A 109,762-nucleotide genomic window follows, 5' to 3' on the forward strand; every position below is an offset into this window, starting at 1 on the left:
ACCCAGGTTCCTCTGTAGTTGGAACCAAAGATCTTTGGTCGGAACTGAACGGGGCTGGGCTGCTGCTGGCTGTGGGTCTCTGGGATCTCCGTGCTTGCAGTGGGCCTGGGGGTCGGTGTCCCGATGAGGGGGCGCAGCTCGGGGAACGGCTTCTGGTGGTCCTGACGTCTCCGGCCAGTTTGCAGTTTTCCTCTGGAGTTGGAACGGGGCTGGGCTGCTACTGGCTGTGGGTCTCTGGGATCTCCGTGCTTGCGCTTGAAAACGTTCACCGAGGGCGGCCCGCAGAGGTGACAGCGGAACCTCCGGTCGGTCCTCGAAGAAAGGGGAACTAAATCCCCATTCATAAAAGAGAAGGTGAGGGTATATTGCGCGGGAGGGTTAATAATTGACAATCTGCTGCTGCCTGCCCGCTGAGTTAAAAAGTTCCCACGCAAGACTCACGATGCCCAGGGACAGGGGAACTCAGCGGGCAGGCAGCAGCAGATTGTCAATTATTAACCCTCCCGCGCAATATACCCTCACCTTCTCTTTTATGAATGGGGATTTAGTTCCCCTTTCTTCGAGGACCGACCGGAGGTTCCGCTGTCACCTCTGCGGGCCGCCCTCGGTGAACGTTTTCAAGGACCTTTCTTCAAGGACCGAAAAAATGGCCGCTATTCGGAGGTTTTCGTTATTTGGATCTTCGGATAAAAGGTTGTGCACCTGTACCAGCTTCTGGGCAAGAATTCCAGCAGCAAGCACGCCTCCGACCATGTAATTGATCCCACCCACATAATTACAGGCATTAGACAACATTTAAAGGCAAATGCCATAATTCATGACGCACAAAATTAAGCCAAATGGCCACCGCACAACGCGCGCAAGACAAAAACCTGCGAAATGGGTAGCCAGTAAAAGAAGTGAGAATCGTTTGGTTTCAGGCAGAAATTGGAATTAGAGTCTAGACTTTAGAGGTACAGTGCGGAAACAGGCCCTTCAGTCCACCGAGACCACGCTGACCAGCGATCCCTGCACAATCTTACACCCACTAGGGACAATTTACCAAAGCCAATAAACCTACAAACCTGTAGGTCTTTGGAGTGTGGGAGGAAACCAGAGCACCCAGAGAAAACCCACGTGGTCACAGGGAGAAGGTACCACTGCCCCCTAGGGGTATGGCATGGTACTTTATTTGTCACACATACTGAGGTACAGTGAAATTAATTGTTGTACGCAAGTATCACTATACATAAGCATGTAAATACATCTTAGATAAGCATCTCAGATACAGTACTGGTGTACAGCAGTAGTACACTGAGACAGTATACAGAGTCACCAGTTTGGCACCATTTTCAAGTCCCAGTTGTTGTAAGTACAGGGATCTTGACCTGAACATGAAGGCCCGTTGCCATGGCAACGTTGCAGGATCGGCCTGGCCGAGTGTAGCCGTGGTGTCCTCCGCCACCGCTGTAGGCCGCGTGTGATCCACGTGCTCGGCCTCTTGGAGTGGCGCCCGGTCCAGCCGAGCCCCAGGCTGCTGCACTCCCCCCGTCAAGGCCGCGCACTTCCTCCCGCAGCCGGTCTGCTCACCGCTCCCCGTCCGTCTGTCCGTCCCCGGGCGGGCTGGGCCTCCAGGTGGGTTCCCGGTCCACGGCGGGCGAGTCGACATTCTCCGGCCGGCGAGATGGACAGTGAGGGAGTTTCCTCAATCTTCTGACCACAGCGGACAATCCGGGCCTGCTGGTCAGTCTGGCCGCATCTCCCGCTGAGCGCGGCTTGCTGGATCTTTCCTAGTGTGTAGAATGAGAAACTGAGATAACGTAGAACTAGTGTAGGTCAGAAGGAATAGAATTTAGCCCTTTCGGCCCGTTTAGTCTACTCCGCCATTCAATCATGGCTGATCTATCTCTCCCTCTCAACCCCATTCTCCTGCCTTCTCCCCATAACCCCTGACGCCCATACTAATCAATAATCTATCTATCCCTGCCTTAAAATTATCCACTGACTTGGCCTCCACAGCCTTCTGTGGCAATGAATTCCACAGATTCACCACCCTCTGACTCCGAGTGCTCCATTTTTGTTTCGTCTACTGTCGCTGGTCGTTGCGGAATTGGTAGGCTGAAGGGCCTGTTTCCATCCTGTCTCCCTAAACTAAGCTGAACTAAACTGAATTAAACTAAACTAACTTAAACTAAACAGTGGCAAGGTGGCGCAGCGGTAGAGTTGCTGCCTCACAGCCCCAGACACTCGGGTTCGATCCTGACTGTGGGTGCTGTCTGTACGGAGTTTGTATGTTCTCCCCGTGTCCGCAATGGTTTCCTCCGGGTGCTCCGGTTTCCTCCCACAGACGTGCGGGTTTGTTGGTCAATCGGCCCTCTGTAAATTGCCCCTACTGTGTTTTAGGGAGAGGATAAGAAACTGGGATAACATTGTACTAGCGTGAGAACGGGTGGCCGAAGGGCCGGTGTGCACTCGATGGGCCGAAGGGCCTGTTTCCACACCGTACTTCTAAACTAGCAGTGATTCGTTCCTATTTTCCACGCAGCAGAGGAAACTTTCCAGTTGCACACAGCTTCAGAGCACGTACAGGAAATTCCAACATGTGGCAATTATGACTTGGGGATCATTATTTTAAATGCTTAGAAAATCACAAGCAGGGCATTATCAACTCAAGAGGGCTCCCTGCAAGAGAATACTGATGAGTAACAGAGCTACAAAATTATCCTTGATTTAATCTTCTGGATTGACTGAGTGAGAGTTGCTAGATGGTTGCTTAAACCATGTAGAGTATTGTGAATCTGTGGAATTCTCTGCCTCAGAAGGCAGTGGAGGCAAATTCGCTCGATGCTTTCAAGAGAGAGTTAGATAGAGCTCTTGAAGATAACAGTCGGGATATGGGGAGAAGGCGGGAATGGGATACTGATCCCAGTGAATGGCCGTGCTGGCACGAAGGGCCGAATGGCCTGCTCCTGCACCTATTTTCTATTGTCGATTGAAACCATCAGCCACTGGGATAGGACTGGATGTAATTACTTAATGGTTTTAGCGATACAGCGTGGAATCAGGCCCTTCGGCCCACTGAGTCCGCGCCGACCGGCGATCCCCGCACACTAGCACTGTCCGACATACACTAGGGACAATTTACAATTTTACGGAGCCAATTAACCTACAAACCTGTACGTCTTTAGTGTGTTGGAGGAAACCAGAGCTCCCGGAGAAAACCCACGCAGGTCACAGAGAGAACGTATAAACTCTGTACAAACAGCACCCATAGTCAGGATGGAACCCGGGTCTCTGGAGCTGTGAGGCAGCAACTCTGCCGCTGCGCCACCTTTTTTCATTTCCCTTCCACTTCACAATAAGTGAATGTTGCAATTTCAGCACAGTTGAGAGATGAGACGATGAAAGGTTGTTCCTAAAAAAAAACCTTTTTGGGGAGTCTGGGCTGTTGTTTAACCTGGCGGGACAGGCAGAGTTGAGCTGGAGTTAGCGCTTCATCTCCGCACTGGCTGTAAGCCTGGGGCCGCCGCTGCTGGTGTCCCGTTAGTCCAGGGTCACCCCGGACATCTCCGGCCGTCCCCGTACAGGGATGGGACACTCGGGAGGGGACGGGGACTGTCCAGTAGCAATTCAACAGCGGAGACCAGGGTTTGATATTGACTACGGATGAAACACAGGCCTGCACACACGCAGCAGCTGAGCTGCCGAGAATGTTTATTGCGGGTGCCCTATGACCTGGGCTTGCGCAGTCGGAATACAGAACTCGCTTATTGTGGCTGGTCAGTACAGCAGTGAAAGACATGTAATAGCCGTAATAAAATGGAAAATCTCTGATTGCAGCTCATAAGTTGCACAAAGTAACAATATCAAACTGTTATATTACAGGTAAGAAGACTGATCAGAGGAATATTTTGTTTTGTTCCCAGCATGAATCTGTACCCCTCCATCACGCCTCATCACCAAACCCCCTCACTGAAGATAGACACAAAATGCTGGAGTAACTCAGCAGGACAGGTAGCATCACTGGAGAGAAGGAATGGGTGACGTTTCGGGTCGAGACCCTTCTTCAACAGAGGCCTCACCTTTGTTTCCCGCCCCCCCCCCCCCACCCTCTCCTCAACGAGTTCCGGGTCCGCCATGAGGTAGAGCTTTGCTTCCGTCACCTCCGCGCCTTTTACTTTGGGAATGTCCTCACCACCCAGTGATGACACTTCTCCCGTTTACTATTTGTCCGTACGGTGAAGGGTCTCGACCTGAAAGGTCACCAGTCTCTTCTCTCCAGAGATGCTGCCTGCCCCGCTGAGTTACTCCAGCATTTTGGTGTCGGATCTGTGGCATGAGCCAGCATCTGCAGTTCCTTCCCACACATTCCCATGCATTGGTCAGCTTGTCTCCGGTTCCTGGCCTCTTTGTTGCCTCAAGCTGGCCAGGGACGCGGGTGAAGGATTGAATGTCGTGACGTTAGTAGTTTGGGGGAACGTTAATGTTTTTCCACCCCTGGTGTCTTTCAGTACTCGTGAAAGTCTGGCCTCTAACACCTCCAGCCTCTTAGACAGCAGCAAACATCAGAACCCTTCTCTTAGCCCGGGAAGAGGAGGCGCGGCCGAATTCACGTTCCGAGCAACTGCGGATACTGTGACCAGCAAAGCCGAGACACTTCAGAAACCGGCGAAGTGCCTGGCTTCTATCACCAGTGTTTGAGTGCTGTGTGGGTGTGTGTGTGGTAGATCCTGAACCTTGGCCAGCATACTTCAAACCTGCACTTCAAAATGTTACTTGAGACTTCTCGGCTAGTGCGCTAGCCATGCCACTAGGCCATTTTGGCATGTTAGCACGTGACAGAGGGGGCCATGCAAAACACACGTAGCGGCCATTTTGTGACTTGGAGCTTTTTTTTTTTTTTTTTGGTTTAGCTTCCAGGAGCACTTATTAATTTTACCTCTTCATCCTTTAGGTATTGAGCGGGTAGTGCGTCTCACTGCATGACCCTCTCCTGCATCACACTCCATTGTGGTTTTGGTAAAGAAGAGAAAAACAAAAAGCACAAAACTGTTTTAGCACTTCTTGGTTCTGGGTTTCTTGACGATATCCGATTTAAAACTCAATTTTTAGAAATAACCTTCTTTAGAACGTTATCAAGCCAGCAAAATACTGTTTTTAGCAAGACCCGCGCATGTGATAAATCTGGATGCGCTCCTCCCAGTTTGACAGTCTAACACACTGAAGATATTCTCTTCAACTCTCTGTGGTCAGTTATTTCCGATCAGTGTTGTCGTTTAATAATAGTTGTGTTGTACCAACAGATAAATGTTGCACTATTAAAAGATGAAATGATGTCTCATTTTTTTTACTGTACAAGATGATTATACATCTGGCTGTGTTACTGTACATATAAATCACTATTAAAGTCCTTGAAAGCTAACCAACAGTAAACTTGTGATAAGTTTTACAGTTGTTGTAAATCTTACACCAAAATATGTGAATTTGATGTCCCTTATTTTCCTGTGCAAAATAGATATGCTTCAGAGAAAGTGCAGCCCAATAGACAATAGGTGCAGGAGTAGGCCATTCGGCCCTTCGAGCCAGCAACACCATTCAAAGCCGAATACACATTTTTCCGGTTGAAACAAAACTCCAGGCACTCCCCGACTTATGTCAGGGTTACGTTTAGACGTGAGAGATACAGCGTGGAAACACTAAGTGGAAACCACTAAGTCTGCGCCGACCAGCGATCCTCGCACGCAAACACTATCCCATGCACACAAGGGACAATTTACAATTTTACGGAAACCAATTAACATACAAACCTGTACGTCTTTGGAGTGTGGGAGGAAAACCGGAGCACCCGGAGGAAACCCACGTGGAGAAAGTGCAAACTCCATACAGACAGCACCCGTAGTCAGGATCGAACCCGGGACTCTGGCGCTGTGGGGCAGCAACTGTACTACTGCGTACACCGTGCCGCCCCTGGGTCGCATGACGTGAATCCTTACTTAAGACGTCAGATTGTACGCAAGTTGGAATCTCAGTCCCCACCCCCTGCCTGAAATCCCTCACTGAGAGAATGCACTGTCTCAGTGGCTTCCTCCCGTGCCCAGGGCACTTTCCACAGCCTGCGGCCTTCTGGGTAAGCCCCGCCCCCATTGCTGGCTTGTTTCTGATATCGACATTATGTATCTTTTGTGCCCAACAGTAGTTGATTGTGCCTAAACCTGAGGGGAAAAGTTAGGATGAGTCTTCTCCCCCAGAGTTTGGGAATCAGGAACAGAGGACATAGGTTTAATGTGAGAGGAACCTGTGGGGCAACTATTCACTCAGAGGGTGGTGGGTGAGGCAGGTACTATAACACCAATAGACAATAGGTGCAAGAGTAGGCCATTCAGCCCTTCGAGCCAGCACCGCCATTCAATGTGATCATGGCTGATCATCCCCAGTCAGTAACCCGTTCCTGCCTTCTCCCCATATTCCCTGACTCAGCTATTTTTAAGAGCCCTATCTAGCTCTCTCTTGAAAGTTAAAAGACATTTGGACAGGTACATAGACAGAAAAGGTTTAGAGAAATATAGGCCAAACGCAGGCAAATGGGACTAGGGCATGATGGTCAGCATAGGTGATTTGGGCTGAAGGGCCTGCTTCCTTACTCCATAACTTCATGCATGCTTCAAATTGAGGCCAGTCATACAGACACAAAGTGCTGGAGAAACTCAGCGGGTCAGGCAGTAGCTCTGCAGAAGGTGGATAGGTAACGTTTTGGGTCCTGATGTCCTAGAAACGTCTACTATGCATGTTCTCCAGGGATGCTGCCTGACCAGCTGAGTTTCTGCCATTTCTTTGTGTCATTTCTTTCAGCAAACCAGCATCTACAGTTCCTTGTTTCGACCTGGAGTCAAGCCCATGTGGCCCAACTTGATTAGTACGGGTGTCAGGCGTTATGGGGAGAAGGCAGGAAAATGTTAGAGTTAGAAGGGAGGGATAGATCAGCCATGACTGAATGGCAGAGTAGACTCGATGGGCCGATTGGCCTAATTCTGTTCTTATGAACTTGCCCACACCGACCAAGATGCCCCATCTGCGCCAGTCCCACCCTCCTGTGTTTGGCTGGCATCCCTCTAAACCTTTCCTATCTGTGTATCTGTCCAAATACCCATCTGAAGAAGGGTCTCGACCTGGAACGTCACCTACTCCTTTTCTCCATAGACCCTGTCTCACCCGCTGAGTTTCTCCGGCATTTTTTGTCTACTCTCCCAATTATAAACCTTGTTTCCTTCTATAAAACTGGGTTTGTTTTACGCCTTGCATTTTGACAGACTTGTCCCACTGCGGGTGTGAGGGAGGCCATTGCAACAAAAAAAAATCATGCACCATTTCGAATCTTGTAGCTATTACCAGTGCACCTCATTCATGTAATATCTGTGTCATTGTACACATGGAGGTGTTTGTGGTCACTGGAAAGGTGAGGAACATTAGTTTGTAGCTAATTCCCTTTTAGGAAGGGCAGCTCTGAAACTATCCAAGAATTATAAGTTAGTGTGCGATCGCTGGTCGGCGTGGACTCGGTGGGCTGAAGGGCCTGTTTCCACCCTGTATCCCAAAACTAAACAAAACTAATTTATAGGTAGATAAAAATGCTGGAGAAACTCAGCGGGTGAGGCAGCATCTATGGAGCGAAGGAATCCCTTCGCTCCATACCTGCTACCTCACCCGCTGAGTTTCTCCAGCATTTTTGTCTACCTTCGATTTTACCAGCATCTGCAGTTCTTTCTAAAACTAATTTATAAGTTAGTGTGTGGGGGGCGATCGCTGGTCGGCGCGGACTCAGTGGGGCCGAAGGGCCTGTTTCTACGCTGTATCTCTAAACTAAACAGAACTAAATTATAAGTTAGCGTACAGGGCGACATCTGGTCAGACTCGGTGGGTCCGAAGGGCCTGTTTCCGCGCTGTATCTCTAAACTGAAGAACAAATAAAAACTGAAAACGATGAACAACCAAAATGTGAAATTTGTATTAAAATTGTTGCTCTCAACACAGAATCTTAGATTCAGCCGAATGACCAATTTTGAATGAAAAATGTATATATGTTAATAACACGGGTGCCTGACCTGTTTACCATCTATATATAAGATCTCAATAATGAAGCGTTGACACATGGAATTCATATGCAGGGAATGCAGATAGGAAATGACCTTTAATGTATTGTAGGTAGACAAAAATGATGGAGAAACTCAGCGGGTGAGGCAGCATCTATGGAGCGAAGGAATGGGTGACGTTTCGGGTCGCGACCCTTCTTCAGACTTCGCTCCATAGACGCTGCCTCACCCGCTGAGTTTCTCCAGCATTTTTGTCTCCCTTCGATTTTTCCAGCATCTGCAGTTCTTTCTTAAACTTTAATGTACTGTATGTAACACAAACTTTTTTTTTCCCCTCGCCCCACTCCAATTAAGATATTGTTCATTATTGCACATGACTACCTCCACGGCGTTTATGAAATGGTAACGGAGCCACTGATGTAGCATGCATCTCCCGCCCTCTCTGTCTGATTCTGTTACCATCTCATAACACAAGCTTTCACCAGATGATCACGTGCATTGTTATGCTGGTGCTTTTAACCCCTCAGAAGTCTGGGTTCCACACTGACCTGGACTTCCGTACAAAAATGTTGTTTACTTTTTAGTTTAGATATTTAGTTTAACGAAAGCACATGAACGTGGCGCAGCGGTAGAGTTGCTGCCTCACAGCACCAGAGACCTGGTTTCCATCCTGACTACGGGTGTTGTCTATACAGAGTTTGTACGTTCTCCCCATGACCCGTGTAGGTTTTCTCCGGTTTCCTCCCACACTCCAAAGACGTACAGCTATGTAGAATAATTGGCTTAGGTAAATTTGTAAATTGTCCCGAGTGTGTAGGATAGTGCTAACGTATGTGGGGATCGCTGATCGGTGTGGACTCAGTGGGCCGAAGGACCTGTTTCCATGCTGTATCTCTAAACTAAGCTAAAATACAGTGCGAAAACAGGCCCTTTGGCCCACCGAGTCCATGCCGACCAGCGATCCCTGCACACTAACACTATCCTACACACACTGGGGACATTTTGCAATCTTCCTGAAGCCAATTAGCCTACAAACCTGTACGTCTTTGGAGTGTGGGAGGAAACCGGAGCACCCGGTTAAAACCCACGGCGTCACGGGGAGAACGTACAGACTCCGTACAGACAGCACCTGTGGTCAGGATGGTACCCGGGTCTCTGGCGCTGTGAGGCAGCAACTCTACCACTGCCCCACTGTGCCGCCCATGTTCACGGTCTTTATTAAAAACATGTCAAACCATTTTTAAAAAACATAGATATCTTAATGAAGAGATTAGTGTCAAAGATGGGTCTATTTTTAAAGATGAATTTGGAAGGAATAAAGATGAATTTTTCTTTTCTGTGGACAAATTATGACTATTGTTATGAACTTAAATGATTATTAATGCAAACAGCTTTTTCCTTCGAGCAACAAGGTATAGACCAGCCAAGACTGCCTTGTATGAACACGTTTGCACTGATTAAAAATAACAAAAAGAAAAGCGTTTAAAAAAATAGTCTGGTTGCAGTTTGCCATCCAGATCCAAGTGTTTATATATTGTAAAACAATTTCTTACCAGGCTTTGGTTCATGGTATGTCTTCCCTCTGGATTATGTTATAGAACAATATAACAACCTTGCTTTGCAAGTGTATTATACTGTAAAATGATGTGTTTAGTTGTCATGCTTAGTACAATAACTTGAAAAACAGTAAACAGGGATTTTTTTTTAATGTCCCTTATTTAAAAGTCCCTTTGTGTGAAAATGTATTTTTGTTGGTATTATTGTAGTTCTTGGTGAATCGCCCCTCTGGGATTGTGTTATTTACTTTAAGGCCATTAAATAATATGTTTCTTTAATATTCTGACTTCCGTTTTGCCTTTTTCATATCTGTTGTTTCCTGCAATCTTTAATTTAGTTTAGACAATAGATGCAGGAGCTAGGCCATTCAGCCCTTCGAGCCAGCACCACCATTCAATGTGACCATGGCTGATCATCCACAATCAGTACCCCGTTCCTGCCTTCTGCCCATATCCCCTATCTTTAAGAGCCCTATCTAGCTGTCTCTTGAAAGTATCCAGAGACCCGGCCTCCACAGGCCTCTGAGGCAGAGAATTCCACAGACTCACTACTCTCTGTGTGATAAGTTTATTTTAGTGATACAGCGCTTCGGCCCACCGTGTCGGCGCCGACCAGCGATCCCCGCACGCTAACACTATCCTATGCACACACGGGACAATTTACATTTAGATTTATACCAAGCCAATCAACCTACTAACCTGTATGTCTTTGGAGTGTGGGAGGAAACCGGAGCAGCTGGAGAAAACCCACGCAGGTCACGGGGAGAACGTACAAACTCCGTACAGACAGCACCCGTAGTCAGGATGGAACTCGGGTCTCTGGCGCTGTGAGGCAGCAACTCTACCGCTGCGCCACCGTGACACCTATCTCTAATGCAATTTAAAAAATCACACCAATGAAGGCATAACTTTAAGGTAAGAGGGGCAAGGTTTAATGTTTAGTTTAGATTAAAGGTTAAATGTTTAGTTTAGATTAAAATTTAGGTTAAATTAAAACTTTAGTTAATTATTCTCACGTGGACCGAGGAACACATGAAAAGCTTTTTTGTTGCTTGCTATCCAGTCAGCGAAAAGACTATCCATGATTACAATCAAGCCGTCCACAGGAACAAGATAAAGGGAATAAGGTTTAGTGCAAAATAAAGTCCAGTAAAGTCCGCATATAGATAGTCCAAGTGTCTCCAATGAGGTAGATGGGAGGTCAGGACTGTTCTCTTGTTGGTGACTGGATGGTTCAGTTGCCTGATAACAGCTGAAATATATAAAGGATATACAGAGGTAGACAAAAATGCTGGAGAAACTCAGCGGGAGAGGCAGCATCTATGGAAAGAAGGAATAGGTGACGTTTTGGGTCGAGACACTTCTTCAGACTGATGTGGGGGTGTGGGGGGAGGGGGGGAAGAAGAAAGGAAGAGGAGGAGACAGTGGGCTGTGGGAGAGCTGGGGAGGGGAAAGAGGGAGAAAGCAAGGACTACCTGAAATTGGAGAAGTCAATGTTCATACCGCTGGGGTGTAAACTGCCCAAGCAAAGGATATACAGAGGACGTTTTTATACACATAGCGTGGTGCGTCCCTGGCCAGGGGTGGCGGTGGAGGCAGATACGATAGTAATAATAATAATCCATTTTATTTATGGCTGCCTTTCAGGACTCTCAAGGACACCTTACAGATTAAAACAAGCAAATTACAAACATATAAACAAAATTAAACCAAAAAGAAGTTGTAGGGTCATCAACAATACACAATTCAAAGAGAGAGCAGTGGCAGCTAATCGCACCAGTGTTCACTCTCACTTCCGGCAGCCATCTTGGAAACAGAACAATCAAAACACATTTGAATATGTGACTCCTACTCACTCCTCACTGTGGTGGAAGGCGAAATAAAGTTCAAGTCCTTCCCCTAGTAGCATTTAAGAGGCTTGTAGAGAGGCACGTGGATATGGATCACACGCAGGCAGAGGGGATCTAAGTTTCTTGACCTCATATTTGGCACAGACGGAGGGCCGAAGGGTCTGTTCCTGTGCTGTACTTTTCGATGTTCTATGTACATTTGATCTATATAACCTGGACTTTCCTTTCTTGGGCTTGCTCTATGTTTGTGTGTTAGTGTTTCTAACGATGAGATCTTCATTTATAAAGGGGCAATACCTCTGTACAAGCCACAATTGCTGGAGGAATTCAACAGGTCAAGTGGTGTCTGTGGAAGAGATGGATGGACAACATTCCAGATCGGGTTCTTTCCTCAGACTGAAGAAGAGTCCCGACTCAAAACTTCGTCATTCCATTATTAGGACCCAACCTAAAATGTCTTCTGTCCCCTTTCTCTCCACAGATGCTGCCTGATCCGCTGAGTTCCTTCAGCACTTTGTGTTTTGCCCAGAAATTCAGCATCTGCAGTACAATAGACAATAGGTGCAGGAGTAGCCTATTCGTCCCTTCGAGCTAGCACTGCCATTCAATGTGATCATGGCTGATCATCCCCAATCAATCCGCCGTTCCTGCTTTCGCCCCATATCCCCTGACTCCGATATCTTTAAGAGCCCTATCTAGCTCTCTCTTGAAAGTACCTTCTATCTCCAAATATCTATTTGGGGGCGGCACGGTGGCGCAGAGGTAAAGTTGCTGCTTCACAGCACCAGAGACCCGGGTTCCATCCTGACTACGGGTGCTGTCTGTACGGAGTTTGTACGTTCTCCCCGTGACCTGCGTGGGTTTTCTCCCACGCGCCAAAGACGTACAGGTTTGTAGTAAGTAAGTTTAAGTAAGTAAGTAAGTTTATTGGCCAAGCATTCACATACAAGGAATTTCCCTTGGTGCTCCGCCCACAAGTAACAACATGACATACAGTGACAGTTACGAATGACTCAGAAAACACTAAACATTCATAATAATAAAACATTAATGATAAAAACACCATTGATCAAGCATGTGAACCAACAAAATACCAGATCAAAGGGAGGCTACAGATTTTTGGCTGTTGAGTAGAGCAACTACTCGTGGATAAAAACTGTTTTTATGTCTGGCTGTGACAGCTTTGACAGTCCGGAGTCGCCTTCCAGAGGGAAGTGATTCAAAGAGTTTGTGGCCAGGGTGAGAGGGGTCAGAGATGATCTTGCCCGCTCGCTTCCTGGCCCTTGCAGTGTACAGTTCATCAATGGAGGGAAGGTTGCAGCTAATAACCTTCTCAGCTGATCGGACGATTCGCTGCAGCCTCCGGATGTCATGCTTGGTGGCTGAGCCAAACCAGACCATGATGGAGAAGGTGAGAACAGACTCTACGATGGCCGTGTAGAATTGGTTAGTTGGCTTTGGTAAAGATTGTAAAAGATTTGTGATACAACCCAAGATTGAAGGGCCTGAACTACAGGAAGAGGTTGGGCAGCCAAGGAGCACTGGAGGATGAAGGGTGCTCGCCTCCGAACACCTCCGCTCAGGAGGTACGTGATCCCCCCTCCCATTCCCACACTGTCCTTTCTGTCCTGGGCCTCCTCCATTGTCAGAGTGAGGCCCAGCGCAAATTGGAGGAACAACACCTCATATTTTGCTTACAAGCCAGCGAGTTGAATAGCAGTACATGGACGACTACATCGGTGCTACCTCCTGCACCCATGCAGAACCTACTAATTTCTATCCTGCACTCAAATTCACTTGGACCATCTCCGACATCTCCCTAGATCTCACCGTCTCCATCACAGAAAACAGACCACCGACTGACATCTATTATAAACCCACCGACCCCCATAGCTATCTTGACTACACTTCTTCCCACCCTGCTCCTGTAAAGACCCTATCGCCTACTCCCAATTCCTCCATCTACGCCGCATCTGCCAAGATGAGGTGTTCCATACCAGGACATCGGAGCTGTCTTCGTTCTTTAGGGAATGGGGGTTCCCCTCTTCCATTATAGATGAGGCCCTCGCTAGGGTCTCCACGATATCCTGCAGCTCCGCTCTTGCTCCCCCTCCCCCAGTCGTAACAGGAACAGAGTCCCCATAGTCCGACATTTTCGCCACCTCCAAAGGGATCCCAACACTAGCCACATCTCCACCTTTCCGCTTTCCACAGAGACCATTCCCTCCGCAACTCCCTGGTCAACTCATCTCTTCCCACCCAAACCACCCCCACCCACCCCCCAAGCGCAAGCTCGGCGATCGTTTCGCTGAACACCTCTGCTCTGTCCCCCTTAACCTACCTTATCTCCCGCTAGTTCAGCACTTTAACTCCCCCTCCCATTCCCACACTGGAATATTGACTTCTTTAACTTCAAGTAACCCTTGCTTTCCCTCTATCTCCATCCCTCTCCCACCCTCGTTCACCAACCAGTCTGACTGTCCTCCTCGTCCTCACCTTCCCAGTAGCTAACAATCTATTCCTACATTTTCCTTCAACTTTGTCCCCTTTGATCTGTCGGTTTCACACCTTGCCCGTCCATATCTCTGTGTCTCCCTCTCCCCTGACCCTCAGTCTGAAGAAGGGTCTCGACCCAAAACGTCACCCATTCCTTCTCTCCAGAGATGCTGCCTGTCCCGCTGAGTTATTCCTGCATTTGTGTCTGTCTTCGGAGTAAACCAGCATCTGCAGTTCCTTCCTGCACACCATGACTACATATTCTGTTGTGCTGCTGCATTGTTCTATCTGGGACGCATGAAAATAAAACCTGTGTGTGTGTAAATATGTATATAAAGGATCCTGACCTGAAACGTCACCCATCCTTTATCTCCAGAGATGCTGCCTGACCCTCGTGAGTTACTCCAGCACTTTGTGTCTATCTTCGGTATATTCCAGTATCTGCAGTTTATCTCTCTACACACACACACACACACACACACACACACACACACACACACACACACACACACACACACACACACACACACACAGACAAATACGTACGTACATATCAATACACACGCACGTACACACACACACAAATACGTACATACATATCTATACACACGCACGTACACACTCACACACAGACCGACTTCCATTTATGGTTAGACATACTGCAGTCCACCAAGCTTGTTTGAATCACTTCCCTCTGGAAGGCGACTCTGGACTGTCAAAGCTGCCACAGCCAGACATAAAAACCTATTTTTTCCACGAGTAGTAGCTCTACTCAATAACAAAAAATCTGTAGCCTCCTTTTTGCTCTGGTATTTTATTCAATTCACATGTTTAAGCAATAATGTACTATTATTCATGTTTAATGTTTTATGTGTCATTCCTTGCTGTCACTGTATGTCATGTTGTCACTTGCGGGCGGAGCACCAAGGCAAATTCCTTGTATGTCAATACTTGGCCAATAAACTTATCCATTCATTTGTTCGTTTGTAAGCACCCTTTATGGGCGACTATTTGCATACCTTAGCATGGTATTGCAAGCAAAGGATTTCACTGTGACTTGTCCCATGTGGCAATAAAGTTTTCAGCTCAGTTTTCAGGTTATATTTCTTGCATTTATGACTACCACACGTATCCTGAAAATTGCTACAGATATCGCAAATTCACTTGTATATTATTTCCAGCCCTCTTTTGTTTTTTTTTACATTTCCTGAACTTTTTACAGCGATTCCCATCAGTCACCATGAGACTCCTTATCCTTTAAGAGAATTTATATCCCTTTTCCAGGAACAGATTGATTTCCGCCCCAACCATTTGAATCTGTTAATCTTTTCCATCAGAGACATCTGGTAACTTAACAGGCACTTGCTTTAATATCAGCACTTGAGTTCCACTACATCATTCTTCCCGCACTTCGTGACATTCCCGCAGGTAGCAGAGTTCTGCAACCCAGGAACAAGATCGGTAAAGATTAAAATCTGTTGGAGTCAAACATAGTTTAGTTTAGAGACACAGCGTGGAAACTGCCCCTTCGGCCCACCGAGTCCGCACCGACCATAGAAACATCGGCAGAGAAAATAGGTTGCAAGAGTAGGCCAATAGATCGGGTAGGCGCACAGAATCTCTTGCCCAGAGTAGGGGCTACATAGGTTCCGTTCAGTTTCAGTTTCCGTTTTCAGTTTAGTTTATTGTCACGTGTACCGAGGTACAATTAAAAGCTTTTGTTGCGTGCTAACCAGTCAGCAGAAAGACAATACATGATTACAATCGATCCATTTATAGTGTACAGATACATGATAAGGGAATAACGTTAAGTGCAAGGTAAAGCCAGCAAAGTCCGATCAAGGATAGAAACATAGAAAATAGGTGCTGGAGCCGGCCATTCAGCCCTTCGAGCCAGCACCGCCATTCAATGTGATCATGGCTGATCATTCAAAATCAGTAACCCGTTCCTGCTTTTCCCCCCCATATCTCTTGATTCCAATTGGCTTCCACTGCCTTCTGTGGCAGAGAATTCCACTTCTGTGGCAGAGAATTCCACTTCTGTGGCAGAGAATTCCACAGGCCAGCGATCACTAGTTCTGCGCTACACACATCAGGACAATTTACCGAAGCCGATTAACCTACAAACCTGCACGTCTTCAGTGTGGGAGGAAACCAGAGCCCCCGGGGAAAACCCACGCAGGTCACGGTGAAAACGTGCAAACTCCGTACAGACAGCACCCGTAGTCGGGATCGAACCCGCGCTCTAAGCCACTATGCGGCCCACAGTCTGGCTGAGAAAACACACTTGACCGACTTACATTGAACATAGAACCAGTACAGCACAAGAACAGGCCCTTCGGCCCACAATGTCTGTGCTGAACATGATGCCAAGACCAAATCTTAGGGGATCTTATTGAAACATATAAGATTGTTAAGGGTTTGGACACGCTAGAGGCAGGAAACATGTTCACGATGTTGGGGGAGTCCAGAACCAGGGGCCACAGTTTAAGACTAAGGGGTAAGCCATTAAAACGGAGACGTGGAAATACTTTTTCTCACAGAGAGTTGTGAGTCTGTGGAATTCTCTGCCTCAGAGGGCGGTGGAGGCAGGTTCTCTGGATACTTTCAAGAGAGAGCTAGATAGGGCTCTTAAAGATAGTGGAGTCAGGGGATATGGGGAGAAGGCAGGAACGGGGTACTGATTGGGGATGATCAGCTATGATCACATTGAATTGCGGTGCTGGCTAGAAGGGCCGAATGGCCTACTCCTGCACCTATTATCTGTTGTCTGTTGTCAAATCTTATCTGCCTGCACATGATCCATATCAGTCTATTTTCTACATATCCACTTGGCTATCCAATAGTCTCTTATATGCCAGTATCATACCTGCCCCCACCACCACTGCCCACAGTGTGTTCCAGACCCACACCACCCTCTGTTAAAAAAACCTGATCCTCACATCTTCTTTCAACTTTGTCCCCATCAAAACTATGCCCACTAATATTTGATATATCCACCCTGGGGGAAAAAAAAAACTATTCCAGAGAAAAGAATCCATGTCTGTCCAAACCTCTCACTGCAGCTAAAACCCTCTAGTCCAGGAGAAACTCAACGGGTGAGGCAGCATCTATGGAGCGAAGGATATAGGCGATGTTTCGGGTCGAAACCCTTCTTCAGACTGATGTGAGGGTGAAGGGACAGGAGGTGGGGGAGAAGAAAGGAAGAGGTGGAGCAGAAGGGTTTTGACCCGAAACGTTACCTATTTACTTTGCTCCATAGATGCGGCCTCACCCGCTGAGTTTCTCCAGCATTTTTGTTTACCTACGATTTTCCAGCATCTGCAGTTCCTTCTTAAACAGCCCTCTAGTCCAGGCATCGTTCTGGTAAACCTTCTCTGCACGGTCTCCAAAGCGCACACATCCTTCCTGTAATGGGGGTGACCAGAACTGCAGGCAGTACTCCACATGTGGCCCGACCAAAAGTCTTATAAAACTGTCTGACTTAGTTTACAGATACAGCGCGGAAACAGGCCCTTCGGTCCAACGAGTCTGCGCTGACCTGCGATCCCCGCACACTAACACTGTCCTACACACAACAGGGACAATTTACAATTATACCAAGTCTGGGGGGGAAACTGGAGCACCCGGAGAAAACCCATGCATCCACGGGGCGGTCACTGTGGCGCAGCGGTAGAGTTGCTGCCTCACAGCGCCGTAGACCCAGGTTCGATCACGACTACGGGTGCTGTCTGTACGTTCTGCCCATGACCTGAGTGGGTTTTCTTCGAGATCTTCGGTTTCCTCCCACACTCCAAAGACGTACAGGTTTGTAGGTTAATTGGCTTGGTAAATGTAAAAGTTTGTCCCCAGTGGGTGTGAGATAGTGTTAATGTGCGGGGATCGCTGGCCGGCACGGACCTGCAGGGCCGAAGGGCCTGTTTCCGCCCTGTATCTCTAAAACTGAAACTAAAACTAAAAATCATACAAACTCCATACAGACAGCACCCGTAGTCAGGATGGAACCCGGGTCTGCGGCACTGTAAGGCAGCAACTCTACCGCTGCGCCACCGTGCTGCCAAAGTATATAAAACTAAGAGAGGCATGGATACTGTGTAGACAGTCAAAACCTTTTCCAGGGTGACAATAGACAATAGACAATAGACAATAGGTGCAGGAGTTGGCCATTCGGTCCTTCGAGCCAGCACCGGCATTCAATATGATCATGGCTGACATCCACAATCAGTACCCCGTTCCTGCCTTCGCTATCTTTACGAGCCTTAACTCGCTGTCAGAGGGTGTAGCTTTTGGTGAGAGGGGGAAAGATTAACGAAGATGTACGGGGCAAGTTATTTTACACAGAGGGTGGCGGGTGCATGGAACGCGCTGCCAGAGGTGGTGGTGGAGGCAGATATGGCAGTGGCGTTTAAAAGGCGATATTTGTAATACTAACCCCTGAGACAAGCAGTCAACCCAGGTTGCAAATGAATATAGAACCAAATTTCCCAAAGCCATTTAACGTGCAAACCTCTGGAGTGTGGGAGGAAACCGGAGCACCCGGAGAAAACCCACGCAGGACACGGGGTGAAGGTACAAACTCCGTACAGACAGCACCCGTGGTCATGATGGAACCTGCGTCTCTGGCGCTGTGAGGCAGCAGCTCTACCGCTGCCGCCTCTCTTGAACTCAATGCCCCGAGCAATGAAGACAAGTATACCATATGAGGCCCTGTCCCACGCAGGAGACCGAAACAGCAACCTCTGGTGACCTTGCCCGCCACCCAAGGTTTCCATGAGGTCACCGGAGGTTTTGGTCACTCTCCCTAATGGTCGAAAGTGGTTTCCCCGTGGGTCGAGGCTTCATCTAGGTTGCTGCTATTTTTTCATCATGATTAAAACCGGCCTCGACTAAAAATAGGTTGCCATTTTAGGTCTAGTCGAAGGTCTAGTCGAAGCCGGATTTCTTCATAGTCGAGGAAGGTTTTCAACACATGTGTGGGAGGTGGTAGGTCACCTCGACCTTGATTTCTTTTTGGGTGGCGGGCAAGGTCACCAGATGTTGCTGTTTAGGTCTCCTAAGTGGGACAGGGGCTTTATATTATAGCTCCAAAATTGTATAGTTAAGGGCCTGTCCCACCAGCATGCCATAGCATGCATCTAGCGTGACCAAACGTGGTCGCTTGAGGCGTACGGCCTCGCGGGGCAGGTCCCACTTCGATCGGCGGAGATGTATGGAGTTGTGCGGGGCTGGTCCCGACATCGCGCGGGGCTCCGAAAATCTTGCACTGTCCAAAAATCCCGCGCGACAACGGCCTGTCGGCCCGCAGCCGCATTGATGGCGTACGCAGCGCCTCGACGGGCCTACGCAGCGTCTTGACGTCGTACGCAGCGTCTTGATGTCGTACGCCTAGCGCGTGGCGTTGCACGATGACGTCACTGTCCGGTGTGGCGTTGCACGATGACGTCACCGCCCGACGCCGTGCAACGTCCAAATTCGGTCGGCCCGCCTCCTGCCCAGCTGATTGGTGAGTTTGACGTCGGGACCCCGCACAACTCCATACGCCTCCGCGGTTGGAAGTGGGACTGGCCCCGTGAGGCCGTACGCCTCAAGCGACCACATTTGGTCGTGCTCGCCGCATGCAATCGCATGCTGGTGGGACAGGCCTTTTACAGTTTCAGTTTAGTTTATTGTCATGTGTAGCGAGGTACAGCGAAACGCTCTTTGTTGCGTGCTAACCAGTCAGCGGAAAGACAATACATGGTTACAATCGATCCATTTGCAGTGCATAAATACATGATAAGGGAATCGTTGGTACTCTATTGTGAACCTAACCTGTATTTCTCTGCTGAAGGATGTCCTGTCACAATGCATTTTTTTTCACGAACGTCTTAATTTGGCGGCCTGGAAGATATATTACAGCTATGCGCTGTGAGAATAATTTGCTTTTGTGCTCGACACGGCCGGCTGCTCCCACGTTGTCTCTTGACGAAGATTAGTTGTGATGGGCTGGAGTTCCCACATGACTTCGACCTCCACTTAATGGGCACTAAGAGCCGGCGTTGCCACGGCAACCCCCCCGAGTTGAGTTGTCTGCCAGAAGTTACTCCACAGACTGTTTCGCAGCGACACATCGTCCTGCCTCACGCTTGATTTATTCGAGGATCGGCGCGGAATATTCCACTGCAAAACGTGCCGAGTTGTGATAACTTCTGCAGAGCGGTCCACAGAGGAAAAAACTCCAAGGCCTTCAATAAAATGCAGAATCTCTCACCAGGTATTGGCAGATGGACGATGGAAAACTAACAGGATTGCGAAAGGGTACTCGGATTTTGGATACATCCCCTTCGACGTCTTAATTAAGCCTCAAACAGAAGGTAAGACTGAACTCATCATCTGGTCTTGTAAAACTTTTTTTTTCTCTCGTTTGTTATGTTGCTTGCAGAGTACTATGTTTACAACCATAAGGTAGACAAAAATGCTGGAGAAACTCGGTGGGTGAGGCAGCGTCTATGGAGCGAAGGAATAGGTGACGTTTCGGGTCTCGACCCGAAACGTCACCTATTCCTTCGCTCCATAGACGCTGCCTCACCCGCCGAGTTTCTCCAGCATTTTTGTCAGCCTTCGATTTTTTTCCAGCATCTGCAGTTCTTTCTTAAACATGTTTACAACTAAGATCAGTCTGAAGCATGCACCCGATCCAAAACGCCACCCATTCCTTCTCTCCGGAGATGCCGCCTGTCCTGCTGAGTTACTCCAGCACCCTGTGAAATGTCACCTATCCATGTTCTCCAGAGATGCTGCCTGACCCGCTGAGTTACTCCAGCACTTTGTGTCTATCATCGGAGTAAACCAGCATCTGCAGTTCCTTCCTGCACACTATGACTACATATTCTGTTGTGCTGCTGCAAGTAAGAATGTCATTGGTCTATCTGGGACACGTTTCAGCCCGAAACGTTGCCTTTTCCCTTCGCTCCATAGATGCTGCTGCACCCGCTGAGTTCCTCCAGCTTTTTTGTGTACCTAACAATGAAACACTATTGACTCTCTTGAAAGGAATGTAGTTTTGTGATGTTAAGATGGACCAGTGCGGGCTCCAGCTTTCCTTGAGCGTCGTTGCTTTTTGCATATCTTTCATTCATTTGCTCCATGTACTGTCTATATCTCTTGTTTCCCTCTCCCATGACTCTCAGTCTGAAGAAGGGTCTCGACCCGAAACGTCACCTATCCATGTTCTCCACAGATGCTGCCTGACCCACTTCCAGTCCTCACCCCCACCTCCCCACAATCAGTTTGGAGAAGGGTCTCGACCTAAAACATCACTTATCTGTGTTGTCCAGAGATGCTGCCTGACCCGCTGAGTTACTCCAGCACTCTGTGAAACGTCACCTATCCATGTTCTCCAGAGATGCTGCCTGACCCGCTGGGTTACTCCAGCACTCTGTGAAACGTCACCTATCCATGTTCTCCAGAGATGCTGCCTGACCCGCTGAGTTACTCCAGCACTCTGCATCTGTTTTTCATATATTTGACAGCTTTGCTTAATGGCAATATTGAACATGATTTTTTTTTTTACAGGTGTTTATGTTAAAGTTCCAGAAATGGTGTCGAATGAAATGAAAATTCTCCAGTGTTTCTTGGCAATCTGTTTCATTCTTGTTTCACGTAAGTGATTTTAACACCAAGCTCAATTACTAATGCTCAGGTACATAGAACATTGGCAGTACAGCACAGGAACAGGCCCTTCGGCCCACAATGTTCGTGCTGTTCATGACGTCAAGAGAAACTGATCCCATCTGCCTGTACACGTACATCAGTTCTAGGAGCAGAATTAGGCCATTCAGCCCGTTGTCTGGTCTATCTCTCCCTCTCAACCCTCTTCTGCCCTTACCCCATTACTCCTAGCACCCATACTAATCAAGAATATGTCAATCTCTGCCTTAAATATATCCTCACCATCCGGTATTCCAGAGAAGACAATCCATAGAGTGGTAAAGTATGGAACAGGCTCTTCAGCCCAACTTGCCCATACCGGCCAACATGTCCCATCTACACTAGTCCCACCTGTCTGCGCTTGGTCCATATCCCCCCCAATCCTGTCCTATCCATGTACCTATCTAATCGTTCCTTAAACATTAGGATAGTCCCTGCCTCAACTACCTCCTCTGCCAGCTTGTTTCCCTTCATCTTAAACTTATGTCCTCTGGTCCTCGATTCCCCTACTCTGGGCAAGAGACTCTGTGCATCTACGTGATCTACTCCTCTCATGATTTTATACACCTCTATAAGATCACCCTTCATCCTCCTGCACTCCATGGAATAGAGACCCAGCCTACTCAACCTCTCCCTATAGCTCACACCCTCTAGTCCTGGCGACATCCTCGTAAATCTTCTTTGAACCCTTTCCAGCTTAACAAAATCTTTCCTATAACATGGTGCCCAGAACTGAACACAATACTCTAAATGCGGTCTCACCAACGTCTTATACAACTGCAACATGACCTCCCAACTTCTCTACTCAATACTCTGACTGATGAAGGCCAAAGTGCCAAAATACTTTTTGACCACCTTATCTACCTGCGGCTCGACCTTCAAGGAACCATGCACCTGGACACCTAGATCCCTCTGATCTACAACACTACCCAGAGGCCTACCATTTACTGTATAGGTCCTGCCCTTGTTAGACGTCCCAAAATACGACACCTTACACTTCTCTGTATTAAATTTAATCAACGGTTCCTCAGCCCACCTGGCCAATCGATCCAGATCCTGCTGCAATATTTGACAACCATCTTCCCTGCAATACCACCCACTTTTGTATCACTGGGATTTTGTAGTCCAAGTCTATCTAACCTCGCCCTGTAGCTGAAACCCTCTAATTCTGGTAAACCTCCTCCTTAGCCTGTACAAAGCCATTAGACTCTTCCTGCAATTGAGCTATACACAATACACCAAAATGTGGCCTAACCAATGTCCTATAGAACTGTATCATGTTTAGTTTAGTTTAGAGATACAGCGCAGAAACAGACCCTTCAGCCCACTGAGTCCGTGCCGACCAGCGATCCCCGCACACTAACACTATCCTACACACACTAGGGACAATTTACAGTTGTGCCAAAGCCAATTAACCTACAAACCTGTACGTCTTTGGAGTGTGGGAAGAAACAGAAGCACCCGGAGAAAACCCACGCAGGTCACGGGGAGAATGTACAAGCACCGTACAGACAGCACCCGTAGTCAGGATGGAACCCGGGTCTTTGGCGCTGTGAGGCAGCAACTCTACCGCTGCGCCACTGTGACGCCCTGAGACGGACAGCAAAACATTCAGAAGATTCACCATTAAAGGTCCTGTCCCACTTTCCCGAGTTACTCACAAACTCTCCCGAGTTTTCCCCTTGATTCGAGCTCGGACAATTACGGTAATAGCCATTCGTAGGTACTCGGGGCTATTTTCGTTTTACTCGCGGACATTTTTCAACATGTTGAAAAAACGTCCCGACTTACCCGATGCCCCGAGTTCCTACGGCTGGCATTACGAGCCGCTACGAAACATCTACGTACTCCTACGGACTCACCACGGACATTCCCCGACATTTCCCCGAGTTCGAATCAAGGGGAAATCTCGGGAGAGTTCACGAGTAAATCGGGAAAGTGGGACAGGGCCTTAAGTCTTTCAACTCGCGTTATGCTACACTTTTATAGAGTCTCAAAGATAAATTCATTTGTTTTAAGTATTGTTTTAACTATTTTCCAGAAAAATCTATTTTCGTTTGGTCGCAAAACCTGGCTCCGACATTTCTGTCAAACATGAGTGTTGTGCGAGTGTCTGAAGATGCGGCAAGAGGTAAATTGAAATTCAGTTTACTTTAGAGATACAGTGCGGAAACAGGCCCTTCGGCCCATCGAGTCCACACCCACCGGCGATCACCCCGTCTATTAAAACTATCCTGCACACCAGGAACAATTTACAATCTTTACCAAAGCCAATTGACCTAAAACCGGCACGTCTTTGGAGTGTAGGAGGGACCGGAGCACCTGGAGAAAACCCACGCGGTCACCGGGAGAACGTAAAACTCCGTACAGACAGCGCCCGCAGTCAGGATCGAACTCGGGTCTCTGGCGCTGTGAGGCAGCAACTCTAACGCTGCACCACCGTGCCGCCTACAATGATAGAAGTTCTCAAAGGCCCTTTGGCCCACAATGTCTATGCCAAACATGATGCCAAGTTAAACTTCATCTCCTGCCTGCTCGTGATCCATAACCCTCCATTCCCTTCGTAACCCCGTGCCTGCCTAAAAACCTCTTAAACACCACTATCGTATCTAACTCCACCACCACCCCTGGCAGCACATACCGATCCCCACTATGAAATTTGCCCCTCTCACCTCAAAGCTATTTGATACTTCCATCTTGGGTCGGTGAAGCAGGGACTATTGCAATGTTTCAGAAGCAATTAGGCAGGTGCATGGATAAGATATGTTTAGAGGGATAGGGGCCAAATGTGGGCAGTTGGGACTAGTGTAGATGGGATATGTTGGTCGGTGTGGGCAAGTTGGGCCGAAGGGCCTGTTTCTACCCTGTAATTATGCTTTATGAATGAATGCATGAATGTGTACTTTAGTCACAGTGATATTCTTTGCTTGCATCCCCAAGGTATACAAATACTGTGTCGACAAAGTTGCAAAGTTACCCCCGCTGCAGGTCCATCTTTGATCCCCCCCCCCCGTGGCAGACCCCCACGCCGGGTCCCCATTGTCAATTGTTCTTCCCCCTCCCTCACGACGCTCTCCCCAGGCCGTCTCCTCCTTCGTTCCTTCCCCCGGCAGCGCCGTCCTCACTCCCTCGTCATCGACCGCCGCACCGACCTCTCCACTATCGCCGCCCGATCCCCTCCGGACGCCTCCATGGTGCCGAGTCCGGCCCCAGCCGCAGGCTCCGTCGACTCTGCCGGCCGCAGGCTTCGACCCACGGGGATTCGGGCCTCGCTGGCTCCGCGGTCTGTGGGAGTATGTGAGCTTATGTCCAGTTATAGTTTTACTGAGCTGTAGGCAAAATAGAATTTTGCTGTTCCTCAGTACGTGACCATTGGAAGCACCGTTATTTACTCTGAACTCACCATCCAGTGAGTATTTCCAGCTACTTCTTTTACGGAAGAAAGATGGGACTTACTTTTACTGAGGGATGTGGGACAAATGCAGGCAGCTGGGACTAGTGTAGATGGGACATGTTGGCTGGTTCAAGTTCAAGTTCAAGTGAGTTTATTGTCATGTGTCCCTGTATAGGACAATGAAATTCTTGCTTTGCTTAAGCACACAGAAAATAGTAGGCATTTACTACAAAACAGATAAATGTGTCCATATACCATGATATAAATATATACACACATGAATAAATAAACTGATAGTGCAAATAACAGAAAGTGGTTGGTAATAATCAGAGTTTTGTCCGAGCCAGGTTTAATAGCCTGATGGCTGAGGGGAAGTAACTATTCCTGAACCTGGTTGTTGCAGTCTTCAGGCTCCTGTACCTTCTACCTGAAGGTAGCAGGGAGATGAGTGTGTGGCCAGGATGGTGTGGGTCTTTGATGATACTGCCAGCCTTTTTGAGGCAGCGACTGCGATAAATCCCCTCGATGGAAGGAAGGTCAGAGCCGATGATGGACTGGGCAGTGTTTACTACTTTTTGTAGTCTTTTCCTTTCCAGGGCGCTCAAATTGCCGAACCAAGCCACGATGCAACCGGTCAGCATGCTCTCGACTGTGCACCTGTAGAAGTTAGAGAGAGTCTTCCTTGACAATCCGACTCTCCGTAATCTTCTCAGGAAGTAGAGGCGCTGATGTGCTTTTTTGATGATTGCATTAGTGTTCTCGGACCAGGAAAGATCTTCAGAGATGTGCACGCCCAGGAATTTGAAGCTCTTGACCCTTTCAACCATCGACCCGTTGATATAAATGGGGCTGTGGGTCCCCCTCCTACTCCTTCCAAAGTCCACAATCAGTTCCTTGGTTTTGCTGGTGTTGAGGGCCAGGTTATTGCGCTGGCACCATATGGACAGTTGCTCGATCTCTCTTCTGTACTCTGACTCATCCCCATCAGTGATACGCCCCACAATAGTGGTGTCGTCAGCGAACTTGATGATGGAGTTCGCACTGTGGTTCGCTACGCAGTCATGGGTATAGAGTGAGTACAGCAGGGGGCTGAGCACGCAGCCTTGAGGTGCTCCCGTGCTGATTGTTACTGAGGCTGACACATTTCCACCAATACGAACAGACTGTGGTCTGTGGACGAGGAAGTCAAGGATCCAGTTGCAGAGGGATGCGCAGAGACCCAGTTCTGTGAGTTTGGTAACCAGTTTGGAGGGGATGATTGTGTTAAATGCCGAGCTGTAATCAATGAATAACAGCCTGACATATGAGTTTTTGTTGTCCAAGTGGTCCAGTGCGGAGTGGAGGGCCAGCGAGATCGCATCCACCGTTGATCTGTTGTGGCGGTACGCGAACTGCAGTGGGTCCAGGTTTTTGTCGATGTAGGAGTTGATTTGCTCCATGATCAACCTCTCAAAGCACTTCATCACCACCGGCGTTAGTGCCACTGGTCGATAGTCATTGAGGCATGTCACCTTACTCTTCTTGGGCACCGGTATAATTGATGCCCTGGTGTGGGCAGGTTGGGCCGAATGACCTATTTCCATCACCCTATTAGCTTAGTTTAGAGATACAGCGCGGAAACAGGCCCTTCGGCCCACCGAGTCCGCACTGACCAGCGATCCCCGCACATTAATGCTGTCCTACACACATTATGGGCAATTTACATTTATACCAAGCCAATTAATCTACAAACCTGCACGTCTTTGGAGTGTGGGAGGAAACCGAAGATCTCCGAAAAAAACCGATGCGGGTCACGGGGAGAACGTACATGGGTGCCGACCGCACCCATGGTCAGGGTGGAACCCGGGTCTCTGGCGCTGTGAGGCAGCAACTCTGTCGCTGCGCCACCGTGCCGACCAAAATTATAATATAAACTAAATTCTCCCGATATTTTCACCTCAACATATATTGTCATCTCATATTCCCTCTGCAGGTACGACTGTTTTCCGGATAGCAGCTGAAGATAAGGATGGTGATCCACTTGTCTATGGATTGGAGGGAGAATTAGCATCAATTTATTTCACAGTGGACACCACCAATGGTGACGTTCGTGTTAAAGAAGCCATCGACAGAGAGGTTTGTGTGTTGGCAATGGCAAGTGGCCGATTGAGCCTCCAGTCTCTTTGGGGGCGTCGGTTCGGATCCCACCGCTGCCACCACGTGAATACCCTTGAGGAAGTACAGAAAAAAACAAACACTCAGAGCAGGGAAAGTTGTTGGGAGATTTGGTGGTATTGAACAAAGAGTGAAATGTTTCCATATGTTTGATTTAGTTTAGTTTATTTCCGTTTAGTTTAGACAATAGTCAACAGACAATAGACAATAGGTGCAGGAGTAGGCCATTCGGCCCTTCGAGCCAGCACCACCATTCAATATGATCATGGCTGATCATCCCCAATCAGTACCCCGTTCCTGCCTACTCCCCATATCCCCTGATTCCGCTATCTTCAAGAGCCCTATTTAGCTCTCTCTTGAAAGTATCCAGAGAACCTGCCTCCACCGCCCTCTGAGGCAGAGAATTCCACAGACTCACAACTCTCTGTGTGAAAAGGTGTTTCCTCATCTCCATTCTAAATGGCTTATTCCTTATTCTTAAACTGTGGCCCCTGGTTCTGGACTCCCCTGGACAATGTAAATTGTTCCTAGTTTGTGTAGGATAGCGTAAGTGTGGGGGGATCGCTGGTCGGTGGGGACTCAATGGGCCGAAGGGCCTGTTTCCGCGCTGTATCCACAAAACACATATGATGAAGGAAAACGTCCCTCCTCCACCCCCGCCGCCCCCATCTATTCTCATCCCTCCCCTCACTTTCCCTGCACTACCATGATTCACACCCAGGCAGTGTCTTTCAGCACCGGAGACCCGGGTTCGATCCTGACTATGGATGCTGTTCGTACACTACAGCCAGTCATCCCACCTGCCTGCGCTTGGCCCATGTCCCTCCAAACCTGTCCATCTACAAGAGTCTAATTCACAACCTTTTTTACTCGTGGACATTTTTCATCAGGCTAGAAAAACGCCCCGACCTACTTGATGCCACGAGTACCTACGACTAGCATCACGACCTACTACGACCTCGTGACGACCACACTGCGAGTATATCAAGGGCAAACTCGGCAGAGGTCGTGAATTAGGTCGTGAAAGTGGGACAGGCCCTTTACTCAGCATTTTGTGTCTATCTCTCTACACCATTCTTATGTTGTCCAAATGTCTTCTAAACGTAGTTATAGTACCTGCCGCAATTACATCCTCCTGCAGTGGACAATAATCGCCATGGGCAACCATATTCTGTGGAAAAAACTATTTATGAAAGTGTGATTTTGCTCCATTCGCAGTTTAGTGGAGTGAACAGCTTTACCAATGAAGGGAACTGTGATAGGTACATGGAGATTTAATCAATGGTTTAATGGTCCCTTTATTATCAAGTGTACCAAGGTACAGTGAGACTCATTTCAACATACACATCAATAGACAATCGACAATAGGTGCAGGAGTAGGCCATTTGGCCCTTCGAGCCAGCACCACCATTCAATGTGATCATGGCTGATCATCCCCAATCAGTACCCCATTCCGGCCTTCTCCTCATATCCCCTGACTCCGCTATCTTTAACATCAGAATATCACTGCCATGCATATGTACTATAAGTGCATAAGACTCAGAAACAGCCCGCTGGGACATTAGTGGTACAGGGCAGAAACAGGCCCTTCGGCCCACCGAGTCCGCGCCGACCAGCGATCCCCGCACACTAACGCTATCCTACACACACCAGGGGACAATTTACTATTTCAACCAAAACCAATTAACCTACAAACCGGCACGTGTTTGGAGTGTGGGATGAAACCAGAGGACCTGGGGAAAACAGAGACAGCACCCGTAGTCAGGATGGAACCCGGATCTCTGGCGTTGTAAGGCAGCAACTCTACCGCTGCGCCACCATGCCGCTATACGCAATGGTCGCCAAGCTTTGCCACCATTTTACAGTCCCGATTACAGCTGGCCATAATTGGCCCGTCCCACTTTGGCGACTCTTTAGGCGAATGCCAGGGACTGGTTTTAATGGAATTCACCTACGACACCTGGCGACAGCACCTACGTCAACAGCTACGACAGCAGAAAATGTCGCCACTGTTGCTGAAATTTTTTCAACTTGTTGAAAATTTTGCGGCAGTCGCCTGTAGTCGCCCAGGTGGGACAGGCCCATAATGGCCCGTTGCAGCGGTCACCTCCTCATGTACAGTATTACCACTGACTGGTTAGCACGCAACAAAGAGCTCTTCACTGTACCTCGGGACACGTGAGGTTTGGACACGCTAGAGGCAGGAAACATGTTCCCGATGTTGGGGGAGTCCAGAACCAGGGGCCACAGTTTAAGAATAAGGAGTAAGCCATTTAGAACGGAGACAAGGAAACACTTTTTCTCACAGAGAGTGGTGAGTCTGTGGAATTCTCTGCCTCAGAGGGCGGTGGAGGCCGGTTCTCTGGATGCTTTCAAGAGAGAGCTAGATAGGGCTCTTAAAGATAGCGGAGTCAGGGGATATGGGGAGAAGGCAGGAACGTGGTACTGATTGGGGATAGAAACATAGAAACATAGAAATTAGGTGCAGGAGTAGGCCATTCGGCCCTTCGAGCCTGCACCGCCATTCAATATGATCATGGCTGATCATCCAACTCAGTATCCCGTACCTGCCTTCTCTCTATACCCTCTGATCCCCTTAGCCACAAGGGCCACATCTAACTCCCTCTTAAATATAGCCAATGAACTGGCCTCGACTACCCTCTGTGGCAGAGAGTTCCAGAGATTCACCACTCTCTGTGTGAAAAAAGTTCTTCTCATCTCGGTTTTAAAGGATTTCCCCCTTATCCTTAAGCTGTGACCCCTTGTCCTGGACTTCCCCAACATCGGGAGCAATCTTCCTGCATCTAGCCTGTCCTACCCCTTAAGAATTTTGTAAGTTTCTATAAGATCCCCTCTCAATCTCCTAAATTCTAGAGAGTATAAACCAAGTCTATCCAGTCTTTCTTCATAAGACAGTCCTGACATCCCAGGAATCAGTCTGGTGAACCTTTTCTGCACTCCCTCTATGGCAATAATGTCCTTCCTCAGATTTGGAGACCAAAACTGTACGCAATACTCCAGGTGTGGTCTCACCAAGACCCTGTACAACTGCAGTAGAACCTCCCTGCTCCTATACTCAAATCGGGATACTGAGTTGGATGATCAGCCATGATCACATTGAATGGCGGTGCTGGCTCGAAGGGCCGAATGGCCTACTCCTGCCCCTATTGTCTATTGTCTATTGTGACAATAAACTAAACAGCCTCCGTCCGGATCGTCCAGTGAACTGTCGTCCCTCTCCTCGCCCGGACACCTTCAGACTTCGTGCCCCCGGGGATGCCTCCCACAGCCGACCTTGACCGGACAATCCATTAAAACACTTGGCATTTGAATTTTAATTATTTTATACATTGTGCATTTTGTCTGCATAACTGCAGTCTCCCTTTTTACAGGTGTTTGCAAACAGTGATGATCACTTTGGAATAACAATCACCGTTGGCGATGGAATAAATGCTTTGGTAAGTGACATTAAGTGACATCTTATTGAAACATATAAGATAATTAAGGTTTTAGACACGCTAGAGGTAGGAAACATGTATCCGATGTTGGGGGAGTCCAAAACCTGGGGCCACAGTTTAAGAATAAGGGGTAAGTCATTTAGAACGGAGACGAGGAAACACTTCACCAGAGAGTTGTGAGTCTGTGGAATTCTCTGACTCTGAGGGCGGTGGAGGCCGGTTCTCTGGATACTTTCAAGATAAGCTAGATAAGGCTCTTAAAGGTCGTGTGCGGACGTGGAACCAACGGACGAGAGGCTGAAGCAAAGAAGTCGAAGCCAAAGAACCGAATGGAAATAAGGCCGAAACACCAATAAACCGAAAGAGTCCGAATACGAAACGCCAACTAGCCGAAAGGATGGGACGCCTAAATGCAAACTAACCGAAAGGGCAGGACGCCTAAAAGCCAACGAACCAAAAAGCTGCGTTGCCTAAAAGCAAACTTACCGAATGGCCGCTCTGTCGAAACGCCACCTCGTAGGCGACGCCACCTTTCGGGTAGGTGGCATTTCGACAGAGCAGCCATTCGGTAAGTTTGCATTTAGGCGTCCCATCCTTTCAGTTAGTAGGCGTTTCGGTGTAGTTTCCATTCGGTTCTTTGGCTTCGACTTCTTTGCTTCGGCTTCTTGTCTGTCGGCGCCACGTCAGGGTACCCTTAAAGATAGCGGAGTCAGGGGGATATGGGGAGAAGGCAGGAATGGGGTATTGACTGGGGATGATCAGCCATAATCACATTGAATGGCGGTGCTGGCTCGAAGAGCCGAATGACCTACTCCTGCACCTATTGTCTATTGTTTATTAAGAGGTTTCATCAACACTCCCCCTTCTGTGACTTCTAGGAACCCATTCTCAAAGCCCTTGTTGCAAGTCCATTGTACGATACCTGAGTTGGGTGATCTCTGCAAAGTATTTAAAGTAACTTCTCAGTAGCTCAAGTGGCAGTGAAACTGCCTCAGAGTGCCAGACACCAAGGTTCAATTCTGACCTCAGGCACTGTCCGTGAGGAGTTTGCACGTTCTCCCTGTGTGTGTGTGCCGAGTGGTACAGTGCCCTCCATAATGTTTAGGACAAAGACCCATCATTTATTTATTTGTCTCTGTTCTCTACAATTTGAGATCTGTAATAGAAAAAATCACATGTGGTTAAAGTGCACATTGTCAGATTTTAATAAAGGCCATTTGTATATATTTTGGTTTCACCATGTAGAAATTACAGCTGAAATTAATACCCCCCCCCCCCCATTTCAGGGCACCATAATGTTTGGGACACATGGCTTCACAGGTGTTTGTAATTGCTCAGGTGTGTTTAAATGCCTCCTTAATGCAGGTATAAGAGAGCTCTCAGCACCTAGTCTTTCCTGCAGTCTTTCCATCACCTTTGGAAACTTTTATTGCTGTTTGTCAACATGAGGACCAAAGTTGTGCCAATGTAAGTCAAAGAAGCCATTATGAGACTGAGAAACAAGAATAAAACTGTTAGAGACATCAGCCAAACCTTAGGCTTATCCAAAGCATACGTTTCACAGAGTGCTGGAGTAACTCAGCGGGTCAGGCAGCATCTCTGGAGAACTGTTTGTGTTGTTTATTACGGTGTTTACCGAGCACTATGTTCACATATTCTGTTGTTCTGCTACAAGTAGGATTTCATTGCTCTGTTTCTGGACATGCGACAATGCCAATCTCTTGACTCTTGACTGGAAGTGTTTGGTGTCCCTGTTGTCTGCTCTAACTTGGTTTCGCATTGAATGGCGTAGTTAATCCTCTTTCTGTGCCTGTAGGTGAAAAAGATGCTGCACATTTACATTGAAGATGTGAATGACAATGCCCCAGTGTTTAAAGGATTACCGTACCAAGCTGACATTGCTGAGGTAACCATCCTCCCTTGCCAAAACCCTACCCCTTTTATTGAGCAGGCAGCTTTGAACTGCACTCGATGACACGTTGTCACAACTGACATAATTATTGCCAAATTGCTTGGACAAACATATTATTCAGAGGAGCCTTATTTTCTTTTGAAGCAGAATGAAAACGTGGGCGTGGAAATATTCAAAGTATTCGCCAGTGACTCTGACAGAGGCAAGAATGGCTCGGTGACCTATCAAATTCTGGAGGTGACTATTCACGCATTTCTTTGTCTGTATCTTTCAGTATAGTTTGATTTGAAGATACAGGGCCTCGCCGGCGGTGAAGCCTCGCGGTGGGGGCGAAGCCTCGGGGGACGATCCGCGGTCGACAGTCGATGAGAGCATGGAGGACTGCCGGGAGGGGGGAGGGGACGAACAATGGACAATTGGGGGGGGAGGGCGGGGTTGACAAAAGGCTATCTGAGGAAGGACATTCTTGCTATTGAGGGAGTGCAGCGTAGGTTTACAAGGTTAATTCCCGGGATGGCGGGACTGTCAAATGCTGAGAGAATGGAGCGGCTGGGCTTGTACACTCTGGAGTTTAGAAGGATGAGAGGCAATCTTATTGAAACATTTAAGATTATTAAGGGTTTGGACACGCTAGAGGCAGGAAACATGTTCCCGATGATGGGGGAATCCAGAACCAGGGGCCACAGTTTAAGAATAAGGGGTAAGGCATTTAGAATGAAGACGAGGAAACACTTTTTCTCACAGTGAGTTGTGAGTCTGTGGAATTCTCTGCCTCAGAGGCCGGTTCTCTGGATACTTCCAAGAGAGAGCTAGATAGGGCTCTTAAAAATAGCGGAGTCAGGGGATATGGGGAGAAGGCAGGAACGGGGTACTGATTGGGGATGATCAGCCATGATCACATTGAATGGCGGTGCTGGCTCGACGGGCCGAATGGCCTACTCCTGCACCTATTGTCTATTGACAAGGGGGACCCGGCGTGGGGGAAACTGCTGTGGTGGTGGGGGGGAGGGAGGACAAAAGGGGGAGCCGGCGTGCTTCGTAACTTTGACAGCGCCGCTGTCTGTACACATTGTGCCTGCAAGCAAAGAATCTCACTGTGCTTAGTCACATGTGACGAGAAAGTATTCCTATTCCTACTTTGGCCCACCAAGTCTGCGCCGACCAGCGATCCCTGCACACTAACACTATCCTACACACACTGGGGACAATTTTACATTTATACAAAGCCAATCGGCCTGCAAACCTGTGCGTCTTTCGAGTGCAGGAGAAAGCCGGGGCACCCGGAGAAAACCCACACAGGTCACGGGAGAAAGTACAAACTCCGTACAGACAGCACCCGTAGTCAGGATGGAACCCAGGTCTCTGGCGCTGTGAGGCAGTGACTCTACCACTGTGCCGCCCATAGAAATAATTAATTTCTCCAATATATACCAGTATACATTATTTAAAGAGATTCCCAGTAGAGGATCTTTAGTTGTTATATCCCTTAATGGGAAAGAATGCAGTTAATGGCAACATCCTTAATAACATTAATGTACAATGGAACCTTAGGGTCCAGGTCCATAGCCCCCTGAAATTGGCAGCACAAATAGAGAGAGATTGGTTAAGAAAGTATTTGGGGCGGCACGGTGGCGCAGCGGTAGAGTTGCTGCCTCACAGCGCCAGAGACCCGAGTCCCATCCTGACTACGGTGCTGTCTGTACGGAGTTTGCTTGTGGATGATCATCCATGAATGGCGGTGTTGGCTTGAATGGCCGAATGGCCTACTCCTGCACCTATTGTCTATTGTCCTCCCCGTGACCCCGTGGGTTTTCTCCGGGTGTTCCGGTTTCCCTCCACATTCCAAAGACGTGCAGGTTTGTAGGTTAATTGGCTTCAGCGAAATCGGATATTGTCTCTGGTGTGTTGGATAGTGCTAGTGTAAGGGGTGGTCGTTGGTCGGCGCGGACTCGGTGGGTGAAGGGGCCTGTTTCCGTTCTGTATCTCTAAAGGCTAAATCATATGGTGTACTTGCCTCCATCAGTCAGGGAATTGAGTTTAATAGTCAAACGTTATGTTGCAGTTTTATATTCTGACGACACAGCGATTGTGGCATGTGTAAGGAACGGACATGAGGAGGAATACAGGGACTTGACCAGTGCTTTCTGTGTCTGGAGTAAAGAGAACTGTTTCTTCCTGAATACAACCAAGACTAAAGAGATGGTTGTTAGCTTTGGCAGGTCCAAGCTCCCCCTTCAGCCGGTTAACACTGCAGGGGTGGACATTGAAGTGGTGCAGACATACAAATATCTGGGAGTGCACCTTGATAACAAACTGGACTGGTCCGTCAACACCGATGCCCTCTACAAAAAAGGACAGAGCAGTCTCGTTTTCCTCAGAAGGCTCAGATCCTTCAATGTATGCAATGACATGCTGTACTTGTATTACCATACTGTTGTTGCAAGTGTCATCTTCTACGCTGTTGTCTGCTGGGGTAACAACATCAGTGCTAAAAACAGCAAGAAGTTGGACAAGCTGGTGAAAAGAGCTAGCTCAGTGCTGGGGGGGAGAGTGGACCCTGGTGGTCGTGCTTGAGAGGTGTATGAGGAGCAAGGTGCAGGTCATCCTCAACAACTCCGGGCACCTCCTCCATGAAACTCTGGAGGGTCAGAGGAGCACACGGAACAACAACAACCGGCTCCTCTCCCTGCGCTGTAGGACAGAGCGGTTCAGGAGATCCTTCACCCCTGCAGCCATTAGATTTTATAATACTGACCGTTAAGCTGAATGGGGATGCTTTGCACTTTTAATAGTTATTTATTGGGTTCTTTTAAGTATTTATTGCTTTTATGTACTGCCCGTATTTTATGTATTGTCTGCTTTACCTTCTGATTGTGTTGGCTACTGGGCATCTGAATTCCCTGAGGGGATTAATAAAGTATTTATCTATCTATCTCTATCTATAGGACTGGCTCGGCTGTATTTGAAGTACGACATGCAGTTTTGGTTATTCCATTGGAGGATGGATAATAGACAATAGGTGCAGTAGGCCATTCAGCCCTTCGACCCAGCACCACCATTCAATGTGATCATGGCTGATCATCCACAATCAGTACCCCGTTCCTGCCTTCTCCCCATATCCCCTGACTCCACTATCCCTAAGAGCCCTATCGAGCTCTCTCTTGAAAGTATACAGAGAACCGGCCTCTGAGGCAGAGAATTCCACACACTCACACCTCAACTCATGTGGAGGCTTTGGAGAGCGTGGAGAGTAGTATCAGGATGGATTGGAGGGCATTAGCTGCAGGGAGAGCTTTGACAAACTTGGATTATTTTCACTGGAGTGTTGGAGTCAGAGGGAAGAGGTGATAAAAGTGCATTGACATATGAACGATGTAGGAGTAACTCAGCGGGACAGGCGACATCTCTGGAGAGAAGGAATGGGTGACGTATCGGGTCAAGCCCCTTCAGACTGGGTCCACTCTGAAGAAGTGTCTCGACCCGAAACGTCGCCCGTTCCTTCTCTCCAGAGATGCTGCCTGACCTGCTGAGTTACTCCTGCATTTTGTGTCTATCTTCGATTGAAGCCAGCATCTGCAGTTCCTTCTTATACATAGACCTTTCTCCCAGATGGAAATGTCAAAACTAGAGGGACAAAGTTTAAAGGAGATGTGCAGGGCATGTTTTTAAATCAGAGTGGTGGGTGCATGGAATAGGCTGTAGTGGCTGGTGATGGAGGCAGATACGATAGTGGTGTTTGGTGGCATTGATCAGCAAGGCCAGCAGCATAATCAAGGACCAGTCTCACCCCTGGTCAATAGACAATAGGTGCAGGAATAGGACATTCAGCCCTTCGAGCCAGCACTGCCATTCAATGTGATCATGGCTAATCATCCCCAATCAGTACCCTGTTCCTGCCTTTTTCCCATATCCCCTGACTCCGCTATCTTTAAGAGCCCTATCCAGCTCTCTCTTGAAAGTATCCAGAGAACCGCCCTCTGAGGCAGAGAATTCCACAGACTCACAACTCTCTGTGTGAAAAAGTGTTTCCTCATCTCTGTTCTAAATGGCTTACCCCTTATTCTTATACTGTGGCCCCTGGTTCTGGACACCCCCAACTTCGGGAACATGTTTCATGCCTCTGGCGTGTCCAAACCCTTAATAATCTTATATGTTTCAATAAGGTGTCCTCTCATCCTTCTAAATTCCAGAGTGTACAAGCCCAGCAGCTCCATTCTCTCAGCATATGACAGTCCCGCCATCCCGAGAATTAACCTTGTAAACCTACGCTGCACTCCCTCAATAGCAAGAATGTCCTTCCTCAAACTAGGGGACCAAAACCGCACATTCCCTCTTCTCCCCTCTCCCATCGGGCAAGAGGTACAGAAGTGTGAAAACGCACACCTCCAGATTCAGGGACAGTTTCTTCCAAGCTGTTATCAGGCAACTGAACCATCCTACCACAACTAGAGAGCGGTCCTGAGCTACTATCTCCCTCATTGGAGACCCTCGGACTATAAGGGCTTGTTGCTGTGCTGTAGTCTTTTCTATGTTCTGTGTTCTTAACATTTATTTGCTCAGCTTATACCCTCAGATGACGCTGAGTTATTCGAAATATCCAAAAATGGCAGCGTCTTCCTGAACGGTCGGCTAGACTTTGGAAGAGCCAGCATTTACCAGGTTGTGATCAGGGCAGTGGTAAGTAATAATGGAAAACATAGTCATAGCCATAGAGCCGTAAGATCATACAGTGTGGAAACAGGCCCTTTGGCCCAACTTGCCTGCACCGGCCAACACGTCCCATCCACACTAGTCCCACCTGCCTGAGTTTGGCCCAAGAACGGAACTCACTATCAAAACATGGAGGGGACAGCGGACACAATTTTTTGGCGGCCACGCGCGCATGCGCACACACACACACACACACACACACACACACACACACACACACACACACACACACACACACACACACACACACACACACACACACACACACACACACACACACACACACACACACACACACACACACACACACACGCGCGAGGCTTCGGAGGCTCAATCCAGCGCTAAAAACGGCGATTTTAAAATCGGGATCACAAAAACTTGGGGGGGATGTCCCCCACCTCTCAAAACATGGGGGGGACGTGTCCCCTCTGGCCCCCCCCGGGTTTTCCGCCCCTGGTTTGGCCCATATATCCCTCTAAACCTGTCCCGTCCACGTACCTCCCCATCACCAATGACACCCGTACTGATCAAGAATTTGTCAATCTCCGCCTTAAAATTATCCATTGGCCTTCACAGCCTGTGGTGGCGCAGTGCTAGAATCGCTGCCTTACAGCGCCAGAGACCTGGGTTTGATCCTGACGACGGGTGCCGTGTGTATGGAATGTCTACGTTCTCCCTGTGGGCCGCGGGTTTTCTCCGGGATCTCCGGTTTCCCCCCACACTCCAAAGACGTGCAGGTTTGTAGGTTCATCGGCTTGGTATAAATGTAAAATTGTCCCTAGTGTGTGCAGGGCAATGTTAGTGCACGGGGATCGCTGTTCGATGCGGACTCGGCGGGCCGAAGGGCCCGTTTCTGCGCTGTATCTCTAAACTAAACTAAACTACGAGATAAGCATTCTGTGCCTCCTTCACGTTAAACAGCGCGGTGAGAATTGAAAGCTTGCATTCTTGCTTTTTATCAGGATCAAGGAGAACCAGACGCAAAATACGCAATTACACGACTGATCATTAATGTAATTGACATTCCCAACAGACCTCCGGAATACTTAAGCCTGGCTTATTATGTTCGAATTCCAGAGAATTTACCTGTGGTACGTTTGGCAAGAAATCAATTACGCACAACTCATTTTCAAATCTTGATACGCTGTTAAACACAATCTCCGATTAACTTGAGCAAAATTATAAATCTTTCTTTCTTGTTTAGGACTCGGTCATTATCACTGTAACAGCAGTTGATGGAGATAGAGGCATTAACAACCCAGTCACGTACAACATTAATGGTGGGTGAAGAAGTTATCTCCGAACAAGCTGGAACAAACAGCCAGAGGAGGTACACACAAATGCTGGAGAAACTCAGCGGGTGCAGCAGCATCTATGGAGCGAAGGAAATAGGCAACGTTTCGGGCCGAAACCCAAAGGAAATAGGCAACGTTTCGGGCCCGAAACGTTGCCTATTTCCTTCGCTCCATAGATGCTGCTGCACCCGCTGAGTTTCTCCAGCATTTTTGTGTACCTTCGATTTTCCAGCATCTGCAGTTCCTTCTTAAGCCAGAGGAGATAGTTGAGGCTGGGACTACCCCATCATTTAAGAAACAGTTGGACAGGTGCATGGATAGGACAGGTTTGGAGGGTTATGGACCAAGCGCAGGCAAGTGGGACTAGGGTAGATGATAGACAATGGACAATAGGTGCAGGAGTAGGCCATTCGGCCCTTCGAGCCAGCGCCGCCATTCAATGTGATCATGGCTGCTCATCCACAATCAGTACCCCATTCCTGCCTTGTGTTGTTTAGTGGCATTGATCAGCAAGGCCAGCAGCATAATCAAGGACCAGTCTCACCCCTGGTCAATAGACAATAGGTGCAGGAGTAGGCCATTCGGCCCTTCGAGCCAGCACCGCCATTGTCTATTGTCTATTGAAGCCATATTTAGAGTATGGCGTTCAGTTCTGGGCATCGTGTTATAAGAAAGTTTTGTCAAGCTGGAAAGGATGCAGAGAAGAATTACGAGGATGTTGCCAGGACTCGAGGGTCTGAGCTGAAGGGGAAGGTTGAGTAGGCTGGGACTCTATAGGCTGGAGAAACTCAGCGGGTGAGGCAGCATCTGGATGTTTCCTCACCCGCTGCGTTTCTCCAGCATTTTTGTCCACCATCAATTTTTCCAGCATCTGCAGTTCTTTCTTAAACAGACCTCCAGGGATGATCACATCAGTCATGATCACATTGAATGGCGGTGCTGGCTCGAAGGACCAAATGGCCTACTGCTGCACCTATTGTCTATGGATATGGGCCAAACGCAGGCAGGTGGGATGAGTGTAGATGGCGGGACTGTCATATGCTGAGGGAATGGTACGGCTGGGCTTGTATATTCTGGAATTTAGAAGAATGAAAGGGGATTTTATTGAAACATATCAGATTATTAAGGGTTTGGACACGCTAGAGGCAGGAAACGTGTTCCTGATGTTGGGAGAGTTCAGAACCAGGGGCCACAGTTTAAGAATAAGAGGTAAGCCATTTAGAACGGAGATGAGGAAACACTTTTTCTCTCAGAGAGTTGTGAGTCTGTGGAATTCTCTGCCGGTGGGGGCTGGTTCTCTGGATACTTTCAAGAACGAGCTAGATAGGTCTCTTAAAGATAGCGGAGTCAGGGCATATGGGGAGAAGGCAAGAACGGGGTACTGATTGGGGATGATTAGCCATGATCACATTGAATGGCGGTGCTGGCATCGAGGGCCGAATGGCCTACTCCAGCACCTATTGTCTATTGTCTATGACTTTGTGAGTGATTTCATATGTGTGACTGCACACGTCTTCGTTCTCTCACTTCAGGCTCCAGTGCATTTGCAGTGGGTAACACGACTGGGAAAGTCACCAATATCGCTCCGCTGGACAGAGAAGTTATGGAAGATCTCATCACAGTTGATATCACCGTAAGTCATGGCACGCGTGTACAACCCAAGTGGAAAGATTTATTATAGAGCGAAGAATTGGACAATGCAAATACAGCCCTTCGGCTCCCCAAAGTCTGAGCCGAACATTATGCCAAAAACAACTCTTATCTGCCTGCACATAATAAGTTCATACATTGATAAATTAATGGAACAGAATTAGGCCATTCGGCCTGTCAGGTCTACTCCGCCATTCAATCATGGCTGATCTATCTCTCCCACCTAACCCCATTCTCCTGCCTTCTCCCCGTTACCCCTGACATCTGTACTAATCAAGAATCTATTAAGGGCCTGTCCCATTTGGCGGTTTTTTTTTTAGCGACTGCTGTCATCATTGACTGACGAATCAGGACACTGAAAAATTTGCGGCGTGACGCGGCGTTGACGTATTGACGCGCGGTGTTTTTTCACGTGTCGCACCATTTTATTTTGTCGCCGCTGGATTTTGAAATGTTCAATCTTTTGGCGACACTGATATGACGCCGGCAGTCGCTGAAATAAATCGGCAAGTGGGACAAGCCCTTTAGTCTCTGCCTTAAAAATATCCACTGACTTGGCCTCCACAGTTTTCTCACAGAGCCTTGTGAGTCTGTGGAATTCCTTACCCCTTATTCTTAAAAGGTCATAAGTGATAGGAATAGAATTAGGCCAATCGGCCCATCAAGTTTACTCCGCCATTGAATCGTGGCTGATCTATCTCTCCCTCCTAACCCCATTCTCCAGCCTTCTCCACACAACCCCTGACACCCATACTAATCAAGAATCTATCTATCTCTGCCTTAAAAATATCTACTGACTTGGCCTCCACAGCCTTCTGATTCCACAGATTCACTACCCTCTGGCTAAAAAAATTCCTCCTCATCTCCTTCCTACAAGAACATCCTTTAATTCTGAGGCTGTGACCTCTAGTCCTAGACTCTCCCACTGGTGGAAACATCCTCTCCACATCCAGAGATGGCTGGAGGCCCGCAACAGCCTGGCACTCGCTTGGAACAGACACCACTCATAAGGACTGGAGCATGGACTTTGGAAATTTGGTCCAAAACATGGCGTCTCTTGAGGAGGTGGTTGAGGCAGGGACTATCGCAACCTTTATGTAACATTTAGACAGGTACATGGATTGGACAGGTTTAGAGCGATATGAGCCAAACGCAGGCAGGTGGGACTAGTGTAGATGGTACATGTTGGCCGGTGTGGGGAAGTTGGGCTGAAGGGCCTGTTTCCACACAGTATGTCTAAAGACTACACTAAATCTCCATCAACTGCTGTTACGGTTCTATGTTATAGAGAGGGAGAGATAGATCAGCCATGATTGAATGGCGGAGTAGACTTGATGGGCCGAATGGCCTAATTCTGCTCCGCAAACCTGTGAACTTGTATCTGGCCCGATAATTCAGCGCACTAACTTTTTCATTCAGAGGGTGGAGGGTGTATGGGACGAGCTGCCAAAGGAGGTAGTTGAGGCTGGGACTATCACAATATTTAAAAGATGTTTTGGACAAGATACAAGATACCAGAGACATTTATTTGTCACATGTACCAATTGGTACAGTGAAATGTGTGGTCGCCATACAGCCATACGAATAATAAAGAGCACAGAACACGATAGTCTTTAACACGGACATCCCCACACAGCGGGATCAAAGTTTCCCACTGTGAGGGAAGGCTCCAAAATTCAGTCATCCTCCTCTGTCGTCCTCCCGTGGTCGGGGCCTCCCAAACCCCTCGCAGTCGCTGCTACGGACGGCCCGATGTTCAGGCCCGCTCGCCAGGGTGATGGAACTCCGACTTCTGAACGGGAGAACATTCTCAGCAGCTTGGACATCCGAATCGGCCACTTCCCACCGGAGACCGCGGCTCCCTAAGTCCACAGGCCGAGCGGGGCGAAGATTCACGCTGGCGGCCCTAGGCAAAAGGTCCCAGGACTCCGCGATGTTAAAGTCAGCACTGCCCGCTGCTGGATGCTCTGCAAACCACAGCTCCGCGATGTTGAAGCAGCAGGCCCAACACTCCGGAGCTTCAAACGGCGATCCAGGTAAGGCATCGCCCGCTCCGTGGTGTATCCAGCGCTGCGCCGCCGCTGCTGGAGCTTTGGTCCGGGTCCCCGGCAGGAAAGGCCACGCCAATCCAGTTGGTAGGCCGCGAGCAGGGGGGCGAGGACGCAACTCGGAGAATAGTCGCATCCTCGCCAGGAAGTGAATGGGAAACGGTTTCCCCCTTACCCTACCCCCCTTCCCCACATAGAAGAACTGAAGAAACCTCCAAAACACACTTTTAAAACAGACTAAAAATAAAAAACAGACAGACTGTGGGCAGAGGCTGCCATCAATGCGGCGCCCCTAGTGGATGGTAGATGGATAGGCAAGATTAAGAGGGATATGGATTATTAATGGTTTTAATGCAGGCAGGTGAGACGAGCATAGATGGGACATCTAGGCCAGCATTGGCAAGTTGGGCTGAAGGGCCTGTTGCCACACTGTCCGGCCCTATGTATCTATGTGCAGATGGAAAGTAGGTCATCAAAACTGAAGGCACTGTTGGGTTTCATTTTATTGGGGTCCTGCTTTTGTTACTTTGATTGACCAACTCCACACTCCCACTGATTTTAATCACAATGAAGTGAAAATGGTTCTCTATTTAATTAATTTCAGGCTTTTGAACTCGTCAAGGGAATTAAAGACCTTTCAGCTGCAAGAACGACGACCGTGTCAATATTAGTCCTTGATGTCAACGACAACCAGCCAATGTTCTATTCGATGCTTGGAGTCGCTACAAACACGTTCCAGGCATCGGTGCCTGAAGAGCCAGCGAACGGCATGCCAATCCTTCACATTTATGCACAAGACCTCGATCAGGTTTGTTTATTGTATAAGGTGTCGCATCCCCTGTCGAAGGTGTCAACTGCTCCCCATCGGTGAGACCAAGCGCAAGCTTGGCGATCGCTTCGCCCAACACCTCCGCTCAGTTCGCATTAACCAACCTGATCTCCCGGTGGCTCAGCACTTCAACTCCCCCTCCCATTCCGAATCCGACCTTTCTGTCCTGAGCCTCCTCCATGGCCAGAGTGAGTCCCACTGTAAATTGGAGGAGCAGCACCTCATATTTCGCTTGGGCAGTTTACACCCCAGCAGTATGAACATTGACCTCCAATTTCAGGTAGTCCTTGGTTTCCCCCTCCTTTCCCTCCCCTTCCCAGCTCTCCCACAGCCCACTATCTCCGCCTCTTCCTTTCTTCTTCCCGCCCCCCCAACCCCCACATCAGTCTGAAGAAGGGTCTCGACCAGAAATATCACCTATTCCTTCGCTCCATAGATGCTGTCTCACCCGCTGAGTTTCTCCAGCATTTTTGCATACCCTTATATGAATATGAAGATAGACGCAAAAAGCTGGAGTAACTCAGCGGGTCAGACAGCATCTCTGGAGAGAAGGAATAGGTGGCGTTTTGGGTCTCGACACGAACTGGAGCGGAAAAGACTGCAAAAAATTGTAAACACTGCCCAGTCCATCATCGGCTCTGACCTCCCTACCATCGAAACGTCACCCATTCCTTCGCTCCATAGATGCTGCCTCTCCCGCTGAGTTTCTCCAGCACTTTTGTATACCTTATTGTATAAGATGTTTAGTTTAGTTTCGTTTGGAGATACATCGCAGAAACCGGCATGTCGGCCCACCGAGTCTGCGGCGAACAGCAATCCCCGCACACTCTTCTACACACCTGAGGTACAACTTACAGCAACACCAGTTTAGTGTATTTTATAAGATGTTTAACTTAGTTTAGAGATACAGTGCAGAAACTAATCCTTCGGCCACCTAGTCTGCGCTGGCCAGCGATCCACGCACATTGCCTTTGTCCTACACACAGTAGGGCCAATTTACACATACATCAAGTCAATTAACCTACAAACCCGCACGTCTTTGCAGTGTGGGAGGAAACCTGACCACCCGGAGAAAACCCACAAGGTCATGGGGAGAACATACAAACTCCGTACAGACAAGTACCCGTAGTCAGGATCGAACTTGGGTCTCTGGCGCTTTGAAGCAGTAGCTCTACCGCTGTGCCACCGTGCGCCCTTCAAAATTGGTGTTTATATTTGTAGTCATATAGTCATGGAATCATACAGTGTGGAAACAGGCCCTTCGGCCCAACCTGCCTACGCTGACCAAAATGTCCCATTTACTCTAGTCCCACCTGCCTGCGTTTGGTCCATATCCCTCTAAACCTGCCCTATCCATGTACTTGTCTAAATGTTTCTTACACTTTGCGGTAGTACGTGCCTCAACTACCTCCTCTGGCAGCTCGTTCCATGCACCCTCTGTGTGAAAACGTTACCCCTCAGGTTCCTATTGTCTCCCCTTCAACAGGGCAAGAATGGAACGTTTGCAGTGTTTCTTCAAGGATCTGATTCTGCAGCGTTTAACCTGAATCAGAATATCGTGTACAACGAGGGAACGTTAACAGTCCAAGTGACAAACTCCGAGGCACTGGACTTTGAGAGGAATGACGTCTTACAGTTTCAAGTGTGTTCACCCCTAATGATCTATTAATTAAATTTAGCAGCTAATCATTACTAATAATGATTGAAAGAAGCATGGTTACTAACGTGATTTGTGATGGTTCCCAAGATGGCGTCCAACTCCTGTTTGTGTGTTGGCCACAGAAGCAGATCTACAATCACATATCACAATCGCTCCACACTCTTAAGTCTCTACTCCGGCAAAAACATTTCTTATTTTAACCATGATTTCTTAAATTCCTCTCAGATATCTCTATTCTCTGACCCTCGGACTATCCTTGATCGGACTTTGTCGGCTTTACCTTGCACTAAACGTTATTCCCTTATCATGTTTCTGTACACTGTGGATGGCTCGATTGTAATCATGTATTGTCTTTCTGCTGACTGGTTAGCATGCGACAAAAAGCTTTTCACTGTACCTCGGTGACTGGTTCAAAGAAAGCAAAAAAAAGTGACACAAAATGGTGGATTAACTCAGCGCGTCAGGCAGCATCTCTGGAGAGAAGGCAGTGAGGGCCAATTCACTGGATGTTTTCAAGAGAGCTAGATTATGGTCTGTGGTCTACAGACACACTGAACTTTTATCTCCTGTTCTGTATTATGTTTACATATTCTGTTGTGCTGCAGCAAGCAAGAATTTAATTGTCCCATCTGGGGCACATGGCAATAAAACTCTCTTAACTCTTGACTTGATTTAGCTCTTCGGGCTAAAGGAATCGAGGGATATGGGGAAAAAGCAGGAACAGGGTACTGATTTTAGATGATCGACCATGATCACATTGAATGGCGGTGCTGGATCGAAGGGCCAAATGGCCTACTCCTGCACCTGTTTTTCTATGTTAGCATGTTTCTATGTTTCTAGGTAATCAGGCTTGAGCAGTCACGAGTCAAGTCAAAAGTGTTTAAATGTCATATGTACTAAAAACGGAGTAATGGAATTCTGTCTCGCAGCAGCTTATCAGGCCTGTAAGCACAATGCATACAGATAAAACAATTTTAAAAAATCATTATAGTAATAACCATAGTAGGCCCCCCTCGGTCATGACTGACCATGGGTAATGCATCCTAGTTTGCAGGTGATGTGTGGGCGGATGCAAGCCTGGGCGATGTCATATGGAGGACAGGCTGTTGCCCATTCAGCACGTCCCCCCTCTCCACGTTGCTGATCGATCCAAAGGAACAGCAGGGCCGTTACAGTTTGGCACCAGTGCCGTCGCAGGAGCTGCCAGGGCGAGGTTGTAGACAACGACAAACTGCCTTAGGGGCTCCGACTCCGGATTTTCTTGAGGTTTACTCCTGGAGCCTTTTCCATGACTGGATGTGGCCACAAGGCAGTGGAGGTTTTAAATCTGAGTTTTCCCTCTCCTAGATGGACTGCCTTCCCAGGCTGACGAGCCCCATCTGCCAGAGGATAATTTACTATCCATAATACTAGTGCAAAAAAACAAAGTCTTTAGTGCAAACAAAGACAGTCCAAAGAAGCCCATAGATTTGGTTGTTGAGACTATATAGGGTGCTGGTCAGACCAAATTTGGAGTAATGGGCGCAGTTTTGGGCTTCACATCTGAAGAGGAATGTGCTGGCATTGGGAAGGATGCAGAAGAGGTTTGCAAGAATGATCCTGGGGTTGATTGGGTTAACATATCTTGAGCGTTTGGTAGCACTGGGCCTGTACTCGCTGGAGTTTAGAAGGATGAAGTGGGGACCTCATTGAAATGTGCTGAATAGTGAAAGACTTGGATCGAGTGGATGTGGAGAGGATGTTTCCACAGGTGGGGGAGTCTAGGACCAGAGACCATAACCTCAGAATAAAAGGATGTTTTAGCGAGACAGGCAGGTTGAGTTAAATGATTTTTTTTTATTGACAAACAAAAAACGAGAATTGAACTCAGTACAGGCGTGCCCGGGCAGCTAACTGTAGAATAGCTGCTGCTGCTGGGAGGAATGCGCTGTCCATTGAACAGAAAACCCCGCAAAAACAACCCCCACGGTCACGTGATCGAGCCAACCAATGACGAGGGTTCGCACTTCCCCAAACCACCACTCGGTGTCACTACAATGTACCTTTAGAAAGGAGATGAGGAGGAATTTCTTTAACCAGAGGGTGGTGAACCCGTGGAACTCATTGCCACAGAAGGCTGTGGAGGCCAAGTCAGTGGATATTTCTTACGGCGGAGATTGACAGATTCCTGATTAGTACGGGTGTCAGGGGTTCTTGGTTCTTGGTTTCTTGGTCCTCCAAAATATTCCAAATGGAATTTAAACTGGAGGTGGATTATGGGGAGAAGGCAGGAGAATGGGGTTTGGACAATAGACAATAGGTGCAGGAGTAGGCTATTCGGCCCTTCGAGCCAGCACCACCATTCAATGTGATCATGGCTGATCATCCCCAATCAGTACCCCGTTCCTGCCTTCTTCCCATAGGGAGAGATAGATCAGCCATGATTGAATGACGGAGTAGACTTGATGGGCCGAATGGCCTAATTCTGCTCCTAGAACTCGTGAACACGAACCCTTCATTTGTACCAATTGTGATCGTTAAGTAACCTGGTATGTTCTCAAAGTGCATCATTTTATTCTTTCAGATGCTTGCAATTGAATTGGAGACTAAAGAAAGATTCAGCTGTGTTGCAACTATTCGCATTGTGATAACGGATAGAAATGACAATTGGCCAGAGTTTAACCAGGATTACTTTCTACTGGAAGTCCCGGAGGACAGCTCAAAGGGCTCCAGTGTGGCTCGCATTACTGTAAGGAACTGCTGTGAGAGTTAATGAGACCATCATTCAGAAATACTTCACACGCAGCAGGTTTACATTTTTTTCCCCATTCTGTATCCAAAGGCGACCGATGCTGATGGCGGACGTTTTGGTGAGATACGCTATCAACTTTCTGGATCGGACAATGCGTAAGTTTTAACCAAAACCGCCACACTTAGCCCATGGAAGGTGGCACTGGCTGAAAGAGGCCAATGCCAGAGCACCAGGGAGGCACGGTACTAGGGTGGCGCAGCAGTAGAGTTGCTGCCTCACAGCGCCAGGGACCCAGTTTCCATCCTGACTACAGGTGCTGTCTGTACGGAGTCTTTTACCCAGAGTCGGGGAATCAAGGACTAGAGGACATAGGTTCAAGGTGAAGGGGAAAAGATTTAATGGGAATCTGAGGGGTAACTTTTTTACACAGAGGGTGGTGGGTGTATGCAACAAGCTGCCAGAGGAGGTAGTTGAGGCTGGGACTATCCTATTGTTTAAAAAACAGTTGGACAGGTACATGGACAGGACAGGTTTGGAGGGTTATGGACCAAGCGCAGGCAAGTCGGACTAGGGTAGCTGGCCGGTGTGGGCGAGTTGGGCCGAAGGGCCTGTTTCCACACTGTATCACTCTATGACTCTAAGTGACCAGAACTGCATGCAATACTCCACATGCGAGCCTGACCAAAGTCCGACAGTACTGCACCATGACTTCCTGACTCTTATGGCCTTGTCCCACGGTACGAGTTCATTCCAAGAGCTCTCCCGAGTTTTAAAAAATCAAACTCGTGGTAAGCACGGAGAATGAACGTAGCGGGTACGTTGGAGCTCGGGGACGTCCCTTAGTGGCTTGTAACGCTAACGGCAGGTACTCGGGAAGACTCGCTAACGGCAGGTAAGCACGGGAAGACTCGTGAAGATTTTTCAACATGTTGAAAAATGTCCACGAGAGCCCCGAGTACCGACGAGCGGCCATTACCGTAAATCTCCGAGTTCGAATCAGGGCAAACTCGGGGAGAACTCTTGAATGAACTCATACAGTGGGACAGGGCCATTACAATTAATGTCCCAACTGAAGAAGGCGAGCACACCATAGGCCTTCAACATCGCTCGGTGGTGAGAATGGTGTGACGGAAAAGGACAATTCAATAAAGTTGCAAGGATGGCAGTGAGGTCAGGTACTGGGAAGCATTTGGAAATGAGTGCAGGGTGAGGAAGAATTTGGTAAAGAGGGAGGAAATACAGGAGGTACTGGAGATGTAGACACAGAACATTCATAAATATGTGAAAGCAAGGGAACGGAGATGATGAAAAACCTTTTCACCCAGAGAGTTGTGAGTCTGTGGAATTCTTTGCCTCAGAAGGCGGTGGAGGCCAATTCTCTGGGTGCTTTCAAGAGGCTGGCAGCATCATCAAGGCTCAAAAAGGCTGGCAGCATCATCAAGGACCCACACCATCCTGGCCACACACTCATATCCCCCTTACCTTCAGGTAGAAGGTACAGGAGCCTGAAGACTGCAACGTCCAGGTTCAGGAATAACTACTTCCCCTCAGCCATCAGGCTATTAAACTCAACTCATGCAAAACTCTGAACATTCATAGCCCATTATCTGTTTATTTGCACTTTATCTGTTCATTCATTCATGTGTGTATATATTTATATAATGGTATATGGACACACCGATCTGTTCTGTATTCATGCCTACTATATTCTGTTGTGCTGAAGCAAAGCAAGAAGTTCATTGTCCTATCTGGGACACATAACAATAAACTCTCTTGAATCTTGAATCTTGAGAGTTGGATATGCACTTAAAGAAAGCGGATATGGGGAAAAGGCAGGAACGGGGTACTGATTGTGGATGATCAGCCATGATCACAGTGAATGGCGGTGCTGGCTTGAAGAGCTGAATGGCCTACTCCTGCACCTATTGTCTATTGTCTATTTTCTATTGTCTATTAGTAGATTGGAAGAGACAGAATTAAAGCACATAGTCTCTAACCCAGGGTAGGGGAATCAAGAACCAGAGGACAGAGGTTTAAGGTGAGGAGAGAAAGATTTAACAGAACCTGAGAGACAATGTTTGTTTACAAAAAGGTTGTACGTATGTAAGTTAATAAGTTCTTAAATTATAGGAGCAGAATTAGGCCATTCATCCCAACAATTCAATCATGGCTGATCTATTTTTCCCACTCACCCCATTCTCCTGTCTTCTCCCCATAACCCACGAACTAATTAAGAATCTATCTATCTCTGCCTTCAAAAATATCCATTGACTTGACCTCCACAGCCGTCTGTGGCAAAGAATTCCACAGATTCACCACCCTCTGACTAAAGAGATTCCTCCTCATCTCCTTTTCTAAAGGTACGCCCTTTTATTCTGAGGCTGTGGCCTCTGGTCCTGGATCTCTCCCACTAGTGGAAACATCCTCTCCACATCCACTCTATCCAGGTGTATGGAACGAGCTGCCAGAGGAGGTAGTTGAGGCAGGTACTATAACAACATTTAACAAACATTCAGACAGGTACATGGATAGGACAGGTTTGGAGGGATATGGACCAAACGCAAGCAGGTGGGACTGGTGTGGATGGGACATGTTGGTCGGTGTGGGCATGTCGGGCTTTAGGGGCATATTTCCACATTGGATGACTCTGCGATTAGTGAACTCAAATAAAGTCAGTCTCATTTCATCCCAGCCATCGGGAAGAAGGTACAGGAGCCTGAGAACTGTAACGTTCAAGAACAGCATCAGGCTATTAAACACTAAAACCTCATAAGCTATGAACTATATTATTATTATTATTATTATTATTATTGCACTAGGTAGGGCTCTTAAAGATAGTGGAGTCAGGGGATATGGGCAGATGGCAGGAACGGGGAACTGATTGTGAATGATCAGCCATGATCACATCGAATGGCCGAATGGCCTACTCCTGCACCTATTGTCTATTGTCTATTGTTATTGTTTGTTTTTTGAGTTTTGTTGTATTATTTATTATGAATACATATTCTGTTGTGCTGCAGCAAGTAAGAATTTAATTGTCCTATCTGGGACACACGACAATAAAACACTCTTAACTCTTGAAGTTCAGTAAAGTCTAATCAAAGATAGTCCGAGGGTCTCCATCGAGGAAGATAGTGGTTCAGGACTGCTCTCTGGTTGTGATAGGATGGTTCAGTTGCCTGATAACAGCTGGGAAGAACCTGTCCCTGAATCTGGAGGTGTTAGAAATATCTGGGGGTCAAACTACTGGCTGGATAGATACTGGCTGGAAAGATGCTGGCTGGATAGATACTGCACACAATATTCCAGGTGTGGTCTCACTAGGGCCTTGTACAACTGCAGAAGGACCTCTTTGCTCCTATACTCTATTTGGAAAAGTTCATGGATAGGACAGGGATATGGGCCAAAAGCAGGCAGATGGAACTAGTGTAGATGGGGCATATTGGTCAAACGGGGCAAGTTGGGCTGAAAGGCTTCTTTCCGTGCTTTATGACTATGACTGCATTTTGGTCAACTTAGTATAGTTTAGTTTGGTTTAGTTTAGAGACACGATGTGCTTCGGCCCACCGAGTCCGCGCCGCCCAGCGATCCCCACACACCTACACTATACTGCAAGTTACAATTATACCCAGCCAATTAACCTACAAACCTGCACGACTTTGGAGCGTTGGAGGAAGCCGGAGCACCCGGAAAAAACCCAAGCAGGTCAGGGGGAGAATGTACTAACTCCGTTCCGGACAGCACCCATGGTCAGGATGGAACCCGGGTCTCCGGCGCTGTGAGGCAGCAACTCTGCCGCTGCGCCACCGTGCGGCTGACGGTGATGTTGGTTGTGCTTCCATTCTGGCAGGTTGCAGACATTTGGTGTGGACCCACTGATCGGAGTGGTCTTTATAAAGAACCAAACCCTCTTGGACAGGGAGATGAGGCAGCAATACTTTGTCACCTTGCAAGCCAGAGATGGTGGTGGTCTGACCACCAACGCGCAGATTGAAGTCTCCATCTCCGACGTAAACGATCAAGTGCCTGTCTTCCAGAGGAAGACTTACAGTGGATTTATTAAGGAAAACGAGGTTAAAAATATTGTCCAGGTTCAGGTATGTATTGACTTATTAGAAATCAATTCTTTAGTTTAGTTTTCACTTATTATTGTTTTGTGCATCGCAGTACGGTGAGAAGCTTTAGTTTGTGCTATCCAGTCAAAGATAAGACAGACGGTTGTGGAGGACAAGTCAATGGGTATTTTTAAGGCAGAGATAGATAGATTCTTGATCAGTACGGGTGTCGGGTTATGGGGAGAAGGCAGGAGAATGGGGTTGAGAAAACCCTTTTTTGCTTAAGTCCACCCTCCTACACCTCCAGTGCAAATTCCATTTGGAATATCTTTGGAGGACCAGGAAACCAAGAACCAAGAGGGAGAGATAGATCAGCCATGAGTGAATGGAGTAGACCTGATGGCCTGTTTCTGCTCCTATGTTATTAATTTATGAACTATGGGGTAACTTTTTTACAAAAGGGTGGTGGGTGTATGGAACGAGCTGCTGGAGGAGGCAGTTGAGGCTGGGACTATCCCAACATTTAGGAAACATTTGGACAGGTACATGGATAGGACAGGTTTAGAGGGATGTGGGCCAAACACAGGCAGGTGGGACTGGTGTAGCTGGGACATGTTGGTCGGTGTGGGCAAGTTGGGGCCCAAGGGCCTGTTTCCATGCTGTATCACTCTATGACTCTACAGGAATACAATTAAGCCGTCCACAGTGCGTTGTTAAAGGATAAAGTATACAACATTTAGTGCAAGATATAACATTGAAGTCCAATAGTTTTAAAGCTCTCCAAAGAGGTTGATAGCAGTTCAGAACCGCACTCTGGCTGATGAGAGGATCGTTCAGTTGCCTGACAATAGGGCGGCCACAGTGGCGCAGCGGTAGAGTCGCTGCCTTACAGCGAGTGCAGCGCCAGAGACCCGGGTTCGATCCCGACTACGGGTGCCGTCTGTACGGAGTTTGTACGTTCTCCCCGTGACATGCGTGGGTTTTCTCCGAGATCTTCGGTTTCCTCCCATGCTCCAAAGACATGCAGGTTTGTAGGTTAATTGGCTTGGTAAATGTAAAAATTGTCCCTAGCGGGTGTAGGATAGTGTTAGTGTGTGCGGGGATCGCTGGTCGGCGCGGACCCGGTGGGCCGAAGGACCTGTTTCCGCGCTGTTTCTCTGTATATCTAAACTAAATAATAATTTTAATAATTCTAATTTTTGAATGAATCATACTGTATTTGTGATGCTGTTATCACCAGATGTAAGCACGCTGAGGTGAAAGGAGAGAAATTAGGGTTGTATGTAATGTAATTTACCATTTAAGGATCAATTTGCTTGAGGTTTACATGAAGAAGCATGTTAGGAATGTATTGGGAAAGTATAGTGTGTAGGAAGTAACCCCTTGCATCCCCTCTCCCCCCGCCCCTCTCCCACCCTAGTCTTCGCACTAGTTTCACTGTCGTCCTGTTGAGTTTCACCATTTCCCCACAGCCAACAATGGACCATTGTGGGCTCCGCCTTTCCTTGATCATTGTTGCTGGCTTTGATTTGTCCTCTCGCATATCTTTCATTCATTTGCTCTTTGTACCTCTTCATATCTCGAGTCCCACTCTCCCCCGACTCTCAGTCTGGCGAAGGGTCTTGACCCGAAACGTCACCTCTTTCTACAAAACCTTTTCCTCCAGTGATGCTGCCTGACCCGCTGAGTTACTCCAGCACTTTGTGTCTATCTTTGGTAACTTTTTCACACAAAGGATGGTGGGTGTATGGAACGAGCTGCCGGAGGAGGTAGTTGAGGCTGGGACTAATGTTTGAGAAACAATTAACAGGTACATGGATAGGACAGGTTTGGAGGGATATGGACCACATGCAGGCAGATGGGTCTAGTGTAGCTGGGACATGTTGGTCGGTGTGGGCACGTTGAGCTGAAGGGCCTGTTTCCATGCTGTTTCCACTCTAATAGTTTGACAACTTCACTCACAGTGTTTGATCAGTTGTTTGTGTGTAATTGATGCTTTTGATCCAGAGTTATTAGAGTTTAGAGATACAGCACGGAAACAGGCCCATCGGCCCACCGAGTCCGTGCCGACCAGCGATCCCCATACCCTCATACTATTCCGCACACCAGGGTCAATTTACAATTTTACAGAAGCCAATTAACCTACAAACCTGCACGGCTTTGGAGTGTGGGAGGAAACCGGAGCACCCGGAGAAAACCCACGCAGGTCACTGGGAGAACGTACAAACTCCGTATAGACAGCACCGGTAGCCAGGATGGAACCCTGGTCTCTGGCGCTGTGAGGCAGCAACTCTACCGCTGCGCCACCGTGCCGCCCTGGGTTTTTACGGGATCAAATATGGTTCCTATTCCCTCACAGTGTGACTTTTCCGTCTCGGAAGACTGCAGGAAAAGCGCTGCCACGGAACTTTAATGCTGGGTATATATTTTCATGGGGAGCCTGGATGGTTGTAACCGTGGCTTAGCATCTGAATTCTCCAGTCAAGGATCAAATTAAGTTATCAGTGCCAAAGGGTTTTACTGCTTGATGTTATGGAGCAGTAGTGGCAGGCAAATATCTTCGGCCCACCACAGTGAGTGTTGCCAAATGTTCCACACATTCAGCTAATGGGGCTAGGGAACTTAAAGTAACAGCACTTAACTACCTAGTTACATAACTGCAATGACACCAGACCCCCTCCACTAAACCACCTCTGATCCGTGGAAATGGCAATTAAATTTGCGGTTTCTTACATGGCATGAGAACGTTGGAATGCCGAAGGGCATCCACGCGCTGATTTCTGCCCGCACTTTTCGTCCCACTAACCAGTGTTGGCAATCTCGGTTCAGTTTTGTGTTCGGTTTAGTTTAGTTTACAGATACAGCGCGGAGACAGGCACCTTCGGATCCGCCGAGTCCGTGCCGACCAGCGATAGGGCGGTCACGGCGGCGCAGTGGTAGAGTTGCTGCCTTGCAGAGCTTGCAGCGCCAGAGACCCGGGTTCGATCCAGACTACGGGTGCTGTCCGTACGGAGTTTTACGTTCTCCCCGTGACCTGCGTGGGTTTTCGTCGAGATCTTCGGTTTCCTCCCACACTCCAAAGACGTACAGGCTTATAGGTTAAATTGGCTTGGTGTATGTGTAAATTGTCCCTAGTGGGTGTAGGATAGTGTCAATGTGCGGGGATCGTTGGCCGGTGCGGACTCGATGGGCCAAAGGGCTTGTTTCGGCACTGTAAATCTAAACTAAACTAAACCCCGTACACTAGCACCGTCCTACACACAAGGGACAATTTACCATCTTACCGAAGCCAATTCACCAATTCAGAGAGATACGTCTAATGGGCAGACAGAGAAGTTTATCCTGGCATGTACTTTAGTTCAAGGTGACTCGGGCCAGAGAGGTGATGATGTACAGGGACTCCAGCGACCCCAAGGTGGCTCAAGCAGGGGTGGAGGTGAAAACTGGGAGGAAGTGGAGAGCCGGCGAAGCCGTGCTGCAAGCAGAGTCCTGGATACGCCACAGAGTCCTGGTGGGAGCAGTGACTCGGGGAAGAGCAGGCCTGGGAATCTTCCCATCTCCCCAGTTTGGCAAGGCCAAGGGGAAGGAGAGGCGCAGGCTGGTCCAGGAGGAAGTGAGGGCAGTGGTGGAGGAGGAGAGGTGTACCAGAGCAGTTGGATTGAGGCAGCAGGGAGCCTGGACAAGGTGGGAGCAGGCCATGGACCGAAAAGTCACATGGACTGAGCTCTGGCAGGCTAAACCACAGCGCATCAAGTTCCTGGTCCAGGCAGTGTATGATGTACTGCCCAGCCCATCGAACCTCTTCATCTGGGGCAAAGCTGAATCTCCAGATTGCCCGCAATGCTCAGGCAAGGGGACGTTGGAACACATCCTGAGCTGTTGCCCAAAGGCTCTTGGGCAGGGCCGGTACACATGGCGTCACGACCAGGTTCTTAAACCCATCAGCATGGGAATCAGCAGCTGCAGACGAGAACGCCCCACCACCCAGATGATCACCTTCGTGAAGGCCGGAGTGCAGCTGCCAAGAACCACAGCAGCCAGGAATCAGTCAGGAATCCTGGTGACTGCGCAGGACTGGCAGCTTTACGTAGACCTGGTGAAACAGCTGAAGTTCCCACAGCACATTGCCACGACCACCCTGAGGCCAGATATCCTCCTGGTCTCAGAGGCGACCAAAAACATTGTCTTGTTGGAACTGACAGTGCCGTGGGAGGACTAACTGGAGGAGGCCCACGAGAGGAAGTTGGCCAAGTATGAAGAGCTGGTCATAGACTGCCGCAAGCAGGGCTGGAAGGCAAGGTATATGCCCATCGAGGTTGGCTGCAGAGGTTTTGCAGGGCAATCGCTCTACAAAGCCTTGAGTGCACTGGGCATCAACGGAGTAGCAAGGAGAAGGGTCATCAAGAACACCACAGAGGCAGCGGAGAAGGCCTAGAGATGGCTCTGGATCAGGAGAGGAGGTCCATGGGGAGGAGCGAATGCCACCTGAACACAAGTCGTGGTCTGATCAACCACGGCTGGGTCGCCTGGGTGAGGGTGTCTGATGTTGAAAGACCCGAAACACCCAATGACCCCAGGTTACATCACTGATGATGTGTTCAGGAGCATCTATCGATGTATTTGTATCAATAGACTGTAAACTTTAGAGATACAGCATGGACCCAGGCCCTTCGTGCAGGTTTGTAGGATAATTGGTGACAGTAACATTTAAAATGGGACCTAATGTGTAGGATAGTGCTAGTGTACGGTGTGATCGTTGGTCAGCACGGACGCGGTGGGCCGAAGGGCCTTTTTCTGCACTATATCTCTAAAGTCTAAAGTCTAAAACCCATGCCATATAATATAATCATATAACAATTTGTCCGTCGCAGGGAAAAAGTACAGCGCCGAAACAGACCCTTCGGCCCACCGAGTCCGCTCCGACCAGTGATCGTCCCGTACGCTAACACTGTCCTACACACTCGAGGGACAATTTACAATATCACCAAAGCCAATTAACCTGCAAATCTTTACATCTTTGGAGTGTGGGGGGGGGGAGGCCGAGGCACCTGAAGAAAACCCACGCAGGTCACGGGGAGAACGTACAAACTCCGTACAGCCAGCTCCCTTAGTCGGGATCGAACCCGGGTCACTGGCATTGTAAGGCAGCGACTCTGCCGCTGCGCCACCGTGCCGCCCCTGTATTGTTCCATGTCCGATGTTAAGTGTGGACAACCCAGTCTATGGTTCTGCGTGGCATCACCTCCAAATATCTACGGCGGCACGGTGGCGCAGCGGTAGAGTTGCTGCCTCACAGCGCCAGAGACCCGGGTTCCATCCTGCCTCTAGGTGCCGTCTGCACAGTGTTTGTACGTTCTCCCCGTGACCACATAGGTTTACTCCGAGATCTGCAGCTTCCTCCCACACTCCAAAGACGTGCAGGTATGTAGGTTAATTAGATTGGCGTATGTGTAAAATTGTCCCTAATGTGCGTAGGATAGTGTAAGTGTGCGGGGATCGCTGGTCGGCGCGGGCTCGGTGGGCCGAAGCGCCCGTTTCCGCGCTGAATCTCTACACTAAACTAAAGTTTCTCATCAAACTGGTGAATGTGTTTGCCAGGGCCTGTGACCCCACTGATCATTTCTGTAGACAATTTCATATTATACTTTCCAGGGCCTTGCTGTCGAGGCCAAGACAGCTGGCTAGTGCAAACACACGACTGCCACTTGAAACGTGTGTTCTAATAACCACTCTTGACAAAGCATTGGCTGCTAATTTCTTCTGGAGCGGTATTTATTGAAACATTATTTATCATTCTAGAGTTGAACAGTCCCATGCAATCAGTTTTATCAGTACAGGCATTTTGATTTCATGTTGTTCATTATAATTTGGACCACATGTACTGTAGGTTTGGCATTTAGTTTCGAGAAACAGGCTCTTCGGCCCATCGGGTCCACACCGACCAGCGATCCCATCACACTAACACTACCCTGCACACACTAGGGACAATTTTTATATTTATACCAAGCCAATTGGCCTGCAAACCTGCACATCTTTGGAGTGTGGGATGAAACCAAAGTTCTGGATACTTTCAAGAGAGAGCTAGATAGGGCTCTTCAATCTCTCCCCATATTTCCTGACTCCGCTATCTTTAAGAGCCCTATCCAGCTCCCTCTTGAAAGCATACAGAGAACCGGCCTCCACCGCCCTCTGAGGCAGAGAATTCCACAGACTCACAACTCTCTGTGAGAAAAAGTGTTTCCTCGTCTCCGTTCTAAACGGCTTACCCCTTATTCTTAAACTGTGGCTCCTGGTTCTGGACTCCCCCAACATCGGGAACATGTTTCCTGCCTCTAGCGTGTCCAAATCCTTAATAATCTTATATGTTTCAATAAGATAGCCTCTCATCCTTCTAAACTCCAGAGTGTACAAGCCCAGTCGCTCCATTCTCTCAGCATATGACAGTCCCGCCATCCCGGGAATCAAGTCGAACTACAACAATGATGCCAAGACTCTTCACTGATCCTGTTACTTTATAATTTCCAGGCTTTTGACAAGGACCAGGAGAACTCGGCGAACAGTGAAATTACTTACACCATCATTGATGGAGGCCTTGCTCGACATTTTATCATCAATGCTTCCAGTGGAGTAATATCGGTGCTTACACCAGTGGACAGAGAGTCCATGGATGCATCTCTGAATGGAGTTGTTCAACTTATCGTCCAAGCCATTGATGGTGGGACTCCAGCCCGCAGCTCCATGGTTCAAGTCGCCATCACGGTGGAGGTAGGATAACAAACCGGAGCACGTGCTTCATATTTCCAGCGGGCGGCAGGGTGGCGCAGCGGTAGAGTTGCAGCCGCACAGCGCCAGAGACCCGGGTTCCATCCGGACCACGAGTTGCTGCCTGTACGTAGTTTGTACGTTCTCCCCGTGACCTGCGTGGGTTTTCTCCGGGTTCTCCGGTTTCCCCCCCACGCTCCAGGTTTGTCCACTAATTGGCTTTGGTAAAATTGTAAATGGTCCCAAGTGTGTGTGTAGGATAGTGCTAGTGTGTGGGGGATCGCTGATCAGCGTGGGCTCGATGGGCCGAAGGGCCTGTTTCTGCGCTGCAACACCAAACTGAACCCAGCAGTATGAAGATAGATTTCTCTAATTTCATTTAACCCCTGTGTTCCATCCCTTTCCCTCCTTCACCCTAGTTGTCCTGCCAGTTCCACTGTTCACATTCCTGTATCCCTACGTTATCACCTTTTCCCCAGCCAACAATGGACAATTGTGGACTCCGCCCTTCCTTGGTCATCAGATTTACTAATGTGTAAACAGTGGCGCAGTGGTAGAGTTGCTGCCTTTCCAGCGAATGCAGCGCCAGAGACCCGGGTTCGATCCCGACTACGGGTGCTGTCTGTACAGGGTTTGTACGTTCTCCCCGTGACCTGCGTGGGTTTTCTCCGAGATCTTCGGTTTCCTCCCACACTCCAAAGACGTACAGGTTTGTAGGTTAATTGGCTTGGTAAATGTAGTGGGTATAGGATAGTGTTAATGTGCGGGGATCACAGGTCGACGAGGACCCGGTGGGCCGAAAGGGCCCTGTTTCCGCGCTGTGTCTCTAAACTAAACTAAACTACTGTCAATATTCTATATTATAGGACGTGAATGACAATGGCCCAGTGTTTAACCAAAGCACATATTTTGTCGCTGTTCCTGAAGACCATCAGGGTAAGAACCGTAGATGAGATCAAGATGTAATTCAATTCCATTTGGTTACAGTTTAGTTGAGGTACAGTGAAAAGCTTTTGTTGCATGCTAACCGGTCAGCGGAAAGACAATACATGATTACAATCGATCCATTTACAGTGTATAGATTCATGGTTAGGGAATAACGTTTAGCGCAAGGTAAACCCAGTAAAGTCCGATCAAGGATAGTCCAGGGGTCACCAATGAGGTAGATAGTAGTTCAGCACTGCTCTCTGGTTGTGGTAGGATGGTTCAATTGCCTGATAACAGCTGGGAAGCAATTCATCGCTAACCCCTTCCACTAACCATGTATTTATTGGGAAGTCTATCGTGGAGTGAAATGAAAGAAGCAGGATTAGACAATAGACAATAGGTGCAGGAGTAGGCAATTCGGCCCTACGAGCCAGCACCGCCATTCAATGTGATCCTGGCTGATCATCCCCAATCAGTACCCCGTTCCTGCCTTCTCCCCATATCCCCTGACTCTGCTATCTTTAAGAGCCCTATCTAGTATCCAGAGAACCTGCCTCCACCGCCCTCTGAGGCAGAGAATTCCACAGACTTCTGCAGTGTAAGTGAGGATAGAGGCTTCTGCAACTATCTGCAAATAACGCAGAACAAGAGTTCCCAACCTGGGGTAAATTTCGTCTACCCAGGGGGTAAATTTGTTAATTCTGGATTTGTACACATTTTTCCCATTGACTGACTGTGTTTGGTTCTGGTATATCGATATCTGTTCATCATTAGTCGTTCATATATAAGTGAAATTACATTGTTGGGTGCTATTAAAGTTGCCAGGGGTGGACGGGACGAAAAAAGTTGGGAACCCCCGATGTAGAAACTCTGGTAGGGCTCAGGGGTGCGTTGTAGAGCAGAGGGATCTCGGAGAGTAGGTACATAGCTCCTTGAAGGTGAAGTCACCAGGTGGTCAGAGTATCGAGTGTAGAAGTATCTGGCAACAGTCATAAAAACACAAAATACTTGAAACATGACGAGTGGAAAGGATTGTCAGTGTCAGTCTACCCCACGACAGAAGGGGGAGGAGTTGTACAGTTTGACAGCCACAGGGAAGAAGGATCTCCTGTGGCGTTCTGCCCTGCATCTTTGTGGAACCAGTCTGTTGCTGAAGGTGCTCCTCAGGTTGGCCAGTGTCTCATGGAGGGGGGTGGGTGAGCTGTATTGTCCAGGATGCTCCGCAGTTTGAGGAGCATACTCCCCTCCAAAGACCAAACTCCCGCGAATCCAACTCCAACTCCGCCCCCAGGACAGAGCCAGCCTTCCTGATGAGTTTGTTGATCCTATTGATGTCCGCAACCTTCGCCCTGCTGCCCCGGCACACGGCAGCGAAGAAGATGGCGCTGGCCACCACCGATTGGTAGAACATCTGCAGCATCTTACTGCAGATGTTGAAGGAGCGGAGCCTTTTCAAAAAGTCCAGCCGGCTCTGTCCCTTCTTGTACAGGGCCTCAGCGTTCCTGGACCAGTCCAGTTTACTGTCCAGGTACACTCCAAGGTACTTGTCCTCCCTGCTAAACTGCACATCCACACCATTGATGGAGACAGGGGAACGGGGTGTTCCTCTCCTCCTAAAGTCCACCACCAACTCCTTAAGGGCCTGTCCCACTTAGGCGATTTCTCAGCGGACTGCCGGCGAGTGTCAAGTTCGCGGCACTCGTCTGAATAACCGGGAACTGGAACGCTGACTGTCAGAGTGGCGCAGACGCACAGACAGACACGCAGACAGACACAGACAGCAAAGGCGGGGGTCAGGGAAAGCGGGGGAGCGCTGTCTGAAATTCACAAGGTGATACAGACACACACCGCGATGAACAGGAAGGTTAAGACGGCTAGCACAGTGTACGGTAAGTCCTTTAAAAGAGGGGGGGAAGGGGGGAGAAGAGGGGGGGGGGGGGGGAGGGGAGAAGTGGGGAGAAGGAGTGGAGACACTTTTAAGAAGCCAGACAACTTTTAATAAGCCAGAGATACACGGCTGTGAAGCTCAGCGGGCATTTAACATTACTGGTCGGTTTTCCTTGGTTCTGAAACCTCGCGCTTACGTTTTTTCCCCTCAATGAGCCAATGAAAATGACCAGTCAGCAAAGGCGATAAACTAAAACTACCTACGACTACCTCGACTACCTATAACTACATGGCGACCCCACTACAACAGCACTTACGTCTACAGGAATATCGATTTTCTCCATGGCGACCAATTTTTGGTCGCAGAAAATGTTTCAACATGTTGAAAAATTCGCACCGACCATACTGAGGCCGCGACTATTTCCAAGAATGCGGGAACTCCTCGCGACTGTGAAGGAGACTCACCAGCGACCTCCGGCGAACATGTGGCGAGCGCAGAGTCTCCATCACTAGCTTAAAAAGTCGCCTAAGTGGGACAGGCCCCTTAGTCTTGTCGGTGTTGAGCTGCAGGTGATTCAGCCCCCTCCACTCAACAAAGTTGTTGGGTCTAATGCCCCTGTCCCACTTAGGAAACCTGAACGGAAACCTCTGGAGACTTTGCGCCCCACCCAAGGTTTCCGTGCGGTTCCCGGAGGTTCCCGGAGGTTTTTTGTCAGCCTCCCTACCTGCTTCCACTACCTGCAACCCTCGGCAACCTCCAGGAACAGCACGGACACCTTGGGTGAGGCGCAAAGTCTCCAGAGGTTTCCGTTCAGGTTTCCTAAGTGGGACAGGGGCATAACGTTTACCAATGTGTTCAGAGTAATAAATCAACTTCTCTTTGTGTTCCAGATGGGTGTGTGTTTGAGATATGGGCTTGGGACAGGGATGCGACAGAATCTAATCGGCTGGTGACCTATAGGATTGAAGACGGGGCCAGAGGCCAGTTCACCGTCACCACTGGGACGGGAGACCAGCCCCGAACCGCGTGTGTGCGCGTGGCTCCGGAGGCCAGGCTGGATTACGACTGGGGTCCACACAGGTACAGCCTGTCGCTGGCAGCCGTTGACCTGGGCTTTGACCCCGCCAGCTACGCCACCATCCAGGTGGACCTACTGGACACCAATGACGAGCCTCCCGTCCTGATGGCCAGCTCCCTCTCCGACGTGCGTGCCAGCGAGAATGGAGAGCTCCAAACCACCGTCGTCACTGTCCAGGCCCTGGATCCGGACACAGACGCGGAGCTGCACTACTTCATCCGGGGAGCGGGGTGCCTGGGCGAGAAGGGGAGAAGGCTGGGCAGCTCGCTCTGCAAAGACTGGTTTCGGCTGATGGAGCGATCCGGGTCTCTGGTCTACGGTGGCCCCGTGGATCGTGAACGTGTCCAGGCGGTCTGGCTCAGAGTACAAGTCGTGGACTACAACACTGTGTACTCTTCAAACAGCAGTGAGGAAGGTGAGGCCACAACCCATCGCTGCTCTCACAGCCTCATACACCTCTTACGACAACATCGTTCATAGCTCCATGACTCTTCCATTGCCATTTTGATTAGAACGGGTGTCAGGGGTTATGGGGAGAAGGCAGGAGAATGGGGTTCGGAGAGATAGATCAGCCATGGTGGAGTAGACTTGATGTGCCGAATGGCTTAATTCTGCTGTTATTACTTATGACCTTATAGACAATAGGTGCAGGAGTAGGCCATTCGCCCCTTCAAGGCAGCACCTCAATTCAATGTGATCATGGCTGATCATCCACAATCAGCAAGGCAGCAACTCTGTTGAAATTGGACCATCACTGCTGAGCTTTTATTCCCCAGACATATGTTGAGAGTTTGCCAGCATCAATGTATTATACAGTAAACATGTATTTTGTATTTTTTAGGGCATATTAAAATTATCATCGCTGATGAAAACGACAATGCACCTGTATTTTCTGGTGCAGAAAATAAAAAAGGTGAGTGATAACTTTCAACATTAAGCAGAGTTGGAGTTGGATTCCACAGAAGGTAGTTGAGGACAGTTCATTGGCTATATTTAAGAGGGAGTTAGATGTGGCCCTTGTGGCTAAAGGGATCAGGGGGTATGGAGAGATGGCAGGTACAGGATACTGAGCTGGATGATCAGCCATGATCATATTGAATGGCGGTGCAGGCTCGAAGGGCCGAATGGCCTACTCCTGCACCTATTTTCTATGTTTCTATTTTTCTATGTTTCCCCTTTCTCCCCCGCACCTCCCCCTTCCTCCTCCTCTCCCCTGTGCCCCACCAGGACTCGCACCCATGCCTCCATCCCCCTCCCCTTCTACCTGCATTCCATCCTCTAGCTTCACAATTTGCAACTCTTCAATCCTTTTGTCTCACTCCTTCTGCCTTTTCATCTCTGGACTTTCTCTCCCATCTGCCTATCCACCTCCCTGCTCACCCGTATCAACCTATTATGTACCAGGCTTTGTCTTGCCCCATCTTTCCTTCTGGCTTCCCCCCCCCCCCCCTCCGCCCTGTCCTCCCCCCCCCCTCCGCCCTGTCCTCCCCCCCCCCCCCCTGTCCTCCCCCCCCCCCCCCCCCCCCCCCCCCCCCCCCCCCCCACAATCAGTTTGAGGAAGGTTCTTTACCCAAAACGTCATCTATCCATGTTCTCCATGATAAGAGGGAAGTATTTTAGGACCGAGATGAGAAAATCATTTTTTACACAGAGAGTGGTGAATCTGTGGAATTCTCTGCCACAGAAGGTAGCTGAGGCCAGTTCATTGGCTATATTTAAGAGGGAGTTAGATGTGGCCTTGTGGCTAAAGGGATCAGGGGGTATGGAGAGAAGGCAGGGATGGGATACTGAGTTGGATGATCAGCCATGATCATATCGAATGGCGGTGCAGGCTCGAAGGGCCGAATGGCCTACTCCTGCACCTATTTTCTATGTTTCTATGTTTCTATGTTCTCCAGAGATGCTGCCTGACCCGCTGAGTTACTCCAGCACTCTGTGAAACGTCACCTATCCATGTTCTCCAGAGATGCTGCCTGACCCGCTGAGTTACTCCAGCACTCTGTGAAACGTCACCTATCCATGTTCTCCAGAGATGCTGCCTGACCCGCTGAGTTACTCCAGCACTCTGTGAAACGTCACCTATCCATGTTCTCCAGAGATGCTGCCTGACCCGCTGAGTTACTCCAGCACTCTGTGTCCGTTCATGTCCCTGTCCAAATGTCTTTATGTGTTGATATTGCACCTGCCTCATCTACCTCCCCTCGCACCTTAAACCTATGTCAACTGGTTCTTGGAGTCAGTACCCTGGGAAAAGACTGTGCATTCAGCCTATCTATTCCCCTTATGATTTTATACACCTCTCTGAGGACATGGGTTTAAGGTGAGGGGGGGGAAAAAGATTTAATAGGAACCTGAGGGGTAACCTTTTCACACAAAGAGTAGTAGGTGTATGGAACAAGCTGCTGCAGGAGGTACTTGTGACTATCGCAACGTTTAAGAAACATTTAGACAGGTACATGGATGGGACAGATTTAGAGGGACATGATGGAACTAGTGTAGATGGGGCAATAAACAGTAGGTGCAGGAGTAGGCCATACGGCCCTTGGAGCCAGCACCGCCATTCAATGTGATCATGGCTGATCTTCCACAATCAGTACCCCGTTCCTGTCTTCTCCCCATATCCCCTGACTCTGCTATCTTTAACAACCCTATCTAGATCTCTCTTGAAAGTAACCAGAGAACCGGCCTCCACCACCTTCTGAGGCAGAGAACTCCACAGACTCACAACTCTCTATGTGGAAAAAGTGTTTCCTCATCTCCGTTAGAACTAGGCAGATGGAAATAGTGTATCTAAGTTGTGTCACTCTATGACTCTATAACTGTAACAGATCATCCCAACTTCTGGTTGATAGTTCATGGGTCATACTTCAGCAATGATTACGTTCGAGAACATACGAACTCCATGCAGAGTTTGATCATTAGTCAGGATGGAACCCAGGTCTCTGGCACTGTAAGGTCTTAAGGTCATAAGTGAAAGGAGTAGAATTAGGCCATTCGGTCCATCAAGTCTACTCCGCCATTCAATCATGGCTTATCTCTCTCTCCCTCCTAACCCCATTCTCCTGCCTTCTCCCCATAACCTCCGACACCTGTACTAATCAAGAATCTATCCATCTTTGTCTTAAAAATATCCACTGACTTGGCCTCCACTGCCTTCTGTGGCAAAGAATTCCACAGATTCACCACCCTCTGACTAAATAAAATTTTCCTCATCTCCTTCCTAAAATAATGTACTTTAATTCTGAGGCTGTGACCTCTAGTCCTAGACTCTCCCACTGGTGGAAACATCCTCTCCAAACCCATTCTATCCAGGCCTTTCACTATTCTGTACATTTCAATGAGGTTTCCCCTCATCCTTCTAAACTCCAGCGAGCACAGGCCCAGTGCCGACAAACGCTCATCATAGTTTAACCCACTCATTCCTGGGATCATTGTTGTAAACCTCCTCTGGACCCTCCAGAGCCAGCACATCCTTCCTCAGATATGGTGCCCAAAATTGCACACAATATTCCAAATGCGGCCTGACCAGCGCCTTATAGAGCCTCAGCATTACATCCCTGTTTTTGTATACAAGCCCTCTTGACATAAATGCTAGCATTGAGTTTGTTTTCTTTACTACTGATTTGACTTGCTGATTAACATTTTGGGAATCCTGCACCAGCGCTCCCAGATTCCTTTGCACCTCCGATTTCTGGATTCTCACCCCATTTAGAACGTAGTAAGGCAGCAACTATACCACTGTGCCACCGTGCTGCCCAAGTAAGTGCTGGGTGGCAGCTTTCTACAGGGCAGTATCCTCAGGGGAATTGACGCACGCACACACACATGCACATACTCACTCACGCACACGTGTGTACACACACACACGCGCACACATGCATGCACACACACTCACGCGCGCACACACTCACGCACACACGCACACTCACACTCTCACACACATGCGCACGATCACACACGCACATGCATGTTCACACATCCCCATGCACACGCACGCACACACATTCACACACACACGCATGCATGCATACACGCTCACGCACGCACGCGCACTCACACACACACACACACACACACACACACACACACACACACACACACACACACACACACACACACACACACACACACACACACCCACCCTGACTGGACAATACGCCCTTGTTTCCTATGTTAGGCACCTTGAAGCCCTCGGTACTAAGCCACCCACAGCCAGATAATCATCTTCCCCTCCCAGCCTGCTGTTTCAACACCAGCGCCACTTCACATCCAGCAAGGCTGGCATATTAAAGCAAGACTCCGTGCGGCCTGTTTCTCAGTCTGCCCAGCCTCTCGAGTAAAGAAAATCATTAAATCTTTCTGTAAAGGTGAGTGATTGCGACCAGCACCACCCTTGGGCCCAATAATGAGCTGTGACTGGTATGCACTTAGATCTTGGGGAAATGCTTGTGGAATATATATAACAAATTTGTAATTGGAGGGGAACAGGTTTAACAGCACGGATAATCACCAGGGAACATTAAGAATGCAGCCATGTTACACGCATTTATTTCATCAGGCCTGCATGTTTGAAGCATTTCCAGTAAAGAAACTTGCCGTTAATAATGGCTTGTGTTCACACTTTGGTGGAACTTTTCTACACTTAAGCGGCGGCACGGTGGCGCAGCGGTAGAGTTGCTGCCTCACAGCGCCAAGACCCGGGTTCCATCCTGACTACGGGTGCTGCCTGTACGGAGTTTGTACCTTCTCCCTGTGACCAGCGTGGGTTTTCACCGGGTGCTCTGGTTTCCTCCCACACTCCAAAGACGTACAGGTTTAAGGGTCAATCGGTTTGGTGTAAATGTAAATTATCCCCAGTGTGATTAGGATGGTGTTAGTGTGCGGGGTTAGATCGCTGGTCCGTGCGGAGTCAGTGGACCTGTTTCCGCGCTGCATCTCTGAAATGAACTAGAACTAAACTAAATTAAACTTAAAAGCATTGGAATCCTAAATATTTATTCCTTGGAATGCTGGAGGATTGCCAACTGTCCCGTATTAATCGGGACATCCCGTATATTGGGCAAAGTTGGTTTGTCCCATACGGGACCGCCCTTGTCCCGTATTTGACTGCTACTACTCTGGTCGAAGGGCCTGTCGGGTCGGAGCGCCGCGTCCGGCCCCGCCTCACCCGTCCCGACGTAGTGCAGCCCATGGAGTGCAGCAGCAGCAGCGCCTCGCCCGTGGCCCCGTCGGTCGGCAGCCCGGCCAGCTGTCCGACCTTCGTTTATCGCCGACACCACCACCACCCCTCCTTCTCATCGCCGATCATCGGTTCGTGAGTTGGATGGGGTGCCGGACATCACAAGGCCCGGGCCAAAACTCCTCAGCTGGCCCGCCGGCTGGGCTTTGTGTGCAGTCCAGCACCCGGGCCAACTCATCATTCACCCAGCCACGGCCGAGTCGGTCAACGAATTGCCGTCGGGAACTTGTCCCTTATTTTGACCTTTTATCCCTTATTTGGGAGTGAGAAAGTTGACAACCTTATAATAATAATAATAATGGATGGGATTTATATAGCGCCTTTTTAATACTCAAGGCGCTTAACAGCATCCCTCACCCATTCGCCCCAGCTAGAGTATAGAGGACAATCCGGGCATTTCACTTCAAGGTGGATGACAAGGTACTGCAGATGCTGGTTTACAAAAACAAAGGCTCAAGATTCCCAAGTCAAAACATCATCTACCTAGGTCCTCCAGAAATGCCGCCTGTCCCACTGGGTTACTCCAGCACTTTGTGTCAAGGCCAGGTCAGTGGACAATAGACAACAGACAATAGATGCAGGAGTAGGCCATTCGGCCCTTCGAGCCAGCACCCTAATGAGGGGTGATCTTATCGAGGTGTATAAACTCATGAGGGGAATTGATAGGGTGAATGCACAGAGTATTTTACCCAGGGTAAAGGAATCAAGAACCAGAGAACATAGGTTTAAGGGGAGAGGGGAAAGATTTAATAGGAACACGAGGGGCAACTTTTTTTACACAAAGGGTGGTGGGTGTATGGAAGGAGCTGCCGGAGGAGGTAGTTGAGGCAGAAACTATCACAACATTTAAAAAACATTTGGACAGGTACATGAATAGGAAGGTTTAGAGGGATATGGACCAAACACAGGCAGGAGGGACCAGTGTGGATGGGGCATCTTGGCTGGCATGGGTAAGTTGGGCCGAAGGGCCTGTTTCCATGCTGTACAACTAAGACTCTATATCAGAGACACAGGAATTGCAAATGCTGGAATCTTGAGTAAAGTACAAAGTGTTGGAGGAACTCTAGGGCCAGTCAGCATCTCTGGAGGAGATCTAAAGAAGGTCACACAGAGAGTGGTGAGTCTCTGGAATTCTCTGCCTCAGAAGGTAGTTGAGGCCAGTTCATTGGCTATATTTAAGAGGGAGTTAGATGTGGCCCTTGTGGTTAAAGGGATCAGGGGGTATGGAGAGAAGGCAGGTACAGGATACTGAGTTGGATGATCAGCCATGATCATATTGAATGGCGGTGCAGGCTCGAAGGGCCGAATGGCCTACTCCTGCACCTAGTTTCTATGTTTCTATGTCTGGAGGAGGGTCTCGACCTGAAACCCATTCCCTCTCTCCAGAGATGCTGCCTGTCTCGCTGAGTTACTCCAGCATTTTGTGTCTATCTTCGGTGTAAACCAGCATCTGCAGTTCCTTCCTACACATCGAGAGCTTTCAAGAGAGAGCTAGATAGGGCTCTTAAAAATAGCAGAGTCAGGGGATATGGGGAGAAGGCAGGAACGGGGTACTGATTGGGGATGATCAGCCATGATCACATTGAATGGCGGTGCTGGCTCGAAGGACCAAATGGCCTACTCCTGCACCTATTGTCTATCGTCTATCGCTGGAGGACATGGATAGGCAAAGTTTCAAACAGAAGAAAGGTCTCAACCATAAACGTCACCTATCCATATTCTCCAGAGATGCTGCCTGACCCGCTGAGTTACTCCAGCACTCGGTGAAACGTCATCTATCCATATTCTCCAGAGATGCTGCCTGACCCGATGAGTTACTCCAGTATTTTTAATCTAAATACTTCAACTCGACTACAGTGATTTGGGTGGCCTGTGGAAAGTTATCATGCTGCAGCTCACTCATAGAAGGAAGTTTATTCAACTGAATAAATAATATATAATACAACTCAAACACATTACTCATTGCAAGATATGCCATTGACTGGCACGTTATCAGAATGCTTCCTGGATTAGAGAGTTTCAGCCACAGGAAGAGGTCGGATAGACTTGGATTGTTATCTCTGACATGTCAGAGGTTAAGGGGAGTCTTGATAAAACTTTAAGAGGCATGGATAGGGTCGACAGTCTATAATGTGAGAGGGGGAAAGTTTAATGGAGATGTGTGCGACAAGTTTTTTTTTTACACAGAATGTGATGGGGACCTGGAATGTTGTTCGTGGTTGAGGCAGACACGGTGGCGCAGCGGTAGAGTTGCTGCCTCACAGCGCCATAGACCTGGGTTCCATCCCGACTACGGGCGCTGTCCGTACGGAGTTTGTACGTTTTCCCCGTGACCTGCGTGGGCTTTCTCCGAGATCTTCGTTTCCTCCTACACTCCAAAGACGTACGGATTTGTAGGTTAATTAGTTTGGTGAAAATGTTAAATTGTCCCTAGCGGCTGTAGGATAATATTAATAATAATAATAAATTTTATTTATGGGCGCCTTTCAAGAGTCTCAAGGACACCTTACAAAAATTTAGCAGGTAGAGGAAAAACATGTAAGGGGAATGAAATAAATAGTAGAGACATGACTAGTACACAAAGTAAAGACAGAATACAATTCAAAACATAATATGAGGCAATTAATGCACAGATGAAAAGGGAGGGGGACGTGGGGCTAAGGATAGGCAGAGGTGAAGAGATGAGTCTTGAGGCGGGACTGGAAGATGGTGAGGGACACGGAATTGCGGATCAGTTGGGGGAGGGAGTTCCAGAGCCTGGGAGCTGCCCTGGAGAAGGCTCTGTCCCCAAAACTGCGGTTGGACTTGTGGATGGTGAGGAGACCGGCTGATGTGGATCTGAGGGACCGTGAGGGTTGGTAGGGGGAGAGGAGGTCAGTGAGATGTGGGGGGGCCAGATGGTGGAGGGCTTTGTAGGTGAGGATCAGGATTTTGTAGGTGATCCGGTGGGAGATGGGAAGCCAGTGAAGTTGTTTGAGGATTGGAGTGATGTGATGCCAGGATTTGGTGTGGGTGATGAGTCGGGCGGCTGCGTTCTGGACCAGTTGGAGTCGGTTGATGTAGGTGGAGCTGATGCCAAGGAGAAGTGAGTTGCAATAGTCCAGTCGGGAGGAGATGAAGGCATGGAAGAGTCTTTCAGCAGCGGGAGGTGTGAGAGAGGGTCTGAGTTTGGCGATGTTGCGGAGATGAAAGAAGGAGGTTTTAATGACATGGCGGATGTGAGGCTCAAGGGAGAGGGTGGAATCAAAGATCACGCCAAGGTTGGGGGCCTTGGGAGATGGGGAGACAGTGGTGCCGTCGATGGTGAGAGTGGGGTTATTGATTTTGCTGAGTGTGGCTTTGGAGCCTAGGAGGAGGAATTCTGTCTTATCGCTGTTGAGTTTGAGGAAGTTATGTTGCATCCAGGTTTTTATAGCTGACAAACAGGAGTTGATATGGGAGAGGGGGGTTTGTGGGGGGATTTGGTGCCAAGGTAGATCTGGGTGTCATCGGCGTAACAGTGGAATTAATGTGCGGGAATCGCTGGTCGGCGAGGACTCGCTGGGCTGAAGGGCTGTATCTCAAAACTAAATTAAACTAAGCAAAATTGGGATTTAAGAGGCTTTTAGATAAACACTCGGAAGTGCAGGGAATAGAGGGATATGAATCATGTACAGACAGATGAGATCAGTTTAACTTGGCATCATGTTTTAGCACAGACATTGTGGGCTGAAGGGCCTGTTCCTGGGCTGTACCGTTCTGTGTTCTATGTTCCACTATGTGAGGTATTTCATTACTCAGTAGCATGCCTTAAACTATAACACTGGTCACAAAGTGCTACTGACTTGGCCTAGATAGAGTGGATGTGGGAGGATGTTTCCATTAGTGGGAGAGTCTAGGACTAGAGGTCACAGCCTCAAAATTAAAGGACGTTCCTTTGGTGGTGAATCTGTGGCATTCATTGCCACAGACAGCTGTGGGGTTCAAGTCAATTGATATGTTTAAGGCAGAGATAGATAGATTCTTGATTAGTACGGGTGTCAGGGGTTATGGGGGGGAAGGCAGGAGAATGGGGTTAAGAGGGAGAGATAGATCAGCAATGATTGAATGGGCTGAATGGCCTAATTCTGCTCCTTTCACTTATGAGCTAATGACAAATGGTGTCTTTGTTAGTTGGCTGCATCTCTAGTCTTTTTCTCACAGAGAGTTGTGAGTCTGGAATTCTCTGCCTCAGAGGGCGGTGGAGGCAGGTTCTCTGGATAGTTTCAAGAGAGAGCTAGATAGGGCTCTTAAAGATAGCGGAGTCAGGGGATATGGGGAGAAGGCAGGAACGGGGATGATAAGCCATGATCACATTGAAAGGTGGTGCTGGCTCGAAGGGCCGAATGGCCTACTCCTGCACCTATTGTCTATTGTCATGTGCAGATCGAATATGCTATAAAACTTTTTCAAGGTAGGATCACACCATTGACAAGTGAAAGGGTGTTGCAGGAAAGATCTGCAGATGATGGTTTAAATCGAAGGTAGACACAAAATGCTGTAGTAGCTCAGCGGGACAAATTGACAAGTGAAATGTATACTTCAGCTCACTTCAGGAGCCGCACGCAGATATTACATGTCCCAAACTTTCCACACCTGCCTTGTGGGGAGAAACGTCTGCAGAGGGAGTTGTAAAATGGTTATTTGTTCAATAAACGTTTCACAGTACCTCTGTACATGTGACAATAAACTAAATAGATAATAGACAATAGGTGCAGGAGTAGGCCATTTGGCCCTTCAAGTCAGCACTGCCATTCAATGTGATTATGGCTGATCATCCACAATCAGTACCCCGTTCCTGCCTTCTCCCCATATCCCCATATCTTTAAGAGCCCTATCTAGCTCTCTCTTGAAAGTATCCAGAGAACCGTCCTCCACCGCCCTCTGAGGCAGAGAATTCCGCAGACTCGCAACATATGACCAGGTTAATTCCCATCCCGGGAATTAACCTGGTGAACCTACCCTGCACTCCCTCAATAGCAAGAATGTCCTTCCTCAAATGAGGGGACACGTGACAATAAACTAAACGTAACTAAACTTCCTGTTGACGTATCAGAATGGTGTGAAGGGCGGCACGGTGGCGCAGCTGATAGAGCCGCTGCCTCACAGCGCCACAGATCTGGGTTCGACCCTGACCTCGGGTGCTGTCTGTGTGGAGTTTGCACGTTCTCCCCGTGGGTTTTCTCCGTGTGCTCCGGTTTTCCTCCCGCATCCCAGACGCGCGGGTTTGGAGCCTAGTAGGCCCCTGCTGACTGCCCCTAGTGTGTAGGAAGTGGATGATTTAGAGGGGTAACGTGGAACTAGTGTGAACGGGTGATCGATGGTCGGCCTACATTGGGTGGGCATGTTTCCACGCTGTATCGCTAGCTCAATAAATCAGTCGACCACAGGGTCAAAGCAGTTGTTTAAGAAAGAACTGCAGATGCTGGAAAAAACAAAGGTGGACAAAAATGCTGGAGAAACTCAGCGGGTGAGGCAGCATCTATGGAGCAAAGGAATAGGTGAAGGGTCACCTACCTATTCCTTCGCTCCATAGATGCTGCCTCACCCACTGAGTTTCTCCAGCATTTTTGTCTACCTCTCCTTTATTCTTTGTGTATTGGACAGTTTGTGGTACCTAGCATCATTGCACTGTGCTACAGTGCTTTTTACATCCCTTACAAGACAGGAAATAATGGCAGCATTTAATCTAAAACAGACAATGGAAGGGGAACAGAAATGAAAATTGTTGAAAGACAGCCGAGTTAATTTAGTTGAATATGAACCCTCACCCAGAACTGAAGGATATTTTAAACAAAAAAAAATGTTTATACAGGAGTAGGGGAACATACTGACTTGCGCACACTAGATGTTTGATTGCAAAGGGACGCAAAGTGCTGGAGTAACTCAGCGGATCAAGCAGTATCTCTGGAGAACATGGATAGGTGACGTTTCACAGAGTGCTGGAGTAACTCAGCGGGTCAGGCAGCATCTCTGGAGAACATGGATAGGTGACGTTTTGGGTCGCTTCTGGTCAAACTGAAGGCCCCCGACCCGAAGCGTCACCTATCCGTGTTCTCCAGAGATGCTGCCCTGACCCGCTGAGTTACTCCAGCACCTTGTATCCTTTTGTGTATTAACCAGCATCTGCAGTTCCTTGTTTCTACATGCAGCACAGTGGCGCAGCAGTATAGCTGCTGCCTCACAGTCCTTGATGATGCTGCTGGCCTTGCCGAGTCAGCTTGAAGTGTAGATGGAGTCAATGGAAGGGAGGTTGGTTTGTGCGATGCTCTAGGCTTCCTGTAGATCCCTTTGATGGTGGGGAGGTCACGACCCATGATGAATCAAACAATGTCATAAGATCATAAGACACAGGAGCAGAATCAGGCCATTCAGCCCATCGTCCACTCTGCCATTCTATCCCGGCTGGTATAGTTTTCCCTCTCAACCCCATTCTCCTGCCTTCTTATTTAATTATGACGCAAGAATCTGTCAATCTCCACCTTAAAAATACCAATTGACTTGGCCTCCACAGCCTTCTGTGGCAACGAATTCCACAGATTCACCACCCTCTGACTAAAGAAATTCCTCCTCATCTCCATTCTAAAGTTACTTCCTTTTATTCTGAGGCTATGTCCTCTGGTCCTAGACTCTCGCACTAGTGGAAACATCCTCTCCACATCCACTATATCCAGGCCTTTCTATGTTCATGTACGCCACTTTCTACAGCCTTCTGCATTCTTGGCAACAGTTTGTCTGTTTTATAGGTAGATTAGTGTTTACATATTAGTTCAAAGATTCACTCTGACCAATATCGGGCGGCACGGTGGCGCAGCGGTAGAGTTGCTGCCGTACAGCGCCAAGGACCCGGGGTTCGATCCCGGCTACGGGTGCTGGCTGTACAGAGTTTGTACGTTCTCCCCGTGACCGCGTGGGTTTTTTTCCAGGTGCTCCGGTTTCCTCCCACACTCCAAAGAGTCCGTGGAATGTAGGTTCATTGGCTTGGTGAAATTGTAAATTGTCTAGTGTGAGTAGGATAGTGCTGGTGTGCAGGGAGCCGCTGGTCGGCGTGGACTCTCTGGGCCGAAGGCCCTGTTTCCTCGCTGTATCTATAAACTAAACAGTACAAAAAATAGAGAACTTAACATCTGTTTCTGGATTTCTTTCAGTTGTGTTGGAATTTGTCACGGAGGGATTAGAGGTTGCAGTGTTGGAGGTATGTTCCGTCAACTCTTTTTAATACTTTATCTTATTGACTTGGCATATTTTATTTGAGCCTAGTTCAAATAAAACTAGGGCATATTTATTTGATTAACTACAAATATTTGGCGGTGACAGTACTTTTTCACTCTGCATCTTGTCACGGAGATGAAGTGGAGAGAGGATTCTGCTCCTTGCTAAAGAACAGGTTTAGTTCAGTTTAGCTTAGAGATACATGCTCCCCTGTTCATCTTGAGTCTTATTTTCGGAGTAATATGTGATTTCCTCTTTTTTTCCTCATAAAAGTGTACTTCACACTTATCCAAATTGAAAATCGTTTGCCAAATATTTGCATTTCACAAATTTATTACAAAGGTACAGCGAGACCTAGGTGTCCTTGTACACCAGTCACTGAAAGTTGACTTGCAGGTACAGCAGGCAGTGAAGAAAGCTAATGGCATGTTGGCCTTCATAACAAGAGGATTTCAGTATAGGAGTAGAGAGGTTCTCCTGCAGTTGTGTAGGGCTCTGGGAAGACCACATCTGGAGCATTGCGTACAGTTTTGGTCTCCTAAATTGAGGAAGGACATCCTTGTGATTGAGGCAGTGCAGCGTAGGTTCACGAGATTGATCCTTGGGATGGCGGGACTGTCATATGAGGAAAGTTTGAAAAGGCTAGGCTTGTATTCACTGGAGTTTAGAAGGATTAGGGGGGATCTTATAGAAACATATAAAATTATAAAAGGACTGGACAAGCTAGATGCAGGAAAAATGTTCCCAATGTTGGGCGAGTCCAGAACCAGGGGCTACAGTCTTAGAAGGCCATTTAAGACTGAGGTGAGAAAAAACGTTTTCACCCAGAGAGTTATGAATTTGTGGAATTCCCCGCCACAGAGGGCAGTGGAGGCCAAATCACTGGATGGATTTAAGAGAGAGTTAGATAGAGCTCTAGGGGCTGGTGGAATCAAGGGATATGGGGAGAAGGCAGGCACGGGTTATTGATTGGGGACGATCAGTCATGATCACAACGAATGGCGGTGCTGGCTCGAAGGGCCGAATGGCCTCCTCCTGCCCCTATTTTCTATGTTTCTATGTTTATTAACTCTTGGACTCTGCCTCATTCTTAACTCAGTAGGAAGGAACTGCAGATGCCAGTTTACGCCAAGGATAGACACAAAATGCTGGAGTAACTCAGCGGGACGGGCAACATCTCTGGGAGGAAAGAAACAGGTGACGTTTTTGGACTTGGGAATGGGTGACGTTTTGGGTCAAGACCCTTCTTCAGTCCCGAAACGTCACCCATTCCTTCTCTCCAGTGATGCTGCCTGACCTGCTGAGTTACTCCAGCAATGTTCCCGGTGTCGGCGGGAGTCCAGAACCAGGGGCCACAGTTTAAGAATAAGGGGTAAGCCATTTAGAACGGAGACAAGGAAACACTTTTTCTCGCATAGAGTTGTGAGTCCGTGGAATTCTCTGCCTCAGAGGGCGGTGGAGGCAGGTTCTCTGGATACTTTCAAGAGAGAGCTAGATAGGGCTCTTAAAGATAGCGGAGTCAGGGGATATGGGGAAAAGGCAGGAACGGGGTACTGATTGGGGATGATCAGCCTTGATCACATTGAATGGCGGTGCTGGCTCGAAGGGCCGAATGGCCTACTCCTGCACCTATTGTCTATTGTCTATTGTGTCTATCTTCACTCTTAATTATCCTTTCCAAATTGATGTGACTTGCAAATGCTAAAGCATAAATATGAATTGTAAATATGTGTCCCTGCACCGATCCATATAGACATTGGGCCATACAGCACGGAAACAGGCCATTCGGCCCAACTCGTCCATACCAGGATTCTCCATCCACCCTAGTTCCATTTGTCCACATTTGGCCCATAGCCCTATCCATGTACCTGTCCAAGTGGCTTTTAAATGCTGTTATAGTACCTGCCCCAACTATGTTCTCTAGCAGCTTGTTCCATACACCCACCACCCTTGATATGGAAAACATTGGCATTTGTCGGTTCCAAAGTAGAGATGATGGAAAACTTGTAATTCCAAGGAGTCAATAGCACCACCAACTTCTCCTGGACTACCCAATATTGAAGCAACGACCAAAAAAGCACACCAACGCCTCTACTTCCTTAAAAGGCTTAGGACGTTCAGCATGTCCCCAACAACTCTCACCAATTTCTACAGATGCACCATAGAGAGCATTGTATCGGGGTGCATCACAGCACGGTTTGGGAACAGCTCCATCCAAGACCGCAAGAAATTGCAGCGAATTGTGGACGCAGCCCAGACCATCACACAAACCAACCTCCCTTCCATTGACTCCATCTACACTCCACGCTGCCTCGGCAAGGCCAGCAGCATAATCAAGGACCAGTCGCACCCTGGCCACTCCCACCATCAGGCAAGAGGTACAGAAGTGTGAAAACGCTCACCTCCAGATTCAGGGACAGTTTCTTCCCAGCTGTTATCAGGCAACTGAATCATCCTACCACAACCAGAGAGCAGTGCTGAACTACTATCTACCTCATTGGTGACCCTCGGACTATCCTTGATTGGTCTTTGCTGGCTTTACCTTGCACTAAACGTTATTCCCTTATCTTTCCGCTGACTGGATAGCATGCGACAAAAGCTTTTCACTGTACATGTGACAATAAACTAAACTGATGAATATTTGCTGCATGGCTAACTGTTCAATGGCGATGTTTCTGTGTGTTTAGGCCTCTGACAGTGACACGGGGGAGAACGGGGCTGTCACATTCCACATTGTGGCGGTCACGTTAAACGTACCAGGGGCATCGCCAGTTAATAAAACAGCAACAGAATCCTTTTATATTCAAACATCTTTGAACAGCAAGTCTATGTGGGAAGGCAGTCTTCGGTAAGTAACATCGAACTGAGCTTTCGGCTGGGCGGCACGGTGGCACAGTGGTCGAGTCGCTGCCTCACAGCGCCAGAGACCATGGTTCGATCCGGACTACGGGTGCAGTCTGTACGGAGTTTGTACGTTCTCCCCGTGATCTGCGTAGGTTTTCTCCGGGAGCTCCGGTTTCCTCCCACACTCCAAAGACGTACATTATCATTATCATTATCATCTTTTATTGTCATCTTGCAAAGCAACAGTTGTACAGTGCAAAATGAGAAGACGTTTCCCAGGGAATACCGGAGCATCGCACATAAAAACTTAAACATTTCACGCAAAAAATAAAAACGATTTATAAAAAAAAATAAAAATAAAAAATAAAAATCCAGTTCCTGATAAAACAGTACAAATAGTTTTTAAAAAGTGCAGGTAAAAACAACAACATTAAAATACAAGTAAAAACAGTCATAAAATGTCCAGGGCAGCTGATTTAAGTGGCCTGAGCCAGTGCCAGAGTTATTACTCTGTGCCAGTTATTAAATTGTCAGTGCAAAAGCAGCAGAATCAGGTGGAGTGACTGTTTAATAATAATAATAATGGATGGGATTTATATAGCGCCTTTCTAATACTCAAGGCGCTTTACATCGCATTATTCATTCACTCCTCAGTCACACTCGGTGGTGGTAAGCTACTTCTGTAGCCACAGCTGCCCTGGGGCAGACTGACGGAAGCGTGGCTGCCAATCTGCGCCTACGGCCCCTCCGACCACCACACACATTCACACACATTCACACACAGGCAAAGGTGGGTGAAGTGTCTTGCCCAAGGACACAACGACAGTATGCACTTCAAGCGGGATTCGAACCGGCTACCTTCCGGTTGCCAGCCGAACACTTAGCCCATTGTGCCATCTGTCGTCCCATTTAGCAGCCTCACAGCCTGTGGAAGGCAGCTGTTTAGCAGTCTGGTTGTCCGGGCAGGGTAATCGGGTTGGTAAAATTGTAAATTGCCCCGGTGTGTGTAGGATAATGTTAGTGTGCCCGATCGCTGGTCGGTGCGGACTCGGTGGGCCGAAGGGCCTGTTGCCGCGCTGTATCTCTAAACTAAAGCTAATGAACGTGTAAAAAATTCACAAGCGGTCAAGTTTTATTAGTGTTTGAATATTTCAGCCACTGTCTTAACTATCATCTATTCACTTGGACTCTGGATCAAATTACAATAAATTGCATACAAAGTGCTGGAGTAACTCAGCGGGTCAGACAGCATCTCTGGAGAACATGGATAGGTGACGTTTCTTATTACACTTTGACCAAAACTAAACACATTACTCCAAATGGTGCAGTTATATATGACGTTGGTGAGGCTGCATTTAGAGTATTGTGTTTGGTTATGGGAACCATGTTACAGGAAAGACGTCGTAAAGTTGGAAAGGGTGCTGGGAAGATTTACGAGGATGTTGCCAGGATTCAAGGGTCTGAGCTACAGGGAGAGGTTGAGTAGGCTGGGACTCTATTCCTTGGAGCGCAGGAGGATGAGGGGTGATCTTATAGAGGTTTACAAAATCATGAGAGGAATAGATCGGGTAGATGCATAGAGTCTCTTGTCAAGAGTAGGGGAATTGAGAACCAGAGGACATAGGTTTAAGGTGAGATACAAGATACATTTATTTGTCACATGTACCAATTGGTACAGTGAAATGTGTGGTCGCCATACGAATATGGGGGGAAAAGATTGAATAGGAATCTGAGGGGAACCTTTTCACACAAAGGGTGGCGGGCATATGGAACGAGCTGCCAGAGGAGGTAGTTGAGGTAGGGACTATCCCAATGTTTAAGAAACTATTAGACAGGTACATGGATTTGGAGGGATATGGACCAAATGCAGGCAAGTGGGACTGGTGTAAATGGTCGGTGTGGGCAAGATGGGCTGAAGGGCCTGTTTCCATGCTGTATCACTCTGACTGAAGGCATGGTAGTCAGTGTGGGGGGCAGAGGATATTGGGGTTGTGCTAACGATCACAAGTGGTGTGTCCGATAACAAGATGGCACAATGGGCTAAGTGTTCGGCTGGCAACCGGAAGGTGGCTGGTTCGAATCCCGCTTGGAGTGCATACTGTCGTTGTGTCCTTGGGCAAGACACTTCACCCACCTTTGCCTGTGTGTGTCCTTGGGCAAGACACTTCACCCACCTTTGCCTGTGTGTGTGGATGTAATTATGTGAAGCACTTTGGGGTCAATGCAAGTTGACTAAAAATGTGCTATATAAATAAAGAAATTTAATTTAATTTAAGTCAGAAGAACGTCATAGCAAATCCTTCTCTCATCTTTTACTTTAAGGATAAGAAATCATTTGGAGTTAACATCAGAGGGATGTTGGAAGATAGAAATTGTCGCCGTTGATGGGGGAATACCTCGTAATACTGCTCATTACTTGCTAGAAGTAAGTTTCCATTTCATTACAATATCAATTACTGTACACTGAGAAGCAACTAAATTCTATGCTTTTGTGGCCAAATACATTCCTGGCTCTGAAGGCAATAGACAATAGGTGCAGGAGTAGGCCATTCGGCCCTTAGAGCCAGTACCGCCATTCAATGTGATCATAGCTGATCATCCACAATCAGTACCCCGTTCCTGCCTTGGCAAAAAAAAAAAAAAAAGTGCAGGAGTAGGTCAAATCGGCCCTTCGAGCCTGCACCACCATTCCATAATGATTATTAGTCACTGCCTGCCATTCTGAAAAGGACCCCTTTACTCTTACTCTTTGCTTCTTGTCTGCCAGCCAGTTCTCTATCCACATCAATACTGAACCCCCAATACCGTGTGCTTTAAGTTTGCATACTAATCTCTTATGTGGGACCTTGTCGAAAGCCTTCTGAAAGTCCAGATATAACACATCCACTAGTTCTCCCTTATCCACTCTACTAGTTACATCCTCGAAAAACTCTATAAGATTCGTCAGACATGATTTACCTTTCATAAATCCAAGCTGGCTTTGTCCAATGATTTCACCACTTTCCAAATGTGCTGCTATCCCATCTTTAATAACTAGCATTTTCCCCACTACCGATGGTAGACTAACTGGTCTGTAATTCCCCGTTTTCTCTCTCCCACCCTTTTTAAAAAGTGGGGTTACATTAGCTACCCTCCAATCCTCAGGAACTACTCCAGAATCTAAAGAGTTTTGAAAAATTATCACTATTTTTTGAAAAATGCATCCACTATTTCTGGGGCTACTTCCTTAAGTACTCTGGGATGCAGCCTATCTGGCCCTGGGAATTTTTCGGCCTTTAATCCATTCAATTTACCTAACACCACTTCCCGGCTAACCTGGATTTCACTCAGTTCCTCCATCTCATTTGACCCTCGGTCCCCTGTTATTTCCGGCAGATTATTTATGTCTTCCTTAGTGAAGACAGAACCAAAGTAGTTATTCAATTGGTCAACCATGTCCTTGTTCCTCATGATCAATTCACCTGTTTCTGACTGCAAGGGACCTACATTTGTTTTAACTAATCTTTTTCTCTTCACATATCTATAAAAAAAATTGCAGTCAGTTTTTATGTTTCCTGCCAGTTTTCTTTCATAATCTATTTTCCCTTTCCTAATTAAGCCCTTTGTCCTCCTCTGCTGGACTCTGAATTTCTCCCAGTCCTCTGGTAGGCTGCTTTTTCTGGCTAATTTGTATGCTTCATCTTTTGTTTTGATACTATCCCTGATTTCCCTTGTTATCCACGGATGCACTACCTTCCCTGATTTACTCTTTTGCCAAACTGGGATGAACAATTGTAGTTCATCCATGCAGTTTTTAAATGCCTTCCATTCCATGCAGTCTTTAATGCCTCCAGTGCCTCCAGTGTTGGAGGAGTCCAGAACCAGAAGCCACAGTTTAAGAATAAGGGGTAAGCCATTTAGAACGGAGACGAGGAAACGCTTCTTCACACAGAGAGTTGTGAGTCTGTGGAATTCTCTGCCTCAGAGGGCGGTGGAGGCCAGTTCTCTGGATACTTTCAAGAGAGAGCTAAATAGGGCTCTTAAAGATAGCGGAGTCAGGAGATATGGGGGAGAAGGCAGGAACGGGGTACTGATTGGGGATGATCAGCCATGATCACATTGAATGGCACTTCTGGCTCGAAGGGCCGAATGGCCTACTCCTGCACCCATTATCTATTGTCTATTGTAACGGAGACTGCTTTTTCTCTTCAGGTCCACGTTGTTAACAGAAGCAGGAAATTGCAACTCGTTTTTGACAAGTTTCCGGGAAGTCTGCTTCTGATGGAGAAACAAATACTGAGGTGGGACAGAGTTACACATCGCAACTGTTCAATAACACGTTGTGTTTACAGGTGGGCTCCGACATGGGATATAGAGGAAGGTTATCAGCAAAACATTTTATTGACCTTGCTTTACGTTTGGGCTTCAGAGTTGAGGCTAAAATATTCAAACGCTAATAAAACTCGACCGCTTGTGAATTGTATACACATTCGATAGCCACAGTTTAGTTTAGAGCTACAGTGCGGAAACGGGTTCTTCGGCCACCCAGTCCATGCCCACCAGCGATCACCCGCACTCTAACATTAGGGATAATTTGCAATCTTTACTGAAGCCAATTAACCGACCAACCATCGATCCCGGCACACTAAAAGCCCTGTCCCACTGTATGAGTTCATTCAAGAGTTCTCCCGAGTTTGCCCTGATTCGAACTCGGAGATTTATGGTAATGGCCGCTCGTAAGTACTCGGGGCTCTCGTGGACATTTTTCAACATGCCATTCGGCCCTTCGAGGTCATCGCGTTGTGACGCATGAGTAGCGTGTGGGTAGCGCGGGACGTGCGTATGGAGAGGCGTGGAGGAGTGTGGAGTTGCACGCGGTATCGCTCGGCTCTCCAGGATTTTGTGCTGCACGAAACCCTCGCGCGCCACCTGCGTGACGTATCGTGTACGCATGCTGACGCATTGGCGTCTCACGCTGGCGTCCCGAGGTCACAGATGTATCGCGTGGTGATGCTGGTTACATCACCGTGCGTAACCATGCGTCGCCGTGTGCCGCAGGGTATTCTAATGACGTCACGCGCACCAGACCACATGATGACGCGTGATTTGCGCGTGACGACGCGTCAACCTATTTTATAAATGAGGCGCAAATGACGGCCAAGTGGGACAGGCCCTTATCTCCATTCTAAAAGAACGTCCTTTAATTCTGAGGCTACAACCTCGAGTCCTAGACTCTCCCAAATAGTGGAAACATCCTCTCCACATCCACTCTACATCCACTATTCCTTCATCTGGCTTCACCATTTACAGACAACTGACAGTAGGTGCAGGAGTAGGCCATTCGGCCCTTCGAGCCAGCACCGCCATTCAATTGCACCTCTTCTACCCTTATCTCACAAATGTTTCCTCTTTATCTCAGGCATTCGTCTGTTGATCTTTGTCCAACCATCTGCCTATGAAACCCACCTGCTCCCCTCATCTGTATCCACCTATCACTCGTCGAGCTTTGTCCTGCCCTTCCTCTCTTCTAGCTTTCCCAACCCCCTCACCACCACAAACAATTTGAAGTAGGCTTCTGACCCGAAACGTCGCCTATCCATGTCCTCCAGAGATACTGCCTGACCCTCTGAGTTACTCCAGAACTCTGTGAAACATCACCTATCCATGTTCTCCAGAGATGTTGCCTGACCTGCTGAGTTACTCCAGCACTCTGTGAAACGTCACCTATCCATGTTCTCCAGTGATGTTTCCTGACCCGCTGAGTTACTCCAGCACTCTTGTGATCTTTTTTGTAAACCAGCATCTGCTGTTGCTTGAGTCTCCACTGAACATCTCTTGTTCCATTGCAGCATTTTAAATACTGCCGTGCCTGGAACTAGTGTGATCTCTTCAAGATTCTTACCTGCAAACAAGACCAGCAACTTAAAAAGGTGGGTAAATTGTAAAGGAAAAAAGTCAAAAATACAAAGGCCGGCTCAGTTGAGAGAGAGAGTTAGATCGGCCATAATTGAATGGCGGAGTAGACTTGATGGGCCGAATGGCCTAATTCTGCTGCTATCACTTATGAACATGACCAACATAATACTGCGATGAAATTATTAGCTGGACGTGTAGATTAGACATCCCAAGAGTCAAAACTGTTGTGACGAAACATTTCAGACCACGAGAAGTACTTGTGAAGCCAAGTAAGTAAGTAAGTAAGTTTATTGGCCAAGTATTCACATACAAGGAATTTGCCTTGGTGCTCCACCCACAAGTAACAACATGACATACAGTGACAGTTACGAATGACTCAGAAAACACTAAACATTAATAATAATAAAACATTAATGATAAAACACCATTGATCAAGCATGTGAACCAACAAAATACCAGATCAAAGGGGGCTACAGATTTTTGGCTGTTGAGTAGAGCAACTACTCGTGGATAAAAACTGTTTTTATGTCTGGCTGTGGCAGCTTTGACAGTCCGGAGTCGCCTTCCAGAGGGAAGTGATTCAAAGAGTTTGTGGCCAGGGTGAGAGGGGTCGAAGATGATCTTGCCCGCTCACTTCCTGGCCCTTGCAGTGTACAGTTCATCAATGGAGGGAAGGTTGCAGCCAATAACCTTCTCAGCTGATCGGACGATTCGCTGCAGCCTCCAGATGTCGTGCTTGGTGGCTGAGCCAAACCAGACCATGATGGAGAAGGTGAGAACAGACTCTACGATGGCCGTGTAGAATTGGACCATCATTGCCTGTGGCAGATTGTGCTTCCTCAGCTGCCGTAGGAAGTACATCCTCTGGTGTGCCTTTTGGACTGTGGAGTCGATGGTAGCCCCCCACTTAAGGTCCTTGGAGATGATGGTTCCCTGGAACTTAAAAGACTCCACAGATGTGACTGTGGTGTTGTTGATGGTGAGTGGGGTGAGAAAAGGGGGAGCTCTCCTAAAGTCTACAATCAATTCCACTGTCTTAAGGGCATTGAGCTCTAGGTTGTTGCGATGGCACCAGGCCACCAGCTGTGACACTTCCTGTCTGTAGGCAGATTCCTCCCCATCCTGGATCAATCCAATCAGGGTTGTGTTGTCCGCAAACTTTAGAAGCTTGACCGTGGTGTCTGTGGAGGTGCAGTTGTTGGTGTAGAGAGAGTAGTGGAGAGGAGAGAGTACGCAGCCTTGAGGTGTCCCTATGCTGAGCGTTTACGTGTCCGAGATGTGCTTTCCCAGCCTCACATGCTGCTTCCTGTCTGTCAGGAAGCTGGTGATCCACCGACAGAGGGGTTCAGGCACAGTCAACTCGGAAAGTTTGGAGTGTAGTAGCTATGGCACAATGGTGTTGAATGCAGAGAAGTGTTGATCAGCAGAGAAGGTTATTGGCTGCAACCTTCCCTCCATTGATGAACAGTACACTGCAAGGGCCAGGAAGCGAGCGGGTAAGATCATCTCTGACCCCTCTCACCCTGGCCACAAACTCTTTGAATCACTTCCCACTGGAAGGCGACTCCGGACTGCCAAACTTGCCACAGCCAGACATAAAAACAGTTTTTATCCACGAGTAGTTGCTCTACACAACAGCCAAAAATCTGTAGCCTCCCTTTGATCTGGTATTTTGTTGGTTCACATGCTTGATCAATGGTGTTTTATCATTAATGTTTTATTATTATTAATGTTTAGTGTTTGCTGAGTCATTCGTAACTGTCACTGTATGTCATGTTGTTACTTGTGGGTGGAGCACCAAGGCAAATTCCTTGTATGTGAATACTTGGCCAATAAACTTACTTACTTACTTATCCTTGATTTTAATCTGTGACTGAGAAACCATGACTTGGTCAGGTTCATATAGGTACGGGCGACACGGTGGCGCAGCGGTAGAGTTGCTGCCTCACAGCGCCAGAGACTTGGGTTTGATCCTGTCAACGGCTGCTGTCTGTACAGAGTTTGTCCGTTCTCCCCGTGACCTGTGTGCATTTTCCCCGGATGCTCTGGTTTCCTCCCACACTCCAAAGATGTACAGGTTTATAGCTTAATTGGCTTGGTATAATTGTAAATTGTCCCGAGTGTGTGTAGGATAGGGGATCGCTGGTCAGTGCGGACTCGTTGGGCTGAAGGGCCTGTTTCCGCTCTGTACCTCTAAACCAAACTAAACTAAATATGAAGGATGTGTTTCCTGCCTTCCTGTGGGATCAAAAAGTCGGCATCAATTTGATTTGTACCTTTTAATGAAAAATTAAAGCCCGTTTATTTAGTTGAGTTTGGGATATGTTTCCTCCTTACAAATATTGGCATGGACAAGTCAGGCATTTGCATTTTATGAGATCTTTAGACTTTGGATCCAGGGGTTTCCTCAGGGCCTTCTCCTCTCTTGTTTCCACGGAAAAGTCCACCAAATGCAGGGAATTCCTGGTACATAGTTTTGAATTGTTTCAAAATGCCTCGCGTTTGAACGCTTATTGTGCTCGACAATCTAAATGCAAAACAGTATCAGCGTCCTGTCAAAGAGGCGGCACGGCGGCACGGTGGGGCAGCAGTAGAGTTGCTGCCTCACAGCGCCAGAGACCCGGGTTCCATCCCGACTACGGGTGCTGTCTGTACGGAGTTTGCACGTTCGCCCCGTGGCATAGAAACATAGAAAAAATAGGTGCAGGAGTAGGCCTTTCGACCCTTCGAGCCAGCCCTGCTATTCAATATGATCATGGCTGATCATCTAAAATCAGTACCCCGTTCCTGCTTTTTCCCCATATCCCCTGATTCCCTTTAGCCCTAAGAGCTAAATCTAATTCTCTCTTGAAAACATCCAGTGAATTGGCCTCCACTGCCTCTGTGGCAGAGAATTTCACAGATTCACAACTCTCTGGGTGAAAAAGTTTTTCCTCTTCTCAGTCCTAAATGGCCTACTCCTTATTCTTAAACTGTGTGGCCCCTTGTGGATTTTCTTCAGGATCTTAAGTTTCCTCCCACACTCCAAAGACGTGCAGGTTTGTAGGTTAATTGGCTTGATATAACTATAAATTGTCCCCAGTGTTTTGTAGGATAGTGTTAATGTGCAGGGATCGCTGGTTGCCGCGGACTTGATGTTGCCAAGGGCCTGTTTCTGCACTGTAACATGAAACTAAACCAATGTTACATCTAAACGTTAGATCCGTGCCATGCCAGGCAGAGTTGGGGGAGCATTTAAAATTATAGAACGCTAGTGGAATAAGTTTGTTTAGTTCTCAGGGAGCTCAAAGGTTCTCATAAGTGAATCGGAGCAAAATTAGGCCATTCAGCCCATCAAATCTACTCCGCCATTCAATCATGGCTGATCTATCTCTCCCTCCTAACCCTATTCTCCTGACTTCACCCCATAACCCCTGACACCCGTACTAATTCAGAATCTGTCAACATCCGCCTTAAAAATATCAATTGACTTGGCCTCCACGGCTGTCTGTGGCAATGAATTCCACAGATTCACCACCCTCTGACTAAAGAAATTCCTCCTCATCTTCTTTCTAAAGGAACATCCTTTTAATGCTGGAGAAACTCAGCGGGTGAGGCAGTATCTATGGAGCGAAGGAATAGGCGAAGGAATGAGGTGCTGCTCCTCCAATTTGCGCTGGGCCTCACTCTGGCAATGGAGGAGGCCCAGGATAGAAAGGTTGGATTCAGAATGCTTGTTGGGGGAGTCCAGAACCAGGGGCCACAGTTTAAGAATGAGGGGTAAGCCATTTAGAACGGAGAGCCATTTAGAAAAAACTTTTTCACCCAGAGAGTTGTGAATCTGTGGAATTCTCTGTCTCAGAAGGCAGTGGAGGCCGATTCACTGGATGCTTTCAAGAGGGAGCTAGACAGAGCTCTTAAAGATAGTGGAGTCAGGGGATATGTGGAGAAAGCAGGAACGGGGTACTGATTGTGGATGATCAGCCATGATCACATTGAATGGCGGTGCTGGCTCGAAGGGCCGAATGGCCTACTCCTGCACCTATTGTCTATTGAGCACAAGTGTGGCCACGTTTCTGGGCCAGACAAAGTTACAAAGGTTCACCGCACAGTCCTATCTTCACCGAATAGTCCTAACCCCCTCCAGTTCCCCCTTGTTCTCAATGGCCCCCTTCCATTCTCGGTGGCCTGTTCTCCACGATAGATCATTTAAAGGCAGCCACACTGCAGCCGTCTACACCAGCCGAGCCACTAACAATCGCTTCACTCTCAGAGTCGACTCACAATTGTCTCCCAATGACCTCATGGCTGCCCCCTGTCCCACTGAATGAAAGGAGAGGCGGGTTTTTTTTCGGGCTGACCTGAGTTGACAACATCCATTAGACATTTTCCCCATGGCATCCTTCCTCCTGCCCCACCCGCTCCCCTGCCGCTGCCGACAAACACCTCCCTTTATTGTAGCATGCTCAGTCCCGCACAGGTTAGAGGGAGGCACGGTGGGGCAGCGGTAGAGTTGCTGCCTCACAGTGCCAGAGAACCGGGTTCCATCCCGACTACGGGTGCTGTCTGTACGGAGTTTGTACGTTCTCCCCGTGTCCTGAGTGGGTTTTCTCCGGGTGCTCCGGTTTCCTCCCACACTCCAAAGATGTGCAGGTTTGTAAGTTAATTGGCTTTGGTGAAAATTGTAAAATTGTCCCTTCGTGTATTGGCTAGTGTATGTGGTGATAGTGGAATCAAGGGATATGGGGAGAAGGCTAACGCACGGGTTATTGATTGGGGACGATCAGCCTTGATTACAATGAAAGGCGGTGCTGGCTCGAAGGGCCGAATGGCATCCTCCTGCACCTATTCTCTATGTTTCTATGTGGATGATCAGACATGATCACAGTGAATGGTGGTGCTGGCTCAAAGGGCCGAATGGCCTACTCCTGCATCTATTGTCTATTGTCCTGTAAAGCACAGCAGAATAAATTTATACTAGTTTAATTTGGAGAGACAGCGCGGAAACAGGCCCCTCGGCCCATAGTGTCCGTGACCGACAATTTACAGAAGCCAATTAACCTACAAACCTGCACGTCTTTGGAGTGTGGGAGGAAAGCGAAAGATCTCGAAGATCACGGGGGAAACGTGCAAACTCCGTACAGACAGCACCCTTAGTCGGGATCGAACCCTGGTCTCTGGCGCTGTGAGGCAGTAACTCTACCGCTGCGCCACCATGGATCAATTCCCCCATCATGGATAGATTACAGTTTGCTTATTTTACATAGGTTGCACAAAAATGGGTCTATCTGGGTCACAGGTTATAATCTCAGAGCCTCCAGGGGGCACACTGGAGTTACTCCACGCATGTTGATTGGTCATGAGTGTTTTATTGTCATATGTCCCGGATAGAACAATGAAATTCTTACTTGCTGCAGCACAACAGAATATATAAACATAGTACACTGTAAACAATATAATAAATGAGGAAATGTTTAGCATACACACATATATATATGGCTGATGCAGGCAAGTTGGACCGAAGGGCCTGTTTCAAAGCTGTAGGTACATGTGTAGGAAGCTGTAGGACTCTGTGACCTGAAACAATAATAGTGCAAAAAGACAAAATAAATGTCCCCAAGTCTACGTAGTTTAGAGCTTATGGAATTCATTGCCATAAGCCATGTCAATGGGTATTTTTAAGGCAGAGGTTGGCAGATTTTTGATTGGTACGGGTGTTAGGGGTTACGGGGAGAAGGCAGGAGAATGGGGTTGAGATGGAAAGATAGATAAACCCATGATTGAATGGCGGAGTAGACTTGATGGGCCAAATGGTCTCATTCTGCCCCTAGAACTTATGATCTTAGTTTAGTTTAGTTTAGAGATGCAGTGCGGAAACAGGCCCCTTCGGCCCAACGGGTCTGCGCTGACCAGCGATCCCCGCACATGAACACTATTCTACGCCCACTAGGGACAATTTTTACATTCGCTGTAAAGGGTCTGTCCCACTTTGGCGTCATTTGCCCGTCATGCAGATGGCGCTCGAAGATTTTCTACGTCCCAAAATCCTGGGGCGCAGCGCACAACCGCGCGTCGTGCGTCGTGACGCGTAAATGATGTCGCGTAAATGACGCGCAAATGACGCCCAAGTGGGACAGGCCCTTAAGGCAGCAACTCTACCGCTGCGCCACCGTGACGGACCTTATGAACCTATTTGGAGGTTGTAGTGTTTAACAGCTGGTTTGGCTTTAGGGGAAGAAGCTGGTCCTGAACCTGGACGTTAGTATCAGATGCTCCAGGGAGCTGGTGATATATGGAGTGATTCGAACTCCAAGTAATTTTCAGGCCAGTGAAGATTTCCATCATCCCCGTTCCAATATTATAAAAATATCATGTAAGACTAGGTCTTGCGTTTATAAAAACTCCAATGAACTGAAACGTGCCGCCTGCAATACTGCGAGACTTGACATTTATTCTGCAAATTTTAATGGGAGGCAGATGTCTTTTTTATTTGCCACGACTCACATCAATAAATCTGCGGACACAAGATACTGCAGATACAGCGACCTGGAGCAAAGCACAAAGTGCTGGAGGAACTCCGTTTTAATTGTCAGGGGAGGCACAGTGCAACAGCTGATAGAGACATATGGGCCTGTCCCACTTAGGCGATATTCTCGGCGACTTGCCGGCACCCATCATAGTCGCAGTAGGTCGCTGAAAATGTTCAACGTGTTGAAAATCCAGCGGCGACCTGAACAAGGTAGGACTCTCTCCGCGACTGCTCACGACCATGCAGGCGAAATGTTGCAGGGTGACGCCTGTACAGTCGTGAGTAGTCACCTAAAGATTCGTACCTATTTCTGGTCGCCGCTGGATTTTCACGAAGCCCAATAGAGTCTCGCAACGTGGAAACATGCCCATCAGCCCAACTTTCCTATGCCTAACAAGATGCCCCATCTAAACTAGACCCCTTTGCCTGAAGTGGCCATATCCCTCTAAACCTTTCCTAACCATGTACCTGTTCACAGACATAAAATGCTGCAGTAACTCAGTAGGACAGGCAGCATCTCTGGAGAGAAGGAATGGATGACATTTCAGGTCGAGACCCTTCTTCAGACTCGTCGGACCAGTTTGTCTGTGTTGGCTGTGGGGGAGATGATAATGAAGCTAGTTTCACTGTTTATATTCAGTTGTCACAAATGGGATGATCTGCCATGATTACATTGAATGGCGGTGCTGGCTCGAAGGGCCGAATGGCCTACTCCTGCACCTTTTGTCTATTATTATCTATTTTAAATAAAGCACGACTGAACTATCGAACTATTGGAGCTCTTCCACAGCCAACAATGGACCATTGTGGGCTCCACCTTTCCTCATATGACAGTCCCGCCATCCCAGGGATCAATCTCGTGAACCTACGCTGCACTGCCACAATCACAAGGATGTCCTTCCTCAAATTAGGAGACCAAAACTGGACACAATACTTCAGATGTGGTCTTATCAGAGCCCCATACAACTGCAGAAGAACCTCTTTACTCCTATATTGAAATCCTCTTGTTATGAAGACCAACATTCCATTAGCTTTCTTCACTGCCTGCTGTACCTGTAAGCCAACTTTCAATGACCTGTGTACAAGGACGCCCAGGTCTCGCTGCACCTCCCCCTTACCTAACCTAACCCCATAGAGATAATAATCTGCCCCCTTGTTTTTGCCGCCAAAGTTGATAACCGCACATTTATCTATATTATACTGCATCTGCCACGCATCTGCCCACTCACTCAACCTGTCCAGGTCACCCTGCAACCTCCTAATATCCTCTTCACAGTTCACACTGCCACCCAGCTTTGTGTCATCCGCAAACTTGCTAGTGTTGCTCCTAATTCCCTCTTCCAAATCATTAATATATATGGTAAACAGTTGCGGCCCCAACACCGAGCCTTGCGGCACTCCACTCGCCACTGCCTGCCATGCTGAAAAGGACCCGTTCACTCCTACTCTTTGCTTCCGGTCTGCCAACCAATTTTCTATCCATATCAACACCCTACCCCCAATACCATGTGCTCTAATTTTAGTCACCAGTCTCCCGTGCGGGACCTTATCAAAGGTTTTCTGAAAGTCTAGATACACTACATCCACTGGCACCCCTTCATCCATTTTACTTGTCACATCCTCAAAAAATTCCAGAAGATTAGTCAAGCATGATTTCCCTTTCATAAATCCATGTTGACTTGGACTAATCCTTTTACTGCTATCCAAATGTCCCATTATTACCACTTTAATAATTGACTCCAGCATCTTTCCCACCACCGAAGTCAGGCTAACTGGTCTGTAATTCCCCGTTTTCTCTCTCGCTCCTTTCTTGAAAAGTGGGATAACATTAGCTATCCTCCAATCCACAGGAACTGATCCTGAATATATTGAACATTGGAGAATGATCACCAATGCGTCCACTATTTCTAGAGCCACCTCCCTGAGGACCCTGGGATGCAGACCATCAGGCCCAGGGGATTTATCATCCTTCAGTCCCATTAGCCTACCCAATACTATTTCTCGCCTCATGAAAATTTATTTCAGTTCCTCTACCCCCTTAGATCCTCTGTCCTCCAGTACATCTGAGAGATTGTTTGTGCCTTCCTTAGTGAAGACAAATCCGAAGTACGTGTTCAACTCTTCTGCCATTTCCTTGTTGCCCATAATAATTTCACCCGTGTCTGCCTTCAAGGGACCCACATTTGACTTTGCTACTCTTTTTCCCTTAACATATCTAAAGAAGCTTTTACTGTCCTTCTTTATATTCCTGGCCAGCTTCCCCTCGTACTTCATCTTTTCAGCCCGTTTTGTTTCCTTCTGTTCTCCTATGAAAGTTTCCCAATCCTCTGGCTTCCGGTTACTCTTTGCTGTGTTATACATCTTTTCTTTTAGTTTTATTCTATCCCTAACTTCTCTTGTCAGCCACAGTTGCCTCCTACTCCCCTCAGAATCTTTCTTCCTTTTTGGAATGAAATGATCCTGCGTCTTCCGGATTATGCCCTGAAATTCCTGCAATTGCTGTTCCACCGTCATTCCTGCTAGGATCCCTTGGCCAGCTCCCCTCTCATGCATTCATAGTCCCCTTTGTTCAACTGCATCACTGACACTTCCGATTTAACCTTCTCCTTCTCAAATTGCGGATTAAAACTAATCATATTATGATCACTACCTCCAAGCGGTTCCTTTACCTCGAGTTCTCTTATCATATCTGGTTCATTGGACAACACTAAATCCAGAATTGCCTTTTCTCTGGTCGGCTCCATTGCAAGCTGCTCTAAGAGACATTCTACAAACTCTCTTTCTTGAGGTCCTGAACCAACCTGATTTTCCCAGTCTACCTTCATATTGAAATCCCCCATCACCACAGTGGCATTAGCTTTGTTCATGCCAGTTTTAACTCCTGCTGCAACTTAGACCCTACATCCGGGCTACTATTTGGGGGTCTGTAGATAATGCCAATTAGTGTCTTCTTGCCTTTACAATTCCTCAACTCAATCCATAGTGATTCTACCTCGTCACTCCCTTTGTCTTCCCTCGCAAGGGGCTGAATTCCATCCCTCACCAACAGAGCTACAACCCTCCTCTGCCCCCTCAACTGCCCTCCTGATCATGGCTGACCATCGACAATCAGTACCCCGTTCCTGCCTTCTCTCTTCATTCCGCTAGCCATTAGAGCTCTATCTAATTCTCTTTTGAATGCATCCACTGGGAATGATCAGCCATGATTACATTGAATGGCGGTGCTGGCTCGAAGGGCCGAATGGCCTACTCCTGCACCTATTGTCTATTGTCTACTGTCTAAATTGCTGCCTTTCTTTCTTAAGGACCTTTATGGACGTCTATTTCATTGATGGCAATGGCCTCGTTGTCAATCCGGATGTTATCAGCGGGTGAGTTTTATATTTAATGGTTAGAATTACTTTTATTACCTCTTCCAAAGAGATTAGCTGGCAGTAGCTGGCATTTATGAATCCATAACTTCCCATTAAGCCTGTAGTTAGTCCGGTACAAATATAAATCTTAGCCATAAACTCGAAGATAGACACAAGATGCTGGAGGAACTCGGCGGGACAGGCAGCATCTCTGGAGAGAAGGAATGGGTGATGTTTCGGGGAGAGACCCTTCTTCAGATTAGCCATAAAGTCGATTGGCAGAAATTAGACCAGCGATCCCTGCACACTGGGGACAATTTACTATTTTTACCCAAGCCAATGAACCTACAAACGTGTACGTCCTTGGAATGTGGGAGGAGACGGGTGATCTCAGAGAAAACCCAAGAAGGTTACGAGGAGAACGTAAAAACTCCGCATAGACAGCGCCCGTAGTCCGGACCGAACCCGCGTCTCTGGGTCTTAAAGGCTGGGTCTCAGGGCTCTTAAAGATAGCGGAGTCTGGAGATATGGGGAGAAGGCAGGAACGGGGTACTGATTGGGGATGATCAGCCATGATCACATTGAATGGCGGTGCTGGCTCGAAGGGCCTAATGGCCTACTCCTGCACCTATTGTCTATTGTCTATAAGGATTGCCCATTGCACGGGATCAGGGTGATGACGCATGCATTTTATTTTGTGTGAAACAAATGAAAGTTGAGGTTGGATTGTCAGGCAATCATCTTCATAATGGTGCAATGATACTTAATTCTCACATGAACCTAGATACAGTGAGATTCTTTGTTTTGGATACAATTCTATAAAATTGTACTGTCATGCACAATCACAGGTAGCAGCACGGTGGAGCAGCGGTAGAGTTGCCGCCTCACAGTGCCAGAGACCCAGGTTCGATCCTGACTACGGGTGCTGTCTGTACGGAGTTTGTACCTTCTCCCCGTGACCTGCGTGGGTTTTCTCCAGATGTACCTGTCTAAATGTTCCTTAAGTGTTGTGATAGTACCTGCCTCAACTACCTCCTCCAGCAGCTCATTCCATACGCCCATCAATATTTGCGTAAAAATTGGTGGGTGTATGGAACGAGCTGCCAGATGAGGTAGTTGAGACAGGCACTATCCCAATGTTTAAGAAAGAGTTAAGACAGGTACATGGATAGGACAGGTCTGGAGGGATATGGATCAAATGCGGGCAGGTGGGACTGGTGTAGCTGGGTCATGTTGGTCAGCATGGGCAAGTTTTATGAATAAGGGGTAAGCCATTTAGAATGGAGATGAGGATAGACTTTTTCACACAGAGAGTTGTGAGTCTGTGGAAATCTCTGCCTCAGAGGGCAGTGGAGGCCGGTTCTCTGGATACTATCAAGAGCTAGATAGGGCTCTTAAAGATAGCGGAATCAGGGGATATGGGGAGAAGGCAGGAACGGGGTACTGATTGGGGATGATCAGCCATGATCACATTGAATGGCGGTGCTGGCTCGAAGGGCCGAATGGCCTACTCCTGCACCTATTGACTATTGTCTATTGAGCCAAAGGGCCTGTTTCCACTTTTCTTAGGTTCTTGGAGCAGAAGAAGGCCTTTCAGTCCATCAAGTCTACTCCGCCATTCAATCATGGCTGATCTATCTCTCCCTCTCAACCCCATTCTCCTGCCCTCTCCCCATATCCCCTGACACCCATACTGATTAAGTAGCGTCACACAAGTATGGGAGAATGTAACATGTTTATGTTTCAGCATTTCTGAAATCCTGGGATAGTTGCTTTTCATGTATTCTTGTGTAAACTTGCCTGGGCGGGGCAAATAGCTTGGAAGCTTAGTTTAGTTTAGAGGTACAGCGCAGAATCAGGCCCGTCGGCCCATCATGTCCACGCTGACCAGCGATCCCCGCACACTAGCACTATCCTACACACACTAGAGACAATTTACAATTTTACCAAGCCAATTAACCTACGAACCTGCACGTCTTTGGAGTGTGAGAGGAAACCGGAGCACCAGGAGAAAACCCACGCAGGTCACGGGATGAACGTACAAACTCCGACAGACAGCACCCGTAGTCAGGATAGAACCCGGGTCTCTGGCGCTGTAAAGGGCCTGTCCCACTTTCACGACCTAGTTCACAACCTCTGCCGAGTTTGCCCTTGACTCATACTCGCAGCATGGTCGTCACGAGGTCGTAGGAGGTCGTAGGTATATCGTAGCAGGCCGTGATGCTAGTCGTAGGTACTCATGGCATCAAGTAGGTCGGGGCATTTTTGTAGCATGATGAAAAATGGCCACGAGTAAAAAAGGTGGTGAATTAGGTCGTGAAAGTGGGACAGGCCCTTTAGGCAGCAACTCTACCACTGCGCCACCGTGCCGCCCATACGCTCCATAGCTAAATTCCTGAAAATACTTTGTACCACTAAAGTACATTAAAAGTCTATTAAAAAAAAAATCATGTAATCTCATTTCAAAATTTTATATCATAGTTTACGATGTAAGCGTTTATTAAGTCTTTATTGTCTTTAAATTACAGAGAGTTATAGACAATAGACAATAGACAATAGGTGCAGGAGTAGGCCATTCGGCCCTTCGAGCCAGCACCGCCATTCAATGTGATCATGGCTGATCATCTGCAATCAGTACCCCGTTCCTGCCTTCTCCCCATATCCTCTGACTCCGCTATCTTTAAGATCCCTATCTAGCTCTCTGTTGAAAGCATCCAGAGAACCGGCCTCCACCGTCCTCTGCGGCAGAGAATTCCACACACTCACAACTCTGTAAGAAAAATTGTTTCCTCGTCTCCGTTCTAAATGGCTTACCCCTATCCTTAAACTGTGGCCCCTGGTTCTGGACTCCCCCAACATCGGGAACATGTTTCCTGCCTCCAGCGTGTCCAAACTTTTAACAATCATATAATATGCCCTCTCATCCTTCTAAACTCTAGAGTGTACAAGCCCAGCTGCTTCATTCTTTCAGCATATGACAGTCCCGCCATCCCGGGAATTAACCTTATAAACCTACGCTGCACTCCCTCAATATATTAATCAACAGGATATGTTTTGTTTTATTGTGAATAATGGAAGTATCTTTATTTTTAGAGAAATAGAAAAAAATGTTTCAACTCTTTCCAGCCTTATTGAACTCGGTTTGAGGTCTGTGGTAAGTGAATTGATCTCCATTCCCTACCTTGTGGCACTGCTGATGGCTAAACCTTTTAGTTCCTATGTGCATATAATTTATGTGCATATAGAACTGAACTGTTCTGTATTTTTGCTTACAATATTCTGTTGTGCTGCAGCAAGTAAGAATGTCATTGTCCTCTCTGGGACACATGACAATAAAACACTCTTGACTCTAGACTTGACTTGTTCAAGACGGAACTGCAGATGCTGGAAAATCGAAGGTAGACAAAATTGCTGGAGAAACTCACCCTCTAGACTTGACTTGACTAGTTCAGTTAAGGGCTTGTCCCACCAGCATACGATAGCATGCGTCTAGCGCGACCAAACGTGGTCGCTTGAGGCGTACGACATCGCGCGGGGCTCCAAAAATCTTGCACTGTTTGAAAATACCGCGCGACAACGGCCTGTCGGCTCGCAGCCGCATTGAGGCCGTACGCAACGTCTTGACGGCATACGCAGCGTCTTGACGGCGTACGCCTAGCGCGTGGCGTTGCACGATGACATCACCGCCCGGCATCCCGTTGCGCGATGACATCACCGCCCGATGCCGTGCGACGTCCAAATTCAGTCGGCCCGCCTCCTGCCCAGCTGATTGGTGAGTTTGACGTAAATTACGTCACGCGCGAACTTAGCATGAACTCAGCGCAAACTCCGCTTCCGTTTGGTCGTGCTAGACGCATGCAATCGCACGCTGGTAGGACAGGCCCTTTAGCCCAGGGGATCAAGGAAAGTGCGCTCACGTCGCGGCCCCCTGTTTCCACCAATCTTTCCACCACCACGCACAAGAAGCGACAAGACAGACACCATTGTATGCAGATGCCGAGAAGCGTGTTTCCCTCTGGCTGAACAACTTCTGATTTTGTGTGTGGACTCAATAAGAAGAAGTTAGCCCAGACCATCGCAGTATAACTTTATATACTCCAGTCAACTCCCTTGTCCAACTCACTGACAAAGACTGTGTTCCAGCTCTACATAGACAGGCATTGCCCCAGCCAGCTGCTTGAAATAATGCAGTGTGGACCACAATATCTTCTACGGATACCAACATCAACAGATACTAACTTCCACAGATGCGCTGTAGAAAGCATTTTATCGGGATGCATCGCAGCTTGGTTTAGGAACAGCCCCATCAAAGACCCGCAAGAAATTGTGGAGAATTGTGGACACCGCCCAGGCCATCACACAAACCATCCTCCCTTCCATTGACTCCATCTACAACTCACGATGCCTCGGCAAGGCCAGCAGCATAATCAAGGACCAGTCGCACCCTGGCCACTCCCTCTTCTCCCCTCTCCCATCAGGCAAAAGGTACAGAAGTGTGAAAACGCACACCTCCAGATTCAGGGACGGCTTCTTCCCAGCTGTGAACCATCCTACCACAACCAGAGAGCAGTGCTGAACTACTATCTGCTTCTTTGGTGCCACTCGGACTATCCTTGCTCAGACTTTGCTGACTTTATGTTACCGATCTTGGGGGAGTCCAGAACCAGGGGCCACAGTTTAAGAATAAGGGGTAAGCCATTTTGAACGGAGACGAGGAAACATGTTTTCACACAATGAGTTGATTAGCCATGATCACATTGACACTAGACAATAGACAATAGGTGCAGGAGTAGGCCATTTGGCCCTTCGAGCCAGCACTGCCATTCAATGTGATCATGGCTGATCATCCCAAATCAGTACCCCGTTCCTGCCTTCTCCCCATATCCCCATATCCCTGCTGTCTTTAAGAGCCCTATCTAGCTCTCTCTTGAAAGCATCCAGAGAACCTGCCTCCACCGCCCTCTGAGGCAGAGAATTGAATGGCGGTGCTGGCTCGAAGGGCCGAATGGCCTACTCCTGCACCAATTGTCTATTGTCTATTGTCTATTTATCGTGCACTGAATGTTATTCCATTATCATGTATCTATTCACTGTAAACGGCTCGATTGTAGTCATTCCGCTGACGGATTAGCACGCAACAAAAGCTTTTCACTGTACCTCGGTACACGTGACAATAAAATAAAGTGTAAAACTGTAATCAAGTCGAGTAATTGGCTTCCCTTTCTTTCCAGGGATCTCTCTCATCTCGGCTCAAAGCTGATAACGAAGCAGCCTTGCACAGAGTGATATTTATATTAGCCGCCGCCAACATAACGTCTATTGCCCTGGCGGTGCTTATCCCTCTGTGCATTAGACAAAGGTTAGTTTGCACGTTCTCCCTGTGACCGCGTGGGTTTTCTCCCGGTGCTCCTGTTTCATCCAAATATCTACAGGTTTTGTTAGGTAAATTGGCCTCCGTAAAAATTATAAATCGTCCCTAATGTGTGTGTAGGATAGTGCTTGTGTGCGGAGTGATCACTGGTTGGTGTGGACTCAGTGGGCCGAAGGGCCTGTTTCCAGGCTGCATCTTTAACATTTAAAGTCTGAAGTAGATGCCATGTTGGATGGTTTCAGCTACAGGGAGTTTGGATGGACTTGGATTACTTTCTCTGGAATAGTTGAGGTTGAGGAGAGACAATAGAAGTATATAAAATGATGAGAGGCACAGATAGGGAAGGCAGTCAGAACCATTTTCCCAGGGTGGTAATATCCAACACTGGAAATGGGCGATCATGGTGGCACAGCGGTAGAGTTGCTGTCTTACAGCGAATACAGCGCCGGAGACTCAGGCTCGATCCCGACTACAGGTGCTGTCTTGACAGAGTTTGTACCTTCTCCCCGTGACCTGCGTGGGTTTTCTCCGAGATCTTCGGATTCCTCCCACACTCCAAAGACGTACAGGTTTGTGGGTTAATTGGCTTGGTATAAATGTAAAAATTGTCGCTAGTGGGTGTAGGATAGCGTTCATGTGCGGGGATCGCTGGTCGCGCGGACCCAGTGGGCCGAAGGGCCTGTTTCCGAGCTGTATCTCTAAACTAGAGTTTAATTCAATTTAATTTAGTTTAGTTTCTTATTGTCACGTACAGGGAAAGGCTTTTTTATTGTGTGTTGTCCACAATGAAGAAATGATTACACTCTCGCACTGTACAAATACATGATAAAGAGTATAGGGGGCATAGCTATAAGATGAGAGGGGGAAAGTTTAAAGGAGATGTGCGGGGCAGGTTTTTTTACACAGGTGGGTGCCTGGAACACGCTGCCAGGGGTGGTAGTGGAGGCTGATACGATAATGGTTTTAAGAGGCTTTTAGATAGGCACATGGATATGCAGGGATATGGATCACGTGCAGGAAGAGGAGGTTAGTTTAGCTTGGCATCATGTTCAGCACAGACATTGTGGGCCGAAGGGCCCGTTCCTGTGCTGTACCGTTCTATGTGTAGGAAGGAACCGCGGATGCTGGTTTAAACTGAATATCGGCGCAAAAAGCTGGAGTAACTCAGCGGGTCAGACAGCATCTCTGAATGGAGAGAAGGAATAGGTAACATTTCGGGTCAAGACCGTCCTTCAGACAGTCTGAAGAAGGTTCTCGACCCGAAACGTCACCTATCCATGTTCTCCACAGATGCTGTCTGACCCGCTGCGTTACTCCAGCACTCTGTGAAACGTCACCTATCCATGTTCTCCAGAGATGCTGCCTGACCCGCTGAGTTACTCCAGCATTATGTGAAAAGTCACCTATCCAGGTTCTCCAGAGATGCTGCCTGACCCGCTGAGTTACTCCAGCTTTCTGCGTCTATCTTCTGTACAGTTCTATGTTCTATGATCTATGAATACATTTCCAGCAACGCTTTCGATGCAGACCTGTGAGTTTCCCTCATTTAAACATTTTTTTATTGCCTGTTCTTGGCCTTCCAGTTTATAGTAAGATAGGCAGTGACGAAAATGACCCAGAATAAACCATTGTCAAAGTGGCAGGCAGCCAAATGGTAAATATTTGTGATATTTACAAAGCTGCACATCACAGTTCTAGCCATGCTTGTTACAAATTATAGAACATGCTGTTTTAAAAAAAGTAACTTTTTTATGAGTGTTTTTCAGTGACTTTTCGAGGATCGTTTTTTTTTTTGACGGCTTGGCTGATTTAAAAAATAAAACATCTGCAAAAACTTACCATCAATATCATTTCTCCAGATATCGACGGCAGTTGAAGGCTGCTGCAGCAATAAGTGTGGCGGAGCTGACCTCTGTGAGAAGGAACCCCATGGTGTTTGATATACCTGGAACAAACATGTACACTATCGAAGGGTCAGGTCAAATATTACTAGATTTCATTCCGTTTGGTTTATTGTCACGTGCACCGAGGTACAGTGAAAAGCTTGATTGTTGCGTGCCGGCCACTCAGCAGAAAGTCAATACATGATTATAATCGATCCATTTCGATTGAGCTCTAGGGACTAGTGGAATCGAGGGATATGGGGAGAAGGCAGGCACGGGTTATTGATTGGGGATGATCTGCCATGATCACAATGAATGGCGGTGCTGGCTCGAAGGGCTGAATGGCCTCCTCCTGCACCTATTTTCTATGTTTCTATTTACAGTGTACACATTACCTGATAAGGGGATCAAATGCTGGAGAAACTCGGCGGGTGCGGCAGCATCTATGGAGCGAAGGAAATAGGCAACGTTTCCTGTGGAAACGTTGCCTATTTCCTTTGCTCCATAGATGCTGCCGCACCCGTTGAGTTTCTCCAGCATTTTTGTCTACCTTCGATTTTCCAGCATCTGCAGTTGCTTCTTGAACCTGACAAAGGGGATAACGTTCAGTGCAAGGTAACGCCAGTAAAGTCCAATCAAGGATAGTCCGAGGGTCTCCAGATGAGGTGGATAGTAGTTCAGGACCGCTCTCTGGTTGTGGTAGGATGGTTCAGTTGCCTGATAACAGCTGGGAAGAAACTGTCCTTGAATCTGGAGGTGTGCGTTTTCACACTTCTGTACCTCTTGACTGATGGGAGAGGGGAGAAGTAGGAGTCTTAGATTCATTAACTCATCCAACCGACCGAGATGCCCCAATCTAAGCTAGTCCCATTTAGCGCAAATCCCACTCAACCTGTTAGTTTAGTTTAGTTTGGTGATACAGTGCGGAAATGAATGAATGAATGAATATGTTTATTGGCCAAGTATTTATGTACAAGGAATTTCCCAGTGCTCTGCCCTTTGGCCCACCGAGTCCACGCCGACCAGCGATCCCCAGACACTAACACTATCCTACACACACTAGGGACAATTTACAATTATACCAAAGGCAATTAACCTACAAACCTGCACGTCTTTGGAGTGTGGGAGGAAACCGGAGATCTATGAGAAAACCCACACAGGTCACGGGGAGAACGTACAAACCCGTAGTCAGGATCGAACTCGGGTCTCGGTTTTCTCTGGGGGTTCTGGTTTCCTATCACACTCCAAAGACGTACAGGTTTGTAGGTTAATTTGACTTCGGTAAAAAATGTAAATTGACCCTAGTGTGTGTAGATTATTGTTAGTGTGCGGGGATCGCTGGTCGGCGTGGACTCGGTGGGCCGAAGGGCTTGTTTCCACGCTGTTTCTCTAAAATAAACCAAACGAATGAATGTAGGTCACAAAATGCTGGGGTAACTCAGCGGGGGGACAGGCAGCATCTCTGGAGAGAAGGAATGGGTGACGTTTTGGGTCAAGACCCTTCTTCAACTAAATGAAGGTCTCATTAGCAAGACATGGATTCACGATACGATACGATGGAACTTTATTCTTCCCCGAAAACTTGAAATGAAAAGTGAAAACAAAATGAAATAGACAAACGAGTGTTTCCTGGCTGCCGTGTGCACAGTGCCTTCACCGGAACAAGTGAACAAACAAACAAACAAACACAGACTTATCCCCTGGACAGAGAATTTTAAACTAGAGTCCCCCCCCCCCCCCCCCCCCCTCAACACTGGGTCCCCTTATGTTGTTCCACCGTCCCTCTCGGCCGTCCCCCCATGCCGGGTCACCATTGTCATCTCCTCGCCCCTCACGCTCATCAACCGCTGAACGCGGGTCGATTGCGGTGCCCCATCGCCACCGAAAATCCTGCTGCTCTCAAGGTTGCTGCCGAGGCTCCTGTTGCCGCCGAGGCTCCTGTTGCCGCCAAGGCTCCTGTTGCCACGAGGCCCTGTTGCCGCCGAGGCTCCTGTTGCCGCCAAGGCTCCTGTTGCCGCTGAGGCTCCCACTGTCCCTGAGGCTCCTGTTGCCGCCAAGGCTCCTGTTGCCGCCAAGGCTCCTGTTGCTGCCGAGGCTCCCACTGCCACCGAGGCTCCTGTTGCCACCGAGGCTCCTGTTGCCACCGAGGCTCCCACTGCCACCGAGGCCCCCGTTGCCACCGAGGCTCCCACTGCCACCGAGGCCCCCACTGCCACCGAGGCTCCCACTGCCACCGAGGCTCCTGTTGCCACCGAGGCTCCCGTTGCCACCGAGGCTCCCACTGCCACCGAGGCTCCCACTGCCACCGAGGCTCCCACTGCCACCGAGGCTCCTGTTGCCACCAAGGCTCCCACTGCCACCGAGGCTCCCACTGCCGTCTACGTCGAAGCTCACGCCACCAGCGAGGCTCCCGCCGCCGTTGCTGAGGTTCCTCCGCAAGGTGGAGCGGGCCTGCCCGGCTACCCGGGATACTCCCGCCACACACACCACTTCCCGGGACATGAAATAGCCTTCCTCAAAGATTTCTTTTAGCTAATGTGAGTTGACACCTTACTTTCTGATTGAGATTCTCCCGGGAAATTGATTAGTCCATGTGGAAAGCAGAGCTTCACAGAGTTGACTGGATCGGAAAGGTTCAGAGAGATATTGACCAAATGCGGGCACAGGGGACTACCTTAGATGGGGTATCTTGCTCAGCTGAAGGGGAGGGTGGAAGGGCTCAAGTTGAATGAGATTTAGAACGTGTTCAATGGTCCTTTATTGTCACATGTACTTATAAAGTCACAGAGTGACACAGCATGGAAAGAGGCCCACGCCAGCCAACATGTCCCATCTACGCTAGCCCCACCCCTCATCCTCCTGCACTCCAAGGAATAGAGTCCCAGCCTGCTCAACCTTTCCCTTCAGCTCAGGTCCTCAAGTCCCGGCAACATCCTTGTAAATCTTCTCTGCGCCCTTTCCAGCTTGAAGCCACCTTCCCTACAAAACAGTGACTAATCCAACTGAACACAAAGCTCTGTCCATGTACCTGTCTAAGTGTTTCTTGAACGTTGCGATTTTCCCTGCTCTGAATGAGTGCAGCCTCACTGACGTCTTATATAACTGCGGTCACGGTGGTCCAGCGGTAGAGTTGCTGCCTTACAGCGCCGGGGTCCCGGGTTCGATCCTGACTAAGGGTGCTGTCTATATGTTTGTACGTTCTCCCCGTGACCAGCGTAGGTTTTCTCCAGGATCTCCGGTTTCCTCCCACACTCCAAAGACGTACAGGTTTGTAGGCTAATTGGCTCGGTAAATGTAAAAATCGTCCCTAGTGGGTGTAGGATAGTGTTAGTGTGCGGGGATCAAACGTGTTGGTCAGCGCGGACCTGGGTGGGCCAAAGGGCCCGTTTCCGAGCTGTGTCTCTAAACTAAACGAATCTCAAAAACTAAACTCCAACATTAACAATTATTAATTGTCGATCTTCAGATCAAATCCAATCTGGAATAGAACGCAGATCAGTCAAGCAACCGGCAGCTTCAATGAAGATGCGCAGTTTGATCAGAAAAGGTTTGTGTTCACATTTCTGTAAAACCTATCTGCAGCATAGTTTAATCTTTTACTTTACTAAAACTAACAGATCTGTAATATGCTCTGATATACAGTTTGAACTCTCTTGATGATAATGCCATCGCTGATGGGAAGGATGAGCAGGATTACTTTAACGTTCGTGAGCCAAGCACCGACAAGTCTCAGGTAATTTTATAACCAGTCACGTGTGTTTTCTCGTTGCTTGCCCACGCCTCCATCTTGTGCCTCGGGGATTCATACTCCACTTCCAGACCATTGTGGGCTCCACATTCCCCTGATTATCAATGGACAATAGACAATAGGTTCAGGAGAAGGCCATTCGGCCCTTCGAGTCAGCACTGCCATTCAATGTGATCATGGCTGATCTTCGCCAATCAGCAGTGGCGGACTGGGTCTAAAAATATTGGTTGCCAGGAGACAAAGGGGGCCCACTTGCCATCGGGCAAGCTGACACCCTGGCCAGTCCGCCACTGCCAATCAGTACCCTGTTCCTGCCTTCTCCCCATATCCCCTGACTCCGCTATCTTTAAGAGCCCTATCTAGGTCTCTCTTGAAAGTATCCAGAGAACCAGCCTCCACCGCCCTCTGAGGCAGAGAATTCCACAGACTCACAACTCTCTGTGAGAAAAAGTGTTTCCTCATCTCCGTTCTAAATGGCTTACCCCTTATTCTTAAACTGTGGTCCCTGGTTCTGGACTCCCCCAACATCGGGAACATGTTTCCTGCCTCTAGCGTGTCCAAAACCTTATTAATCTTAAATGTTTTGAAAAGATGTGTAGGAAGGAACTGCAGATGCAAGTTTAAACCATAGGTAGAAACACTCAGCATATGACAGTCTCACCATCCCGGAAATTAACCTTGTAAACCTACGCTGCACTCCCTCAATAGCAAGAATGTCCTTCCTCAAATTAGGGGACCAAAACTGCACACAATATTCCAGGTGTGGTCTCTCTAGGGCCTGTACAACTGCAGAAGGTCCTCTTTGCACCATTCACTGCATGAGTCCTGCCCATGTTAGACTTCCCAAACTGCAACATCTCACATTTCTCTGTATTAAATTCCATCAACAATGTAATTTTGTGTCTCTAAACAAGGGGATATGGGGAGATGGCAGGAGAATGGGGTTGAGAGGGTGAGATCGATCAGCCTCGATTGAATGGCAGAGAGGACTTGATAGGCCGAATGGCCTCATTCTGCTTATAAAAAATGTGCATATTTAGTTTGATTGTGTTTATAGATTTTTCAAATCTAAACTTTGCAAATCCAGTGCTTGTATTTAGTGGCATGATGAGCTTTCATGCTAATGATACCTTGCACACAATGTTATTCCGTCATCATGTATCTATACACTGTAAATGGATCGATTGTAATCATGTATTGGCTTTCTGCTGACTGGTTAGCACGCATCAAAAGCTTTTCACTGTACCTCGGTACACGTGACAATAAACTAAACTGTAATCATCTTTTCTTCTCCTTGCAATTGCGACTTCAAACAGGAAAAAAGAAGCAATGTATTTCCCGTGAGCGCACGAAAAAGTGATTCGGAGAAAGCTCGAGAGGCAACAGTTCTCAACTTCCTTACTGTGGCCTTGGCATCGCGTGAAGACAGAAAATGTACAGAGGAGCTGAAATCTGGGGAAATGGTTCAATTATTCAACAATGACAGATCCAATGCTACTGATCTGTGAAGCAAGAAAGAAGAATCTTACATGTTGTGACTTTCTGGGTTGATGTAGAGTCTTAGCTGTGTGGAAGATTAGCTGTGTGTAACATTTGGATTTTTAACTTGGGGTATTGACACTGCACAGGCCTAGAGACAATGGCGGCTTAAAACAACCACCCAGAATAAACAGATAATGTGTGGAGTAACTCAGCGGCTCAGGCAGCATCTGTGGAGAACAAGGATAGGTGACGTTTCACAGAGTGCTGGAGTAACTCAGTGGGTCAGGCAGCATCTGTGGAGAACATGGATAGGTGACGTTTCACAGAGTGCTGGAGTAACTCAGTGGGTCAGGCAGCATTTGTGGAGAACATGTATAGGTGACGTTTCACAGAGTGCTGGAGTAACTCAGTGGGTCAGGCAGCATCTCTGGAGGACATGGATAGGTGACGTTTTAAGTCGAGACCCTTTTCCAGCTTTCTCCCCCTCCCATTCCAATCAGTCTGAAGTGCCCACCCGCAACGTCACCTATTCCTTCTCTCCAGAGATGCTGCCAAGTATGTTTTGCAACACACGAGGAATTTGATTTGCCACACAGTCATACCAATAAAAGCAACAGAACACACAAAATACATTTTAACATAAACATCCACCACAGTGACTCCTCCACATTCCTCATTGTGATGGAAGGCGAAAAAAAGTTCAATCTCTTCTCTACTTTCTTCTCCCGCGGTCGGGGGCCTCGAGCCCTCTGTTGACGGGACGATCTTGGCTCCCGTAGCCGGCGGCGTTTGGGCCCTCGCATCGGGGCGATCAAGCTCCTGCATCGGAGGGATGTCAGCTCCCCCACGTTGGGCGATCGGACACCGGGTCGGGGCTGGTCGAAACCTTCTGCGTTGTTTGGAGCTTCCTGACCGGTCTCTACCCGAGACTGCGAGCTTCTCGATGGTGAAATCCGCAGGACGCAGTTGGAGCGTCGATCCCAGGCACGGGATTGGCTCCGATGGTAAGTCCACGGCCCCGCGGTGGGGCTCAAAGTCAGCCCCGAGCAAGGCCGCCAGCTCCACGATGTTAGGCCGCAGAGCGACCGGAGATACGATCCGGAAAACAATCGCATCTCTGGCAAGGTAAGAGATTGAACAAAGGAACGTACAGACAGCGCCCCTAGTCAGTCTCTGCCACTACGAGGCAGCAACTCTACCGCTGCGCCACTGTGCATCATCTTATGGGAGTTATCTCTGTAGAACAGCTGAGGAAGATCAGGGAGAGATCTGTAGATGGGAAGGCAGTGTTCTGAAGGGGAGAAGCTGTATTTTATATTAAAGTCGGTTGAAAGTTGCCTTTAACGGAGGGCTCTTGTCAAGGCTGAAGATTTACTGGGCTTATTTTGGCAGGGCGTTTATTTTATTTTTTAAGGGTTTTGGTTCCAGATTTTTGGCAGGAGGATTTTTCATTGCCGCAGCTAAAAAATGTATACATGAGAATCACAGAGCCTATTAATCTCTTCTTGTGCGGGAAGAAGGGGCTGTTTCTGACCATATGTGCATTTACACTCACTTGCAGAGCTGCCTCGAGTAAAAAAAAAATGCCTTGCAATTAATGTGTGATATATACGTTAAGCTGGAAATGGTGCAGAGAAGATTTACGAGGGTGTTACTGTGTTCCTTGGCAGTGCAGGCAGGATGAGGGGTGATCTTATACACGTGTTCAAGATCATGAGAGGACTAGATCGGGTAGACGCCTCAGAGTTTCATGCCCAGAGTAGGGGAATTGAGAACCAGAGGACATGGGTTTAAGGTGAAGGGGGAATGATTTAATAGGAATCTGAGGGGAATCTTTTCGCACAAAGGGTGGTGGGTGTATGGAACAAGCTGCCGGAGAAGGTAGTTGAGGCGGGAACTATCTCAACATTTAGGAAACATTTAGACAGGTCAGGTTTAGAGGGATATGGACCAAATGGAGACAGGTGGGACTAGTGTAGATGGGACATGTTGGTCAGCATGGACAAGTTGGGCCGAAGGGCCTGCTTCGATGCTGATGGACTCTTTGACTCGGGCTGAATGAAAAAAACATCTTTGCAATAAATTTTGTGACAAATTATCCTTTATTTCCACCAACTTGCATACAACTTAAAAAGTTCACCTTTACTAAACCAATTACCATAAGCCAGCAGCTTTTAAGTTTGAATGGTAAAATAGAGACAATTGTGATAACAATCGAGATTTCATTAATTAATTTTAATCTGTCAAAGGAAAAATAAGTTTTCATATTGATGGGAGTAGGCTTGTATATTCGTAACTTAATGCTTGTTCGACATGCCTACACTGTGACTTAACCGTTCAAGACTAGAGGGGAGATGGGGGCGGCACGGTGGCGCAGCGGGTAGAGTTGCTGCCTTATAGCGCCAGAGACCCGGGTTCAATCCTGACCACGGCTGCTGTCTGTACGGAGTTCGTACGTTCTCCCCGTGACCGTGTGGGTTTTCTCTGGGTGCTCCGGTTTCCCCCCACACCCTAAAGACGTGTAGGTTTGTTCGCTAATTGGCTTTGGTAACATTTTAAATGGCCCCTGGAATGTAGGATAGACAATAGACAATAGGTGCAGGAGTAGGCCATTCAGCTCTTCGAGCCAGCACCGCCATTCAATGTGATCATGGCTGCTCATCCCCAATCAGTACCCTGTTCCTGCATTCTCCCCAAATCCGCTTACTCCGCTATCTTTAAGAGCCCTATCTAGCTCTCCCTTGAAAGTATCCAGCGAACCGGCCTCCACCGCCCTCTGAGGCAGAGAATTCCACAGACTCACAACTCTCTGTGTGGAAAAAGTGTTCCCTCATCTCCGTTCTAAATACCTTTATTCTTAAACTGTGGCCCCTGGTTCTGGACTCCCCCAACATCGGGAACATGTTTCCTGCCTCTGGCGTGTGTCCAAACCCTTAATAATCTTATATGTTTCGATAAGATCCCCTCTCATAGTGCTAGTTTGTGGGGATCGCCGGCCGGCGTCGACTGGATGGGCCGAAGGGCCTGTTTCTGCACTGTAACAATAACTAAACTAAATTAAACCCAGCGGTATGAACATGGATTTCACTAATTTTATTTAAGCCCTGCGTTCCATCCCTCTCTCTTCCCCACCCTAGTTGTCCTGGCAGTTCCACTGTTTACATCATTGTATCCCCACGTCATCACCTCTTCCCCAGCCAACAATGGACCATTGTGGACTCTACCCTTCCTTGGTCGTCTGTTACCGGCCCTGCTTAGTTCTGGCATTTTCCTACCTCTAGTTCCCTTCCCCCCTCTAGTATCAGTCTGAAGAAGGGTTCCAAACCGAAATGCCAGGGATGCTGCCTGAACCGCTAGCCAATTAACCTACAAACCTGCACGTCTTTGGAGTGTGGGAGGAAACCGGAGCAAGCCAGAGAAAACCCACAGGGAGAACGTACAAACTCCATACAGACAGCACCCGTAGTCGGGATGGAACCCGGGTCTCTGGCGCTGTGAGGCAGCAACTCTACCGCTGTGCCACCGTGCCACCGATAAAGTCATTTTCAAGATTGCGATTTAAGCAATTATTGTAATGAAAATCCAGTCTTATTATATATGTCCCCAAAATATATTTTAAAAGATAAACTCAATCAAAATTTCACTCACATTTCAATGTTAGAAGAAAATCGAAATATTAACAATTCTTGCTAAAATGCAAAGATTATGATTCAAATTTTTTTTTTTAATTAGAAAGGATTATAAACAGTGAAAGTTTAAGAAGGAACTGCAGATGCTGGAAAATCGAAGGTAGACAAAAATGCTGGAGAAACTCAGCGGGTGAGGCAGCAGGAATAGGCAACATTTCGGGCCGAAACCCTTCTTCAGACAGTGAAAAGACTGGATAGAGTGGATGTGGAGAGGATATTTCCACTAGTGGGAGAGCCTCGGAATTAAAGGCCATCTTTAGGAAGGGGATGAGGAGGAACTTCTTTAGAGGGTGGTGAATCTATGGAATTCTT

General features: G+C 48.0%; 2 protein-coding genes across 8 annotated transcripts in view; both read left to right on the forward strand.

The window, feature by feature from the left end:
- The window catches only part of stox2 (storkhead box 2), a 189,003-nt gene extending 183,248 nt beyond the window's left edge, over positions 1–5,755 (forward strand). For 4 of the 6 annotated variants that reach the window (XM_033018527.1, XM_033018529.1, XM_033018528.1 and 1 more), the window contains exon 4: positions 4,491–5,755. In XM_033018527.1, the coding sequence (XP_032874418.1) occupies positions 4,491–4,680 (190 nt within the window). In that variant the 3' untranslated portion in view covers positions 4,681–5,755. The remainder of the gene's footprint in view (positions 1–4,490) is intronic. The other 2 variants (XM_033018530.1, XM_033018532.1) reach the window with 1 other exon arrangement.
- Positions 5,756–19,958: 14,203 nt separating this feature from the next.
- LOC116971389 (cadherin-related family member 2-like) lies at positions 19,959–105,968 on the forward strand. 2 transcript variants are annotated; one of them, XM_033018533.1, is made up of 32 exons: positions 19,959–20,321; positions 21,523–21,609; positions 23,699–23,788; positions 27,024–27,166; positions 30,598–30,663; positions 32,480–32,569; positions 32,720–32,812; positions 37,136–37,252; positions 38,248–38,376; positions 38,490–38,565; positions 40,113–40,213; positions 42,883–43,086; positions 44,594–44,749; positions 47,331–47,495; positions 47,589–47,653; positions 51,349–51,595; positions 58,079–58,318; positions 59,182–59,251; positions 62,021–62,623; positions 63,050–63,121; positions 74,614–74,660; positions 77,365–77,525; positions 79,844–79,946; positions 81,713–81,801; positions 83,350–83,430; positions 93,230–93,295; positions 96,371–96,431; positions 98,509–98,636; positions 100,508–100,621; positions 103,998–104,078; positions 104,174–104,264; positions 105,596–105,968. In XM_033018533.1, the coding sequence occupies exons 2-32, from the start codon at positions 21,546–21,548 to the stop codon at positions 105,785–105,787; spliced, it is 4,005 nt and encodes a 1,334-aa protein (XP_032874424.1). In that variant the 5' UTR covers positions 19,959–20,321; positions 21,523–21,545; the 3' UTR covers positions 105,788–105,968. The 2 variants fall into 2 exon arrangements, with proteins under 2 accessions (XP_032874424.1, XP_032874425.1); XM_033018534.1 differs by having other exon boundaries at positions 32,723–32,812.
- Positions 105,969–109,762: the final 3,794 nt, after the last annotated feature.

Source organism: Amblyraja radiata, chromosome 3, assembly GCF_010909765.2.
Source record: "Amblyraja radiata isolate CabotCenter1 chromosome 3, sAmbRad1.1.pri, whole genome shotgun sequence".
NCBI classification, from domain to species: domain Eukaryota; kingdom Metazoa; phylum Chordata; class Chondrichthyes; order Rajiformes; family Rajidae; genus Amblyraja; species Amblyraja radiata.

Coding starts and splice junctions, on each gene's coding strand:
- LOC116971389 (XM_033018533.1), top strand. CDS start 21,546: ATGGTGTCGAATGAAATGAAAATTCTCCAGTGTTTCTTGGCAATCTGT. Junction 74,661..77,364: donor TAGAGGTTGCAGTGTTGGAG/GTATGTTCCGTC, acceptor CTGTGTGTTTAG/GCCTCTGACAGTGACACGGG. Junction 96,432..98,508: donor AACTCGGTTTGAGGTCTGTG/GTAAGTGAATTG, acceptor CTTTCTTTCCAG/GGATCTCTCTCATCTCGGCT.